This window comes from Phaethon aethereus (genome assembly GCF_964289735.1).
Source record: "Phaethon aethereus genome assembly, chromosome: Z".
Classification (NCBI taxonomy): Eukaryota; Metazoa; Chordata; class Aves; order Phaethontiformes; family Phaethontidae; genus Phaethon; species Phaethon aethereus.
The window spans coordinates 61323032-61467210 of NC_138577.1; the positions used below are offsets into that span (position 1 = coordinate 61323032).

The 144179-nt window shown below is 38.5% G+C and overlaps 1 protein-coding gene across 1 annotated transcript; it reads right to left on the reverse strand.

The window, feature by feature from the left end:
• Window positions 1-41017: 41017 nt before the first annotated feature.
• ST8SIA4 (ST8 alpha-N-acetyl-neuraminide alpha-2,8-sialyltransferase 4) lies at window positions 41018-104551 on the reverse strand (the record flags this gene model as incomplete). The annotated part of the gene is made up of 5 exons (XM_082013225.1): window positions 41018-41300; window positions 76274-76567; window positions 85330-85587; window positions 99737-99868; window positions 104439-104551. 5 exons carry the CDS (start codon window positions 104549-104551, stop codon window positions 41018-41020), a joined length of 1080 nt encoding a protein of 359 aa, XP_081869351.1.
• Window positions 104552-144179: the final 39628 nt, after the last annotated feature.

A 144179-nucleotide genomic window follows, 5' to 3' on the forward strand; every position in this document is an offset into this window, starting at 1 on the left:
AATGATAATAAAGATCCTTAATTATAGTAATATAGATAAGCTGTTACAGCTGGCTAGACTGAATAAAACTCTGATTTATAATTCAGATAAGAATTGCTATTCCTTGATTGCAGTGTGAAAATACAAAGGAAGCAGAATTCATAGAAATTGAGAGGAAACTTTGGGATTATAACACTGAGTGCCTGTTTTATCCTGCTAAACTTGAAATTGATGCAGGTGAAAGCAGACTGTTCTTTTATAGTACAGAAAGATCATCAGTCTTGATTTACACCAGAGCAGGATAAGCAAGATGACTACAAAACAGAAGGAGTGATATCCCGAATGTCCCAACATACCTGTTTAATAACCCTCACAAGAGCAAAGAGTCCACAAGGCCCATTCTCAGGATTACTTCTGGATTTTATCCAGACAGTTTAAGTGACAATTTAATAGATAATACCCATGCAGGACAGAACAATGTCTTGCATTCTCTCACCTTCTCTCGGGGTACATACCTGGCATACATTTCAGTAGGCTCCTGGACTCCTACAGAGTATGTGCATACACACATAGCTGCATACATATATGTCTACACATACACATGCCTACACATACACAATCACTACATGCACACACAGCACCCACACACAGAATCTCTTTCATGCACATTGTCTAGCATTATTTTTGGATGAAACTTGCAGTGAGGTGCTGTGGGATGAGACCATCACAAGCTCAGGCACTCACCATCCAGTATATTCATTGGAGAGCAGGAAATTAAACTACAAGACCACCATGTAAAAGGGGGGTTTTGTCCACAACCATTTGTTGTCTCATTTTTAAAAAGCAGATAATGACTCAGTTGCCCATGCCCACCTAACTGTGTGAAATGGACACCTATTTACTGGAAGGAGTTTTTCCCACTAAGCCTCAACCTTACAGAGGAACTTTCCTTAGAGCTCTTATTAGGCATCTAGGAGGAAAAGAGAATTTCAGCACATCCATCTCTTCAGCATTTCCTTTTAGGCATATTAAGGATTTTGGTGCTTAGTGTGTGTGCTGGTTTATATGAATGCATTTTTGAGTGTCTAAACCTGCTCAAATTACTGTGGGGAATTTAGTCACTTGAACTCAGCACTATGAATTTTACTTCTGAGAACAAAATCTGACTTGAAGACATGAAGGTAGAAAGCATCACAACATATAATCCCCTCTTCACATTTGATCCAAAGTTGTAGAGTAGGAATTATCAAGCCATCTTAAGAGTTTCTCAGCCCAGCCTCTTGTATGTTCACAAGCTGTCTATTATTCTTACTGGGTAGTATTACCTGTTTCAGATATAAATATTTCCATCTGCAATTGTATTTATATAAGATTTCTATCTAAGAATAATGCAAGTTGAATAAAATATTTTTGCCTTAAAAATATCTATGTAGTAAATATTTCATAAATATTCTGTATTGCTGCTTCTCCCGAGGAATCTCCTGGTAGAAGCTTAATGGAAAGAGTATTTTTCACTGTGATAACTGTGGCAGTTCCTGTGTGGATAAAACAGCTGGAAACACAGTTAGATTCTTCCAGGCTAGTTTTTGAGAGAGATGTCTCTAAGTAACTTATCATGAGCTCCGTCCTGGCATGGAATCAAATATTGCAACTACATTCCCATGCTTTATACCTTATCATACGTTAAGCCTCTCCAGGTGGCAGGTAATATAATAGTCATTAATAATCCCTCTTCTTTCTATGTTCACAATAAATCACTGAAAGTCTTCCTGATAACCTTAGAAAAATAGAAGAGATCAATTATATACAAAGTATTTTAAAATGAAAAGTCCATGTTGTCGTGGCAGAGGAATGGAATTGTTGCACCTCAAAAACTGGTGTAAAATTTGCAAGCACTATGACTAATTGCCCATGGGGATTTAAAAAAAATTTTTTAAAGAAGAATAAGAAAGCAAGTGAACAGTCAAGCAAGTGAAAGCAAGTGACATTGTCTGCCAATAACAATCTCCCTTGCATTCTTGTCACACCCTGCATTTTGCTAGAACCTCACCTCTCCAAACAGATAAGCAAATTGGAAGGATCAAAGAGCTGGACAGCTTTTGGAAGGGCTTGTAAGCAGCTTGTAGCCCCTGACTGACTATCCTGAAGAAAAAAGAATCACCTTATTTAAATAAAATTGCCACTTTCAGATGTACAAACCAAACTAAAATGGCTGTATAGACATGATAATTGCAGTAAGGATAGATATTATCTGAAAGACCAAAACAGCTGTGTTCTTCCATTGTGTGAAAAACAGCTCAAAAGCCTAAAGAAAACCTTGGAAGACATGCTTCTCCAGAATACATATTCCAGATTGGCGAGTGTAATCCACCCCAGATAGACTGCAAAATGCAGATCATATTAGCAAGCAGGCAGTCAGTTTTGAAAAAGAAAAAAAACAAGATGGTGGAGCCTTTATGTGACAGTACAGATCTAACTCCAAACATATTTTGAAATTTGTGAATCAGATTACCACACACACCCTGTGACAAATATCACGCTGTATTGTTTGTCCAAATCATGTGTATATTTGTAGGGTATAATTCCAATAATCTGAAGTCTATGAATTGTGTTTTCAGACAGATACATCAAAAGTTCTTGAGAAATTTTGGAGTTTAGCACCATACCAATAAGGGTATAAGGCTCAACATACCCTCAACCTTTGGTAGCACGCCATCATAAAAATCACAACATCTGGAAGCACAGATTGTGATAGGTGGCATTCACTAGGAAACACAAAAATTCTCACAGATCACTGAGTCATCTCTGCTTCTTCTATTAAGTATTTATTATGCTGATTGTAAAACATACATGATATGCTACAGAGACAATTTTTGTTCGTGTCAGTTCATGCTTTATGGATTGCCTTCTAATTACTCAGAACACTAAAGATGATGGCTCAGTCATTTTACATTCACACATTGAATTTTCAGTAGACAACACACTGCTGTTTTTATGCTCCAAGTACAGTTATCATATAAGGATATTAATAGACTATTGAGATAGCAGTTTTAGCAGTAGTAATTTCAATAAAATGGAAGAAAAAGTTAAACATACGTTATCATGATCTGGTCCAAGAAGACACTGAGGAAATGCATTAGACAGACATCAGCTATGTTAATTACAATTTTTAAAACTTCACTACTACTTTTACCCTTTATGCTTAATAAGCTTTTATAACACTTTTGTATTATCTCCAAATTAATTTTTTCTTCTCTATTGTTTTGTAGAAGCTATAAAAGTAACTCAAATATTTAATTTCTGATATATAACTATTTAAAAAAATAAATTCTTAGAGGGTCTCCTTACCATGATATTATTTGTCTGAAGAACTCATAAAAAATAAGAACCTTTTCCACAAGACCAGTATTTCTCACTTATTTGTCTTGAATACATATAAAAATGGGTTGATATTTTAAATTTTGGAGGAATTCAAAGGGCTTATGAGCTGATACTTTGAGAAGAGGTCCAGATCCTACAACGTTCAAATCCTCCTAATATCCATCTGACATGTCATGAATCCTTCTATGCTTGGTAAAATTCTTCACAGCTCTTGTATTTCCTGTGTTCTTTCCAATACCTGCTCAACAACAAAAGCAGAGACTTGCGGCAGAGATTTTCTCCCAGGTATGCTGCTTTTTAAATGGGAAGGCATGCTTCAGAGAATTTTAAAACATTAATATATTAGGCAAGAGTTCTAATGGAGAACATGTATTTTGAAGCAGACCTTTGTTTCAGGGTTAGATAATCAGAAATTTCTAGTTTCTGGTGATACTGCTGTTACATTGCATGAGCGGTCACAAGTAAATTTTTAAGCCCATAGCAACATCACTTCTTTCAAAGATGTTACTTGAGATTTATCCACTGTCACTGAGATCAACAGTAAGATTTTAGCACATTCCCAAATCGACTGCATGTGCTCCAAATGTCTTCAAGTAAAGCTCAGAAAAAATACTACCCATAATTAGTTTAGAGAGCAGTTTCACTGAGGTGTAAGGTCATGAGTATTCTGCCCAGCAAACCAAGGGAGAAGTACCTAGTAGAACACAAATATTACAGTCATGGAAGTAGAATTCAGTTTAACAGAGTAGGGTTTATTACGTTGTTTTTGTCTCATAATTGTTGGTCAAGCTTCATAAAAATACAGTCTCCCTTTCCAAAGTTGTTTTCTAATAATTTTCTTGATATTATTTTATATTTTTTTAAAACCATCTGACGAATTCTAAACCAATCCTACTTACTTCCATAAACTCAGCCACAATGCATACTATATATGGACCTAAAAGTAGAAGAGCATTAAAATAAAATAATATATATGTCTGCCAGGTTCTTAGACTTACAAGAAGGCATCCAAATGTCTTTACTGCTTACCGACTCATTCAGATTTTGATGCCAAAAGTGACTTAGATGTTGACAACTCCATTTTAAGCATTCCCAAAGATGGTAAGCATCTAAGACCTTTGTTCCCTCTAAAATTGTTTGAGCTTCACAGGCAATATGTTCTTCTCATTCTGCTATACAAAAAAGATTCCACTCTATTGGATGTACTATCTATTACTACTTAATTTGGTTTCACTACATAGCAAAGCAGCACATATCTGCCTATTAATGCAGAAGTAACACTTACCCAAGAAATAAGACACTTTAATAAATGACCTTATAGAAATCAGATTTCCCTATTTCCAATGATTGATGTGGAAGTTACAATCCAGAAATGACATTGGGAGCTGATTATAGACTATATTACAGGCCTATGAAAAAACTTACAACAGCAAATATTACTGTGAATCCTATGGTAAAGGCAACCAGGTAGCTCCTGTCCCTCCTTCTGTGGCGGACCAATATGCAGTTTCTGTCTTAAACATTTCATGGTTCCGAGGAACCCACAACTTTTTTTGGGGTTTTTTTGGTACAACAGCTTGAACGTGCCTCAATACGGAGTGGACGCCAGAAAAGACCGAGATGAGGTGCCGTTCCCTGATTGAATCAGGCTGCACAATGACCAGTTTCTGCAGAGCAGAGATACAGTGGGAGGAGACACCAAGGCCTGCAGATGTACTGTTGCTTGATTGAATCAGCCTGTACAATGACCGGGAGGAGACACCAAGGCCTGCAGAGGTGCCATTGCCTGATTGAATCAGCCTGTTGCATATGCATGCAGCCTGTTGTATATACATGCAGACAGAGATTGTGGGATTTGGACTGTATAAAAATGACACCATCAGAAGGAAAAAGGGAGACCTCCACCACCAAGGAGCATCAAGACGACCAACGAGACGCCGTTGAATCCACAGGTGGTGATATCTTCTTTGCTGTCTTTCTCTCTCTCTATCTCTTTCTCTCTCCTCTTTTTGTTGAAGTATAAAAGATGTGCTGTGGGGGACTTGTTTGTTTAGTTGAATTATTTAGTTAGAGTAGTTGCCATTGAGTCATTTATGTAACCTCATGTCTTGCATTTTGTATTATTAAATTGTTAAATTGGTTGGCTGGTGTCGTTTCACCTTAATTCAGTTCAGGGGGATCACGAACTTGGTCACTGGTCTCATGGGGAAAGAGGTCGTCCTGAATAACCCCTTTTGGGCTGCGACACCTTCCACAACTCTTTTGTTCTACATTAGGAAGTTTTTTGTATAAAAACCAGAAATAATCAGAACTAAAGCAGGAGTGAAAGCATACATTAGGCTTTTCTTAGGATAGCTTTACAACAGTAATAAAAGTGTCTGCTTCAATTTTCTTTGGCATTTTTTGCTTCCATCTTCATTCATCTCTTGCATGAAGTCTGTGAGCTCGACACAGAGGTTTCAGTAGCACCCACCCACATCATTACAATAAAGACTCATAGCCATAAACAATAAAGGCCATTTCATGCAATTTTAGTTCCCCAAACACTACACTTTATTCCTGTATAATCAGTAGCTTTATGGGTAACATTACAAACAATGCTGTCACCCTGAATAGCAAAAGACTCTGAGAACTTAGAGCAGAAGAGAGCAGTATCAGAGCTGGACTGATCAGGCTTTCCACAAAGTCCCATTACCTTCATTTTCCTCTTTTCTATTTTTACAATATGTGTGATTTTAATTTTTCTAATTCAAAGGATAGCTCAACAAAAACGCTATCCCTAGCTTTGATGTTCAGAACAATTTCATGGTCTGCCTCAACACCAAAATCATGTTCCAGAAATGTAAAGTACAACATTTAAAGAAATATACTGGAGTCTATGCCAAGATAGATTTTGTGTCCACAAATTATAGGTCTTTGGCTACTGTGGCAACAGTGAAAAACTGTCATGTTTAAGCAGTTATTTCTCCAACAACATGGTCAGAATAAAATATAGAACAATCCATCCAAGGAGTACTTCTGGTCTTTATTATGTTTTTTCCTAGAAGGAAATAGAATAAATGTGGCCTAAGACTGTTTTATTCTTCCTTGATTATCACTAGCTGGTATCACTGCAATCAGAATCACATAGCTTTAAAACCGTAAGCCAGAGGAGCAACAGCAAAGGGAGGTTTGTTTTAAAAGTCCCTTAAAAAAGAACTGTAATTATTTGGAGTTATTAAATCTTTTTTTACTATCTTTCTCTTAGATGAAAGCTTTTAAAACCCAGTTCTCTGGAAAATGAATATTCATATAATTGAAATAACAGCCAGAACTACTGGGAATGAATCCTCTATGTTATCTTTTTCTTTTTGATTTCTTAAATGCAAAATGTAACAGATTGTCAAAGTGAAGGAACATATGTGCTAACTTATTCATTTAATTGGATCTTTCTTGCGATGAATAGAGCTGCCTGCAAGGCCTTTTTTTTGTGCACTGAAAAATGCAAGCAGACAGCAAAAATAATGATGTTTTTTCAGAAAAACAAGAACTCAAATAACAAGATGAAGCATTTTGTTAATGCTGAAACTGCCATTGTTTCCAAAATGGTACTTTTTTTTCTGTTTTGAATCTTCTGCTCACTGTTACTTTGTTGATATTATCATATAAACAGTAATATATAGATTATAGTAATCAGAAAAAAACTATCAAACAATCATAACATGATCTGAAATTTCTTGTGAGAAATGTCTTTTCACTTATTCTAGAGTTTCACTGTGTAAAAAATATTTTCTATTTTGAAATCAGAAGTGATATCTATACTCTCAGACCTTCAGGATTCTTGTTTTTTCACTGAGCTGAAAAATTCGCTTCCCATATATACATATATAACAATAGATAGGTATAGATATATATCAATGTTTGGACTTCTCAACTTCTTCCTTTCCTGGTGTTTGAGATTCTGCCTGCTGCGTCATCTAACAGAGGAAGGAAGGAGGGAGCCAGGCTTAGTGACAAGTGCAGAGACTGCAGACTTTATGGAGAGCAATACAGCTTCCAGCAAAGTTCCTTTAAACCTGGTGTACTCTTACCCTTGACTGACATACAGTGCTATGAAATCTTCCCAAGTGGTCCTCTCTAGCTGCACCTTTAAATGTGGGAATGTTAGGTTATGTGATAAAAGTTCATTTGCACACCCACAGAGAAGCACAAACCAAAAGCAGCAGTTGCAGAAGCCCAAGAACACCCTGCTTTGCCTACACCAGGCCCATCACAGGACTCAACAGCCCATCAAATTCCCATCTTCACAAGTCCAGAAGAGACCAGAGGGACAAACACAAGTGGAAACCCAAAGTAAGGACTCAGAAAGGACACCCTGTTTTGGCCTCTCCCAGAGCTGTCCCAGGAGAGCCACAGCTGCAATGGCCCAGGCACGAAACCTGTCAAGTTGAGTCAACTCTAGAGCACCTTTCCGATGGAATGGTCACTGCGTAAGGGAAATGGGACACATTATGGCATGCAGAGGAAGAACATTTTGGGACAAGACTATTTATGGGATGTCTGGGGCAGGAACCACAGGCAGAGAAAGGGATAGACTTAAGCAATTTCGGAGGAACAAGAGTGGGAAAATAGAGGAATAATGTGACAAAAAGGGTCAATTCTGTGTAAATAGTTTGCTGGTCAGTACACTTGTCTAGCTGTGCCATGCACCTGAATAATGCAGTCAGTGCTATCTTCTCTGTGTCTATAATTATACCATGAAGCTGCAGCAACAACTCTGGGGCTGTCAGATCTGGGATGACAAAATTTCCTCCTAAGAGTACCAACTACAATGACATACATGAGATCAAAGGCATACATGTGAGGCTCACTTTCCTGGGGATGGAACAGAGTATGTTGTGGACAACTTACACAAGAGCTGGGATTTGGGACTGTGAGCACAGGAATTGTTTGTGTTTTCACCCATGTTGAGGAACAACAGGTTGCGTATCTTCTGACAAAAAAAGAACTGCACTAAGAAACCTACTCCATCACAAACATTCATATGCTGAAATGACAAAGGTTCAAATAAAGGTTCAAAACAAGATAAAAGAATTTTCAATATTTGACAAACCTAGGAGATTACAGAGGGTAACCTAAATGTATATTTTATTCTGAAGTGGGGGAGGGAGGACTGTACTGGTTTTGTGAATTGCTCTGTGTCTTAGCAAATGCTGTTTGTGTAATCCATCTCTTTCATACATCACCTCATGTAATCAGGTGTCTCTTCTTTGCAGAGTTAACCAAGATGGTTAACTGGTTGCCCCTCTCAGCTACATACCTTTTGGTAAATTGTACTTTATGTATTGAACTGCACATTTTGCAAAGAAAAAGCAAGACCAAATCAACAATTTCTAGTGCCTTCCCTAAACTCCCACTGTGTCTCCAGGAGAGACGGTTGTTCTTCCACAGTCTACTAGCAAGAGATCAGAACAGCTCACTTTCTGCAGCATAAAGAAACAAGGAATATATTCCAGAAGAATACATATAGCAAGAGGAAACTGCAGTACCTGAGCTCATCTAACAGATTGCTGCTGCTGGAAATGGTGTTAGATTAGTTTAATCCATGTAGCGTAATTTTATCCCTGATGGAATACATGTGCAGCAGCAATAAAGCCCATTAAATGTCCTCAATTAAATCTTTGTATCCAAATTTATAAAAGAAATGTGAGTCAGGGTGAATGGTGTTTCTTATAAACCATAGCTTGGATTTGTTTAACTTTATTCTAATACTTAAAAGAGACCATCTCTGACAGATTCATCAGAGTTTTCAGACACAGGAAAGACTCATATGTTAAGTTTTTATCCACTTTCTTTTCATGAGGAAAAATAGTTTACTGAGTAGATCTTAATCTTAATGCTGTACATTTATGGGTTGCAGACCAAGCTCTGAAGTATATTTCAGGAATTTTAATCATTTTGCTCATTTTGTTGGTTACTAAACACATAAGCATACATACAAAAGCAACAACAAAATGCTCAGAACACTTAGCATTACTGCTTACTATTATTTAATTTTATACAGCAAAAATCTCTTTGTACTAGGTATGCTTATTGTGAGTTTTGGAACCTCAGTAGAGTACAGTACTGTTTCAGAACTGAGATTTATGATAATATAAATGTTAACTAATAAGGTAATTGTTACATTCTTAGGGATATTCTACTTCTTGTTCTTCTTCTCTAGTTATCCTTATTTCATTGAGCTTAACATGATGACACAAAGACAGATTACTTTTGCACTTCCAAGGACACAACTGATAAACCTAAGTATATGCAGTTATTACATCATATTAATTTGATGATAACCACAAATATCAGTAATGTCACTTTGCAACCACTTTCCTCATCCCCTGTCCTCTTGTGATTCCTTACATTTATGACAAGAATTACTCAGATGCAGATGACAAAAATTCTCTGGTTTTAACATTTTATGTTGGTAGGAATCCCTGAAGGCCCCAGGTTGGGGGAAACACTAGGCTGAGGGATTTAGGGGTAATTTATGCTACATAAGTCTGAGACAAATTTATTTGACCTTGTGTTTGTTCTTATTTACATCTTTTGGTTGGCAATTTTGGGGACTTTAAGAGTTTGTTTCATATTGGATTTTTGATAATGTGTGTCCTTCTCTTCACCTTTTCCCTTTGCAAATCAATTACAGTGGCTGTCCAGTCTCGAGGGATATCTTTATACTTCTGCTATCAACCTGACATGCACTATGTGACAAGGTACTTCTCAGCGTCTTTGTCCCACCTTCCCAGTTCCTGCTGTAGATACTTTCTTCAAACAATGACAGTTTTCCTTGCCTGGAGACTTGCTCCACTTACATTACAGCAGAATACAGCAATCTATTTATGTACTACATCCTTTCAAAGCCAATGACCTGGTGTCTCATTTAAACATCATCTTAATCTTTGAGATCCTAAAGGTTTCAACTCAGAAACCTTCATTCAGATAATGGAGGCATTACAAATAAGCAACATATTTTTATTTATCTAAATTTATTATTCTGGATTTTACACTTGTTTTACTGACAACAGTAACACTAAAACCACATTTACTAGAAGTTTGTTTTTTTCATGAGATCCACTATGTTCATGCCTTTTAGAGGCTGTAAACCTCCATGTTTCTAACAACTACAAATTAGACTGTTTAAGCTAATAAAAAATAATTATTTAGTTTTGGAACCAAAGACTCCAAGCTTAATTCCACTGTTATATGAATTATCAATAGTACATATGGCATAGAATAGAAAACTTCCAAATGTTCATGTTACCAACCTTTTAGACGACAAGCAAATGAATCTGGAAATTAATTAAAACCTCAGATAAAAACATAAAGCACACTTTATAAATAACTTGTTCAGTCAAGGTGCAAAGCAGAGGAGAAAGGGACCTAAAAATATTAATGTGGTGAAAATAATAGCAAATTGAGAAAAACAACAATGTGAATTTGGAAGATCAAGTGTCTTACAAATGGAACAAATCACCTAATAGTTGTAAATCTTTGTTTTAGCCTGTAAATAAATATACTTATGTATTTTTTGTTTGTTCTACTGAAAATTAACTATATAATTCTGTCCATAGAGCTTGAAATCCTAGTGAATTAACTAATGTAGCTAAAATGGAACAACAGTCTCTTAATCTTGAAATCAAATCAACATATCATATGAATAACACCTGGAATGAATCAACTAATTGAATTCCTGGAAATCCAGAGGTATGACGTTATCTAGCTCAGTATGAGCCCTCTGAAACAGTATCCGCAGATATCAGAAGGGCAGGTCTTGACATCAACATAAGGCTGCAAATGCATAATTTTAGGGTACTTTTTTTCAAGCAACAGGTACAGCTAAATCTTAAATGTTCTTGTGGGATATGGACTATCCTGCAACTATCACTCTTACTTTTTATGATGAACTAGTTTTATGTATATGCTCAAAATTTATGATGAACAGTGACTAAGTTAGTAATTTCTAGAAATACATTGATGGACACACTAATATTTTAAGAGACTTTCAATCATACTATAAAATTACAGAGAGTAGTAAGAAGAAAACAAAAAGTTATAAAGAATAAAGAAAGAATCGTTTTTTAGTTTGCATGGTATCTTAACATGCATTTAAGAACAAGCATAGATTATTGATGCAGCACTTCGCCAGAGCTAGTATGACACTCAAATCAGAACAAAAATAGACCATGTTACTGAAAGAGTGTTCCTCAAAGCAACAAGGGATCAATATCCTGCAATGATCAGGGATCAAAAGCTGATATTTCAGATACCATATGGCATCACTTTTAGTTAGTATATCCAACCATGGTTTTCCTTTGGACCCTTGGCTCTGGGGTTGATTCAATAAGAAGATTCTCTCACTTTTTTCTCCATTTTAGACTGACAGGACAGCAAAGATTTCCATTATGATGTGGATGCTGAAGGAAGACATGTCTTTTTGGTATTTATGAATATCTAACTTCACAGCTGAGATGCCATTTTTTTTCCTCCTTAGGTACTTCTACAGAATTCTTCAAAACAAAATAAACGTTCAATCATTTTGCTCTGATAGCATGAATAGGGTAACAGTTTGACCTTAAATAATATAGGCATAGCCAAAAGATGGCTTTCCACTGTTTGTTCTGATTAGCTCTCATTTCTATCAGCAAAAACTGTGTTTCAAAGATGTTATAAACAGCATCTGGAAAGGAGATGTCCTCACAGGCACAGCATTAATGTCATCATCCCTTTCCTCTTCCTGATGCTTAACCTGCTTAATTTCATTTCTTGTTCTTTATATGTTCAGTGTCCAAATGACTAATATTTTCTTTCTCCCCCTGCCTTTAATATTTTCATATTTTCATTTACATTTCCATTACCCAGACAAACTTAAAAATAATCATAAAACCATAGAACAGCTCGGGTCGGAAGGGACATTTAAAGGTCACCTAGTCCAATCCCTCTTCAATGAGCAGGGACATCAACTAGATCATGACACTTCTTGATTCCTTTGAGGAAGCAGAAGTAATTTTATTTATTTAACCAGATAAAAGTAATTCTCGGCAACACATCTCTCATTCATTAATATGTATTTCTTGAGAAATATTTTTCATGGTTTAATTTTACATATAGAAAACGCTGCTCATGTAAGCCAGCATAGCTATAGTAACACATCTTGTAAAATAAGATCCAATGTAACTGCATTAGGTGAGGTATATTTGATTTTGCAACACTGAATATATGTGAAAATAATAGTTGAAGCTATTTTTAGGGGATTTTTCTTTAACTAGTTGTTATAGTGCTTCTATACCACTTTTTGTCCAAATAACAGTTTTATTTTGTAGTTTTAATCACTATTTCACAGTGTAGAACATGTGTATTCTACCTCTGCCAAGACTAGATTATAAACTCTAAGAATTTTTCTTCATTCTTATTCTTTAGTCAGCACAAAATATAAATTTTTGTTTCATGAGGAGAGACAGAGTTTTCTTTGCTGGACCTACAGCTACTGATATGATTAAGTTTTTATCCTGAAAGATATACTGTTTTAAAATAACATTTCATCTTCTTTTCAAAGTAAGACCACCAGTTCTTTATTTTTACCTTCTAAATTTAGAAAGGAACATCAAGCTCTATTGGAAAATAATCAAAAAACATGGAATTAAAAAAAAAATATGCTGAAGAATTCTCAATTAACCAAACTTCTAAAACCAATTTGACAGATAGACCTAAGATCACTCCTACTGAGAAGCCAAATTTACAGGACCTTTGGGCATCTTTACACATGCTGATATGAGCCCTACAGTTCTACTGCTCCCATAGCATGGCGTATTTCAAAAGTTTTCTCAATCCCCACAGACTTAAATAAGAACAATTTTTGTATGCTCAAGACAAAAAAACCCCAGTGATGTCACTCTAAGAGAAGGTGTGTTTTCAATCTTAGATGAAATTTCCAAATGCAAGCTCTTGCATCACATGAAACCACTCTTCACTCTAAGTGGTGTTTCCACATCATTCAGATAAGCACTGGTCCAGGAAGTGAAAGAAGGAGCGAGACTTTCATTTCTCCTATATATCAGGGTGGCAGATCTTTGGCAATCTGATCTGAAACTGTTGACTTCTCCCTTTCATTATTTCTTTTTCTTCTGTTGAAGGCGACTCAAAACAGAACAGAAACGAAATGAAGTGTGTCAGTGGGAGAGTATACATGGAAGTATTAACATAAGCTGGGGTAAATCATAATTTTTTTTCAGCAAAGCTCACAAAGCTCTGGGAACATAGCCAGGCTGAAGGACTGCTCTGTGTTGAGTAAAAATGCCAGAGAGAAGTAGCCACTTAACTAACAAGGGACATGCTCACTAAAATGAGAATAATTGCCCTAGTAATTATTAACAGTTCTTTAGACATTGCACAGCTAATGAAGGATCTGCTGGCTGACAACCAATATAAAGGCTTCCTTTTTCATTTCAGTCTACACATCAGGGGCTTCTACATCCTTGAGGAAGAAAGGAACATGAAACTTACAGGGAAAAAATGGGATTAATTAACTGAGAACACATAATACATAAAGTAAAGTAATAAATTGACAGTGCTTTGTAAGTAACTAAAAATCCTGTGTGAAGTATCATATGCAGTTCAGTTAGTTTACATATATATACATCTATATATCTATATCTATATCTATGTTTATCTAGTACATACAAATTTCGCTTCAAAAGTTTAGTGGTTTATGTATCTGTATCTATTATATCTGTGTATACATGTGTTCTAAACCTGTAAAACAAAATAGGTGCAAGTGCACATTCACAATTAGTAAAGCAAGAAACTGATTCCATTTCAGCTAGGAATTAGCAAAATGAAGAACTTCTGCGGTCAGAATAGGAAACAATTTCTATTGTGTTGTACAATACTGTGTTGTAGATAAGTTTATCTGAAACAGACTAATATCAGCAGGAAGACAAGTTTCCTAGTATGTCAGTTTCCTGAAGTTAAAGAACATTAAATATATTCTTAGTTAACCTGTATGTACTGTCAGGGAGTCCTCTGACTCCTTAACAGATGGGTAGGAGAAAATGCAGAAGAGCAGACCTCAGAAACACAGTCAAGGAGTGATGGATAAAAAAGAATGAAGAAACAGTAGACAAACTGTCTACTGTTTGTCAAAGGAGACAAAGTCCACTTGGTCCCATCATCACAGAGAAATAAAACTCTGCACTTACAGGAAATGGACATCTTCCACCTGCCCAGAACTTCCACTTTTTCTTTGGGATATCAATGCTTTAGAGGCCTGTCAAGTGAGGTTTTATCCTGTTCCAGCCTAAGTCTATTTTGGGAGGTATCTATAACTCCATATCCAAAGCTAAGCTCTGAGGCAAAAATGCCACGGGATTGTAGAATAACATGTTAGCTGTCTAGACAGCCATTTGTCCTTATCACATTCAATATTTAAAAGTATGTTATTTCTAGATTTTGAGGGTCTGTAAATTTGCAGAAATGGAAGAGCCTCACTTTGAAAGTTAATATCTTTGGTTACAAGTCCTTGTACAAGTCTCTGCTACAATACTAAATTCATGCATGTGCTAATGAACTAAAAGTTGAACTGACAAAGTGTAAGTAGGAAGTCTTGTCACCGATAACAGAATGTTCCTTGGAGTGAAAAGTAAATGTTACTGTTTTTAAGTTTTTGTTTGTACTATCTGCTTTTGAACATATTTGTTGTCCACCCATGTGTGAATAAAATGCAACTTGTGAACAAATAATCACAGAATCACAGAATCACTAGGTTGGAAAGGACCTTCAAGATCATCAAGTCCAACCATTAATCCAGCACCACCATGTTCCCTAAACCATGTCCTGAAGTGCCACATCCACACGTTTTTTGAACACTTCCAGAGATGGCGACTCCACCACTCCCTGGGCAGCCTGTTCCAATGCCTGACCACCCTCTCAGTGAAGAAATTTTTCCTAATATCCAATCTAAACCTCCCCTGGCGCAATTTGAGGCCATTTCCTCTTGTCCTATCACTAGTTACTTGGGAGAAGAGACCAACACCCTCGTCGCCACAACCCCCTTTCAGGTAGTTGTAGAGAGTAGATAAGGTCTCTCCTCAGCCTCCTCTTCTCCAGACTAAACAACCCCAGTTCCCTCAGTCGCTCCTCATAAGACTCATGCTCCAGCCCCCTCACCAGCTTCGTTGCCCTTCTCTGGACACGCTCCAGCACTTCAATGTCCTTCTTGTAGTGAGGGACCCAAAACTGAACACAGTATTCAAGCTGCGGCCTCACCAGTGCCGAGTACAGGGGCATGATCACTTCCCTACTCCTGCTGGCCACACTACTCCTGATACAGTCCAGGATGCTGTTGGCCTTCTTGGCCACCTGGGCACACTGCTGGCTCATGTTCAGCCAGCTGTCAATCAGCACCCCCAGGTTCCTTTCTGCCGGGCAGCGCTCCAGCCACTCCTTCCCAAGCCTGTAGCGTTGCATGGGGTTGTTGTGGCTGAAGTGCAGGACCCTGCACTTGGCCTTATTAAACCTCATACAATTGACCTCTGCCCATCGATCCAGCCTGTCCAGATCCCTCTGCAGAGCCCTCCTACCCTCCAGCAGATCAACACTCCCACCCAACTTGGTGTCATCTGCAAACTTACTGAGGGAGCACTCAATTCCCTCATCCAGATCATCTATAAAGATATTGAACAAGACTGGCCCCAGAACCGAGCCCTGGGGAACACCGCTTGTGACCGGCCGCCAGCCGGATTTAACGCCGTTCACCACAACTCTCTGGGCTCGACCATCCAGCCAGTTCCTCACCCAGCGAAGAGTAAACCTGTCTAAGCCATGAGCTGCCAGTTTCTCCAGGAGAATGCTGTGGGAGACGCTGTCAAAGGCTTTACTAAAGTCCAGGTAGACTACGTCCACAGCCTTTCCCTCATCCACTATGCGGGTCACCTGGTCATAGAAGGAGATCAGGTTGGTCAAGCAGGACCTGCCTTTCATGAACATGTGCTGGCTGGGCCTGATCCCTTGGTTGTCCTGCAGATGCCCTGTGAGCCCTCTCAAGACCAACCGCTCCATAATCTTCCCCGGTATAAGGATTATTCTGAAGCTTTGTTTCATTCTTTTTTGGTACAAGGTGAGCTCAAGGTGGTGATGATCTCTTTCCTTTTTAAGGCAAATGTGTTAAAAGGCTTTGGATACTTCAGAGAGTGTCTGCAGAAAGATTTTTAGCACTGTAAGGGTGAGAATATTTCCTTTCTCACGTATGCAGTTTGCAACACTGCCATTCATCTGAAGAAAGGTCTTGCCTTTCCCCTTACATCTGTTTCAGCTTATGCACACACAAAATTCACAGCAAGTCTGAAGGAAAGGGAAGAGTTTCACTTATGTACTGCTACTTCTTTATTCTGTTATGTGATATAGCCCTTGCTGTATTTTTTTACCTTCCCTTGGCCTCTTAGAAACTCCAGTTCTTCTGATATTATAATTAATCACGTTCAGTCTTAGTCAAGAAATACGTATTTCCCACAGGCAAAGATATGTAGAGCATCTAGAACTGCATATTACCAATCTCCAGACAAGCCATGGTATGAGCCTCTGATTAGACAGGGATCATTTAAAGTATTTTCTCAGGTATATGACAGCTGCTATGTTCCTAGTTACATATGTAACATGCCCAATAGCATCCCTGTTACACACTGTTCTAGATTATAGCAGTGCAATGTGGATCAATATACACTAGTTATTGAGGTGTCCAGTCTTGATGCACCTAGGCGTGCTTGCTACCTGCTTTATTATTTATAGTGGTGAGTGACTTGAATGACATAAATAATTTGTGCTGAAAGAAAAGTGTTTCTCAAGCCAATTCTTAAGGGCTTCTGATATCAGTGTCCTGATAGCCACTTGGCTAATGCTTTGACTGATGGTCATTTTCCCTTTGGACTGCCTAGTAGTGAGATGCAGGATCCCTCTTTTTCCCAAAGAGCTTATTCCCTTTATTCATACTTCAGCTTGTTCCTTAGATCACAATGTTCATTACAACTCCTCAACAGAAGTTAAATGATCCCAAGTCAAATCTGTGCAAACAAGCTGAAACCAGATCATCAATAGGAGCAAATATCAAGAGTATCTGATACTCCCACAGCGAAATCTCAGCTGAATACTCATCTGAAAAAGCAATATACTTGGCTGCAAAGCTAAACTAGTGATAAAAAAGTAAAGGAGAATAATGTTACCTTTACACTTCAGACACAGCTGGAGGTTTAATATATCATCATCTGCTAGAAATGACTGTCCATGACTTACATTTTATGTTACTCTTACTTCTCTACATTGTAGCTGGTGAGTAAAATTGGGCTGAAGAATTATTTATTCTTTTTTATATACTCTTTAGTAAAGAAAGAAAAAGCTGGAACCTGAAAACTTTCATTTTCTTCTCTAAAGAAGAAAAAAGAAGTTCATTTCCAGGAAGATTTTTTTTTTAAAAATCAAATATGTAAAAATTAAAGTAGGGTAACAAAGAAGGAAGGAAGGAAGGGAGGAAGGGAGGAAGGGAAAAAGGGAGGAAGGGAGGAAGGGAGGGCGGGAGGGAAGGAAAGGGAGGGGAGTGGTGGGAAGGCAGGGAGGGAGGGGAGGGAGAAGGGAAAGAAGGAAAAGGAGAGATTTGTAAGAGAAAGGAGCTGGACACCAGGTGCCACCAAGCCACTCTATCACTTTTCCCCCTCAGCAGGATGGGGAGGAGGAAATTAGGATGAATTAAAAAAAAATCAAACACGTGGGTCAAGGTAAAGGCAGTTTAATAAGCAGAAAGCAAAAACCACGTGTGGAAACAAAAGAAAACAAAAGATTTGCTCTCTCCTGCCCATCAGCAGGCAATGCTCAGCCACTTCCCAGGAAGCAGGGCTTCAGTATACGTAGCAGTTTCTTCAGAAAACAAACGTCGGAAAAGACAAATGCGCCCCACCTCCTCCTCCTTTCTCTTTATTGCTGAGCTGACATCATATGGTATAGAATATCCCTTTGGCCAGTTTGGTCAGCTGTCTGGTTATGTCTCCTCCCAAGATCTTGCCCACCCCCAGCCTACTGGTAGGGGGGAAATGTTGGAGAGACAGCCTTGGTGCTGTGCAAACACTGACCAGCAGTAGCCAAAGCACTTGCGTGTTATCAACACCGTTCTAATTACTAATACAAAGCACAGCACTATTTTCACTGTGAGGAAAATTAACTCCGTCTCAGCCAGATCCAGTAGAGAAGCACAAGATTTTAACATAAACAATTAGTAAATAAAAAATGAACACATAATCACAGACTGTCCTTGCATGACATCACCTACATGACTAACTAAACCTGAGTCAGTTATAACTTCTTTAAATAGGTCATCAGTTAAACAAAGAGCTTGTAGACAAGAAAATAGTATTCTATGTATAATGGTAGAATACAGTGTTTCAATTCTGGCATTCTCTGGATAACAATAATAGCAAGACAAAGAGCTGTCATTTTTAGAAGAATCTGGACTATTGCTTTGTTTCTTCGAGCTCGCATTATCATTTAAATACAGTCTTGTTTGCAATTATCCCACAGAAAGAGATTAGTTTGTTCTAACAAAGAGGCAGGCTAAGTCGAAACTGTTTACTTTGTAAATAGCATTTACCTTAAACTAAGGGTAAAAAAGCAGCTTTATTATGTGAATTTTCCATTTCATTACTTTTGCATGAGCTGTTTAAATTATCTTCCATTGACAAGGGGTTGATCTGAAGACACAGGAAATGCAAGTGTTATTTTTAAAATAAAAGACTTTTACAGGTATTGTAAATACTTGGATTTTGTTCTTAGATCTCACATATTTAAATACTTCATATCTAATAAGGTTTAATCAATGTCATGCGCTCAGGGGCACAGCAAGGAGATCCAAGTGAGGGTTTTCTACATTCTTAATTGACTAAACTTCAAGAAGCAGAAACCAAATCATCAGATGGCAAGGACTGAACATCCAAATTAGCTGTTGTTCATATAGCTCAGCCTCAGCTGAGACAGCTACAAAGCAGCATACTTGTCTGCAAATAGGAACTTGTTATAGGCAACTGAAAAAAATAAGTGGAGTAGAAAATCAGAGACCAGAGTGTCATACTTTTAAAAATTGCAATGCATTCCTTTTCAATATCTCAGGATTTTTGTTTTGCCTGTTTTAACTGTGGCTAAGTCTGTGTGTTTACTATGCTCATGGTTTCCCTAACAAAATCTGTATGTCAAGTTTTTGAGGGGCTGGGAGACAGGAAGGACTTTTAAAAAATAAGCTTTCTTATTGTAAGTTTGCAGGGTGGAGGAAAGGGAGAGATATTGGTCCTTATGATCAAGAGTTTGGAACTGGGGGGAGAAAAGCATCGAGAGAAAATCTATTTCCAAAGCAAGGGGGGAGAGACAGAAAGAAGTGGGGCTGGGGATAGAGGCAGAGCATGAGGAAGACAGGGTCAGAGACAGAGGTTGTGGGAATGAGAAAGGGAGTGAGAAACAGAGTGAGAGAGGCAGTGTGAAAGAGAGAAAGGGAGAAAGAAAGAAGGAGAGAGGGAGAGAGAAAAGGAAGAATGGGGTGGGTAGAGATAGAGTGTGTGTGAGGAAGAGAGAAGGACAAGAGACAACTAATTTTCTCTTGTATGACTGAAAATTATTTCTGATATCTAATCAAAAGTAAATATAACTTCTGAAGAAAAATGAACTTCATTTTCCTGCCATAACTTTTCCTATTTTGCAAAATTTGATTTCATCTTAATTTTTAAAAACTCTCAAAACCAAAACTTTTCCCCTTCTTGCCATCAGTACCAACAAGCTGCAATCAAAACCCTTATAACCACCTGCAAGGTCCTGTCAAGGGAACTGGTCTGCCCTGTCAGAGGCTAGTAGATTTGGATTAGAGTACTGCAAAGCTGAAATACCTGATTACTTCCAAAGATGCATTTCTACCGGTAAGTAGGTCTGTGAGTCCAAGTGTAACAGACGTGGAGCTTAATGTCTCTGCCACACCTTCTGCTGTGAATTGATGAGTGGCTATTTGTGTTCTGCTCCTTCAGGCAGTTTTTTTATAATTTGAACTGGAGTACAGAAGCAAGGAACAAGCAAGCAAGCAAAAAAAAAAAAATCCCCACAGACAAACTCCTAGCCCCCTCCCCCCATTTCTCATCTCCCAAATATTCAGTCTGCAAGAGGCAGTTCATTACATACACTGTGTGCACTAAATGAAATAATCTCTTCTAGCCACTCGTTAAAATGAAGACAGTGTTTTAATAGGGTGGCATCAGCTGCAGCACTTCAGCTGTGCTATGGCTGCTGTCTTTGCTCTGCTTGGTGTCTGTAGTTAGCATCCCAGAAAAATGGTTGTGATCAGCCAAATCAAAGTCTTTCAAATTTATTCCTGATCGTACCTTGCGGAACACAATGTGCAATAATATGAATGGAGGCCCAAAAAATGTGATCAACATGGAATTAAAAGCTTCTGCCAGAACAACTGGACAACCTGCAGGTGAGCAACAATGTGAAGGGTTATTGTGCATTTCCTGATGAGCTGTCACTAACTCTGAGCAGGTGACCCTAACTTAAATGCCCATTCAATAATTTTCATTATATGTGATTTGTATACTCTTTTCTAAAGGATTTCTCTGATCTTATCTTACAATATGTACTAGGCTGCAAGCGAAAAGACATGCAAGACACCCTGAAAATTATAAAGGAATCATATTCTGCTTTGATTCCATTCCCATAAGTGAACATAGTTAATAAAGAATTAAAATAGGACCATTTCTCTACCAATATTCAAGATCAACTTCCTTGATCTTTGTAAGCTGGTCCACAGGCTATTCTGGGAAGAAGTCTTCCCAAATACAACTGTGCTACTCCTTTCCATGTCGATCCAGCACGATAGACTCTGGCATGGCCTGGATGCAAGAGACACATGATGCTCAGGCAGTAAAACTCAGTTTGCTGGCTGTAGCTTATCAGCTCAGCATTGCTTTAGCTTCCTCTTCTTTATGTTACTGGCAGGGGAAAGGAAAAGGGTGTGGTGGTACAATAGGGGCTATGACAGCATCCTATCACTGAGATTGTACATCATGCTGACCAGAACAACTTAAAGCACAAAATAAATCCCACATGGGATTAACCTTCCATATTTTTTTCTATATATTATTTCAGCCAAATTTCCAGTCAAGAGGAATGTAAATTTTTGAAAAACATTGCTAAGAATTAAATATTTTCAGTCAAGCAATAAGAAGCATCAAGTCATGATACATTCCTGTGATTCTTACTAGAAAATATAGTTATTTTAAAAACTACATGAATGCCTGTGGTGTATAAACCTATTACACAACTCATCTGTCAAGCACCATGTTAATCTGAGGGTATTTAATGCCACCAATGTTTAGTCCTGAGTCCTCATCCAGGCACTTTTCAGAAAATATTAGCCCTCTCAGGTCATCAGTGCCAAGCCCTGTCCCTGTAAGTGTATCCAAGTCCAAAGTAATTCATACCATGCATAGACAGATCAAGGATTTTGCTAGGATTTGCCTAGGTCTCTGCATGCAGCTACCTCTACAAAAAGTTCAGTTATAGCTCTCTATTATGTTTGGCTGGTGTCAGAAAAAAAATTCAAGTTTGAGTTTTCCTAGGTGGTTTCCTGCAGACACAGTGCCACAGATCACAGGGTTTCTTTTCTTGTAAAAGTTCAGTGACTGACAGGTCTCTCAAGGCCACTTTAGTTCAGCTCAACTGAGCTCAAGGACTACTCTAATATTGCTAAGGGGTTGCTCCATGGGTCAGGGAATGCAGAGACGGACAAATGCAATTTTGCAGTTTGTCTCTTTTATCAAGCAAAGTAAAGATGCCAGAGCTGCAGCCATTCCATTAAATTATATATATTTGAAATTTATAGCCTCCTGAAAATGTACATAAATATTCCATGCATATTTTATACAAAAACTGACAAAATATATTTACAGAGAAGTGATATGAGATAGCTGAAGAGTTTGGGGAAAAAAAAGTATATGTAGGCCAATTATGACAACATTCACTTAGTGATATAAAATAATGAGTTAGAAAAATGACAGTATAAATACTATCTGCTTTTCAAAGACAAAGCTTGTGAAACTACAAACACAAAATATCATTTTAGATGAGAGACCCATTAGGTAGCTTTTTCTTTTTTTTTTAAGATCTTCGGAATAAAAGGAGAAGTTGCAATTTCCTCAGTGATAAATGTTAAAAATATATGTAACATATATGGACTATATTTTTGCCTTTTGTGTGTGGATTTGCATTGTTTCTTGAAAAACAATCAGACATGTACATCCTTCCCCCATCTTCCTTTACCTACTTATTCATAAAGTGAGGTTTTACAATCATATTTTCAATAAGACACAGAAACACACCCCAACCTCCCTCTTTTTGGTATTCAGTTAAGTACTGGTTTGACTCAGGCAAATGAGAAGCATGCCAGAGAAGATGACATTTTACAGTTCTTTAAAACCAAGCTTTATTTTAAGTAACACTTCAGTAAGGAGCTCCCTTTCCATAGGATTTGAAACATTTAAATATATTCAGTAAATGTTTTTTTACATAGCTTGTGCAAAAAGTCAGTTCTATCCTAAAATCTGAAAAAAAGCATATACATTAGAAAGTACATAAATTTTGCCTAGAATATGCATAAATGCCCAGAATGTATGTTTACAATCCTGAAGTAGGGTAGCTGTATTGCCCCAAGAATTAACTACTACAATGGAGGAAGTGTTACATTCCTACATTACCTGAAGATATTTTACTCTACATATTTCTATCAGTGATACCACTTCTCTATCGGCAAACTGATACATGTCTCTATTGACAAGGTCTCTGTTACATCCCTTCCAGAAGGTGGACAGGAATGCAGGACTTTAATTTAATTGTCTAAAGCTAAAAATCAAAACATTCTCTAGCCAAAAACCAACTAATTGCATCTTACCTTCCTACTGGATACAGATCCATACTGCTTAACAAACAGAATACATACTGCTTAGGCAGCTGTGGAGATGTTTTTTTCTGCAGCTGAGCACACAACTGGGAAAACATGTTAACAATAGCTTAAATAAATCTGCTTGGCCATTTTTGTCTGCAGGGAGTAGGACTTGAGTCAGAGAGCACTGGAAGAGAGGTAAAGGACCAGGGTAAATGAGGTCTTAAAGAGAGCCTCATTCAGTGTAGTAACTTGAGTTACGATAAGTTGCTTATTCAATTCCTACTTGAGTAACTAGGTGGCTTGCTCCTCAGATGCATCTTAGGCACTCTTGTTGACATGATACAGAGGTAGGCAGTTAATTTTCATGCTTTGGATCATGCTCTCAGGACAAAGCATGTCATTTTTAGGCAGTTCAGTACATAAATTGCAGAGTATGTAGGTGCTTAAGATTTGCCTATAATTGTGTCACATTCTTACTATAAAAGCTCTCCCTTCAGCTAAGTGGAGTTTGACTGCTGACAAACTAAAGGACTTGGTGCTGCATTCTGGGTCCTACACTGTGACAATATTCTTGTTTCTTTCCCCTATCATTGTTAAAAACAATGCCACCATCCCATGAGTACACGGTTTTCAAATATCAACAACCTTTTATATAGAAGTTTGTTTATTTTTTGCACAAAAGCAGTACAAGATACACTTGTTATGTCTCTACATATATCTCTGCCGTTTCAGAATGTAAAATAATTCCCTGTCAGTAATGGGATCCTACTCAGCAGATGTTAATTTCATCTGATTACCACCATAAATAGAAATAAATGATTATAGACTTTTCTGAGAGTGTTTTAGTCATCTGCAGTCCCTTTGAACTAAGACTTTCATTAGCTTTCTTCCATGAAACACCATCTGAGGACATGATCATATGAAAGATTGTTTTTCCCATATCTTGAGCTAAACAAGAGCCTGCAGAAAATCAAAATATGTTTAGGTCTGTTAGTATGCCTTGAAATGAAATTAATTAATTCTGCTATGAGGCAGAATCTATTATTGTAGCAATGGATTTAAGCTAATGCAGTAAATTAAGTTTAGGCTCAAAGCTGACACACATTCAGTGCACTAAGACAGTGGCAATCTCCAATGAAATAATTCCTCAATTCTCATTCATATTTGCTACCTGTGTATTACTGCAATTCACTCTCTTTGTGAAGATTTTACACCTTATAAATGCAATTCTTTTGGTGCTGAAAACTTTTACCCACTGTAGAAGATCTGGTAAGATGTCAGCGTTCAGCACATCACAGGAGCAAGACCACAACATGCCGTGTTTCTCACAGAGCTCTCAAGATGCAAGAATTCAGCAAAGCTATTTGGAAAAAAAATATTGTCATTATTCATTCTCATTTTCAAAAGTTTATAATGTAAAAACATTTTTGGATACTGGTGATGATTTCTCTAAACAACTAAACATTATGGTTGCCTCTATTCTAAGATGTTCAGCATGAGAGTTTTTGAAAATTCCATATTTTTCATCCAGAAATGCCTCACCTATAAAATTCTGAAAAACACAGTCTTTGAAACTATTTCATCTTGAATATTAAACTTCTGTAACTGGTCAGTTTGAGAACATTTTACTTCAAATATCTGGAATATACAAGTTCCACATGTCCGCTTGAATATCAAATGTTTTCTTAATATTAGTTTAGCAAAACTTTCACTTAATCCTATGTGAGTGAAATGAAATAGAATTTGCTAAGGCCTATGGGATTCTTCTAAACCTCATGGAATTCTTGCTATGATTGACATATTTTTCTGGGGAAAATAAATGTGACCATTCATGGTTCTAGGCAAGTATATCTGTGAAATGATAACATTTGAAAAAAGAAGTAAGAAAAGAAAACATAGAACCCTAGGGCTTAATGTAAAAGTGACTGCAACTTTACACCTGAAAGAAGATAAACAGGTTTTACATTATGGACATTTACCTCATTCTCAGAAAATGATGAACACCTTTGGTGTTCTTCTGTGCTGTTTAACTGGTAACTACATGAAAGAACTTGTTTTAAAAGCATAAGGTACACACAAAAAAGGACTGAAACATGCATTTGGAGAATGCCAAAAAGGTTACACTAATTCTTACTTCATACAGCTAAGAGAGAGAAGAAACTGACATCATTTCTTATTTCACATATATTTTCCACCTAAATGGATGGCTTAATATATTGCTCTTTCACTGAACAAATCTTTTGTGTACACTTACATTATTTTGAATATAAGGAGCCTAAAAATTGATAATTGTTGACCAGATAATCCATGTCTAATATCTGGGAAAGTCAAAAGGATTGATGAAGATTTTATTGACTTTTAAGCATAAAAATTTACCTTTGAAGAGATGTTCTGTCATTTCTCAGGCAACGTGATAAATAAATAGCAAGGTGGAGCTGAGGACCTGGACAGGTCACCTGGTGAGGATGGTATGATTGCCCTGTGACAAAAGATTGGCTGCAGGTAGGTGTTTTCCCAGTTTACAAGGTTTATGCTAATTTTCCTCTTAATGTTGGATATAGACCTTATATGTTCTGCAACATTTATCAAGGAAGCAAGGAAACAAGAACATTCCAAGGAGGAAAAGACCTTCATTAAAATAGTACAGTGTTTTCTTAGCAAAAAAACCCACACCACAATTAAGTCAGAGCTCCATCGTCAAAATTCTCATTATAAATTATAATTAGCTAGTATTGTTATAGCAGTTTAGATTCTCTGCTTAGTGATCAAGACCCCATTTAGATTTGTACTATATAAAACCAGAAGGATGTTTATCTTAACTCAGCTACTTCTGTCTTTCTGTTGACTTTCATTATGTCAGCAACTGAACTGAAACTGAAATTTAGCAACAACTTGCTGTGTACTAGCTAAAAAAAAGTCAAGCAATTGCTCAGAAAGATACTTTATACAAGCTATTGCTATGCCAATTAATTACAAACACATATTCTAGTGTTATGTGCTATTCAAATAAGCCCTCAAATAAACAGGATACAGAGATGAAAAAGCTTTCCTACTTTTAGAGAACTACTAGTTTTCAAACCACAAAGTTCCCTTTTTCTTATAACTGGTTTCAACAGCAAATTGGAGAAAATCCAAATAATTTTTTTTTTTTTTTAGCATAAGTGTTTGCCTGCAAGCCAGCTTCCAGATGTATCAGTATATTTAGCTCTAAAAATAAAGATCAAAACAAATCCATATGTTTTTAAAGTTTCTCTATTATTGACACCCTTTCCAAAATATTAAAGTAACCAATACATAAGTGTGTTTAAAATCACTTGCTGCATCATAGTCCCCTAAAGACCTGCTCAAGCCAGAAGCCATGTTAAGGCTATACCACTATAATCTGGGCTAATGAATCACAAGAATCTAGGAAGGAAATTCTCCTGAGCTGCATGGTAACTCTTCATATAGTTCTTGAAAAGCAGATGACTTCCCCCATCAGGAATTCCGTATCATCTTTCCACATTTTATCATATGCTCCAGATAAGAAGCTACTAAAAATGAAAGGGAGAGGATATGGACTGGATTTCTACTCACCTGACTTTGCGTCACAACTGACAGTGAGAGAGTTTCAAATACTAATAGTAGTAACAGAGACTAGGAACTAGGGTTTAGTTTTATTGAGAAGAAAAATACCTTAATTCTCTTGAGGTGTTTTTCAGTCCTATCTACAGTCACATAGCTCTGTCTTTACCTACATCTCACTTCAGCCTGGTGTACTAAGGTAGTAAGGCTTATATGACACTATTGCTTGTCTGTCAGCTCATCCTAATAACTTAGCCAATGTGTCCAGCACAGGCCTATGAAGAAGATTAAGGGACAAAAAGGTCTTTCATATGCGGAAAGTCTGAAAGACCTGGCACTGTTCAGCCTGGAGAAGGCTCATGGAGCTCTCATCAATATAAAGACCTGATGGCTGGGAATGAAGAAGAGGGAGCCAGACTGTTCTCAGGAGTGCACACTGACATGACAAGACACAACGAGCACAAATGAAAAACTGGAAATTCCATATGAACACAAGAAAATCTTTTTTTTTTTTTTACTGTGAGTGTGGTCAAATACAGGACCAGGTTGCCCAGAGAGGTTGTGGAGTCTTCATCATTGGAGACTTTCAAAACTAAGTATGGTCCTGTGAAAACTGCTCTAGTTGATCCAGCTTGAGCAGCAGGACTTTGGACAGAATGATCTCAAGAGGACACTTTTAAGCTAAGTGATTCTGTACTTAATCCTTTATTAAATTCAGTCACATTTGCTAGAAGAGTAGCTGTCTTAGACGTTTTAAATTCCTAAAACTTTTCTGAAATATGTAAGTTACAAGTAGAGGGAGAGTGACCACTTTTGCTGCTGCAGGAAAGACAAGTAGCACTCTGCCCTTCTTCAGCAGCAACTCACTCTCTAAATGGGTTTGTTAACAAAGACTAATCTTCTACAGCTGCAAACTGGCATCATAGGCAGCATTACTTGCCTTGTTTGTGAGCTTCTCCTGCCTTTGCAAAACAGGTCCTTCATCCCATGCTGCAATAGTGGATACTGGTGTGATGTGGGATTATTGGAAGAGGAAGCAGCTCAGTAAGAGGACTCGAAGACAGTGGAAGTGGAAAGGTGGAAGGTGGAAAAGCAGTGATGCAGCTGACATAGGAGGAGCTGAGGTTATTTCAAGGTATAACTTTGTGTAAAATCAGTATTTACATGTTATACTACTCATAGGATGACATGTCTGATGAACAGTTAGACCTATTATAGAGCTGAATGCTGTTTGTGTTTCACACAGCACTCTTCTATGTGCTGTAAAAACAGAGCAGAGAGCATTACCATGATGCACTGCTCAGGCTACTCCATCCTTCTTCTAAAAGAAGCAATTCATCCATGTGGAGTACCATACTTCAATAGCTATTCATCGTTCAGGCTGGTGTCTTGCTACATAACACTTCCTCAGGCTTCAGTCCCTCTTGACACACAGATTTAGGAGTCAGCTTGCACTTGCCTATGATTCAGCAGGTGTGATAACAGAGAACTTGGAGATCAAATTGACAATTCCAGAGAGGAATAGGTAAATGTAATGCAGTTGGGGGTTCAGGAGAGGAACATCTGAAAACACCTGCTCTTATTTTATTACTTTTTTTTTTCTTGTTATCTTCATACAATCACAGTGTCCTTAACCTTCACTTTGACTCTTGCTTTTCTACAGTCAGAGTATTCTATAGTACAATAGTACAACAATGTGGGAACTGACTGCTCAGACACTGTTCTTGAGCTTACTCACAATCTCTAGCCCTTATTCCCACGGGGAACTACAATTTACCGGACATCTGTTGGAAATACAACACAGCAGAGAGGAAACAGTCTAGGAAGTTCCTGGAATATGTGGAAGATAATTACCTGGCACAGCTGGTAAGTGAGCCTCCCAGGGGAGGTGCCTCTCTTGACCTGTTATTTATAAACCGAGAAGGACTGGTGGGAGATGTTGTGGTCAGAGGCCGTCTTGGGCTTAGCAACTATGAAATGATAGGATCCTCAATTCTTGGTGAAGTAAGGAGGGGGGTCAGCAAAACCACTACCATGGACTTCCGGAGGGCAGACTTCGGCCTGTTCAGGTCACTGGTTGAGATAGTCCCTTGGGAGACAGTCCCGAAGGGCAAAGGAGTCCAGGAAGGCTGGACATTCTTCAAGAAAGAAATCTTAAAGGCGCCAGGAGCAGGTGGTCCCCATGTGCCATAAGAAGAGCTGGCAGGGAAGGCGACCGACCTGGTTGAACAGGGAGATTTTGCTGGGACCCAGGAGAAAAAGGAGAGTTTATCACCTCTGGAAGAAAGGGAAGGCAACTCAGGAAGAGTACAAGGATCTTGTTAGGTCATATAAAGAAAAAATTAGAAAGGCAAAAGCCCAGCTAGAACTCAGTCTGGCCACACTTGTAAGAGATAACAAAAAATGTTTTTACAAATGTATTAACAACAAAAAGAGAGCCAAAGAGAATCTCCATCCTATTGAATGCAGGGGGGACATTGCCACCAAGGATGAGGAAAAGGCTGAGGTACTTAATGCCTTCTTTGCCTCAGTCTTTAACAACCAGACCAGGCATCCACAGGGTATTCAGCCCTCTGAGCTGGAAGAAAGGGATGAAGAGCACAATAAACTCCCCATAATCCAGGAGGAAGCAGTTAAGGACCTGTTATGCCACCTGGACACCCACAAGTCTATGGGGCCTGATGGGATCCACCCAAGAGTACTGAGAGAGCTGGCAGAGGAGCTTGCCAAGCCGCTCTCCATCATTTATCAGCAGTCCTGGTTAACAGGGAAGGTCCCAGATGACTGGAGGTTTGCCAATGTGACACCCATCTACAAGAAGGGCCGGAAGGAGGATCCTGGGAACTACAGGCCTGTCAGCCTGACCTCTGTACTGGGGAAGATTATGGAGAGGTTCATCTTGAGGGCGCTCACAAGGCGTGTGGAGGACAACCAAGGGATCAGGCCCAGCGAGCACAGGTTCATGAAAGGTAGGTCCTGCTTGACCAGCCTGGTCTTCTATGACCAGGTGACCCGCTTAATGGATGAAGTGGCTGTGGATGTTATCTACCTGGACTTTGGTAAAGCCTTTGACAGCATCTCCCACAGCATTCTCCTAGAGAAACTGGCGGCTCATGGCTTAGACAGGTGCGCTCTTTGCTGGGTACAAAACTGGTTGGACAGCGGAGCCCAGAGAGTTGTGGTGAACGGAGTTAAATCCAGTTGGTGGCTGCCACAAGCGATGTTCCCCAGGGCTCAGCTTTGGGGCTGGTCTTGTTCAATATCTTTATTGATGATCTGGATGAGGGGACTGAGTGCTCCCTCAGTACGTTTGCAGATGACACCAAGTAGGGCAGGAATGTTGATCTACTGGAGGGTAGGAAGGCTCTGCAGAGGGATCTGGACAGGCTGGATCGATGGGTAGAGGTCAATTGTATGAGGTTTAGTAAGGCCAAGCGCAGGGTCCTGCACTTCAGCCACAACAACCCCATGCAATGCTATAGGCTTGGGGAAGAGTGGCTGGAAAGATGCCTGGTGGAAAAGGACCTGGGGGTGCTGGTTAAGCCAGCAGTGTGCCCAGGTGGCCAAGAAGGCCAGCAGCATCCTGGCCTGTATCAGAAATAGTGTGGCCAGCAGGACTAGGGGAGTGATCGTGCCCTTGTACTTGGCACTGCTGAGGCCACACCTTGAATACTGTGTTTAGTTTTGGGCCCCTGCCTACAAGAGAGACACTGAGGTGCTTGAGCATGTCCAAAGAAGGGCAACAAAGCTCGTGAGGGGTCTGGAGCACAAGTCTTATGAGGAGCAGCTGAGGGAAGTGGCTTCGTTTGGTCTGGAGAAGAGGACGCTGAGGGGAGACCTTATCGCTCTTTACAACTACCTGAAAGGGGGTTGTGGTGAGGTGGGTGTTGGTCTCTTCTCTCAAGTAAGTAGGGACAGTGTTGAAGGTAAGCAAGGAATTAGGGCAGGGGTATTGTTTAGTCTCCGTGAGCAGTTAACAATGTGCCACCTTGAGGGAAAGAACAAGATAATCACAAAAGGAACATAACTATTGAACTTTGAGTGACCTATCCTCATTAACATATAATTACTGTATATTTGGCATAATAGAAACCTGCCCCTGGGTGGCGAAAGCCCCCTCCTCACAAAAGCCCCTTCCTCACTGAGCATCCATACTAAAAAAGAAGGATGCTGTGACTTTAAATGGAGATAAGGTTTGTGAGAACCAACGGGAACAAGGGTGACAGAGCCAACTTTTTAAAATACTGGTAACTGTTGCTCGAAGTGTAAATATTTTCCATGTACTGACCGAGGTGCACTAGCTTTGTGGACCTACTATGTAGCACCCACCTCTGGGCAGGTTTGCAATATAAGCAAATATCTCAGCTCTGTGTGTTTTTCGGCTCTCTGCACACCAGGTGGAAGAACTCATATTTGGGACAATAGGACAAGAGGAAATGGCCTCAAGTTGTGCCAGAGGAGGTTTAGACTGGGTATTAGGAAAAATTTCTTTACTGAAAGAATGGTCAAGCATTGGAACAGGCTGCCCAGGGAAGTGGGGGTGTCACCATCACTGCAGGTGTTCAAAAAACATGTAGAACATGGCACTTCGGGACATGGTTTAGTGGACTTAATGGTGTTGGATTGATGGTTGGACTTGATGATCTTATAGGTCTTTTCCAACCTTAATGATTCTATGATTCTGATTCTTACTAGTCCTGAAGCTTGTTTTTTGTTTAGTGCAACAAAGGAATGGATGGAGAGAAGGATTTGAATGCCTCAGAACAGCTGCTGAATCATGAAGCTGAGAAACCTAATAGCAAAACTTTTAAGTCTTAGAAACACTAGCTGGGCAGCACAGCTAGCTAATCAAGAATTTTTTTTGTTAAGGTACTATTTGAAAAAAGATGTGTACCAGTAAACACAGATCTTGCACCTGCCTGCCTGCTGCTATCCAGGGAAATAGCCTGCTACAGCTCTTCTGTATTAGCAAAACACTTTCTGAGTGTGATTTCCTTTTGTCAGGATTTCAGATATTGGCTGATTACTTAATAATGTCAGGAAGCAGACCAACTATGAAAAACATATCTCCTTAAAGTATTTGTAAGAGATATACATTAATATTAAGGATGATGAAGACTACTTTGAAGGATTCCTTCTATGTACAAGCATATCTTCAGGGCCTTGGCTGACTCTCCATGCCCATTCTGATGCTTTTCATTGGTCTGGGGCTTAACTCCTGGATAGTATCCCAGTGTGTTAACAGGCTTTCATTTGGCAGGGGGATTTCCAGGAATGCCTTTGTGTGTCCATTAGAAGGGTACTATGTTTAAAGGCAGGAGTTGAACTTTACTTGAGTAGACTCATAACTGTTCTCTGTATGTTATCCACACATTGACATAATAGTAACACTCAGAGCTCTTCAAGCACAGTAAACAGAAGAAAAATAGTCATTAGTAATAATGACCTACAAAATGGTCTAGTCCTGAGGCAAAATACAACAGTCTCATTTAAGCTATTCTGGGAGAACCAGAAGGATTGTTTCATGAAACATAAAAATATGTGTTCATCCACAGATACACAATCAAAAATGCTATCAAAAATTTTTTTGATATTTATTTTTTTCTGGAACAAGTAAAGAGCAGAGAGACTGAAAATTTTTTACATTGCATTTGGAAATGTCCATACATGTAGTTTTGGCATTTGGAGTTCTAGCACAGCAGTTTGCTATTCCTGACCAAAAATGTTTTCTTTTGTAATGTTTGCCTGAGCTTTATAGGAGTTGTATTTTGGGCAGGTGTCTGCATTTTCCACTCTGGGGTAGAAATTCAGCCTTCACACTGCCTATCAGAATGGAGAAGAGTCATGAGATGTGCCCTGGCTCTTCAACAAAGGTTGCTCCTTGGTGCACCACAAGAGATGCTAGTCCATACAGGAGAAACAGGACAAAATTTCCCATCTAAGTCTAGACAGTAGCTTTAATAGCAACAGAGTGAAGACTGTATTTCTTCTCTGAGTCTTTGATATACAGGTAATATCTGACATGTCCATAGACCTGTTTTTCCTCACTCTTTCAAAAGACTAAATAACAATTCATTTTAAACACACTCTGCACTAAATAGAATCAACTCCACAATTTCCACTCAAATTATGGCAATGTAAAATGAGTGGAAAAGGTGAGAATACCCAGAGTATGTACACAACAGTCTAGAGAACATGGAATGACTGTGAGGAGACTAAGATTATGACTTGTGCTCAACAGACATCTCTTAATGGGAGAAGTTTCCTCTTTGCTCTAAAACAATCAAAGAGCACTGAGACCCAAGCAATGGTATCTCCTTTAGAGTGAACCCTCCTCATTCCATCTTTGTAATTTTATGTTTCTTATTGCACTTCCCTTGGAATACATTTTAGTCTACAGGAAAGAAGTACTCCTTTTCTTTGAGACCACAGCCTCTCTACTGTGCTGACTAGCTACCTGTGCAGTTGGCTAGCTCTGTTATCACCCGAGTGCCATAAAGCAACAACTAAACTGGAAGTGGAAATTACACTTCCTTTGGCAATACTCCTTTGAGAAGCAGTCTTTCATATTGTTATTCAGGTTTCTGAAGACTTAGAAGCAGCACTTCAACCACATCAAATATCTTTAACTTTTGCAATAAGTAAATGGTGAAAATATCTCCTTGTTTTATGTACTTATGTTACATTAAGAACTTACATGTACTTCTTTTAGGACAGAAAAGACAGAAGATAAGAAGGCATAAATTGAATACAGAAAGATGGGACTCACAAGGCCACTTGTTAAAGGGTGCAGGAGAAAGCTCAGATTAATACTGCCAGTGTAAGCAGGTCTTCATTACAGTGCAAGAATTTTTCATGGACACAGTTACTGATTATCAATTATATGCATATATTTTTGCTGCAGTAAGTAATCAAAAGACAGCACTTTCCCAATAAAAATGGATAGTCATTTAACATAATCTAACGAATATTACAGCGCTACAAGCAGGATTCAGCAAAATATGGCCTCTTGCACTTGTGCCGTGAGAAAGAACACAGCTCAGCAAAATATTGACTGTCATAGCATTTTCAAATACACACAAGCTCCAACAGTGTGTGAAGGCTGAATCTGCAATTATAGAACAGACACATCAAATTCATTATGGAAAAGGTTGGGTTTTTTTCTAGTTTCTATAGTCAGGGTGGAGTTCTGTATTTGCTTTTGCAGCATGGCTAGTAAAGGTTTAGAAATCCATTATTGATCAAAACATGATACTGATTGATTTAATAGGCTTTAAATCATAGTGTAGGTTTTTTGCCAAATTGCATATGATTTCTACAAGCTATTTTTTTCTTTTAAATTCTGAAGTGTTTACAGAGTTTAATTCAGGCCTGCATGGGGTAAGTTTTGCTCTCATGTGAACGACTTCAAAGATTTTTATAATAGTTTGTATTAATGGGCCATTATGAGTGGCCACCTCCTTCAGCTGCTTTGGGCCAGGACCTCTCCTGCTTGGCTGGTGGAGCCCAGCCTGGTGCCCTGGCACCCCAGGTCTCTGCCCACACTAGATGTGGCTGCTGCTTTCCCATTTGGAGGCTCAACCAGAAGCGAGGCTGAGCACATGTCCCTGTGACTCACACAGACATATGGACACACACACACACAGAGGACACTGACGCAGCCAGTCACTCATGCTGCCACAGAAGAGGCGCTGCCTCCGGCAGCATCCCCATACAGGACTCACACAGACACAAGGGCAGACAGCCCAGCCCCTCCTCCTCCTGGGCTGGCAGAGACAGGTCACTGGTGCAGCACACTCAGGACACTACCCAGGTTCACAAGCACACGCACATTTGTGGATGCTCCTCGAGTACTGGCACAGCCCCTCTGCCCATCCACCATCCCTGTCAATTTGCCTGCCCCGTGGGTCCCTAAGTCACCCACTGGTCTAGCTCAGTGCTTGCTGCAAACACACAGCACTCACACACTTGCCCCACAGCACCCCACACTTGTGGGTCCCCCTGGGCACACCAGCATAGAATCTCTGCCCACTTGAGACCTCTGACCTGACCCAGGGTCTCCAACTGGCCAGCTGGTCCAGCTTGAAGTTTGCTGGTGATGGCACATACACATCCCACACTCACCCCCCAGCAGCTGGCACCAGGCACATGGACTGTGATTTGCAGTCCCGCTCCAGCCACTGGTGCTGAGCCCCTCATTTGCCTCACTCACACTGGTGCCCCTCCGCAGCTCATTTTGGGAACACACACCATTCCCACCCCCACAGCTGGAGGTTAAAGACTCTCACTTGCTCTAGCTGCTGACATTGTATGATAGAATCATAGAATCATTTAGGTTACGAAAGAACTTTAAGATCATGAAGTCCAACCGTAAACCTAACACTGCCAAGTCCACCACCAAACCACCTCCCTAAGTGCCACATCTACACAACTTTTAATTACCTCCAGGGATGGTGACTCAACCACTTCCCTGGGCAGCCTGTTCTAATGCTCGATAACCTTTCCTTTTGGTGAAGAACTTTTTCCTAATATACAATTTAAACCTGTCCTGGCTCAGCTGGAGGCTGTTTCCTCTCATCCTATCACTTGTTACATGGGGAAAAGAGACTGACACCTGCCTCACTACAACCTTCTTTCTGGTAGTTGTAGAGAGCAACTGAGACCCCCTGACTTACTCCACTAGCCCACACCCCTGGTCTGACTCCAGCAGCTGGCATCCACTCCTCTCACAGCAGTTCCCCAGCAGCTGACACTGAGTCCTTACAGCACTCACACACATGGGATAGAGAGTGAGATTACACAAAGCGGTTGTTAAGAAAAGATTTAATGGGAAGTTTGGACAAACTGCGGCCATCAGGAGCAAGGCTCATGCAGACAAGTGTACTGACTGGCCACAGTTTACACGCGACCAGACCCTTTTCTGTGCAGTCCTCTTTTCTTCCTCTCCTACACATTGCCTCCTCAGTTTGCACAGTGCCACCGACTCCCCTCCAACATCCTGGATCCTCAAGTCTGCATCCTTATCAGTTACAAAGTCCCGTTTGCCTGCAGCTTCTTGATAGCTGTTTAGTTAGTGTAACTGATGAGGTTGGCTTCTTATCTTTGTTTCCATTATAATTTTCCTGTCAGGTTTGTGTCTTCAGATACTTTATTGCTTCCCCCTTTTCTTTAGTATCCCATTTGACACAGTCCTCTATCAGATAATCTTACTGCAATAAACATTCCTACACTCCACATATCAGTTAGTGCAACTGATCAGTTTTGGTTCTCATCACTGATGCCCTTATCGTCAGTCAAGTTTGTGTCTCTCTGTGTTCTTGTTTATGGCTTCCTCCTTTTCTTAATATCCCCTTTTGTGTTGAGAAAGTCCTTGATCAGACACCTTAAAGGAGCACTCTCCTTCCACATATACTTACAATTAGCACATAATAGAAAAATATTACCACAACCATGTTACAAAGGAATATGGAACAGAATATAGCAGAAAAAATGAAAAAAAAACCCTTCTTTATTTTACAGTTATACAACCAAAAAACAATTCCCATATCTGTACTTGAAATATTAACAGCATCAAACACAACAATCCTGACAGAATACACACCAATACTTTAAACCACAGAAATTGTATTACACATGCTCAGTAGCAATAGTACTGTGCAGGAATGAAGCTTTCTGTAAACACTGTTCCTTTATTCTATCTACATTTAAAACAATTGTGCTTTTCCCTACACAGAGTAACAGTGCTCTTAAAAATAAATAATGTGCAGTTTCAGAGTTATATCCTGAAATATGCTAACCTAGATCCCCATCTAAATCCTGGATATGTGTCTCCCAGGAAAGCCACTGCAAAGAGTGCTCAGCACTTTGCTAGATCAAACACTAAAAAAGGTACAGAACCGACACCTGTTTTTCAACAAATTGCAGTCAGTTAGAGAAAAAGTGCTGATCTCAAGCACATGTTGGTTATATTGTTTAACAGAAGAATGGTAGAGTCTTTATTTGACATCAGATTGTATAAACCAGCCAACGTTAGAAAAGTTCAGTAGATCTTGTATATGGAGAGTGGCTGAGAACTGTGGGAGAGAGAACTGTCCCAAAGCTGAAAACTTAATAATCAAATATATTTATCTATTATTTTTATGAAATATGAAAGACTCTGCCACAGAAACATTAGCATGTTAATAAACAATTTACAATAAAATTGTCTGAATGAAATCAAGTTGTTCAATGTAAAGTTACCATAAGATTTGGAAAAATATATACTGTCTGCTGCCCTGATGTAGCTCCCAGCTCTTATTTTTAACATACATTTAGTAACCATAGCTGACAATTGATATGACTGATGTGAGGATAAATTTGAGGAACACTCAAATGATGAGCATTCCTCAGTTGTTCCTCACCAGGGCAGGTATCATTACAATATTAGGGATCCTTCTTTTTATCCTATCTATCTACTTTGTATTAGTTGTTGATAGTGCTGGATGATAAAAGTGGTAATTATAATAAAGCCTGTTTATCTGATCTGTGCTGTAGGCAGCACCAGAGGTGTGAATGTATACGCAACAGAAATTATCCAAGGCACCTATGGAGGCTTGAGCTGTTGACTACTGCCCAGTGAAGGACCACGAGGTGAAATTTATTCCATTACAAAGTCCCTATACAGCAGCTAAGCCTTTGGTACTATGCCCCAGGTTACCGTTAGGGAAAAAGAGTCACACGGTTTAAGTAATCTGTTTTTTTCATTCAAGACCTGGGGTGCCCTAATAGAAATGCACAAAGAGCCCCAGGGCAATACAGAGCCAGGAGGTATAAGGGAAAGGTAAGAAAGGCTGTGTGCAGTGACTCCACTGCTACAGCTTCCCAGCAGTCAGAAGGCTAACAACCAAGGACCCGTAACCTAACAGGAAAAGCTCTGGGCATGTCCCACCTCAAGTCATCCTAGAATAACCAGTAACTGGTGGTCACAAACCACATCAAAACAGACAATTTGCAGCACAACAAACCACATGCCAGGGAGCCCCAGACGCTTTGAGCTCCACATGGACACAGATCTTACACAAGAGCAATAGAATAAAATGACTCCTAGTGCTTGTGAAAACCTGAACATCAAAGACTACAACTGCTACTTGCCTCAGAGGATGGTTTGAAACCTACCATTCACATTACACTTCAGCTCAGGATAAAGCTGAGGCAGGTGAGACAGGAGATGGGTTAGTGAGGAGTCTTATGCTTTTGGTACGGACGACACCTGGGTGCCAATTTTAGGGCAGGATGCTATGAGAAGGGTGAGTGTGGATGGTAGCAGAGAGCCATGAGACCATGGCTCATGGTGACAGAATTGTGCAGTATTGAATGTGAAAAGCCTGCGGGAGATAAAGTTAAGGCCCAGTTTTAAGAAGGTATGGGGAACCTCTGTTGTCTTGTGCTACTCTCATGTCTTGTGCCAAACCAAGTCAGAGAAACCTTGCCCTGTAGCACACTGTTCTATCAGATTAGTAATAGGTTTGGGACTTTGGGACTCCATGGCTTTTGTACTTTAACTTCACTTACAGAGAATCAAATGTGAAGCTTGCAAAACAGGCTCAGGCCAACTTTTTCTTCACATCCTGACTTCTAAAGGCAAACTTTCTCATCCGTCTTCCTGTTTATGTCTCATTGTTTTCACCTATGCTGTTACACAAGTAATGTTTTTTTTTTTACTACCATAGGAATTAGAGTGTCTCTGTTTACTTCGCTCTCAGATAAATAATCAAATTGTGTATTAAAACCTTCCCTGAGGTGAGAAAAAAATCACCTGTCAGTTAATAGTCTACCTGAATTCCATTTTTGTTGATGGCCTGACACTAGAGAGAAGACATTCCCAGAAAAAAAGATAAAGCTAAACAGATGCTTCTCTGAGTTTCTGTGAGACTGGCACCTGTGAATTCTCTATCTCAATAGAAATTCTGTCAATTCAGCAAAACCATAACAGAAAGAACAGGAATATGCCCATCTTTCATCAAGACTTTGTTTCAAACTGCAAGTTTACACAGTGTACAAATAACACCCTCTCCCTTACCAGCAACAATTTAAACACATTTCAGTCTGTATTGCTGTTTAGTTTCTCATGATGCCTTTATTTCAGTGGTGATCCCACATGTTAGCATATAGCCAAAGTAAACTGTCCTAGGTAGGACAGATTGGTGAGTAAGGAAAGATACTACTGGGTGAATAAAGAAAGATGCTACTGTGTCTTAGATATGGCAGAATGACTTTCTATTTCCCATCAACTTTTGGCAAAACTGTCTGCAAGGCAGTGACTTAGCTACTAAATTTGCATTATCACAGACCTCTAGTCATGCATGATGAGATACATGTGAACTTAAGAGGAAAAATGGGTAATAAATTACGTTTTTAGCTAGTAAATATTTGTGAGTGTTGTGCTACATATGAGATTGCTCAAGCTATTTCAAAATTCAATAGATACACCAAATATCACATTTGGAGATAAGCACCTAATGTAGAGCTGAAAACATAACAAGAAAATACCCATACATTGCATCTGCCTGCCTCCTCCTTAACCTAGCCTGACATGAAAATGGTGGAACCCTGGTGTTCTTTATTTACCTGCTCCATTAGTGCTAAAACATATCATATGCAGACATGTTTTGTATATTAGTATACACTGCACTGACACTCCACCTTCGCCTGTAATTTATTGTTCTCTTTTTTGAAAGAAGACAGTGAAAAAATTCTTGGTTTCATGGATAAACAATAATAATGCTTAGAAAAATGACTGTGAGATAATATAGCTCTGTATTATTTCAGTCAATTACACATCAGAGCATCAAGCTGATACAAAAGAGACAGACCATCCAACAACATTAGAAATTTAAGTACTAAAAGAACTGTTTGGTCTACAGCTCTTTTATTTTCCATTTAATTGGCTAGGTATTTTTTTTTTTTAGGCATGTTCCAATGTCACCTGAGTTCCTTTAGACTTTGTGTTTTCCTTTCAATCAGAAATAAAATTGTGTATTCAGGTATTTGAATATACGAAATAATTTCTTTACTCCTCCAGATTTTTCTGAAGAATGAAATTCTATATGCAGAGTCAGTAAAGAGGTTTTGCTTTGAGAGGCTTAATTAAAAAATTTAAATAACATAAATAATATATTCCCTTCAGCAGCAAAGAAACACCATACTAAATCTACACCATTTCTTCAATGAAAGGAAAAAATGTGTATAAGAGCAATCTTTGGTACCAAAAATAAGGGCACCTTCTTGTATGTCTTCAAATCTGAACACAACAAAAATACTTCTCTTTAAAAATGGATCAAAATGATCTCTGAGTGGTTCCATGCAGTGGATATTGACAGTGGTAGCTAGAAAAACAATTGGGATGTTAGGGGTTGTGTGACAGCAGGATATAACACAATAACAGTTGATAAGATATTTGATGTTTCCCTCCACCCTCCCACCCTTATGAGTTTTTTTTCCTGAGACAATTCCATAAGATATTTATTTTTAATTACTCATAATATCATCAAAATCCTTTAAGGGCTCCAATACTTAAAAGCAACAAAACCTATTGAACAGCAATAAGAAAAACAGCAACAAAAGCTGAGGTTATAATACAAGATCAGAAACAGCTCTCTGACTAGAAGGCATTTACCGATTTGTTTGATCTTATGGACTTCACTTTCTCTACTCCATTCCATCATGATTTTTTTCTGCCAAAGCCTGGTTTATCTGTTCAAGAAAATATTACATCCACTAGGTATTTCTTCTGTGGGCTGTCTGACCACAGTGGCAAGTCAACAGTAAGCAGGCTGTATTTTTCTTCTTTAATTCATGATGAATGTGTCACTGGATCTTGTAAACACTACTGAGTATACATTCAAGTTTTGTTCTTAGTGAAAGTGGCACTTACTTGAACCCTTGCAGTCGAGATATCTTAGTTACATAGCACTTTACAGGTATAATAGCTGGTTATGTACTGCTGATAAAATTCCTTTTTCCGATGGCTTAGTAGATATTGAAACATATCCTCACTGGGATCCCATTGCCATTCCGCAACATCTTTATGATGAAGTGTGTGTTCTGTACTTCTTACTGTACTTTACATGTGCTTTATTGCTGTATGCATTTCCCTGTTGTTAATTTAAGTGCTCCTCTGTTATGTAACACATACAACGTTTTAAACTCTAATGGCATCCTATGAGGACTGGCATTAGAAAAGTACCGGTATTTCAGATCATCATAATAATGATACTTGACTGGTTTTCCATGTAAATCCTTTGGGAATGGCCAAAATCCATACAGGTGAATTTCATCACAAAATCTGGTAGCAAGCGTATACATGAGGAGACCAGTGCTGGGTCGTTTAATGTGGACCTTGTTTGTCAGCCAATAGCTGCAGAAAAAGAAAAAGTACATTAAGAAACTCTCATACAACTTCATGTGAATAAATACTGTAAACTTACTTTATCTATTATGCATTCATTTCACTAAAAAAGCAAAAATTTCCTCCTTCTCTCTAAACCAAGTTTGTAAATGATGACATTGTTCTGGCACACCTTTATTCCACCTAGAAGAGAAGTGAGATCTTATTTAACACAATGCTTATGAAAAGCTGGCCAATTAAGGTTCTTAGTTCAGGCTCTAACCCTAAAAAGAAGTCACGATGCCTGAAAGTGCTAGAAAACTGCAGTATCCTCTGCAACCAGATCAGGGAACAGCCTCTTGCTATAAACTTTGACTTTGTGCAGTACCCAATTCAGGTCACCAAGTCAGCCCTACACTGAGTATTTGATTGGCCTAGTGATTACTTCATAGGTTGCTTGTCTAAATAGAAAGTAAATGGAAATAATAAACATAACATGTTAAGAGTGTAACTTTCAGAAGTAAATAGAAGTAAGGCTTTAATTGTTTTGCTTGTGATTAGGTACATAAAGCTTCCTGGTTGCTAATGTCAGTCTCCAGAAAAGCAAAATCTTACACTAACAATTTTAAAAAGGTTTTGTTTTGTGCTCAACAGTTCACATATTCAACTGAAGCTATGGGACAGTTTTCCTGAGCCATGAGAAACATGTCTGGTTGCGGGTTTAGAAGCTGCAGAGAGTTTTCAAAGATGTACAAGGTGGTTGATACAGAAGCAACATGGGAACTGAACTGGATTACAGCATGTAGCTCACATTGGTACCTTCAAAATCTGCCACCAACATGGTTTTAGACCCCCAATCTTTAAAAATAAAACTTCATTAAAATAGTGCCACCCTATTACTGGTAAAACGCTTCTCCCAAGCCTGATTCAATGTAAAGTTTGTTGATACTTCATAGAAATTAAAAGGGCTATTTAGAAACTTAAACCTGGTCATACTGCTGGTTCAGATAAACAACAGCCATGCACACAGTTGTACTGGTCAAACTGTGGGAACAACAGTCTGCAAGTAAGGGACGTAAGAACGTCATTACATAGCCTTACCACACAAACCTGAATCTGTATCACTATATTCTTTGTTAGTTGTAGGCTGTGAATTGTTTCTACCATAGCCTAGACGGGGAGTCAAGGGAAATAAGCCTCATCAGACCAGTTAGCTTTGTGTTAAACAGGGTTACAATAAGGTTGGAACTCTTGAGTATTACAACCAGATTGCTTTAATGGTATTTAGTGGTGTAGCAGGAGGAACATCCCACCCACCACGATGAGACAGGATAGCAAAAATATGTCTTTGTTTAAAACTTAAAGTGTCTTAAAAGCATCACTGTGCAACATTAAAAACAACCATCCCATTGAAACTAGCCTTTTCAGTTTTACTCTTTGCCAAAACCATAGGGTCTAAAGGCTGATGTCTTTGAATCACAGATACATTTGTATATGAAAGATATTTTTTTTTGCGTTGTACTCAGTTTCTTTTTTGAAAGCGGAAGGACTTTGCAAGCAGAAGGCAGTTTTAGGCTGAGTGACTGCTTCTCCAAAGCCAACAGAAGGAATGACTCAGAATTTTGTTTGGCTGTAAAAAACAGCATGTTAAAAAGCATATTTAAGAAGCAAATGCAATGGGGAATGGTTGCATGTACAAATGAGAAATGTATTGGATATAAGTTTTCACTGTTTTCATAAACCTGAATTTTCAGACAGGTTTCTGAGAGAAAATGTTAAATAGTTTGCTTCCTACTCTGAGAAACTGCAACATTTTGAAACAAGACAAGCCAAAGTAGAGATTCCAGTTCTAGAAGATTTTTTTAAAATGTTTGCTTATAGAAAAGTTACCAAATAAACAAATCTGACCACTTTTGTCACTTCATATCAGAGATACAGTGAAACAGATTAAAAGTGAAAGTCAATTATTTAATTTTTGTAGAAACTGGTATTTGTCTCTTCAAAAGTCGGTACTCACTCTAATCACGTGCAGTCAGCCATCTACATGAGTGTCTCTAGCCAAACAGCAATTAAACCTGATGCATCTGGTACTACAGGGCACAACTGCTATCATCATGGCTGAACTTCACCTTTCCACGAATAGGATGATCATGGCAGAGAATGCAATTAATAGTAAACAGGTAGATCGAAATATTTGAAAAGGACACTACATCTTCCTACATAAGAGTCTCTGTACAGCAATAGGTATCTAATGAAAAAGAAGATGTAATAAAGAGTCTCTCACAATTTTAGAATATAAAAGCAAAACTTTTTTCTGCTTGTCATATTCAGATATCATACAAAAGGGAAGTTTAACTGTTTGGTTTCTCTTAAAAATGAAAAAGATATCCTAACTCTGTAATGAAAATATGGTACTTACTGCACTTACTATCAACATTGTGCAACTTGGGATCAATTCTACTTCAGATGAAAAAAAACACAAGTAATGCAATGAATGAAACAGAAGCATTCAGTACTCCAGGCTGAAGCTTCTTGCAGATCATTTGATCTCTGTAAATCTCTGGTTCCCAACCTCTGCTTGAATTGATAAAATTTGTTGTGCGGTGTAAGTAGTATATGTGATTTTGGTCCTAAAATATATGTGTCATCTTCTTAGTCACTCAAGTAGCTACTCTTATATTAAACTTAGCTAAGACTAAGGTTAATTATCTCTTAATTTTTAGAGACTGACTGATATTGTAAATGCTTTAACCAATGAGCATTTTTGCACCTGCTTTCAGTTTCTGGAGTTTTGTTATAACTTTAGTTTTGAACCTAAAGATGCCCTTCTTACCTATTTATATGGGATACACTCATTTTCTGTTTAACTAAGATTACAGTGTGAAGGAAGCAACTTACCACAGATTCAAAAAGGAATCTCCTGTTTCTCATAAATATCTCTAGACCTTCACCCATGACCGATTTCTGATTTTCAGGCTGGATAGAGAAGTAAGTTTAATTGACAAAGGACTAGGTGCCTCTTGCCATCTTAGAAAATGTCTGCTACTCAAACATCAGTATTAAGCCCGTAACTGGAAGAATGCAACCATACAGTGCACCACTACAGTACTCCGGTCACTTCTTCTCTTGATAGTTGTGCTAAAGCAACTCCTTTGTGGGGCCATGCTGTAAAGCAGATTACAGAATTTATCAAAAAGTGCCAATGTGTAAACACACTTAATTTCTATAACATTGATGACTTGAAGTTAAGTAGCTTGAATTCAGACTGAAGATGGCACTTCAAATTACTGTTAATTACATGCCTGATGGTAACTTATAAAGACACTGGCAATATACCATGACTTTCAGCTTAATACTCAGAAGTTAAAAATGAACGTCCAGTGGTAAGGGAAAAAATACAGCACCACTAAACACAGAAAAAACCCCATGCAAGAATAGAGAGTATATTGAACTATCTGAAATGAAAGGAAGGCCAGTTCAGTACTGAGTTAATTTAGACAGGTTCAAGTATTTGATTTTTAGAAAACTACACTTAAAAAATGTCAGGATTGCAACAGGTAACTGAAAATAGCACAACATAGCATAAGATTAAAGGAGACCCTGCTGATAGCAAGGGACTGTTACAACTCTCTCTTCCATGAACAGAAGGTATACTCAAGCATGCACTGGTTCTTCTAACTATGCCCTTCTGCTCCTACTCCTTTCTTCTGATATCATCCTATCTATATTCACCTCAGCTCCTCATCCCAAATCCAAGCATCTTTGCCTCCAAAACCTTTTTACCACCTGGCTGTCATGGCCACACACCTTAGACCTTCACTTTTATCCAGTCCAATATGGATCTCTTTTCTGTAGTCCTTTCTTTTTACTGGGCATGCACACTTCAGAGAAATTTCATGTGATTTTAAAATTTCAACAGTGACCTCCTGTGTGTTTTACTGTATATTACATATGGTGGAAATAATCAAACATATGTTTCAATATTTCTGTTAAGACTTGAGATAAGTATTGTCAATAATGGATTTGTGCCAGCATTATTTTAATATTTACTGATGCTTTAGGCATAAAGAAAATGTTTTTTCCTTGCTTTTTAATGCTATTACCTTACCAAAACCTAGTTCTTACATGTAATTCCACACCATGAATAAAAGACTTGCATGTTTTAATATCCTCTATGTAAAAATGTACTTTTTGGCAAAAGGTCTTTTTTATCTCTACTAAGATAGTAAAAAATACATAAACAAAGTATAGGATGTTTATAAATGCTCAGTTATTTTACCAGCTAAACGTAGTAGAAGTGTACAACTGTTTCTTCATGAAGCAAGTCCCTTTTAAAAACAGCTTATATTTGCCAGGTAAAATCATATTCTGTTATCATTCACACTGACAACAAACAATAAATTCCAATTGTTACTGTTAGAAATGAAAAGATTTTGACTTTTTCTTGTGGAACCTTATTTCTGTACTACTATAAGCAAGCTAAAAATCATGACTTTGTAGTAAAATATTACCATTTCCTACCATCTAGGAGAAAAACTGGTTTGAAAACTATTATCAGTAGCCAAGAGTAGTTCTCCATCAATAGAAAGTTTTACATACCATGGGTTGAAAGTAGAGGATAAGACTGAAAATACAAAATAAGCCTGACAGATTTGAGGAAAAAAAAGATTATACAATTTAACAAATAGGAAATGTAACTTACGCAGAGAATTGCTTGCAAAGGCTGGCAACAACTTCTAAGGTAGTACTTCTTCAGAAATGCATGTGGACGTTAGAACTGATCATAAACTGCATACGAGTCAGCCGGGAAAACTACAGATACTTTTATTGTAACATGCTTGTAATTAGAGATATTTGCATGCCAATTCTTGCCATCCCAGGAGCTGCAAGAAGGCTTTCCACTCCAAGTAAAGAAGCAGAAACCAGAAAACTGCTCTCTGTCAGGAACCTCCAGTCCCACACTTGCTCTACCTCCATCAGAATCAATGGGATTACATTGGAAAGTAAGAATTTAGGAATTTGTTTCTGTTGATATCAACAAACTCTCAGTCTCCTTGAGCTTTGGACTTCTAAATATATACTTGAGTATATTTCTATGTTTTTTAAAATTTTTTAACATTTACTGTGTCTTTCAGTCCTCACAAACTTTCATCTTTTCTTAACCTCAGTTCACCTCAAACTATTTAAATCAATCTTGCATGAAAGAAATTTGAAATAAAGTGAAACCAAACGAAAAACAGAGTGTGAGCAAAATATAATATAAAACATCCCTTCTTTGATCAGGAGTAACCTTCTGGCAAAATGATAGCCCCCAATCACTGGTACAACACTTCAATAGTTGTAACCAATTCCTCACCACTGTGCTCTGAAACAGTTACAACACAGTACAAGTTACAGATCAGGTGTTCTGTACATTGGTCTTAAGCCTCATGTCAGCAGTAAATTGATATGATTTGTAATGATCCGCAAAAATGAAACGAACGATGAAGGAAAAGAGTATAAGTGGAAAAACCCCTTCTACACATGAAAACTGTAACAAAAGCAATTAAAGATGTAAAAGTCTGCCCTGATGAATATTAGATACATTGATTTTCTACATCCATAATCACTGTTAAAAGATTACTTTGACACTTACATTTCTCTTCAATGTTTTGGCCTTTAAAGATACTGAAACTGTTTCTCCAAGATCAAAATATCACCTATGGTTTAACTTATAGTCAAACCCACCAGACTTTCACCTATATCTAGCAAAATGCTTTTACATTTGTAAAAATGGAATGTACTACTATCAGTATGATTGCAGAAGAAATGTTAATTGAATAGCATGTTGCTACCAGATGACTTCCTGCAGCTATTGACAAAAATTGAATTCAAATAAACACATAAAAACATGGACATCTGTTTTTAAAATAGTTACCATTTAAATGATCTTCTGACAAGACTTTTTTTACAATGACTAATATATGCAACAATTGATGTCGATCATCACTACATTAAATGGATACTGGGGAATTCATATAACAATTGTTTACTCTGCTACTGTGCAACAGATGACTTCTGACAAGATTAAAACATGAGATATGCTTTCCCAGAAGAATAAAGTAATTTCCGTATGAGGAGAGAGTAAACAGAGTAGCTTGAAAAAGAGACAACTAAGTGGGGATATGGCAGAAAGCTCCAAAATTACGTAGTGTGAAAAGAAGGCAAATTGGGATTTAATTACTACTTTAACACAAGCACTCTAACATAAAAACTATGGACCTGGTGGAGTTATTCAGTGGTAGGTCTAACAGATGAATGTACTTTTTTATACAACACGTGGTTGAACAGTGGAATTCATTGCAACAGAATGTTTTGGATGACAACGGCCCACTGATGAAAAAGATAGAAATTGTTAAAGTTCACAAACACAGTGGTGCAGAGGAAGTTCCTTCTCAAGGGTATGTTAAGCTGCTGGCCACGGGAGCACATATCACAAGGTAGATGCTTGACTTGTCCTCTGTTTCTAACTTTTCTTCTAAGCCTATGTGTTAGCACCTGGCACTGCTAAGACCACAGGCTAGAGAGGGATCTACTTAAACAGCCACTTTTATGTTCTTGGACCTAGCATCTGCTTTCTCCAGAAGGTGGTAGCTAAAATAACTTCCTCAACCTCAAAAAAGGATAAAGACTTTGCTTCTGCTTTCCTGTATTCAGTGGGATTAATGACATTGATGATATGAACAACCCTTCAATTGACCATCTAAATCTATGTGAATGTATTAATTTAAAATGTATTATTCGTCCTTTTCTTAATGAGATATGCCTTGGACAGGAGGCTGCACAAGAAATCTACAGTGTGAAAGAATGGAAGTGTGAACAATAACACTGAGTGTGACAGCTGGCATGGAAACACTGCTGAGGGTTTGTGTAAGACCTACTTTACAGTTTTCGATGTACAATATTTTGAAACAGCATACACAAAAAACATTTCAATAAAAGGAATAATGCACTTCATGAAGAGCTGAAAAACTCCCCAAAATTGTCATTTGTTTTTTAGCAAACTTAATTCACTACTTTAATGTTAAGAGTTGTTTTTTGTTTATAGTGTTTTTTTCCTTTACACCTTCATCTTATATTGTCAAGTAAATTTCAAGGACCTTTCAAGAGATTGGACTCTGCCTGGCTGTGGTGGGTTGTCCTTGGCTGCATGCCAGGTACCCACCAAAGCTGCTCTATCACTCCCCTCCTCAGCTGGACAGGGGAGAGAAAACATAATGAGAAGTTCATAGGTCAAGATAAGGACAGGGAGAGATCAGTCAGCAATTACTGTCATGGGCAAAACAGACTCAACTTGGGGAAATTATTTTAATTTATTGCCAATCTAAATCAGAGCAGCATAATGAGAAATAAAACCAAACCATAAAACACCTTCCTCCACCCCTCCTTTCCTCCTGGGCTTAATTGTGCTCCCGATTTATCTACCACCTCCTCCTCGCAAGGCACAGAGGGATGGGGAATGGGGGTTGTGGTCAGTTCATCACACGTCGTTTTCTGCCGCCCCTTCCTCCTTGAGGGGAGGACTCACATTCTTCCCCTGCTCCAGCGTGTGGTCCCTCTCACGGGACACAGTCCTCCATGAACTTCTCCAACATGAATCCTTCCCATAGGCTGCAGTTCTTCATGAACTGTCCAGCCTGGGTCCCTTCCACAGGGTGCAGTCCTTCAGGAACAGACTGCTCCAGCGTGGATCCCCCATGGGGTCACAGGTCCTGCCAGCAAACTTGCTCCAATGTGGGCTCCTCTCTCCATGGGTCCACAGGTCCTGCCAGGAACTTGCTCCAGCGTGGGCCTCCCACAGGGTCACAGCCTCCTTCAGGCATCCACCTGCTCTGGCATGGGGTCCTCCACGTGCTGCAGATGGATATCTGCTCCACCATGGACCTCCACAGGCTGCAGCGGGACAGCCTGCCTCACCATGGTCTTCACCATGGGCTGCAGGGAAATCTCCGGAACCTCTTCCCCCTCCTTCTTCACTGACTTTGGTGTCTGCAAAGTTGTTTTCACATATTCTCACTTCTCTCTCTGGCTGCAAATGTTCTGTGTCATTTTTTCCCCCCCTCCTTAACTATGTTATCACGAGGTGTTACCTCTGTGATCTGAATCTGTCACTGATTGGCTTGGCCTTGGCCAGCAGCAGGTCCGTCTTGGAGCCGGGTGGTACTGGCTCTATTGGACACAGTGGAAGCTTCTAGCAACTTCTCACAGAAGCCACTCCTGCAACTTCCACCGCTACCAAAACCTTGCTGCGCAAACCCAATACACTGGCAATCTTCCATAGAAAGAGAAAGAAAAGACCAGTGATATCAACAGTGAATGCAGTCATGTTACATACCTTGCATTGCCACAGCTAAATGAGAGTATGGCCATCAGGCTGCCATTCAGTGTCATTACCATTGCAGAGAATTTTAACCACTGTGAGCATAGTCTTCACTGGCTATGGCAAAATAATTAAGAATATATCGAAGCTCACTTATACCTGTCTTAAAATAAAATGGTTCAGCTTCTCTGGAGTAGGAAACTATTCTGCTTTGCACCATTGCTCTAGCATGTTCTGCTCCCAAAGCTGTTTTAATCAACTTTTGGAAAATTACCTTAATAGGAGAAGGATGTGCTAAGGATAAAGAAGTATCAAAACATAGCATAACATTGCCCTTCTGTTGCCAGTGAATTAATAAACTCTTGCTGAAGTTAAGACCAGTTAAGCCTGTGAACTCTTTTCTCATACATAAAATTATTTTGGTGTAACAGCTGGAATCCTCCACAGCCATAAGCCACATGCCCTATATAATATTTGGATGGATGGGGTGGTAAGGCCTATATATGAAGTAGGAAGCCTTCAGGACTAATGAACAAGGTACATTTAAGACTGTCTCATGAACATGTCTCAATTTCTGTCCCACCTCTGCAGTATTTCCAAGCTACCAGAATACTTATATTTGAATCCACACTAGCTCCTTTAGTGTTCATCTAAAAAAAATAAATTATTGATCTAGCTTTAGAAGGAAATCACAGGATGAATAAACTTTTTTAACCATTTGATAAAAGCATTCACCCAAAGGAAAAGACCCATGCTTCAATCATTGATTAACCAATGACAACAGCTTTTATGTTAAACCTTCATTAGTTTCAAAATATAAAACGCCCATTCTGCAGAGTCCTTGATTCTTCCTTCATAAGCAAGGACTTTCAAAATTTCCCACATATTTTTTGATTTTAAAGTAGAAGCATTCCAGCAGGACACACAAACGACATCCCTTTCCCCAGAAAAGCCCCCAACAAATACTAGGCAGAGCGTGACTGCAGAAAATGTGGGCCTCAATCTGGTGAGATGGGGGAGAAGGCAAACTTAAGCCTTTGCAGGTGCTGTGCACCCTGTGCTGCAGTCCAAAAGGAGAATGACAGCCATCATCTCCCATCTGCTTAACTAACTTCTGGTAGAAAACAGCAGTGCATCTGTGTGAAAACTAATTTTTAACAGGCATCGGGCTCCTCAGAGTACACCTACAAGACCAAGCTCTTCTTACATGGCTGTGAGAAAGTCACGCTGCCCACACCTCTGCAAAGCTTAGTAATGTGGCAGCTGGCACCCTGCTCACTGCTGTCACAACCAAGGCATTCCAGAACATGAAAAGAAGTTAAACTGTGTAACCAAAATTCTAAATTTTAGAAAAAGAATCTGAGCTGTTTCCCTAAACATTTATGCCTGTATGCAAAATTGCAGGTACATAATGTATTTCAGCTGAACCCAGATCATTGTCTTTACTCAGCCATGACACTGTGGTAGAAGGTCTTTTATTTTCACACAACTACGAGGTACACTGTACCTGTGAAATTGGTTAGTTAATGCCTATGTACCCAGATGGGTATAAACCCATTCAAAACCTACTAGAGTAAGTAGAGCAGTGACTCTTTGTCAAAAAGGAAAAACATTCTAAAAGATGCTCTAAAATTGAAAATTTAAAAGAAATTTTCAGAGAAACCCTCCTTATTTAAGAAATTGAGCCTTGCTTGGTTTGTTCCAGCAGTAGATAGTAAATGCACACAGAAGAGGCTTCAAGCAACAGGAGTTACAAACCTTACAGAATAAAAAATAAATTAAAATTAACCCAAATTTAAGTAATAAAAAATACACATTTATTGCTACTCAAGACAACACAGTCCAATTAATTCTGCAATTAACCCACAGAAACAGTTGGAATACTTATCTATGTATATTTTTAAAAGGCAACTGAAATCATCTTGAAAAAGGCTCTATGTGGGAAAGAAAACAATGATTTAACAGCTAGTTCACTTTACATTACACTGATGAGAATAGTTGCCATCAGTGTAAATAGTAACAGTGTACTAACCTTTTCAAGAAGGTCCATAAAGAACCAAACTGAAAAGTAATATCTTACATTGTTATAGGAGTCACTTCCTAGTTCAGACAGAATCCATTGTATAGCATTAGTAAGTTAGGCCACAAGCGGTGAACTTTCACCTAGATACGGATGAACTTATACTAAACGCTTACAAAGTTACATGAGGGGAGGCCCCAAAACTGGTGTAAATTAAAAAGATAGTCACATCCATCAGCAGAAGTTGCCTCCTCAAGAAAAAAAAAAAAAAACCAGCCCGCCTGAAGACAGTGAAAGAACCCAATGATGAACAAGGAGGCCCCAGACCCGACTACTCCAACTGGACAAAACTGTCTCACGAGGGGAGGGGAACTTAGACTGTAAAGGTACAATTGCTCAGAGATACTTTTGTTTGGGGTTCCTCTTGTGGAGGCACCCAGCTCAAGCTGTTTTTCACTACGGTACCACTTAATAATTCGTCTGGCATACATCATGTCAGACATTCTGCTTCAGGAAACCTAGGGTTGAGTCTGAAGGAAAAGGAAGCGCCCGAAAGTGAGAGTGTATGTGTGAGAGGGGTCGAAAGGGGCACCCGTCACTCTTTAGGCTAAGTGAAAGCAACAGGAGTGCAGAGATACTAGCCCAGGCCTGTATATCTTTTCTTTTGCAATAGTAAGTTACACATAGGACTGAGAAGAAATGTCTCCAAATGCTTCTGTGAAAAGAGAAATCATGCAGCTTCCAACACATTGAACATGTCAAAGCTAGAAAGTGATGTCTTTTGAAAAAAGACAGTTAAGGTGTGATTGAAAATTATTTGTTTTCATTCTATGAGCAATATACTATGATATATGATCAAACTAGTAGCGTAACTTACCTGGTGATTCACAGAGATACCACCACTATAATTATTTTGACAGTAAATGAGTACAGGTACTCTGAGAGCAAAAAATAAACTTGTTTACTGCATTTCTAAATCTATTTTGCACATACATCAATAGCCTTTTTAAAAATACATACTGATGTCTTTTAAGGGACAATATCAGTGAAGGTCCACCCCTGTAGCCCTTCATACAAGTAACTCTCAAGTGCATAAATTGACTCACACTGATACAACTTTGTTAAAAAAATAACTTGTTTAAAGATAAAGGACATGAGATTACCAAAGAGATTACACATCAGTAAACTGATTCACTTTGAGTGTTATTTACATGCTACTGGCCTGTCAAATGTTTTGAACTGACTTCAGTCTGAAAATGCTATGGCAATTAGCTTGCTGTAAGACATTTCTTGATAACACAGTTTAAACTCTCATGTGAGTATTCTTTACTATACAGAGAATGGCTAAGAGATGGATAAATACTTCAGTGTCAAACATTAAAAAAGCTAAGTGAGTTTAAACACTTGCAAGATTAAAATTATAGAATATTGTAATGTACCAAAAATCTTACTAGTGTCTTTTGGTCAACGCTTTCTGCCAAATCACATGGTCTCAGAATGCCTCATACCAGAATCCTTCCTTAAAATCAATCATAACCATGTAAACATAGAGCTAGATTTACTTCCTTTTTTTGGGGGTGGGGGAACTGTTCTGTCTTTACCATTTATTATGTTTACTTCTGCAACATAATCAATATTACACTGCAAGGTAGAAAATTGCTTTTTAGCATTATATCTGCCTTGCAGTGCTCCACAGTTGTACCACCACTCAAGAGCAGAGTGGGCTGGGCAAAAGAGTCCTTAAAATGTTCCCAAAGAAAGTTACCTGGATTTTTGCCTCCCCTGGAGTCAGTGACTAGGGCTACATTAGCAAGCACTGGGGATCACCAGCACTTGCTCTGTAGGGTAAGCCAGATGGTGCTGAGTACAGGATGTCCACACCATAACCATTACAGTTTTTTTCACCACAGACCGAGTTGGGGTACTTGGTGCACCGCAGGAATGCCCCAGTTTATTTTAATCTCAGAATTGTGTGCTTTAAGACCCCTCCAACACATAAAAAAGAAATGATCAGGACATTTACTTTAAAAATGCTTTCTGATGCAAACTAAAAACACTAATGCAGAGACAGCCAATGACACCTATTAACGTAAAAGGTAACAGATACAGTCTCCAAGATACTTCCTGAAGTCTACAATTAGCATGTTTGAGCAATTCTTTGAGGTATCTCACTAAAACTGGCCTATTGTATTTGATAAAGCAACAGCACTTTTTTTTTAATACTGAAAGTGATGCCCCTTGATTCTAATCAGAGACTACATATCTGTCAAGAATGGAGATAATAAGAAAAGGTGCCAGCTCTTGCCTGGTAGCATAGGCTGGGTTTAGCACTCATGAAGAGAGAATGACTGCAAATCTGATGTTGGCACAATAGCTAGACCTGACTTGACACTGTCATGCTTTGGTTGTCATTATGAAGAACAAAGTTAGTAAATAACAGAGAAAAAGACAAAAAAGGTGTAATAATGTGCATGTGTGTGCTTGTATCTGAGACAGTGAAATAGTAGTTTGGATGCAGAATATCCTCTAGGAAATAGCTACATATTTTTCAGGACAATAAAGACCAAAATCAAAGCAATGTAACACGGACATTTTAAATGTATTGTGATAAAAATTATCTTAACTGGAGAATCAGGTTGGAAACAAAGATGACTAGAGAAGCTTGCAGAATAAAACTGTTTATAGCACAATGCTATTATTAACAGACTGGGCTTGACCTACTCAAAACTAGTTACTGATAGGAGGATCATCATGTCCACATTTCCTCTATTCACTGCACAATAATCATCTTCTCATAGCCTTACTTGGTCGGCTGGGATCCCTGCACATCCTTTAATGCTGACATTATTTTTAAGACCTACATAACAAGTTCGTTCATGCATCTGAGACCCTGTATTAGGATTCCTCAGGTCCTAAGCTTTGGTCCATTCAACACTTCCGTAATAGTTTCCAGAAACCAATGTCACTTTTGTTATTTATTTTTGGTAGAAAGGCTTTTTTTCCTGCTTATCTTTGGTCTTCCACATCACTTATTCACTGTCATCTATGATTAGCCACACAATATTTTTTCTGCATTGAGGGAAGATGCATCTTCTCTTACTTTATTTTCATTCTTTACTCACAATGCAAGTCACATTCATGACAACTTTTAAAATAAATTTGCTAGGCAAATCTTTTGCTGGCATCTATCAGACACCTTAGTTTTCAGGCTGTGCTTAACTGCTCAGCATTCTCACAGAAAAACCTGCATAGGGCTTTTCACAGCTCCTTTTCACCTCCTCCTTTCTCAAAGTGTTCAAGCTTCTGAGAAGTCATTTCAATCACTTCTCTTTTCATTGTGACTTTTAAGCAAAAGAAAATGACTCACTGTCTGAGGCCACATCATCAGAGCTCAACCTGCACTTGTTACTTCTGTAAAGTGATGCTCTCTGTACCTGCCCATCACCAGTAAGTATTCCCTACTGCTCCAAGCATCCTGAGTTTTCCCAGACTGTTGTCTTCCTCAAACTCTCAAAACACCTTGGAAACACTGACCTGCTGCTTGGTTAGACATATTCTTTGTGATACATCACACTATAGGAGGGAAAGGGAAAGTAGAGTCTATTTACTTAGGTAGCTACTGAAAATCACAAAGAATATCCATAAATATATTTTAAAAAGTAATTTAAGCCCTTCAGAATCCATTTACAACAAAAATAGCGCTGCACCTTTGACAGTAAATGTGGTTAGTCTTCTGTTGCATAGCGACTTAAACACTTATCCTTGCTTCAGTCATAGAAGTCCTCAGCTGACAGTCATTCTAACACAGTACTTGCCTCAACTCATATACAGAACCATTTCTGAGAGTGAAACATCTTCCTTTTAAAATAAGTCAGTTATAAATAATTTATTTAGAGTTCACAGGTGCACTAGATGTGCACACAGGTACATAGTGAAAGTGCAATAATATAGACCTAGAGTACATTTTACAAACTAAAAAAGCTAATGGATGAACTTCTGGAGAAAAGGTTTTCCTTTCTGGCAAATGAGCTCCTTCCTGAGGTCTGGTGGAAAGAGGTATATCTCTCAGTGAGGTGTTCCATGTCTACCTTATTTCTCTGACAGACAATAGCATATTACCACAATACAGATAATGGGACAAAATACAAAATTCTATGAATTACAGAATCACGGAATTGTTTGAGTTGCAAGGGGCCTTTAAAGATCATCTACTCCAACTCCCCCTGCCATGGGCCGGACTTCTTTCACTAGATCAGGTTGCTAAAAAATCCATCCAACCTTGAACACTTCCAGGGATGCGGCATCCACAACTTTCTGGGCAATGTGTTCCAGTGTCTCAGCACCCTCATCACAAAACACTTCTTCCTTGTGTCTAATTTAAACCTACCTTCTTTTAGTTTAAAACCATTACACCTTGTCCAATCACAACAGGCCCTGTTAAAAAGTCTGTCTCCACCTTTCCTATAAGCCCTCTTTAGGTACTGGGAGGCTGCAATAAGGTCTCCCCGTGCCTCCTCTTCTCCAGGCTCAACAACCCCAACTATCTCAGCCTTTCTTCATAGGAGAGGTATGGTTCCATCCCTCAGATCATTTTTGTGGCCCAGCCCAACAGGTCCATGTCTGTCTTGTACTGGGGACTCCAGAGCTGGATGCAGTACTCCAGGTGGGGTCTCACAAAGAGTGGAGTAGAGGGGAACAATCACCTCCCTCCACCTGCAGGCCATGCTTCTTTTTATGCAGCCCAGAATACAACTGGCTTTCTGAGCTGCAAGCATATATTGCCAGATCATATACAAAGATATGAAGGCATGTTAAGGTTTCCTTCAAGTTAACAAATTCTGACCTGCTCAAAAAAACTACTTTTTGTTCAATTTGTGGCCATACTAGAACTCAACAGTGATAAACAACAAAATTGCAACAATTTATTTTTGTTTTACACCCCCCCCCATTATAAATCAATGAACTACTTTCACACTTACAAGAGAAAAGTCAAAGTGTTGGACTGTAAGTTCCAATCAATCTGTTTTTGATTAATATAGTCAGAACCTGCATCAAGTACATTATTTTTTATTATATATTGATTAAATCTGCAGGCATTAATGGGCTTTTTTTTTCCCCTAACACTTCCAGTATTTAAGAAGACTATTTTTTCATATATTTTATTCTTGCCCCATTGAACTGTTTAAATACATGGAAATATTAAGGGTTAAGATAAGACCTTAAAAAATTATGGAGAACACCTGAACAGAGTAATCCTAAGGTGTAAAAATGGTGATCCAAAAGCATGTATGTGAGTTTATGAGGATTTGAAATGAAAGATGGGAGATGTGTTTAGATGGCTCATTAACACTCAAATCTAAGCTGTTACAAAACAAATGTCTGTAGCAAAGTACAGTAGCAATGATAAGAAAACAGCACAAAATAAAAAGCATTCAATTAAACATTAATTATTCAATTATTTGATAGGAAAAAACACAGAACTGACAAGTTGAATACCAAACCCAAGCAACTATTTGCCATAATTTGATAGTTCTCCTTTTTCGTTTCATTTCTTCTACATGAACTCACAGAAGAGAAACTATTTTCCTATGTCTATAGCTACAAAGCACAGCTACAAACTGACCGATGGATGTTCGTATTCAAAATTTTTCCATGACTTTTCAATGTACTAATTTAACAAGTTTTTTCTTTCTTCTTCTCAACTTTATCCTTGCTCCAAAAGCTAACCCTATAAGGTTAGAGAAAAAGGTGCAATCTCAGTTATACAGAAGTTCATAGCTGTATTCTGATTTGTTTCAGTAGGACTTGACTTCCATCCACACAATCTATCAGAAAGCTTTCTTCATGACACCTTTTCATTAACACTATACACTCTGTTGCACAAATATCTCCCAATTTCCTACAACACAATTGTAAAAAAATACCTGGTTGGAACTTCATGAACAATTAGTTTGTGTGTGATCTAGAAGACAGCTCAGCTCAATCCTGTCTACTATCTGCAGGTTTGTGTAAAAGTCCAAGCTTTCACTACCTGTCTGTCTTTTATAGCCAAGGCAGAAGGCGGAAAGTACCCAGCAAAGCTCTTCCAAGTGAGACAGTCTGTTGACTGGAGAGATGCTTCTATGATACAGTCTTACAGACCAAGATAATAGCTAGTGGTAACAGCATCAATCCTCTGTCACTCATGACTGAAGATAGGAATACAATCAGAGAATTTCAGTCAATGCTAATGCTCATGACCAGTAAATATGCTAAGCATAATGGGAGACAGGTGCTGTGCTATTTTGCTTAGGCAGCTGATGCACTTCAATTAGAACATGTCTCTGCTATTCTAGATGAACATGCTGCCAAGCCACTCTCCATCATATCTCAAAAGTCATGGCAATCAGGTGAAGTCCCTGGAGACTGCAAAAAGAGAAACATTGCACTCGTTTTTAAAAGGGGTAGAAAGGACGACTCTGGGAACTACCGAACCTGTCAGCCTCACCTCTGTGCATGAGAAGATCATGGAACAGATCCTCCCAGAAGCCATGCTAAGGCACATGGAGGACAGGGAGGTGATTTGAGACAGACAGCATGGCTTCCCCAAGTACAAGTCCTGCCCAACCAACCTAGTGGCTGCCTTCTATGATTGAGTGACTGTATCAGTGGACAAGGGAAGAGCTAACAATGTCATCTATCTGGACTTCTGTAAGGCCTTTGACACAGTCTCCCACAACATCCTTCCTTCTAAATTGGAGAGATATGGATTTGATGGGTGGATTCCTGGGCGGATGAGGAACTGGTTGGATGGTTGCATCCAGACGGTAGTGGTCAATGGTTCCAATGTCCATATGGAGATGGGTGATGAGTGGCATCCCTCAGGGGCCCGTATTGGGACCAGTACTGTTTAATATCTTCATCAATGACATACACATCAGGATCAAGTGCACCCTCAGCAAGTTTGCAGACAACAGCAAGCTGAGCGGTGTGGTTGACACACCTGAGGGATGGGATGCCATCCAGAAGGACTTGGACAAGCTGGAGCATGGGCCTGTGTGAACCTCATGAGGTTCAACAAGGCCAAGTGCAAGGTCCTGCACCTAGGTTGGGGCAATGCCCAGTATCAATATTGGCTGGGGATGAAGAGATTGACGGCAGCCCTGCCAAGAAAGACTTGGGGGTACTGGTGGATGAAAAGCTGGACATGAAGGTCCCAACAACATCCTGGGCTACATCCAAAGAAGCAGGTCAAGGGAGGTGATTCTGCCCCTCTACTCTTCGTGAGACCCCACCTGGAGTACTACATCCAGCTCTGGAGCACTACATCCAGCTCTGGAGCCCTCAGCACATGGAGCAAAGACATGGACCTGTTGGAGAGGGTCCAGAGGAGGGCCACAAAAATGATCGGAGGGATGGAACACCTCTCCTGTGAGGATAGGCTGAGAGAGTTGGGGTTGTTCAGCCTGGAGAAGAGAAGGCTCTGGGGAGACCTTATTGCAGTCTTCCAGTACATAAAGGAGGCTTATAGGAAAGATGGGGGCAGACTTTTAAGCAGGGCCTGTTGAGATAGGACAAGGGCTAATGGTTTTAAAAGAGAGTAGATTTAGACTAGATGTAAGGAAGAAATTTTTCACAGTGAGGGTGGTGAAAGACTGGCACCGGTTGCCCAGAGAGGTGGTAGATATCCCATCCCTGGAAACACTCAAGGTCAGGCTGGCCTATTTGAAGATGTCCCTGCTCATTCCAAGGGAGGTGAACTAGATGACCTTTAAATGTACCTTCCAACACACACTATTCTATGATTCTGTGATTCTGTAATACTCTTTTTCAGACCAGTGACTTTAAGAAGTGCTGAGCTGTGCTGTTTTCCTTTCTGATTAAACATAGATTAGGGAATATGTAAACACCCCTAAACTGATTGTAACAGGTTAACCAAATTAGACTTGTATACTAATCTTTAGAGAGTAAATACTGGAGAATCACGATGTCTCTATTCCCCAATCAACAGTTCAACACAAGCAAATAATTCTTACAAAAGCTAAGCATACTGACAGTGCAAATGAAAAACCCTGGCAGGAAAAGTAAATGGGCCTAGAAATGTAGAGTATGTTTTAAAGGAAGTCAATAATTTTTTTTTTCTCTCATATATATTGTAAATACTACTTTCTTTCTTCGCTAAAAAGATTATTGGCATTAGTTTGGATTAAACAGAAGTGCTGAAGCAAAGGGACCAATGAGAGAAAGAGCAAAATCATAATTAGATTGGAGATGGCACAAGAATATTTTATTGGTTTTAGAGAAGGAAGTTCCTTTGCCTTCACAACTAATTTTCTATCCAGTAAAACAAGACTACCTACCAAACTTATACACACACAGAAACATATGCAGAAGTGGGAGAAAGAAGGCAAAACAGAGAGTGAAAATATGGAAAAGTGGCAGACAAAAGAAAATGTATGGTGTATAGAAAAAACAGCATTTCCTAACAGCAAAATGAAAAGGTAGTCATAGAAGACTGGTGTTTTACTTTACTGAGATTTTAAAGTTTTTAGGACACTTACAGCCTAAGTTTATATTTTGATTCATTTTATATTCTGCTTTTGAAGCAGAACTCCCTCCTCCACTAAAGGAAAAGCTCTGCCCTAAGCAGTAACCACTGCTGGAAAACCTTTCTTTCCTCCCCACTCATCTTCTGGGCCTCCCTTCCCCTTCAGGGGTGACACAAGAGACAGCACCGCTGCTCCCTGCTGTTGGCATATTTCATGGACCTAGGGCTTGATCCAGACCAACTGTGATGGCAGGCTAACTTCCTAGGCAGGAGTTTGGTCTGTGGCATCAGCAGAGCTGATCAGCCTCCAGCTGAAGGGTAGAGACCAGCTCACACTGAGACCTCTCCTATTGCTGTAGCTAAAACTGAAAAATCAGAACCCAAGAGTGTGTCTGATTTCACCTGGCCCACAGGGGCAATTTTAACAGGCAGAGATTGAACAGAGTGATAAATAAGCAGCCTGCTTTCTACCAGCCATACTCCCTTCCTGAAAGAGCCTTTATGTGTATGTCTCAGAGTAGCTATTCAAGCCTCAGAAAGGCTACTGAAGCAGTTCTGTGGTAGGAAACTTTGATAATGGCTTGGGTCAGCAAAGATACTGCAGCCAAGAAATGAATTTGACCTGTGTCCTGCACAGTAATGATGAATCCTCTAATAAATGAAAAATAATAATTTTCCTATTGTGTGACTATTAAATAACTATTACATGATGGCAATTACAAGGATTATATTTCAGCTATAAGAAAAGGTAAGTAATTTTTAGTTTCAATTTAAATAATCCATACCCATGTCATTGAAATAATATATAATACAACATAACCACATATTCATGTTAATCTTGAACTTACAGGCTTTGTCAAATTGTCCCCTAGGGTCCTGACTTTTTCTGGGGATTGGTGAGGGCATGACAAAATGTTCATTAAAAATTACCACAGGCAAAGCTATCTCCCACCTCAAACAGGGGCAAATGAAGTGGAAAAGGAATTTGGCTTGTAACAATACAAGAGTGGGACTGATTGGATAAGACTTTTCAACAATGTCAGTCAATACTCCTCTGGGAAAGCCATATCAAATTAAGAATAGGGAAAAATCTTTTGTTTGACCAGAGATAACAATTCAGGTAAAGGCTAGTAGGGGAAAAAGAACAATGTAGTCTTACTGGAAATTTATAATAATAGTAATGTGCAGCAGACTGACTGGTGGACATTGCTAAGTGCATTTGATGTTAGAAGGATAGAGTTAAAAAAAACAAAACCAAACTTACAGGTAAAAACTTTTAGGCTGAATAAGCATTTAATGAACTGGTCTGAAATCAGGATAACAAGAATGGAAGGCCCCAAAGATTAACAGACAGAATGACCGCAGAGGTTAAAATAACCTGAAACAAGACACGGTAATTAAGAGCAGCATCTAAAGACAGTAAAATTCTGTCAACTCTTATAGATAATGCCTTGTTATAGCTTCTTTACATGAACCAGAGATAGATTTGGACAAAGATCAAAAATACAAGGTGTCCACTACATAATCTATGGTGATTTTAATACTAAAAGCACACCTCTGGGAGGAGATTTTAAATGTAAATGTAGGACCACCTTAGTATAATGAATTAGTTAATAGTATAATGAATAAGGTAATAGATGGAGCATGCATAGAAAGATTTGTGTGATATAAAAATCATGTAACCAACCATGTATTGTTTCTTTGTTATTTGTACTGTACATAAACTGCTGCTGTTTGAACTAACAGGGTGCTGGATTTGCAATTTATCACCTAGCACCCCACTCTACAAACTGACAATAAAGACAAGTATCTCAACTTGGTGTGTTGATTGGCATTTTGCACACAAGGTGACAGAACCCTGATTTAGGGACAACTTTGAAACACACAGGTAATTTTGATTTAAATTTATAACATGCACATTTCAAAAACCTACGGAATTCTTCATATTTTCTGAAAGCATTTCTACAACTTACAATTGACTAGCATTTTTCCTATGAAAATTGCAACAAAGTGTTACTGGAGTGGTGTAATTAAACTTGGTAACTTGCATTGATTCTAGCTTTCCCCATTAGATCTAGTCTTTCCTACTGATGTGAATATCTGTTCTTATGCTAATGCCCAGTAAACATATTTCTGTAACAGAAAAAATGTTTACTAATTTTCTCTTTTTTCAAAACAATGCAAATACTGTCATGTTCAGAAAATAAAAAATATATAAGGAAAAAGAATAAAGTGCAGTCTGTCCACTAGGTATATTAAGGAATTAGGAAGACAATAAAGGAAGGACCTACTAGAATTGTTAAATTCTGTCTTTGTCACTTCAGAAAACCCTGGAATAATTTATTTGTTCCACAGAATATCCATTCCACAGGTCTGTACACTTAAGAGACCATTTTCTAACACCTTATATCAACTGTTAAATCTACCCTAAAAAAGACAAAAAGACACAGCTGTGGGACATTCTGCTCCCTGCTGTGGAATATTATATTCTGTGTCCCTCCAACAGGGGGGAAATTTATAAACACGAACCCAGGATGAGGACTATACTCTTACTCTGTACCATGGAGCATTTACTTAATGGCACTGATACTGAAACTGATGTTGAAAAATGCAGCCTGTGAATTTGAGAATGTGTTCAGGATGCTCTTTGCTCACTGGGAGTGATAAACAGGTTAAAACTACTATCAGCTTGTGCCCAACTGCCCCTGAAGGCTGAAGTCAATGAAGTCTAACATCATCTCCAGATAGATGCAGTAAAACAACATGTTCAATGCTCTGTTACTTGTTAGACTAACTTAAATTATACAGAAGAAAATCTCACCTCTTTCAATTTAATCAATACAATCTGAAGTCTCCATTTTAGAGATTATTATGTAAAATATCCATCACAGGCCTTTAAATTTGATCAATGCAATGAACCAGAGCACATTAATCAGATATATAAAGTATTGATTTTACCATAATAAATCCCACAGCTGTCAGTGAATTAACCAACCAGAAGAGCCAAAATTTACTTTACAAATAAAAGTAAACTACTTCAGTAAAATAAGGAGGCAGAAGTTACTCCTTAGGATCAAGATTACACAAAACCTTTAAACAGTTAAAAAGCCTTCACTGAAGTACATGGAAGCATGTGTTAAAGAACATGATTGAACAGAAACAATTTGTGCATCACAGCTTAATGCAGAGCTCAAAAGTGAGAGATTGCCTTACAAAGTCCGTTAAATATGAAAAGCACACTTAAACAATACACAGCAGTCGACACGCTGCCATGCCAATAGACCAGTGCCTTTAAAGAATTACTGTTGTTCACTTTTCACTTCCTATTAAGCTCTAGCTTCACTGCAAACAATGCCAACCAATATGCCAATTAGCAGCAATGTAACTGGAGTTCCGCCAAGCCCACCAACTGGTTTCACAAGGACATCCAATAGACCAAGAAAAAACTGATTTTGGTCCCTGCTACACTTGGTCAGAAACAAATATATGATACCTATGTGAAAGGCTGCAGATACCACTATCGATTTTACAAGCAGTGACTTCCCAACAGAATTTCCTGTGGTTTCCAAGTAAGAAGATTAATGGATGTTTTTTGTCCAGAATAATTTCCTGTCTTTAGCTTGCTTTCCTCCAAGATTTGCTGATATGACAGCCTTCTGCATAATTTTCTCTTTTCTATTACATATTTCAGAAAGGAGTATAGAGAAATAGGACAAAAGACTTTGTCCTGAATGGCTAATATTTGCCAAAAAAAAAAAATTTAGAGATGTGTCCTCTCCATGGTATGACTTGTTTTATTTTCTTTCTGTGGGTTTCATGCACTTTAAAATGTGTGAACAGAGGCATCCAGCAGGTAGGTGTCTACTATTATTACTGCTGTTATAAATCAAATAAAGAAAAAACTTATGACAATCCAAAATAAATCAACTAGACAGTTCACTAAACTGTAAGATTACAAGAAGAAGAAAGAAGAAAGAAAGAAGAAAGAAAGAAGAAAGAAGAAGAAAGAAAAAAGAAAAAGAAGGAAGAAGAAAAAAGAAAAAAGAAAAAAGAAAAAAGAAAAAAGAAAAAAGAAAAAAGAAAAAAGAAAAAAGAAAAAAGGCTGTGTAAATGTATTTTTTAAAAATTCTGTTAAAAGGAAAGGAAGTACTTGTCTTTTTCTTCATTAAAGCCTTTAATCAAAAACTGAACTGTGTTACTGTTATTTAATACTATGCTAAAAGTCATGGTATATTGCCAGTGACTTTACTAAGTTACCATCAGACATGTAATTAACAGTAATTTGAAGTGAGATCTTCAGTCTGAATTTAAGCTACTTAAATTCAAGTCATCAATGTTATAGAAATGAAGTGTGTTTACACATTGGCATGTTTCATGCCTGGAACTTGCTTTGCATATTACAAACAAGTTTATAGAAATTGAAAAGAAAAACAGAAAGACAGATTTCCTCTCCTCTTTCACCTCTGTTTCAGAGGAGGATCATCATACCAAAATAGCAACAATGGCTTAGTAATCTCATTAGTTAAAACTAGAAGGACTCAGGCAAATTGTGCACTGTACAACAGCCTTTCTGCATTACCCTGGTTGGTGAGAAGCCTACTGTTCTCTAAATGGATTCAACAGGAAAAGGACAGATGTTCATTAACAACATCAGAAAGCTGACATTTCCAAATGCATGAGCCAAACCTTCCTCTACCCACATACTCTGAAGTCCATCCTTCTTTCTCCCCACAATTCATTCAGTTCACCTTCTAATTGACTCCACAGCCAGCCAGCATCATCTCTATGGATCTGCTCCCACTGTGAAACATCCCTGGGGACTCAGAGAAACCCACAAACTGCAGTGAATCAATTCCTCTGTGAAAACCCATAAGAAACCCCTTGCAGGCAGCAGAAATGCCAGTTGCCATCAGTGGTCTACAGGTCAAGCACTGCGCGTTTTGTTTCCAGTGCCAGCATACACTAACCCCTACAGCCAGCCACACTGCATCATTTTGTTGGCATACAGTCTCCACAGTATGGCTCACAGCTATGCTTGTGAGGTTTCATGCAGCCATGCAGCTTCCCAGCTGATGCAGGTGTGTGTACTTCACTGTTTAGAGAGAGGAACACACTGCAGCACTGAGTGAGGGTTTCCCTCATTGATCTGGTCTTTATCAGGCCTCAGGGTTTTGCTTTAGTGATTTTAAAATGACTGCTAGTTCTGCATAGGAAGATAAAAATAAACACTGAGGTTATTTTCTGAAAGCTTCTTGTCATTGAAAGTCATGTTCTGTAGTTTAACTTCTCTTTGTTGCATCTTCTTCTATTCTTGGTCCCTTACAGACTAAAGGTGAGAAAGGCCTCATCTGGAAAGTTCATGCCAAACATGAATCTTTCAAACAGTTTGCAAAGCCCACAGATGGATTTTGGTAGGATGGTAGGAGCAGCCTGGAATAAACAGGAGGATACTGCCCTCTTTGCCCTTCTGTATGTTAGGTTTCATCTGAAGCTAAAGATTTTGATACAAGCATAAACTGGGCCATCTGTTGGTTTCAGTATGACTCTGGTACACCCACTATTTCCTCTCTGCCAGCACTTCTGGCGAGTGTGCCCACATTTATACAGAAATGGAAAAAACAAAAATTAATAACCCCTCATGAGCCTCCAAAATGTTCTGAAACCAGCAGTTGCACTTGTTCTCGGTAGAGTCTTATCTTCTTTTACAGGTCTTCTTTGCTTGCAAGTTGTAAGAGAAAATGATTACCCATTTCCATTGGAAATTCCCCTGTATCCCACTGCTAGCCAATAAAGTACAACTAATTTTAAAATGAAAAGTAAGTTCTAGCAGCAACTTTCTCTAAGTCAACTTTCTTTGACTACTTCACTAACTGTATGCTTCAAAAAATACAAATTATTACTCTTGTTCCCACTAAATACAGAATGAAAAATGTAAATAAACTGTCTCCACAGTGCTCATGAGGTATATCAATTATTATTTCAATATAGAAATATTGTTTTAAAAAGAAAGGTAGAAATAAAAGTAATGATTTTTTACATTTTAGAAGTAATGGTTATTTTCTTAATTTTTCCTTTGGCCCATTAATTGACTTGTTGAAGACTAAAGGACAAATCTCAAAAAAAGGACTTCAATACAGCAACCTTATCATATTAAACTCATAATGTTAATCCTCATACAACGTTAATCTCCCATACTTGTATAGACAAGTCCTTATGTCTACACATGAGGATAAGAACAGCAGGACATCTAAGAACAGGATTCACAGGAATAACCTCTGCTGAAAGAGATGCATATGACACAGAGGGGCAAAGACTTCAGTCTAGCCTGGGAAGGAAACGCGGACTGTTGAGAGATTTAAATCCCATTCCATCCAAAATGCAGGCACTTATCATCTAACTCAACTACGGTGCACCTTCTAATACCAAAGAAGCAGAATCCAGACCCATCACCTGATAAATCAGTCGTTTTCTTTCAAAACATGTTCTTGTGCTTAAAACATCCACAGGCATGACAGTGCTGACCTCACCACCTGGCCTCTTAATCTCCCAAGTGTCTGTAATAGAGCAATGCACCCTTTTGTTTTCACTTTCTAACTCAGTTTGTTAATTCTTTGATGAAAACTGGAACAGACTAGTAAGCTTCCCTTAGTCTCTGAAAAGCCTATACTTGGCTGATGTAGCAAACACACACATTCCTTGCCTCATTGGTGGGATGACCCTGGCCAGCAGCCAAACACCCACACAGCTGCTCTGACTCCCTGCTCCCTCCTCGGTGGGACAGGGCGGGGGAGAGAACAGGAAGAGCAAAAGCAAGAAAACTCATAGATCAAGATAAAGACAGCTTACTAGGTGAATGAAAAAGGGGGAAAAAAGGCAATTGCTCACCACCACCCAGAAGCAGACTGAGGACCACCTTGTCTCTCAGCAACAGCCACCTTGGGAGACAATGTCCCCCCTTCTGCTGCTGCCACAGTTTTATTGCTGGCTGAGCATGACTGCATAGATGCCAATGTTACAGCATTTCCCTTTGGTCAGTTCAGGTTAGCTGTCCTGGCTGTATTCCTTCCCAGCTTGTTGACACCTACCAGCCTACTGACTGGTGGGGGGGAGAGTGAGACATGGAGAAGAGTTTAAGGCTGTGCAAGCACTGTTCAGCAACAGGCAAAACACTGGCGTGCTACCAACACTGTTTTACCCACAAATCCAAAACACAGCACCTGTATTTTGGCACAGGGCTGCCAAGAAGAAAGTTAATTCCAACCCAGCCAGACCCAATACACCTCAGAAAGAAGAATGAACAGGAGCTTTTCTCCTACACAATGGAGAAGTACTCTAAACCCTGGACTCTTTGTGTAAAAGGAAGAGACGGACTGATTCCTCACAAGCTGTTGGAGTGGGTCCAGAGGAAGGCCACAAAAATGGCCTTTTAGGTCCCTTTCAACTCAAAAGATTGTATGATTCTATGAACTTCAGACATAAAATGCACAAATGCTACATGGTACTTCTGACTTGAAGCACTTAAGTCTTTCTCCATACATAAACAAAAACCCAGGGACTTCAAACAAATTAAAGCATTCTTGAAGAAACTCATGTACACTAAAAAGCAAGGCTACAGAAGATACTAAGCCAAACTGCTTCTTCCTATACTGACACCACTGTAAGGATTGTCCCAGTGCGTTATTTCACTGAAGGACTGGACTGTTGATTCTTTTTCACAAAAAAACCCACTTCATTTCTATAACATTGATGACTTGAATTGGAGTATAAGGTGACTGATAGCACCTGGTAGCATTACCTTTCATCTCTCATGGTCATCTGTGCAGAAAGAAATGCCATACTCTGTTCTTGATCTATCTCTGCTAATGCCAATGTGGCAGCTAGAAGTGTAACACAGTTGAATTACAAAAGGAACAATCACAAGCATGTGTATCCATTTCTGTCTTCTCTCTTTTCGTTTGGGCTTTTTGTTTTGTTCCTTCCCTCCCCCCAAAAAACATGTAACAAAGATCAAAAGAGAAAAAGAGTCTTTAAAATTTTCTAACTATTTTTATTATTTTTTCTCAGATTAAGAGATCAATTTGGAAAAAAAAGATTGATAAATAAATTTAGAACTAGTAGAATTTGTCATATAGTAACATGGTATCATAACAATTGTCCACTTCTACTGAAAAGTTCAGATGCAAAGACATTTTTAGCCATATGGTAGCGGGCAAAAAGCTGTGAAGGGACACAGCCTGGACAACTGAACTGACCAAAGGGAAATGTCATACCATACAGTGTAGAAAGCGATAGAATTGTTTGCTTATTTCCATGTTACCTCAGTAATTAACTAAGCATTTGAAGAAATCTCTTACTGGCTGTACGGTCAATAAAACTGCTTCTCATCACAGAAGTTCAATAAGATCAAAGCTAAATGCACACATCTTTGACAGCTCTTGGTAGGCATTACATTCAAAACAAAAACCAGCAGAATTGTTATTATTGTAAGTTTTACCTTAGAAACATCACTTTAAAAAAGGAAAGAAACCTGACAGAACTTCCTCATGCAGACATGTATCCTATAGCATCAAGGGATACCTCATCTCATGTGTCAAAAAAAGAGAGCAGCTACTTTCCATCTTAATAATACTAACTGCCCAACATGACTCTCTGTGGACTCCAGTCCCCTCTGTAGTTTGGTCCTCAAATACAGGCTACAAAAACTTTTTCTGATTTGTTTCTCAGCTTCCTAGCTACAGTTTTTGTTACAGGAGTACAATGTGGTCAAATGAGAGTTAATTAATTTTTCACATTTTTATGAAATGAAACACAGAAATTAACAGATTTTATGCAAGGGAAGGTGAAAACAAAACGAAACAAAACAAAAATTTAAAAAGAATAACACAGTAGCAAAACAGTTTTCAAAATAAATATAAATCTGCAAATACACGGTATGACTAAACTATGTGTTATTTATTCCCTGCTTAGCTGCTAGCAGCCATTAGCATTAAATACAGTGCTGTTGCTCATGGTAGGTAAACTAAGCAGCAAGACTTGAAAATGGGCAATTTCTCTACTGTTTTCCTTACGACCGATTCTTTGCTCTCCTCTGGTTGAAACCTGAAATTCAACCTTAGAAGAGTAAGTTGTATAAGTCTTAAGTACATATGTTGCTGATAATCAGGAACAAAGCAGTTGCCACAGCAAAAGGGAAAAAACCAACCAAACGAAAAAAACCTCACAGAATTTTATTATCAAAAGGTAAATAAAAATAAGAATAATGATTATCTCCCTACAATCGTGACCAGGCTTTTCATGATTTAGTTTGAGGAATGGACCAGGCAATGAAAAATATAAAAAGCAGATAAATTAGTGCACATCCCATTTCCCCCTTGTGTCCTCTTCTACTTCAGCTGTGTTTGCCCCCATTAAAAAAGCTCTCCTTTCCCTCAAAAAGTGACATACCTCTTGACAGACCTTGCAAACTCTTCCTGAAACACAATAAAATAGGAGATCTTGTGCAAAGGCAACAAAAGCTCATCTGGTGAAACTTTGAACCAGATGAGGAGGCACCCTCATGAGGTGCATGGGCCCTGCATCCCTGGTAATTAGCTGCTAGGCTGAAAGATCAACTGCTGAGTATCTCCACTTCAGGAACAGGAGCATCACCTCCTGTTCTCCTATTAGGACAGGATCCTGGGATCTGAAGAACAACTTCACACAATAGATTAAATTCTGAAAATACAAAATACTTGTCATCTCATTTGTTTATATAACTTATTAAACAAAGCCAGCTCTACTGATACGTTAAGTAAGGGCACAAGGGTACTGTAATATAAAACTCCTATTTTAATATCCACATATATGAAAAATGGGATTGTACTCCACTGAAAAGTAGGGAAATGTGTGAATCTTTTTCCTAGTATTTTGAATATTTGTAAGACAGGATGCAAAATACATGGTCATTTTATATTTAGTATTGTGTTTTTAGCTTAATGGCCATGTTTTAAATATTTTGTTTTCTGCAGTGATTATTTATTTATCCACGTACTCCAAAATGCCTTTCTTAAGAAATATATTTTATCAGTAAAGAAAAAAGCAAAGCCTGGTAGCAGAAAGAAAAGCAACAGAAGTGTTTACAATACAGATTGCTCCCAGCAATTGTTTCTTTATCAGCACAGAGTTGCTTGAGAACTCTATTTGATTTCTCCACATTTCAGTTTCTCAAAGTATTTTTTTCCGTAATTCCCACAGCAAAGGACTCTGGAGATGTGGTGAAGTTGTGTAAAAGGTCATCACATTCAAACAACAACTCTTTGCTTTCACAAATAAAGGAAAAAAGACTCTGCACTGAAAAGTGACCACAAATAGGCACAGCATACTTTTTACACAGGCAAAACCCAGAGATTGCAGTGGGAATTCTACCATGTTTAATGCAGGATCAACTCTAATACCACTCTTTTGCATGCAATATCAAGGCGGAAGTAAGCTGAGCACAGGCAAATCCCACAGGATGTCCACATGATTGTTCCATACCCAAAAAATGCTAAGGAATCTTATGTGAAACAATTTGCTCCTGAGTGACTAATAGTTCATGGGATAGCTCCAATAGGAAAAAAAGCCAAGAAAACATTCTTACACATGGAGATGAGTGTGAGAACTTTGTTTTGTGGAGTTGGGAGAGGAAACAAGAAAAAACTTCTCAGAAAACTACTGTATTGCAAAAGACTGTATTGCTTGGAGGGGTGGGAGGGTGGTGGTAACCTGCCTCTTTCAGCACATGTCTTCGGATATTCATCAGCACAAGCAGGAGAAGAAGAGCTGTGCAAGGCTCTAGGAGTTAACTTTGGCCTCCATCTAATGTACCAACAACAAGCTTAGTCTCAGGAACTCTATCTAATCCCTCCAGAGAACTGCAAGGCAGGATGTACAGCAGAAAGCATCTGCTGATTCTACTTTCAGGTTTGGTTGTCTGCCTCCACTGGAAGTAAACAAGATCTGGACTCTAATCCCAATAGGCTCAGTTCCTGTTTGCCTACTGTTTAATGCATATTCCATTAGAGCTCTGCTACCGAGACCAGACTGTATACAGACACTGTCCACACCTCAAAGAGTATCATCTCACTTGGAAAATATTATTAAAAGTAATCCCGATGAAAGAGTTCAGCATTAAAACTCAGGCATAGTAACAAATCAAAGTTTCTGAAATTTGTTGTTAAACTCAATTTAAAAAAAAAAAAGAGTTCTGTGGTTTGCTCTTTATAATTACTTTACAATTAATCTTCCTGGCAGGGGTATTAGAGAGCAAATAAATCCTTTTAATCAGTTAAGCTATTAATTTATAGATTTTAGTTCCATCTTGAACTCTTGTTACATACTGATTACCTCAATTACTTTGTCATTAGTATGTGCACAAATACGTTAAAAGTTATATAAAACAGCTTCTTGAAACACTGTGAAAAAATCATACAACTGCCCCCAAATCACTTTCCAAATCCAATGTCCTAACCTGAAATACAAACTTATTGATCAAGAAGTACAAAAGCAAAATAGATAAAATAAGTTATCACATGAAACCACTTGATCTAAATCTACTGTAGTAAAAAATCGGAATCCAGCAGCCATTTAAGATATGCTACTGATTTAAAAAGTAGTTATTGTGTTGGATTTACATAATCTGTTTTTAAAACTTTGAATCCCTCTGAGATTTTAGAGGAGTGGTCATCACTCACAGAAATTTAATAAGGCAAGAAATCGGAAAAAAAGTAATTTCTTTTTCCAACACCACATTACCTATTTATGACCCAAAAAGTGCACAAATGGACAGGAAAAAATGAAGTTTTTCAAAATTATCTCAGAATGCAGTCATTACTCTACTATCTGATCAAGACCAATTCCCAAATACTATGTGCTGCTCAGAAAGTCTGTTTCCTTAAAAGAGAAGGAAAAACAGGAGAGAGAATTTCAGTGCTCTATGTGACTGCAGCAAAACTGCCCTGTTGCTATGTAAAACAGCACATAGGAATACAGAATTTGGCCTCACTAGATGAGAACAGAAGTCTAAGAAGGTTAATGTTCTCTCTTTAGAAACTGCTTATGCCTTACACTTTAAAGACTGGTGAAGGAAAAACCTAATTTGTCTGAAGAATTTGTCAGTGTGATACACACAAAAAGGAACAGAGACAATATTTTCCAAACCTTGTGGCTGTCAGCCTGCACCTTTCAGCACTAAATGTCTCTATTAGTACTTTATATGTCAGGTTGGAATTATGAACTTTACTGATGATTAGTTACTAAATGACTTATCCCACAATACACTACACTCCCATATTTTAAAGAAAATTTTAGGTGCATTAAATCAAAATACTCTTGATATCAATTCAAATTTACACTGGGGATTTGTTTGCTTTTCCAAAAAAAGACGACTTTAAAATTTTAACCTTTTAGGATAGACATCTTCTCTTTTTAGGCAGTTTTCAGGCCTGTAGCACTGTGGTTTATATTTTTAGATTATGAATACATGTAGTTGCAATATAATATATTAAAGTTTCAAATAAAAGCCTCATTTCAACCAGCTGGATTATATGGTTATGGTATAGCCCTGTGGTATACCACATATACAGGTGTGTCTATGGTATAGGAAAAAGAGCATGGGTGCACATCTTCTCAAACAGCTTAGTGAAATCTTTTAGCTTATTAAACATAAAATTGCACCTTTTATTCATCTCCATAAGAATATGCTTTCAAGTTGATGACAGTTCTTCAGTAGACCCTCCTGGTATTGGTCTCCAGCATGGTCTAACAAAAATTTCACTGTATTTAAGTCGTTACAAATTTGGTAGGGTTTCAAGATATAAAAAGCAACTTAAGACTCACACTGACTTTCTTGACTGATTCTCTTATAATTAAAGTCTAATTTAAAATAGCTCTAACTACCTTCATATAAATTATTATTTAATGAAAAACATGCATACTTAAATAAAGAGTAAAGCCAGAATGCTTTGGAATTATCAAGGCAAGAAACTGGAAACAAGCAGTGAATACTTACTTGTATTCAATTTCGGGGATGTTACATATATAAATACAGGACAGTGATTGAAAATGCTACATTCCCATGTGTCTTGCTCTAAATTTTTGTAACCTTTAATGAAAATCATTGAGCTACATTTGAGCACAAAGATACAAATATCTGAGAATGCTCACAGCCTACAAAGCAGAAGTTGCAGATGTAAGTAGTTTCTGTGTGTAAAGTAGATAGTCTACAAAACCCCCTTCTTGCAGTTCAGCTTTCCTTATCATGCTTTCATCAATAAATCAAACTCCACCTCCCTTGTTAGGGCTTAAGAGGCTGAAAGATGTAGCATAAGCCTTGCAATTCTCACAGACTTGCACATATGCTTAGGCACCCTATGAAGGAGATTAGACTCCCTGCACTGGTCTTACTGTGTGTTTTAACATGCAGGTTTTGTGGGTAGATTTCCTGTTTTTGTTTCGCATTCAACTAACAGCTATCTTCACATTCTGTTTATTTTACCCTTTCTGTTTTGCAGCACCACAGGCCTCACCTAGGTCATCTCTGTTAACAGGATAATTAAGACTTAAACTTGCGAGCAGTGAGCTTGCAAAAGTATCAAATATACAAACAAATTTATCAAATATACAAAAACAACTACACAAAAATAGTTCAGATTCATAAAAAAGGAGTGTTTTATACGAGTTCCCTTTAGGTAGTGTCTCTTCAGAGGCTCATAAATCATCAGTTTACATTGAATTTGAAATAAGTATGAGCACAATAGATAGAATACAGTATTATGAAGGTTTTCCTTAAAACTAAGTATATAAGTTGCACACAGTGTTTTAAATGGCATCAGACTTAGCTGTCCGTTAGTCTCAAACAGAAGTCAGCAGTTGTAACTTGCTTAAACTTTCACAAGTCTTACTGCTCAAAATGGACTGGTTTGATAACCAGGTTATGCAGCTTTAAATTTTACTTTATATTTCAATTTACTTTACTTATTTGTAGAAAATATTAATTTTTAGCTCAGGCACATTTTAATTCAAGAACAGTTTTTGCTTATTAATTTCTCATACTACCATGGAATCCATGTGACATATAAACCTAACAGATCTTAGAGAGATGTAAATCAACCTGTAAAGAGAAAATATTCTTTCCGTAGATTTAACTTTGCTGTAATACAAGCCTCATTATTATGGGATAGTGTTTTACGACTGCTGTCTAATAAATCTAAAGAATATTTGTTCCAAATGTGTAATACATTTGGAACATTTGCTAACTGTATCACTTCCAAACTTGACTCACAAAGACATATTCACTTCATGCACCTCACTTTGTAAAATCAAGAGTTAGACCAAAGATAAGTTTGACTTCTTGTTTTGTTCTTACTCAAATTACAAAAAAGAACAGTAAAGAATACATGATGAAGTTTGGTTACTTCCCACAAGAACAAAAAAAGGAAAGTGAGGTGATTAAAGTGTTTGAAGTAGAGGACCTAAGATTTAGAACACAGATTGACCAACCTGACAAATTTGTGCAGTCATATCAGATGACACTGCTAGGTGCAACCCAAAATACAGTATAGTCTAAATTTTCAATATCAATTCTGATGGCAGAGCTTTTGTTGCCTTTCTTTCAGAGAGACAATGTAAGTGCTAATTCTTTTTTTAATACAAAGCCCCCTAAAGGACTTTCAAGTTGGCCAACTGAAAGACTGCACATTCTGAAATACTATTCACATTTGATAATTTTGTCCAGATTTAGCAGATGAAAGTGAGAACAGCTGTTTGTAAACTGGAAGTAATCTTATTTATTCATATTTATACACACACACAAAAAGCACTACACCTATCCATGTGTTATACACAATTTGAATACTTGAAAATTCAACACAACAAAGGCCCATTAAAAGCTCAATTGTAACTATAAAATGAAACTATCCAAATAACTATGAAAATTGAGCAATTTGGTAAAGAATTAAAGGGTTTCCAAGGGATTTGCAAATTCCAAAGGGATCAGATTATTTTTTTCCAGTGCCAGAAGTGTACTACATGAAGAATAGAGTAGTTAGTTAATCTATTTGAGACATGGCAGAAGGAGAAAAGCATATCTGAAAGTCCTAATATCCCGAAGAACAACATATTTCTAAGCTTTCTTCTCATATTCTCATACTAGATTGGGGTAACAGTTCAAACATCCCCTCTGATCTCTTCTCTGCTACTCTAACATTAACAACTTTTCAGGCAGATACATAATCAGTAACTGGTGTAAAAGCTAATACTTTAAGGCATTTCCCAAAATCCCGCAGACAGCATAGTTCTAGGAACTCAAGCTGAATATTATCATACTGTCATAATTCACTGCACAAACAGATATTGCACTGTCATCATCTTCTGAATGTTTTTCATGCATGGCCCTATATACTCTTACATGTAGTGACAAAGACATTGGAGCCTTCATCTGACAGTCTTGTTTAATTACGGGGTTAAAAAAAAGTCTCTGCACAAAGCATGGGCACATTTTCTTTTTAACAGCTGGTTACACTAATGTTTTCAGTGATTCTGATCAATGGTTTTGAATTGCCCAAGCATCTGGCCAAATTCAAAAGAAGATTGCTACAAAACCCTAGATGTTTTAGGAAGGAGATCCTTATTTTCAGATCGGCCAGACTTCATTATTGGCATGGTTGTTACCTTATCCGCTATGCTATTTAAATTATACTTTTTATATCTCCATAGTCTTGCCCAAAAGAAGACATGTAGCACTTTCATTGACTTCTGATTTGGTGACTCACAGATATCCTTTGAATTCAGACTATTTCTACATTAATTTATCAGTGTAATTATCATAAAAAAATTTTGTACTTGAAAGTGCAAAGTTATTGTGCTAATGCATTTAAGACGTTTGCAGTAGCGCAGGCTAAATGAGTGGACAACATTTATTACCAAAAAACCTTATTTTATCATAAATGTGACCCATTACAACAATAATGGAAATATCATACTCCTTTTAACATTTCACTTGAGCTTTTTTCTGCTTGCTAGGCATTCTAGTTATGAGCTCCATTGTGCCACGGACAGAGCAGTCTTTTCCAGACACTTACCCTCTGACAGCATGAATAAGTCTCAGTGATGGATAGGCGGTTCGCACTTTCAATTTATTCTTAAGGATTAATGCATTAACCCACTCCACATGCTTCTCTCCACCTTTGACCATGAAAGCAGGGATCCAAAGGACACTGTCATTCAGCATGGACAGTCTATGCACAAATTTTTCTCTGTCACTCTCATTCCGAAAGCCTCCAAATGCTCTTTGTACAACTGATGGGTTCATGGTAATAAAATCAGATTTAATTCCCACATCGGCAGCAAACTCCACCACAGGAGCTAGATTGCACCTGAAGAGGAAGAAATTAATGGAAAAATGAAAATAAATATGAAGCATTAACTCAGAAAAACGTGTATGAAGGAAAAGCTGAAAATGAACACGCAAGACCGTTTCAATTTAAAGTGAGAAAAAAATACCAGCGATAAGAGATGTCATAACACGTAGCATGTTACCCAGCTTGGACACTTATTAAACAATTTTTTAAAAAAACATTAAATGTACATAATGCTGCGAGAAAAAAAAAATTCTTTGTACATTTGAAAACCCTGGCATCATGCTTTAAAATGCATCAACAGCTAGAGTAGCACTTATGAATAAGAGTATGCTTTCTAACACCTATTACCTTTCATTAATGTTCATTAGTCATTTTATTACCAACAGCTCACACTCTTAAAGGAAGCCTTGCCAGCTAATTAAGGTATAATATATACAGGTTAGTCATTGGATTTTTTTTTAAATACAGTATTTATGAGCTACAGATGAACTTTAACCCATGTTAAATGAGTTTTGGTATTTTGGGTTTTGGTATTATCACTGCTGCTGATCAGATGTTTTGAAATTAGTATTTTCATTTCATTTAGAAATGAAATTATTAGAAAAAAGTTTTTTTTTCAAATTTTCAAATTTTTGAAATTTTTCTGGTTTTGTTTCATTTTCAAATCTTGTTTAATTTTGCAGTAGCTTTGTGCTTTTTTCTAGGCTTGGGAAAAAGGTCTCACCAGGACTTTGTTCAGCAGTTTTTTACCTCAGTTATATAAATATACATATCTGTAACGACACAGAGGCAGCATTCTATGTGGGCGGCACTGGATGCAGGTGACAAAATGCAATTCAGAAATTAATTGTGATTTCAGTGACCAGTATGATCCAACTGAAACAAATCACCTCCACAACATCCTCAGTGAATTAGCCAGTAGCTGGTATGCCCCAAATAAGTATCCTAACACAAAAATATTTTCACAATTTAACAAACAACTGCTCTTCTGAGGTGAAAGATGCTAAGAAGCAACATTAGAACTAGGTCCTTCAAAACATTTGCATGTTATTATATTCTTCATATAAATAGTGTTCTATTAGTCTACAATTCTTTTCCGATACAGTAAACTTTTTACTTAAGCTTATCTCCTAGCATCTTCTAATGGCCAGATTTCCAAATAACTGAAATCAGCAGGGCAATACTGATTACCATCAACTGATGACCTAGTTCTGACTAATACCAATTCCTCAGAACACAATCTTCATTCTCTAATTATCAACTAAAGAAGTGGTCCTATCTTCTTCTGAAAGAAATGTTCTGAAGACTATAAAGCCTATATATTCTTAGGAGATGATGTTACACAAGTTTCTGAGGATATATATGCAGATGTAACTTTCTTAGGAAACAGATTTACATTCTTCAGTATGTCAGTGCGTATATTCCAGAAACCATCTGCATGTATTGTAGGCTGCTAAGTAATATATTTTAGAAAATGGTAGTTAGGGCACAAGAAAAACTCACGTTGATTTCAATATTGGCTTTGAAAATTGTTTCTAAAAACTTTAATGCATGCACCTATAACCTGGAATTGTCAAAAGTTTGGTGTTACATAAAATCTAAAAAAAAAAAAATCAAACCAAGGACTTAAAATCAACCAATCAAATTCACTGAATTACTGCTGCTCTTGAAAATACCTCCTTTAAGGGCAGACTGCACAACATAATGAAGGATTCTTGCACAGCAGGGTTTTTTTCAGTAGTCACATATGTATGCATATGATGACATCATTACTTATAAACATTAAGACAGAGCTTGACATTTCAAATCCTGCTCTGTCTGTGTTCATCTTTGAGAATCACCTATGTACCAACAGTACCTTGTTTAAAAAGCTGTACACCATATGCAAAATGTGCACATATAACACAAGCCTTATAGTTCTAATATCATTCCATGTCTATTGACAGCTCCTTTCTGAGCTGCCAACAGCATCAGTACTCAAATCTTAAAAGTGTATGTAGCTTGAAAACAACTTGTAATATCCAATGTAATATCACCTAAAATACCACTAATATCCTAATATACCTAATATACCACTAAATATCACTAAAATACCAATGTAATATCACCTAAATCCTGAAAAAATCATCATAGGCATACCAAATACAAGGTCTACCTACCTTGCATGTGATTACTGCCTCATCAGTAGTATATACTTAATATCAAATACTGTATTTAAGAAAGGTATACAGTGTAAGCAGTAAAAATTATTAATATATTGCGTATTTGGATTTTTCAAGTATAACTTAAAAAAATAACGAGCAATCCAAATGCACTCAGTAATAATGGGGTTGTCTACGAACAGTTATTTACATTATTACTTATATTTTTCAAGCTTTAGTGTGTCAAACTAGACACCTGATTATAACATTAGAGGCAGGTAAGGCATTAAAGCATCTCTTAACCTTTGATCTTTTAAAATTCAGTTATATAAATATGACTTAGTAGCAGTGCTGAAGTTTTAAAGAATGTGACAAGCACATGGGCACTTTGAAAGGCTGTTTTCCAAGATGTAACTAGATGCTGTTGCAGTACACTTCTAAGATTGCTAATTTAGTAGAACATGAATGTAAGGCAAGCTTTACACAAATTTCTAGCTCTAAGGAAATAAACATTACTAAATTAGTTGTAGTTGAAGAAGTTAGAAAAAACATTACTGTCATTAAGCCACCTCTCGTTTTCTTAGAGGTTACTTCCTTCGAAGAATGATTCTAGTGCTCATTAAATTAGAAGTGTAAATACTGAATATTTACTCTACATTTATACACAAAGTTGGAAAATATAAAACACCTGCTAAAATCTATCACTTAAAACCAGTGCATTCTTCTGTAGGGAGTAAATGGAGCAGTGATGTCAGAAGTTTTTCCATATGAATTCAATAATTTATGTGCTAGTGATGAACTAAGACACCCCAAACTGCTAGTACCAAATAATTTATATATCCAGATAAGTTCAAGAAAATTTTCTAGAAAGGTATCACAGAATCATAGTATAGTTTGGGTTGGAAGGGACCTTTAAAGGTCATCTAGTCCAATGCCCCTGCAGTGAGCAGGGACATCTTCAACTGCATCAGGTTGCTCAGAGCGCCATCCAACCTGACCTTCAATGTTTGCAGGGATGGGGCTTCTAACACCTCTCTGGGAAACCCGTGTCAGTGTTTCACCACTCTCACTGTAAAAAAAACTTCCTCCTTCTATGTGTTCTAAATCTACCCTCTTTTAGTTTAAAACCATTACCCCTTGCCCTATCAATACAGGCCCTGCTAAACAGTTTGTCCCCATCTTTCTTGTACGTTTCAGGGGTAATAAAACTAGCTACTATATATTTGCATATAGACCTGAGTATATGTAAATAGCTTTTGTTACCTGTTTCAAAGCTTTTATCTTAATCTCTAATGCATCTTTATCGTATGCCACAGTTTCATATAGTTGTTGGATTTTTTAATTTTATCTCGTTAGCGGATGTCAATGATGTCCCATCAATTGTCAGGACTCTTCAAGAAAGCTTTGTATTCAGAGACGCACATAAACTAATACTTATTTTCTTTTAAGTAAAATTAAGAAGCCTATTAACTGAAAAACTTTGAAATAGGCAGCGCAATATCCTTCCCTTGTTATATTCTTTAATTCTAGCTCATTTGTCATAAGGCACAGAATACTGAATATATCCACAACAGCGATGAGGAGGTGAGGGGGACTCTGTACGACAAGCCTTACCATTATGTGCCTAGGAATTTGTACACAACAAATGAAACCTTGCTTTTTTTTTTTTTTTTAAAGCAATCATATAGTTGCAAGGTATCAATAATGTGGCATGTGAGAATGAGGAAACTGCATAAATTAGTCTTCTGTTTATTCTTCTTGCTGGATTTGGTATAGCAATGACAACTCTCCCATGTATCAGTTACAGTGGGATGTATTAAGAAAAAGTGTGGGGAAAAAACAATCACACTTACATTAAAGTAATCAACCCTGGGTTTGTTGCAACACCTTTATGTCTCAAAGACGTCCATAACATATTTAGTCTTTGAGAGAGCAGAGGTTAAGAAAGAAAACAGTAAAATCATATTCATAAAAATACGCTCAAATGAGAAGTCAGTTATTCCACAGAGACTCAGCTGAACTTGCTTAGTCACTAATAAACATGCAGCTCATGTGTAAGCACACAAACATCCAATACTTAATATTCATAGGCCATATATCAGTATTTTCAAGTTAATTCTAAATAAAAGCCATAAAAATTTGCTTGAGTAAAAGTGATTACTATTTCCATTTTATTTGACATCGAGAACTAAAAGAATATTCTTCATACAGTAATAATGTAAGAATTGGCCATGAATCTGTACCCTTGTTAGTCCTTTAACAATCTGTGTACTTGTGGTTTACAGGTTGAAATAAATATTTAGAAACCACTATAAACCCCAAGCTGCACAAAAGCACTGTAAAAACATGCTCTGTTTCATTAATATCTTCTTGTAGAGCAAAGCTGAAAATAACCATCCCACAATACTAACCACATACACTGAGAAGCCAAAAAATTAAAATTAGATTGTTGCTGGAAGACGTAATATTTAGCCTCCCTGAAACATAAGGCATTACCTAAACTAGTATCAATAACATACACTCTTTCCTGAATAGCCTGCAAGTTTTCATATTCAGGTTCATATCCAGACTCCTGTTAGAACGAAAATTGCAATGTGAATTCAAAGATTCTTGACATTTTAAGAAACACTTGGATATGAAAGTAAAACTCAAGGCTCAAGCACACAGGAAGGAAAAAAAAAGTTACATTCAAGGCAGCAGACAACCTCACAGCTGGAGTATTCTCTCTCCAGTCTCCTTGAAGGAAGCACATCACCCTAATACCTGTGTATATATAGCACATCATTTCAACCGATTCTTCAAATAAAGGCGTGCAGCAGCACTGTGATAACTTTCACATACACATATAACCAAAAAAGGGAGAGTTAAACAAAAAATAAATGCATGAGCCTCCTATCTCCCCCTGCCAGATCTAATGATTAGTAAAATGTATGGATTCTCGCATGTTCAGTATACTTGTTTGGCTCTTGACAAAACTAAAATTGCTTCAAATGAACTACAGGGATCTGGATTAGCAGGGAATCTCACGACATATCCCACTTCATCCCTATCCTTATCCTCTGCAGGGCACAACAGAGAACGTTTCATGATAGCTGCAAGCTGAGTAGAGGCTCAGGTACTGCATAATTACGGGTTCTGTTCACACACAGGAATCACAGCTGTCTTTTAAGATGTGCCATGTAAAATACACCATTATTGACCAGATATCCCCTTTATACCACAAGTCCACAAGAATCCTGAATTTATGACTTATTTCACTTTAGTTAGAAGATGCATTTTTGTAACATCACCTGCTAATAAAGCTTCATTTACTTCTTGTTGCCCAAACTAGAACCTATACTATATATATTAATAATCATTAAATTGTCACCTTCCTTAACAGCAGTGACTGAAATGCAAGTTCACAGAATCATTAAGGTTGGAAAAGACCTTTAAGATCATCAAGTCCAACTGTCAACACAACACCACCATGCCCACTAAACAGTGTCCCAAAGTGCCACATCTACACATTTTTTTAATACCTCCAGTGACTCCATCACTTCCCTTAACAAGGTATAAAAACATAAGAGGTAAAGAGGAAAGCAATATGGGAAACAGGAAGTAGTTTATAGTCAGCACAGGGTTTTTTTAATAGCAAAGAGTCTCTTTGCTTCCCATTTTAACTAGACGGGTCACATTTTCTACTGTCAAAATAGGCATGACTTCATTAAACTTGTGGAACTAATCCGTTTTATCCTAGCAGAAAATATGTCCTTAGAGTCTTGATTTCTGATGCTGTGAGAACAAAATAAGGACTTATGTGATCAAGTAGTTAAAACGAAGACACTTTAAAATGTCCAGTAAATCTACTTATGCTGAGAAGGTATTGCCTTGCTTGCAAAAATGACCCTTATTTACACACTTTCAGAGATGTCTTAAGAAGAAGAATTGTATTGTTTTACTTGTGAAATTTGCTGACAAAATCATATGCTGGCTTGCAGGCATGCTTATTATTTGACTCTAAGTGCCTACTTTTAAACATTTTTCATAATAGAAGTATTCTAATTACCCAGTGTCTCTGCTGGATCAATGTTCCTTGAGAGGCATTATTATATAGAAGGCACTGAATATGCTGGATGTCTCAAAGGAAGATGGACAGTTATTACCAACTTTGGATCACTTTTATAACATTGATAGATACTACCAAACTTAAATTAATTAAAGTGCTAGGTACTGACATTACTTTTTACCCTTAATAAAGTGTATATTCCATGTCTTTATCAGTTATTACTAACATCTTCATACCACCTTTACAGGAGCATTGAAATTCATTATATTGGCTTTATTGTACTGTAATGAAAATACTGCTGGATGTCTCTTGTGTCCTCTTCACTTTCACAGACCTTCACTATCAGCTTTAACATTAAATTAATGGTGTTGTTGAATCTAACATTAGAACTGCTGCTCTTAGAAACAACTCTCTCAAAAACATGCACTGTTGTTTCAGATCTCAAAAAGAACCTATAGTATTATCAAAATCAATTGGATAATATATTTAACCAAAATAGTATGACATACTTGTCACAGCACATAGGCATAATGCACTCAGCATCAGGAGATTCTACAAAAATGTTGTTCTTCAGCCTATACACCTAGCTGCATACAGTACATACAGTAACTGCTTTTCAGAACACCATCAGGTGGTGAGTAGAATGAGTTCATTTTACTTCAAGAGAAATCAGCTGAAAGCAAAGAGGATAACAGAGTGTCATGGTACATGGTACATTTTAATACCAGAATTCTAATAGCAATAAAGGTGAGTGGTTACCAAGTATGCCAGTACCATTAGGTCATGTGATTACACACCACGTTGCATACAACTTTTTTTACATGGAAGAAGAGGAATGTAGGAAACTATAACTCTGAAGAATGCTCTGACTTTTTCTTTAACTCAAAATACAAATTAATTCATTGCTATTTGCTTTAAACAGGTGTTATGTACCTGTGCACACATCCAGACATACATAATTAAATATCATATAGTTTAAGCTATGAGATAATCTGTGAACTTCTAAGAAGTTTTAACTTTGATTTGTAAATCAAAAACTTTTTCTGTATTAAAAATCTCTATAGGATGTAAGTATTCTATTCCAAGAATCCTATAAAGATTATTATGCACAATATAGTCAGACTAACTAATTGTTATACTGATCACTTCACTAGTCATATACCATATGACAGACATTCCTCCAGTCTAAATAACTGGCTAGCAACAGTAACTTCCTGATGTTTCTACTAAGCTTCACCATTCTTCTTTTACTCATACACACATCTTTAAGAATATTATCTTTACTCCACATGGCTTGAATTATTTAAAATCTTGTATCAGATATCATCACCTAGTTTCATGGCTAAACATGGGGAAGAGCACAGAAATGACTTCAAAGAAATTTAGCAGATAATAAGTAAAAGTATCTGCCTTGCCTTCTGAAAGAATATTTTCATCTAGAAAATTTAGTGTCTAACTTTTTCTGTAGTCCTGTTAAATGAATCACATTTAATCTCTGAGAGACTACAAAAGCATGCCATAGGCTAAATGTAGTTTAAAAATGTGGTACTTATTTTTTGATTCCTTCTGCAATAAGGATGCTAATTTGAAGGACGAGTGGAAGCAAAACAAATAAGGAAAATGAAAGAGTGGCGTGTTATTGTTTCAGTTGCCACTTGCTAGTACACCTTTCAAGTAATATACAACTTTCATGTGTATATTTTGTTTTGATACATGTATTGAAAAACTGTAATTTTTCTCTTCCATATCCTTTTGATTTTTTTTTGCTACCATCTTTCTTCAAGGTGAGAAAAGCAAAAGCAAATAACTCACACTGACACCTATTTCTATATTGCTTTCTGTTACTGCCCTTCTGTTTTCTGCCCTTTCACCTTTCTCAGACTAAACCAATTGAAACTTCTGCTTCAAAAGCTAAAGGACCGATCTCTTGCCCAACCTACTCTATATCCATATAATGCCAGGCTGTCAAACGAGGCCAGCTATTCCTCTTTATTTGCTATTGATATGTGAAGTCCAAAGGTATTCTATTGTGCATGTTTGAAGAATGAATAAAAAGTGAAGCATATCAACATTTTTTTCCCAAACTGCAGGGATACATTTTGAGAGAAATGTGAAGGGGTTTAGATGTGTGACTTCCAGTTACCTTAATGGCAGCCATCTGGTTAAACGTCAATACATCACACTGAAATTTTACTGAGCGCTGCACATAAGCAATGCCGTAATTTACAACAGGCCACCTTTATTGGCCAAGAACTAAGACAGAAAATTTTTGAAAGAGAAAACATTTTGCATTTATTCTACCAAGACCTCCGTAAGAGTATTTATTTTGTCTGGAATAATAACAACAAACAGCAAAAATAAGTAGCATAAACCTCTCTCCTCTGGCCTTTGTTTTATTTTCACTGTAATAGTCTTCTTGTCAACAGTATGGGCATGTATTTAAATTTGGGGAATCACACAGTGAAGGATACTATTTCGGATTAATTTCAGATAATGCCTGAAATCTCTGTCTCAGATTAAAACACTTCTCCTAGCTTTTCTCCAAGAAACATAGCAGGCTATATCTTCAACAGCAGATGAAAACCCACCTTATTATGAAGTCATGGCTATCAATCTCTTTCCCACATCCGCTGCCCAGAAGTATGCCAGAATTCCCAACAACTGCACAGGTTTTAAATCGGCGATTCTTCATTGGGGAAACTTCAGGGAGAAGGCTGTGCAAATCCTGAGAAATGTTTAGGGTGCGACGTCTGTCCAATACATAATGGATTACATCTCCTGGCTTGAAGCTGCTTTTGACCACTGAGACATCTCTTTCAGCATCCAAGAATCGAAGAATGTTCTTTCTGGGTTGACAGACAAATGCATGGGTAAAACCCAACACTCACTGCTTGCATGGAGTTTGTCTAATAGTAATACAGACTATACTGAGCATACAACATAAAGCAAAGGGTAGAGTGCCAGACAGACTGACGTCATTTCCCATGCTCTAGGATGGAGTTAGAGCAAAGCTGTTAGAACAGAGTTCGAATCTTGGTTACAACATAACACGTAAATACTGTTGTGAGAGAGCTTAATGACTTCCTACAGACAAAGGCACTAAGAGACCATGGGAAGATGACTTTGGACATTAGAAGGCATACTAATTTTTATTATTTTACAAAACTTTGTAATAAACACATATTTGAAAAAGGACGAGAGCAGTTTGTTTTCATAGAAACATAGTTAAATATATAAGGTATGTATGGTTCAGGTAATAAATGCTTCACTACAATCTCATCTCTTACAGATCAGCTTGGTTCAGGAATGGCCATGTTTTCTTACAGATTCTTATTTCACCATAAGACTAACATATTCAGTTTAGAATAAACTTGCTCCTAATCAACTGAAGTTCAGCCAAAGTTATCCTAATTAACCTGAAATAAGAACACCCACAGTCTTTTGTACCACTTTAAACAAAATCGGCTTAAAAACATACTGCAAATTAAACTACTGCAGCTCAGGGTCTAATCAAGCTGTTAGCTGAACTCATAGAACACTTAGGAACCTATCATCCATTTAAATCTGGTTAGTCCAATCGTTTATCTTGCTTCTCTGCAATTGTTTAAACTATTAGCCAGGTTCAGACACACATGACCAAGATATGTCAGTTTAACAAGCTACCACAGATCAGGTGAACTATGGTAATTACACAGTTGTATACTCCCAGTCCAGAGCAAGTAACAGGTGAAGAATGTCTGCTTAAATGTCAGCTGAAGAAATTGAGTCATGGTAATACATGCTTACAGGGTTGGGGACAGGAGTCTTTAAAACTTTCAATACGTTCAAAAAAGACACTTTTAATGACTGCAGTTATGTAATGACTGATAGCTGCACTGGCAGTGTCGAGCAGTTTTCAGTACACATTTACTCATGGTATAAAAAGCTGGAAAGGACTCCCGCTGCAGGAGCCCCTGGTAGCTCAGGACTGCAGATGAGCAAAGCCTTGCAAGCTTGTGTCCATCCCTGCTGTGCAGATCATGTACATTTGTAAAGAGGCACAAAGATCACGTTTGAACTTAAGCACATACTTAAGTATAATACACTTACAGAGCAGACAGGGAGTGCTGAGCTGGGACAGGGTGTTTATTACATGTTAATTTGAATAGAAACTTTTACCTCTGCAACTCTAACAAGACAAGAAGAAAAACAGTAACTTTGTATTTTCAGCTGCTGTCAGCAGGTAAGGTGGAATTTAAAACAGAATAGACATTTTGTTAAGTAAGAGAATGCTATTCTTACATAATAAGTTTTTAGAGCAGAGCTTCCTTAGAGCAGATCAAAACAAGATAACTAGAGATGCCACTCTAGCAGTTGCAACATGCACTGAGAATCGTAAAGGGGAAATAATCTCCCACAAGGTGAAAAGCGATGAACTATAGCAACACCACGCTCACCAGCCAGCTCTTGTGTCACTATCTCAAGAGAGGAGAATACAAACCTTGCAACCAGTGACACAGAATACTCACCCTGGAACTGACCTTAAAAGCCACAGGGGAAGTGAAACATGATAAAAATATTTTTTCAAGTGCTTCCTCTCATTTCTTAAACTAGGGGAAAAAAAAAAAGGAAAGATTGTCTTGGGCTGTCTATTTCAGCTCTCATGTATGAATGACGCAGCATCAGAGCAAAGACAACTTGTGCTGAGGCATATGAGGGATTCAGAATAACAGAGCAGAACAGACAATGTTAAAATCCTGAGTGTCTAAAGCTTTTGGTAAGGCCAGGCAAGGTACTTCTGTAAAGGGAAGATGAAATCTCCACTTTAGCCTGTAAGTTGAATGGACTTAAAATCTCCACAGCTTTGACAAGCTTCCATTTTGTGGGTATTTTGCAACAGATACATAAATTGCTACAAAACGAAAAAGAGCAAGAAAGAAGGAATTGCCCAGTCGAGCAGCATTAAAAACAACTAAAGTTCTTCATTACCTAAGAACAGAGGTACCACAGCTGTGGCTGTAAAGAACAAGATTAATTCATCAAATGTTATCAATAGCATCAGCCAAGCTATCCAGACACTCACTTCTCTCACGCTCTGATGAGAGAAATGGTGACTGCAAATGTGTCTCAAAAAGCAAAAGAAGTTACGTGAAATGTAGAGAAACCTAGGGCTCTCACTAAAAAAAGTCACGTGATCAACAGAAGATTCACTTTAGTAATTTAAAGCACCCATCCCTGATACCTAGAATGAATGGGCCTAATACCATTTTTGCTAGCAAACAAGTGGCAACATTTGTGCACGAATAGAGTATCTTGTGTATTGTTTTAAACCATAGGAGGAAGGCAGTGAAGTTATGCTAACAGTGCCAAAAAAATAAAAGCACCTTAGTTTCCATTATTAATTTGGTTACTTACAGTCAAAGCTTATTTACCTATCTATGTGCTTACATATGCTCACTGAAGTCCTCCAAAGGGTTTCAAGTGGACCTGAATTAGATTCAGATGATCAACCATTTATTTAACAGAGCTGAAATCTCCAAAATGACTAAGGAATTTATTTTTCGATAAAATTTTGAGATGGACAACAGTCACTCCATCTTAGTATCTTCTCGCATATTTAAAAATGTTTTCTTATCTGAAGTTGTCAGTAGCATATTCAATTAAGTGTATGCACAGGTATTACAGTACACATAAGAATCCTTGTAAAAGAGATGTATAGTAATGCTAACATTAAAATATTTTAATTGATTCATCTGACTGTATCTTTTAATACTGAAAGAAATAAGATTAAGAATGCAGAGTTCATGCTATTGTTTTAAGTTCCTCTGTGCTGCTGACTCATCTGCACCATGGGGATAGTAGTACTTCCCATTTTCACATAAAAGCTAAGAGAAAAAAAAAATTTACAAAAGGAATATGACAAAACCTGAAAGTACATACATGAGTGTCTCAGTCAGTCTTGATGCTGGTTAATAATAAGAATTTGTTTAAATCTCTTGTTCTTTTTGTCCCACAAAACACACTGAAAATAGCACAACAAGGTTATTCTGATTAAACTGACATGACAAATTAGTTTAAAAGAAGTGCTAATCCACATCCAGCTGCATATAAAATTCAAAAAGTAAGCTCAGTTAGAGGAAGGAAAAAACTAGCATGGTTTTAATAAATCGTGAAGCAAAGGTGTTCTGCAACCTTAAGCTAAAAAGTATAAAGAAACAGTTTTATTTTTGAGGTGGTCTTCAAGTTTTGTTTTGATGAGTAAAACTGTATCTGAGGTGTGGCCTGAGCCCTTTGTGGGCAGGTGAGGCAGATGTGGCTTGCTCTTGTCTGAAGCCAAGCAGCTGTTTGCAATATGTTTACATGACTCACAGAAACATGGTGTCACAATCTGTGGTTGACCTAGGGTTGTTCTTTGATAATCAGAAACAGATGTTCATAACATTTAAATACCAACTACAACGCCCAGTTATCTGATAAAGTACATGTAACAAATAGCATTGTCTCTGAACAGCTTTCCAAATGATACAAATATATATTGCTCTGGGGCAACATGGTGACACTTTTCTACGTGCATTTTTATGGTTTTATTTTGTACTGTAGTCTTTGTACTACACAACTATTATATAATGGCAAACTCTCCTTCATCTGCCTCAGAATTGTGTGGATTAAGGAAACAAAATAACTCACTTCAACATTTGACTTTTAAGATTACAAATAAATGTATATTTTTAGACATTGTCAAGGACACTGAAATATGACCTCCAACACTTTTCCTGGTAAAATCACTTCTTTCAAGTGAGGCAGTGCCAGAAAGCCTCACTGCTGGGGCATCTGGACTTCTCTGGATCCCAACTGTGAGGGGAAGCCCCTGAAGTGCATCCTCAGTACTCAGGAAGCTGAGCTAGCTCACCAGCAAGCATATTATGGAAACAAAGATGGACTAAGTGGAAGCCACTGAGGCGAAGGGCTACGGAGCAAAGGATCGTGCCGGGGGACCCTTCCCGAAGCGGCCAAACCGCGAAGGCGGCAGCACAGGGAGCGAAAGAGTGCCCCAGCTTCCCCACCCCACCCCCGGCCGGCGGAGCGCGCTCCTAACGAGCGAGCGGAAGCTCTGACTCAGCGTGGGCGGGGCCCAGGGCGGCGGCGGCCGAAACCCCTCGCCTACAAGAGCAGGCCCCGGGAGCGCGAGCGACCCGGAGCGCGGCGCGTCAGTTCGCGCGGGCAGGGCGTGCAGGGAAGGTGTGCGGGCGGGGTACAGTACAAGTGGCCATCGTCTTCCCAGAGGAGGCTCAGCCATGGTCACCACTCGGCTGAAAACCGGGGCCAGAAAGAATGTGGCAACACAGACGGAGCTCCTGCTCAGGCACGCGGCTGTCCAAGTATCCAGCTGTAAAGAGTGCCTGAGCCTGTCGGTTGTTCCAGAGACCGAGGGGGACACTACCTGCGTGCGGTGCGACCAGGTGAGCAACCTGCTCAGCCTGGTGGCAGAGCTGAAAGAGGAAGTGGAGAGGCTGAGGAGCATTAGGGAGTGTGCAAGAGAGAGAGGTAGGTGGAGCCGCACCTGGCCATCCCTGAAGCAGGGGCAGCTGGTGGAGGCTCCACAAGCAGCAGGGGATCCCCTGTCCTCTTGCTGCTGGGCAGAAGGAGAGGACCTAAGAGATGAAGGGAAATGGAAGCAGGTCTCTCCTCGGAGAGGTTGGCGAATTCCCTCTGGGCCTCCCTCACCGTCCCAGCTGCCCTTACACAACAGGTATGGGGCTCTGGAACGTGAGGGACAGGAACATGAGGACCCTGATGAAGGTCCGTCCAAGGGGGTGCCTAGGGTGAGTCAACCAGTCCCATGCATCAAGACGTCCTCTGTTAAGGAAAAAAGGAGGGTGATTGTTGTAGGCGACTCCCTTCTGAGGCTTACAGAGGGCCCAATATGTCGACCAGACCCAACTCACAGGGAAGTCTGCTGCCTCCCCGGGGCCTGGGTGAGAGACGTCACCAGGAGACTCCCTGGTCTGGTTCGGCCCACTGATTACTACCCACTGTTGGTCATGCAGGTTGGCAATGACGAGGTTGCACTAAGAAGCCCCAAGGCAGTCAAAAAGGACTTGAGAGCACTGGGGCGACTGGTCGATGGAGTGGGAGCACAGGTGGTGTTTTCGTCAATCCCTTCAGTGACAGGGAAGAACGCTGAAAGGAACAGGAAAGCACACCTGATCAACACGTGGCTTAGGGGCTGGTGCCGTTGTCAGAATTTTGGGTTTTTTGACTACGGGGCGGTTTACACGGCACCGGGCCTCCTCGCAGCTGATGGAGTGCAACTGACGCCGAGGGGCAAAAGAATTCTTGCTCATGAGCTCGCAGGCCTCATTGTGAGGGCTTTAAACTAGATTTGGAGGGAGGAGGGGATAAAACCGGGCTCACTAGAGTTGAACGTAGGGGTAGGTTCAACGTGCCAGAGTTGAAATTGATAGCCCAGCTCAGGTGCATCTACACCAATGCACACAGCATGGGCACCAAACAGGAAGAGCTGGAAGCCATTGTGCAGCGCGACAGCTATGACGTAGTTGCCATCACAGAAACATGGTGGGATGCTTCTCGTGACTGGAGTGCTGCAATGGATGGCTATAAGCTCTTCTGAAGGGATAGGCAGGGAAGGAGAGGCGGTGGGGTGGCTCTGTATGTTAGGGAGTGTTTTGATTGCATAGAAATCGAAGATTGTGAAGACCAAGTAGAGTGCTTGTGGGTAAGGATGAGGGGGAAGGCCAATGAGGCAGATATCCTGCTGGGAGTCTGTTACAGACCACCCAACCAGGATGAAGACACAGATGAGACATTCTATAAGCGACTGGCGGAGGTCTCGCATTCACTGGCCCTTGTTCTTGTGGGGGACTTCAACCTACCGGACATCTGCTGGAAGTACAACACGGCAGAGAGGAAACAGTCTAGGAGGTTCCTGGAGTGTGTAGAGGATAACTTCCTGATGCAGCTCGTGAGTGAGCCCACCAGGGGAGTTGCCTTACTGGACCTGCTGTTTACAAACAAAGAAGGACTGGTGAGAGATATGGTGGTTGGAGGCCATCTTGGGCTTAGCAACCACGACATGATAGAATTCTCAGTTGTGAGCAAAGGACAGGGGTCAGCAAAACTGCTATCATGGACTTCCGGAGGGCAGACTTTGGCCTGTTCAGGTCACTGGTTGAGAGAGTCCCTTGGGAGACAGTCCTGAAGGACAAAGGGGTCCAGGAAGGCTGGACAGCCTTCAAGAAGGAAATCTTAAAGGCGCAGGAGCAGGCGGTCCCCATGTGCCGTAAGAAGAGCTGGCGGGGAAGGCGACCGGTCTGGCTGAACAGGGAGATTTTGCTGGGACTCAGGGAAAAGAGGAGAGTTTATCATCTCTGGAAGAAGGGGCAAGCAACTCACGAAGAGTACAAGGATCTTGTTAGGTCAAGCAGGGACAAAATTAGAAAGGCAAAAGCCCAGCTAGAGCTCAGTCTGGCTACAGTCGTAAAGGATAATAAAAAATGTTTTTACAAATATATTAACAACAAAAAGAGAGGCAAGGAGAATCTCCATCCCCTACTGGATATGGCGGGGAACATTGTCTTCAAGGACGAGGACAAGGCTGAGGTACTTAATGCCTTCTTTGCCTCAGTCTTTAATAGCCAGTCCAGGTATCCACAGGGTATTCAGCCCCCTGAGCTGGAAGATGGGGATGGAGAGCACAATGTACTCCTCATAATCCAGGAGGAAGCAGTCAAGGGCAGACTAAACCACCTGGACACCCCCAAGTCTATGGGACCTGATGGGATCCACCCGAGAGTACTGAGAGAGCTGGCGGAGGAGCTTGCCAAGCCACTCTCCATCATTTATCAGCAGTCCTGGTTAACAGGGGAGGTCCCAGAAGACTGGAGGCTTGCCAATGTGACGCCCATCTAGAAGAAAGGCTGGAAGGAGGATCCTGGGAACTACAGGCCTGTCAGCCTGACCTCTGTACCGGGGAAGATTATGGAGCGGTTGGTCTTGAGAGTGCTCACAAGGCACCTGCAGGACAACCAAGGGATCAGGCCCAGCCAGCATGGGTTCATGAAAGGCAGGTCCTGCTTGACCAACCTGATCTCCTTCTATGACCAGGTGACCCGCCTAGTGGATGAGGGAAAGACTGTGGATGTTGTCTACCTGGACTTTTGTAAAGCCTTTGACAGCGTCTCCCACAGCATTCTCCTGGAGAAGCTGGCGGCTCGTGGCTTAGACAGGTTTACTCTTCGCTGGGTGAGGAACTGGCTGGATGGCCGAGCCCAGAGAGTTGTGGTGAACGGCGTAAATCCGGCTGGCGGCCAGTCACAAGTGGTGTTCCCCAGGGCTCGGTTCTGGGGCCGGTCTTGTTCAATATCTTTATTGATGATCTGGATGAGGGAATCAAGTGCTCCCTCAGTAAGTTTGCAGATGACACCAAGTTGAGTGGGAGTGTTGATCTGCTGGAGGGTAGGAGGGCTCTGCAGAGGGATCTGGACAGGCTGGATCTATGGGCAGAGGCCAACTGTATGAGGTTTAGTAAGGCCAAGTGCAGGGTCCTGCACTTGGCCACAACAACCCCATGCAATGCTACAGGCTTGGGGAAGAGTGGCTAGAGAGCAGCCCGGCGGAAAGGGACCTGGGGGTGCTGGTTGACAGCCGGCTGAACATGAGCCAGCAGTATGCCCAGGTGGCCAAGAAGGCCAACAGCGTGCTGGCCTGTATCAGGAGTAGTGTGGCCAGCAGGAGCAGGGAAGTGATTGTGCCCCTGTACTCGGCACTGGTGAGGCCACACCTTGAATACTGTGTTCAGTTTTGGGTCCCTCACTACAAGAAGGATGTTGAGGTGCTGGAGCGTGTCCAGAGAAGGGCAACGAAGCTGGTGAGGGGTCTGGAGCACAAGTCTTATGAGGAGCGGCTGAGGGAACTGGGGTTGTTTAGTCTGGAGAAGAGGAGACTGAGAGGAGACCTTATCGCTCTCTACAACTACCTGAAAGGGGGTTGTGGCGACGAGGGTGTTGGTCTCTTCTCCCAAGTAACTAGTGATAGGACAAGAGGAAATGGCCTCAAGTTGCGCCAGGGGAGGTTTAGATTGGATATTAGGAAAAATTTCTTCACTGAGAGGGTGGTCAGGCATTGGAACAGGCTGCCCAGGGAGGTGGTGGAGTCGCCATCTCTGGAAATGTTCAAAAAACCTGTGGATGTGGTGCTTCAGGACATGGTTTAGGGAACATGGTGGCGCTGGATTAATGGTTGGACTTGATGATCTTGAAGGTCCTTTCCAACCTAGTGATTCTGTGATTCTGTGTGATTCTGTAAGTGATTACCTAGTCCACACTCTGCCTCCAATGAAGATATGCCTTGACATCAACCCCAGCCAATGTTTATCTAATATATTCCTAACAACATCCTGTGGTGGGTACTCAGCAAACTCCCCACGTAGTCTACGTCAGTGCTTCCCTAGCCTTACCAGCAGCACAACACTCCTTGTGCGAGCTCAGATCCTTCCCACAGCAACTGAAGCCTGTTCTTTTTCCTTATACCTTGCCTGGGGAGGACAGACTATTCCCTACTCTTGGCAATAGCCTTCATTTACCTGAGGCTAAGTAGCCATGCAACTTTTTTTTAAGCTCTGGGTTTTTTAATTGGACAGGTCATGTGTTGTAGATCTCTGACCCCTCTTGTTGCTCTCCTGCAGACTTTCTCTGACTGATTCAGACAGATCCTTTAAAAAACTTAATTTTCTAACCCTAGCAAGTCCTGATGGTGCTTCACACTCCCCAGTTGGAAGGCAGAAGATGGCTCTCAGCCTTTTGAGATCAGCAACGACTGTGACCTAGGTAAAGTGTACTTTTTGCCAGCTAAGTTAGTTCAATCAAAAAACAAAAGAGAACAAAACAAGAATGAACTGTGAGGTAACACAAGGTCACAGTCTGCCCTAGAAGTTGGCTACAGCTACAGTTCCTGTTGGCCTCCTGAGGAGGCAGTGGGGACTGAAAGTGTTTGCACCTATGTTGGGTTTGACTTTAGTCTGACTGAAAGGGAGTTTTAAGAAAACCTCTTCAAGGAAAGCAGCATTTAGAATCATAGAATCATGGAATAGTTTGGGCTGGAAAGAGACTTTAAAGGTCATCTAATCCAACCCCCGATTTGGATTTGTTAAGAACACGCCCAACTGCAACTAACCATGGAAAGGTTCCTGCCATTCCCCAGCCCATGGAGGACCACACAAACAGAAATGTCATATTATGGCAAGTTGTTGTCTGGCTCTATCCCCATTCTAGCCCTCCTCATGTCCTTCAGGGCACCCATCTCCCTTGACCAGACAGTAGCTGAAGCATATACTAATTGGGCACAAATCTTCAGTGAGCATGCAAAAGGAAAAGAGGGCTTTTAAATAGAGCATGACCCAACTACTGCTTACCATATGAAGGCCAGCCATATGTCAGCTTTTTATGAAGTTAAGTAAGTTAGAGTCAAAAGATAGGACTTAATCACCCCAGCTGATAGTGAAGACTGACTTTTCAGTTGAGGTAAGGGTCAAAGGAGGCAAAAAACCCTTACAGCTTATTACGACTAAACCAGACTAGAGAACCTGAGTTTGCATGTTTTAAGACACAGAAGATCTGAAAGAAAGAGCGCAACTGGCCCCAAAATGTTGCTCCAAAAGCTTCAGAGCAATTGTAATGCTCCATTGCCAGCTCAGTATTTACTGCTTGCACTTCAGGGACCTATCATGATGTTTCATATTAACTTGAAAGATATAAAATGCTAATAATCGGAACCTTCCTAAGGAGGAAGTTGCACTTTTTTTTATGATGCTTGTTAACATCTTACAAGTTCTCACACTTTTCTGACAGGAAATTTCCACTCATCGAGCTCTCTGTTACATTGTAAAGAGATGAATACAACCTTGACACACTTTTTTTCATCTTGCCTTCCTGCAATTCAAAACCTTCATCTGCTCCTTCCAACATAAATGCCCACATTTAATAAAAAGTAAATGGAAGAAGAAAGTCACATGCTTAGACGTCAGACTGTAGTTCATTTCACACAGGCCACTTGATGTGCTGGCATCAGTCCCACGTGGAAGGCTTCCCCAGATAGGTTTGTACCAAGTCAACCACATCTCTCCTTTCTGGAAGTATGGCCTTCAATACAACTGAAATTTCCTAACTTCCGTAACTGGAAAACCTTCACATTGCTACACAGAGTTAGAAAGGACTTAATACAGAAAACCTTGCAGACAGTGGATTCTCTCTCTCTCTCTTCTTCATGACTGAAATCATTCAGACTGAAGGAGAGCCAAGCAAACAGTCTTTTTTCCTTTGGCACACAAATTACTAATTACTCTTCAAAGAAGTTGTCAGCAATCAGAAGGTAACATTAGTTGGAAAAAATCACTCTCCCACTAGACCAATCATGATTGGCAAGGCAGCAAATTTGCTACAGTCTCAAGTAATTAATAATAACCATCATTTACACCTCAATCACAGAAAGTCTAACTCTTTCTTTTAACGCCTGCTCAACATGCCCAAAGGGCTGCTGCCCTCTTGAAGGAGCTTCTACACTCCCTTAACTGCCTCTTCTGGCTCAAAAATCCCAGAGACCATCTTGTGACACCAGAATTCCATTGGAAGATTTTCATCCTCCCATGAGGTCCTGATAAAGGAGCTTTTTCACTCATTGACTCCTATCTGAGCCTGGCCTTGCCAAGAATTCATAGGACCCTTCAGGCTGATAGACTGGTCACTAACCTGAGCAAAAATAAGATGGCCAGGGATTACGCCCATGGTCAACAAAGCAAACAGCAAAGCATAATACTCCAGCTGTCAGCCAACTAGGTATAGACATACCATTGATCAACAGTCCTCGCACAAAGTAAAGCTTGCTATCAAATATTTTCTGCATTTAAAAATTGCCAGTGTCAACTGATATAAGACACAAAAGCAGCTGCCATGTATGGGTGATTGTAAGTTTTATGAAATATCTTTATGCTGTACAGTAATGCTTTCACAAATTAGTTCTCCACTGCTAAGAACTGATAATGTTTTAGACATTATTCAACAGGCACTAGCTTTTTTTTTGTGTCTTTCTTACCCTTTTTTACTATGGTCAACCTCACACCACAAGACCACCATGTTCACATTAACAGTTGCAATAATAGAGTATGAATCATCTTCACGATCTACATAGTACATGTAACATACTTTGGAGGGCTGAACAGTTAGTTTAACCATAAGAACACACTACGAGATTGCTAGACACATTTGAAGTTAGTCCTGATAGGTCCATAAGTGTAAAAATATTTATGGCTAAGATGCTTCTTACTGCTATAGCAGGGAAAAAAAGTGTAGAGCAAACCGCCTATAAAAGTGAAAGAAGAATGCACAATGTTTATTCAGTGTCAGGGTGGAACACACATCACTAGTGGCTGCATGTGGCTTCCTCAGGGAAAAGCATGCCAAACTTCCCTCTCTCACTGGTGAGTACCATAACTGAATGCACTATACACATTAGCAAGGAGGATTTCTGGAAAGAATACAACTGGCTGGTAGCACTGATTCCTTTTTTTTGTCAAATTTATGTCAAATTTCAGCCCTAAGTCACATTTAGCCTAAACTCTTTAACTGGTTCAGTGAAAACACCTGCTTTCTGCTCCAGTGTTCATGATGATAGCTATTTCATCTCAAAACATGACTAGCAATATAGACATCTAAATATCCTCAGCTTTATGCTCTCTACTGTACAGAAAATCTTTATGCTGATAAACTGAAACCTTTACTGCTTAAACCAGTGTACAAGATGCATGTTTTTCTTCACTGTACTATTGAGATTAAAAAAATCCTCCACTGTACAATTTTTTTAAAAAACACTACATAATCACATCGTAATGCTTCTTAAGAGCACATTAGTAATTTATAAAATGAGAGAAGTTTCCACATCCGGCCAACAGTAAGGAAAAAACTGATTTTGAAACTTGTGATTTTAGTAGATTGAGATGATACACATGTAGTAACAGGCTTAAAAATATCTAAAGCGTTCTCTACTGTTTTACCTCTTGCCTGAATGATGTATTTTGCTTTTGAAACAAGTGAAAAATGAGCATAACCCCAGCTTAATTTTCTCTCTTAATTTTAATCCAAAAGTTACTGTAATACTTTTACTTGTTTCTTGTTTGGCTTGAGCAGCAAGGTGTACTGGTTTTAAATGGTTCTGAAATATGACACTTACTTTTTCAACAAAATGACTGGAAAGAGTTATCTGTCTCTACTTATAGTCACTCGACGGCTTCCAAATCAGTTTACTTCACAAGTAAAACAGTGTGCCTTTTTCTCCTAATTGTTAAACATAACCTATGATTTGAAATTTCAACAGTATTATTCTGAAGTTATTCAATATTTCTCCAACTCAAACTGTCAATTATACACATATAAATTTTAAATACTGTTACTGACATAGAAAATCTGCTTATCTTTCCTAGATTATCTTGGAGGAGAACTTAGCCTTTACAGAACAACCACACACTGGACAAACAGGCTGCATCTGAACAGACAGTCCTGGAAGAAACTCCATTCCTAAGCTGTATCTCAGTTGCATTTTAGGGCAACACCAGGTCTTCACTAGTACGAAACCCAGGTGCCTGGGAAGCAGCTGAGTGCAGGAGGGTCCCTTAGTCTAGAAAGACAGGGAGTGGGGACTGCACAGAGCTCCAGAGAGCACTTGCCAGGCAGCTGAGACATAGCTACAGGCTCCCAGGTATTAATAATGCATACCCAAATCCTGCCACTCTTTCTATCCCTGAAGCTGTTCCTCAGCATTTGTAGCAGGGCTCCAGTATGTCCATCATGGCATAAGACTTCCAGAACATCAATCCTTTATTAAAGCTTCGTACATTTCTGAGCTATCCATATTTTCTGCATCTTTTATAATTAGGGACATAAAATAACTGTCATTAAAAAAACCCCTAAGTTCTTCATTCTGAGAAGCCATGCTTTCGTACATGGAAACATTGCCTATTTAAGTGTTTTGTAAGCTGTTCCTTTAGAAAGAAAAAGCTAGAAAGGGAAATCACATAGAAACCAGATTTTAATTAGATCAAATTCCTATTCAAAATCTCGATATTCAGAAAATCAAGTCTAGTCTGTTATGTGATTGCTGCTAAAAATTATTTTCTATCATTTTTCACAGAATGTGACACTCCTAGACTTCCACACTGCCAACCCATGCTCCATACAGTTCTCTCACTTAATCTTTTCCTGCTTAAGAAAAGGAAGATACAATGACAATACAACACACTAAGAGGCTTCTGCTTTCTCTTGTCTCGGGCCCCGAGGTGAGCAGGCCCACTGTAACTACTAAGACACATCAGAATTATCACTGACTTTAACTCTGCTACTCTGTTTCCCCCCTCAGCATGAGCATAAGGTTCTTTTTGGCCTCTCTGACTTCAGGAAAGAAAACTGCGTAAGATATGGGTATTGTCAAAACCTGATCTTGTTGACTCGAATGAACCACAGTCAGGGCTGGATTCGCAGCACCTAACGTCCTCACTCTTGACTCCCACATCTAAGTTGTCTGCCTAATCTCCCTTTGTAGTTAAGGAAGAAAAATTGTATGTTCAGGGTACTTCCATCTGTTCTATTTCAGACCTTTAGGATGAGACAAAATCATGTCTGAAAAGTACCAGCTTCTCACCACTGACTGTGAGAGTTCTAGACAACCAACTCAAATGTGAACATGCGTAATGTAGATACTGACTGCATGGATCTGACTGACGCAGATCAATGAAAACATTTTATTTATTCTTATGCTGGATGCCTTGACTTTGGAGTCTAATGTAATTTAGTTGCATTTAACACTAAACCCTAAATATGTACAGTTATAAAACATCCACCTGCAACCATAAATCAAATCACTATTTTCCAGACCAAAAGAATTATAGGCAATCTGAAAATAAAAGAATTACAGGTAGTATGAAAGGAACTGCTTTTTATTTAAGACACTCACCTTATTTCCAGTACCAAAGAAGAATTGATTTTCCAACCTTCTACAGGATGCTGGAAGATTGAGGAGCCACCCTTTCGAATTATCTTATCAGAGCTATTGATCATTGATCTACTCAAACTCAGTTCACCATCTCTGCAATGCAATATAGAAAAGACACAATTACATCAAGGCTAACTCTAGTTTTAAGTAGTTTACATCACAAGCACCAGTGATACTTTCTTTTATTCACACAAAAAGAAGCAAATAAACTGTACCTGTGAGAAAACTATGGGAGACCCATTATTTCATACTTGAATATGCAATTTACGATTTTAAATATGTTCATAATGAAATACATGTAACAAAAATTACAAATGAATTCCAAATTGTGAACCTGCACCAAACTTCAGTGTGTTTGTGAGGCAGTTTCTGCACTTCCAAATGTTCCAAATTTCCAGTACTAAAGTAAGAATTAAGTGTTAACTTTCAAGCCTTCACCCAGCAATTGGCATGTCCTACAATAATGGCCTAATAGACTCCCTTTGCCTCCTATTCATAGAATCATAGAATCTTTGGGTTGGAAGGGACCTTTAAAGGTCATCTAGTCCAACGCCCCCACAATGAGCAGGGACATCTTCAAGTAGATCAGGTTGCACAGGGCCCCATCCAACCTGACAGGGTTCAGGTATAATATAGTAAGCTGTGGGTGATGACCCCTGAACATCTAATGAGGTATCATAATGTTACCAGCTGCAATGTTATTAGCCAACAGGGTCACATAAATGTGACAGAGAAGCTAAAAAACTGCAAGCACAACTTCAGGTGTTAGGTCTAAAATCTGTTTTTATCTCCATACTGTTTGGAGATAAAGAACTCCAAGATGTTTCCACTATCTTCCATACTGTTTCCATTTAGGTGCCAGAGCAACATTCAGCTGAGTTTAAACATAGCTGTTAATCATAAACGTATCAAAGTTGCTGGATCTACCATGGAGAATGTCTTGTATCTCGGGAGTACATATAGCAGTAATATACAGAAATTTCTTTATCTGTTAAATAAGTGTGCTCTGAAATACTGCCAATAACAATAACTTCATTTAGCTTTCAAATAGAACTTTTGGCAACTGGCCATTCAGACAACAAAATGGAAAAAAGTGAAACTGTAAGCTTTCTAGGGGATCACTGACTCTTGTTTTCCTGTGGCTGTAAGTTCTTAAAACAGTGGGATCCTGGCCCTTAGTAAGAGCTACAGCAACATTACTGCTGTATGTATATATATAAAAAGCATTAATATTTGGTAAAGTACATAGCAGACTAAACTGAAACTAACCTGCAATGGGACATTAATTAAGCTAAATCAACAAAACTGGTAAAATATAGTCATTTGCAAAAAGTGCTATGATTGCAAAAGCCCCTGTAACTAGTAAATCTCTATTACACACTTCTTCAAAAACAACCCAGCATTACTAGCAACGCTTATCCCTCATTGTTCCCTCGATGCCAACATGCTGCAGCACTTGACATTGCACTGACTCATAGGTAAGACTGCCACCTATTGAAAAACCTACAACTTTAAGCAATCGTGTAGGTACAAGATCTATATGCAAATTATCCACATCATGCTAACTTGAGGGCATTGGAGAACGCTGCAAAAGTCCCTAAATTCAATAACCAGAATGTAATTAATTCTTTTTGCTATTTTAAAATGTTTTATTCCCTAAACATTTTCCATAATGTCTGTAAATATATTTATTACACATATTTTCCTGCATATATTTTCTAGATGCATAGAGTGTATGTGTCGAAAGGAAAGTTACCAAAATACACCCAGGTAAAGTACTCAGTCTAAAAGTACTTCAGAGATGTCTCCGGTTTATGCTGGGTTAAACATCATCCAGCAGACATTTTAACAGCGACACGTGACAAAACTTTGCAACAAAATATGTTGCCAACAGCTAAAGCACCATAGCATTTGAAATGTGGTAGTCTTCTGTATTCACAGTTTACATCTGCAGTGAGCTATACAGATTGTACAGTAAAACAATGTTAGATTTTGTTCTCATGAGCTAGAGGAAGGTCATAGGCACTTTCTGTTAAAGTTCTACTATGAACACAAAGATGTCCACTTACATGTTCCTCTCCCTTTTGTTGGTATTGTTTTATTTAATTTTCATTTAAAACAATATTAAATGGACACAATAAAAAGCTAAATTTACTCCAAAAAGTCTTCATTGTGTAAACAACTGTGAAATAAATTTGGGCTACTCTATATCGTCTAGAATCACTGCAAATCCTCTCTGATATAAATGAAACAGGTGCTGTAGTATGACAGCAATGTGTGGCTGTCAAATGAATTACCTTACCTTGGTGACCAATCAGACCAATATAATAAGACTCTTCTCCTGAAGACAGTTCATTAAATATAAATGTCTTCAACGATATTCCGTATCAGTAGAAAACAGTTTAAGAAACACTGCATTCCACATAATATGCTTGTCTCATTAGTTGCTTAACCTTTAAAGGAACATTACTGTGTAGATAGAGAAAGGCATGCTTTTGCAATTACTCTCCTAGAAAAGTTTCCTAGGAGAACACAGATGATTTAAGGTTTATGACATACTTTGGAATTGCATATAGCCCATATTGGAACATCTAGAATTTACCTGTAGTGTCACTAATAACCATAAAATAGGCCACCTTGTGCATTCACAGTTCTCCATTATTGGTACTTCTGGAAGTAAAATATCCCATGGAAAACTGACTTTGCTTGCCCATGTGGCCAGTCAAAAGTAAACGAAATGGTATGAGCCCTTCCTTCAGGAGCAAGGCAAGTGTAACATCAACAGTGGCAGCAGATACTAGTATTACATTTAGGGGTTTTCCTTCCTGCTTTATACAGTAATGAATGAGATGACAGGTTGGGAAAGAAACGATATTCCAATAACTTTAGCCAAAGTCAGTAGCACCATACTGCACAAGAAATGTCACTGACAGCAAAGAAGTAGAGATACCACTAAATGACCTTGCAGAAGTGCATTATATCTATATTTTAAAGTGTTGCTAAGGACATATATATTTATGACTAAATATATTTATTTTCTTTCGTTTAATATTAAATCATCAGTTCATTTTAGTACCTTTTAAACTGTGTCAAACAATGTATCATAAGCTGGAGGGGGATTTTTTTATTAAAACATATATGGATTCTACCTAGTGACTAATTTCTGAATAATTTTAGCAGCTACCTCTAGTCTGACTGGAAAGAGTACTTATTAAGAAACATGGGTATCTTTAATGCTGATTTCACCTCACACATTCGTTTTCACATGTATTTTTGCATACCTACAACCCCAAAATTTTAAACTTCTGTACATCTTGTAAGTATACAGATACCACAGCATAGTGACAGAAACTGGGCTTACTGAATAAGAGGGAAAGTTACTATCTAGTTGTGACAATCTTTTAATACCAAGGGATGCAAACATCACATCATTAACCATGCACGCACACAGGCGAGGCCATCCCCTGCTCCCGCGAGGTGCCGGGGCCCCTGCCGCCCAGCTGTGCCCAGTTGCATCCAGCTGCCAGCACCCCGCTCTCGCGCCGGTCTGCCTGTGCAAGGGCCGAGGAAGAGGGATGTAGTTTCTGCCTTTAACTCTGGGGATCACGGGGGCGAAGGGGGGACTAAGTAAATTGTAATTGCCCCAGCTTCCTCCATGCCCGTACGAGCACTTACAACGTCCTTATGCTTCCTCCTCAAATTAAGGTAAGGGCTTACATCAAATGACGAAAATCTGCTGTGAATGAGGCTCCCCCCAGTCGATTTGCACAAGCACACAGAAATTGTAAGCCCCTTGCCCGCCCTTGCTGATTTCACTAAGCCACCACAAAAAATTATACCCCTCCAAGGAGAAACAGGCTTGGCTGAAAACCCAACATCTTTGCAGGATGGCTGCAAGTTGGAAGAAAAATGAGGAATACAGGCATGCACGTACACAAACACAAAGAGAAAGCTGAGGTGCAAACAGAAAAATGGCAAGGGAGTTTTCGCCTTTTATTTTCAACCGAAGACAGGCAGAAGAGGGAAAATATCTAATAGAGGGTCTCAGCGAAGGACTAGAGCTCCCAGTGGAGGAGCCTCGGGAGCTAAGGTGGATGTCCCGCACACTCTCAGAGCAAGAATCCCCAAGGAGCATCGAAGGAGCACAGGTCCCAGGCAAACTTCAAGGACGGAGACAGCGGCGACCCAGAGCTGCCAGCGGCCGCGCACCCCGGCACGCTCACCTCGCAAGGGCTCCCAAAGCAGGAAACGAGGCACAACGCGCTCCGGCACCACCACCTCCAGCCACACTGGCCCTCGGGGAACAGCCGGGGCCACATGAACTTAACCCGGAGCGCCCTATTACTGGGGTTGGTGGGCTAGCAGCACCAGCCGCAACCCTGGCAGCGGGCAACTTCCTGACCCTTCCCCTCGTCCCCAGCCCGCAGCCGCTGAGCTCCGCTAGCCAAACCCGCTCGTAATCCGTCCGGCAGCGGTGCCCCCGCTCTTCCCTGCGCCGACCAGCGAGAGCGCCAAGTTGCGGCTGCACTACAAGGGAGCGGGTCATGGCCCGAGGGGCGTCGGGACCTGACGACGCGGCTGGGGCCGCGGAGAGGACCTCAGGCAGAGACATCGCCCCGCCGCCCCTTCAGGCAGCCCTCCCGGCGCGGTGCACTGCAGTTACCTGGCGAGCGGTGCCTCCTGGCGCTCCTCGGTCCGCGCTATTTCTTTCGTCTTATAAAAGATAAGAAGGAGACTTATCGTGCACACAGTCCACCTCTTCCTGACTGAACGCATGTCTTCTGCGAAACGCAGTCCCCCTCCCCCTTTTCCTTTGTTTGTCAGAGGTGTGCGGAAAACACTGCACACGCGGCACAAATTGCCAAAAACACGGTAGATTTTTTTCTTCGAAATAATTAAAGCAAAAAATAAAAATCAGGTGGATGCAGACGCTGGGGGTTGTTTGGCGTTTAGTTTGTTTTTCTTTCACCCTGTCCTCCCCTGCCCAGGAGCCGGGCTCGCAGGCGTCGGTTCGCTCTCCTCGGCCAGATGGACAAGTCCGTGTCGCCGCCGCTGCACGCCTGCCGTGCCGCGTCAAGCCGCGCTCCTCCGGCCACTGCTCCGCTCTAGCTACAGCTCCACTGCGGCCCCGTTCCGACCGCGGCGGCGACGGCCCAGGGACGACGCTGGCACCTCCCTCCGCGCGGCGGGGCGGTGGCGGGCGGAGCGTGGCCAATGAACGCCGTGCGGGGGCGGGAACCTGGCGCCGGCGGTGGGCCGCGGGCATCGGCAGCGAGCAGTGGGCGGGTCCGACGGTGGGGCTGTAAGGGTCCCGGTCGCGGTGAGTGCGCGCGCGGGGCGGGAGCCCACGAGCGGCACCAGCCGGGCCGAGACTACAGTCCTCCTCTTTGTAACCCCTCTGTGTTTGGTCAGGGACTGCATTTCTCACCTGCTCACTGCTCCCCCGTAGCCTGTTGGGTGTCAGAAAGTTTGAGTAAAGGACCGCGAGCGCAATGCCACTAGAAAGAAGCGACACGCTTCCTTTTCTGGGAAGGGTAAGGTTTTTGTTGATTTTTAATTTTTTTCCTCTCTGCGCCGATAGACGGAGTTTGAAAAGGGCATTGGAAGTTTTCCCAGCGTCGGAGGACCGCCTCGGCAGCTCCCACAGCCCTGACACCAGCGGGAGGATGCGGGGGAGGAGAGGGGCGGGAGGGAAACGGCAGGGCCACTGAACAGCCCCGCCGGAGGCTTGCCCCGGAGCCCGGCCAAATCCACCGCCCAACCTCCGCGTCCTGTTTCATCCACACGATCGCAACATGGCCGTTACTTTCTTGCTTCTGCTAGGACGATTTCTTGGAAAAGCACAAAAAAAACCCGAACCCCAAAACAAAGCAACAACAACAACAACAAAACCTTTAAAATGCATAAAGCAACATGAAGAAGAAATCGTGAGCTATATGCACTTTTCTCAGTATTTTTTTTCCCTCTTCGAAGGCTGTCCCGGACTATCCTTATTCCGTGTGACACGGATCTGCCCACAGCTCTCAAGTTTGCATTTATGGAGCAAGCTTCAACAGCAACACCACTCTTACTCCCACGGGGACACAGGAAGGCTTTGTCACAAATCTAGTGTGACTCCTCTCCTCTTGGGTTAAGAGCAAGAGCTCATGGGATGACAACCTTCCCGGGGTCTATTTGGTCTGATACACTGTCTCGAGAACTGTTTGTATCAGACATTACACAGAAAGTTGCAAGCAAATTTGGAGATAAGCATGGATTTTTCTTTCCTGAGAGAGTATTACCGCACAGGTGTTAAAAGTGAAGAAAAGTTACAGAAATCCTTGAGAATGTCAGGGCTGCTAATAGTTGTTATGCTCTAAAAGTAATATTTTTTTAAGTAAGAAATGTTTAATTCAGCCTCAGTGGAATGAAATGTAAACTTTGCAATTTCTTTCCACACAAGCCAGATCAATCTGTGTTTTCTGTGCTTTCTCTGCTGTGGCTCTGATAACCTAGTGTCAGAAAGTGACCTTTAAATAGCATCAGCGGCAAAAGGAGAAAAACCCATTCTATCTGTGAGCATGAACTTCACATTTCACTTGGTATCATTCATGTCAGACAGTCTCTTCTAGAAAAAAGTGGATTCGATGCAAAACCCTATTTAATACTGTTGTAAAAACTGCATTACTTGTTCAGATTAAAAGTTAGGATTTCATCAGTCTTGCCAGACCTGTTAAACATCTGCAATGCTCTTTTTCATACATTATATTATTTTTTGTATATTAGATTATTTTTATAGTTAGATGGGCTCATCAGCAACAGATATTGAATATGTATACAAAGGATCCCAAATTCACCCACCTTCAGTGGTGGTTTTACTTGGTTCCACCCACAACTGCCAAAGGCATCTTACAATATCAGTTAGCAACAGCAGCTCTTGGTTTTGTGCCAGGCCATGTGCACATTCAGAAAGTAGTGTGCTGTCTTCTTCCTCACCTTCTGCTGCATGTCCTTCCCCCTGATGCTTAAAACCAAGCTCCCTTGCTGCTTCATATGGACAATCCTCACCCCACACAAGGAATCCCTGCTTTCATCCAAGAGACTTAAGGACTGATGGTGATGGGTGTCATGAGGTGCCTTGCCCACCCAGTGCCTTTTAGCTCTGTGGTCGGTCTGCTTGCAACCAGTCTGACCAAAACTAACCTCCACCACCCAGAAAGGTCAAAAAAGTTGACTCCAAACTGACTCTATATACAGGTAGCCGCAGCAGCCTCAACCAGACAAGTAGGCACTTTCAGGTTTTTTTTGTGACTGTGTGGTTTCAAATACCATCAGCAATACCAACATGTGCTCTATGATGCTCTCAGCACCTTTGAGGAACTTATCTAATATTGTAATTATGAGCTCGGGGCCATCAAGACTCCAAAACTTTTGTTCAGTTCTTAAAATGTAAAACTGTCAGTTTATATTGTTTGCTTGAGTAAATGTTTACATTATAAACATTGTAAAAGTTTACTTGAGTTAAATATGGAGAAAAATGCTTCTCTGAAAGCACACATTAATAATCTATGGCCATTCTCCTAAAAATTCCAGCTGTTCCCATGACTGTCACTCTACTACCTCGAAAACACACTGCGGGGTCAGAAGAACGCTGTGGGATCCTGAGAGGTAACCCACTATATCCCCTGTCACAAGTCAGGGTTTGCGATACCAGTTGTGTACCTGACCCATATCATCTAACCTGTTCTTGAAGATTTCTGCTGTTGGCAACTCTACCACCTATCATCTCCATCGATGTGATCCTGCAGTGATTCACCATCTTCACCTGCACACGCTATTCTAAGCTCTGAGGTTATGTGTGTAGCAAGGTCCCAGAGTCAGAAGAGTTGATTAAAAATTGATCCAAGACAAGTTCCCAACTTGTTCAGTGCTCTCCCAAATCAGTCCTGATCTCTATTCCAGAGATAGCCTTCCAACTGTGACTACAGTGAGGAAGACCCCTCTCATAACTATTGTGACCAGGTTTACCTCCTAATATGCTCTTATTCTCTAGCTCTCTGATGTACTCAAGTAAGAGACAGGTACATATAATATATAGAATATATATAACATAATTATGCCAGATGGTACATTTAATTTGCCATGACAAAATTTATTATAACACCAAATCAGTTTACTTTATAGAGAATTTAAGCATACCTATCTAGTGAAGTAACAGCACTTCATAGTTCTAACAAGGTATCTAAATTATTCCTTGAAATTATTTCCTGTTTCTCATACCGTCCAATGATATTTAATATTAATAGTGTGGTTTATTTAATTTGAATTAAAGGAATAGTTTAGCTCTGTGAACCCAGAAACAGGTTCAGTAAATCCTATTTCATGGCACCTGGTGATGACAGTAAAATTTTTTTCATGAAGACTACTGGGGGGCAAAAATGTCAAAAATAAAAATAATCATACATTTAAGCATTTCAGATTTCAGAGTGGGTCATGGTTTAGCCCCAGCTAGCAACTAAGCACCACGCAGCTACTCACTCGCCGTGCCCTCCCCCCCCCCCCATCTCAAGGTGGGATCAGCGAGAGAATACGAAAAAACCCCAACTTGTGGGTTAAGATAAAAAGAGTTTAATAGGACAGCAGTGAAATAGGATAATGATAATAATAATAATAATACAGAAAAAAGAAATATACAAAAACAAATGACGCACAGTGCAACAATTGCTTGCCACCCAGTGATTGATAGCCCATCCCCAAGCAGTGACTCCCACTCCCCAGCCAACTCCAGTCTCATGAGCATGATGTTATATGGTAGGGAATACCCCTTTGGCCAGTCTGTGTCAGCTGTCTTGGCTATGCCCCCTCCCAGCTTCTTCTGCTGGCAGAGCATGGGAAGCTGAAAAGTCCTTGACTTAGCATAAGCAGTACAACTACTTAGCAACAACTGTAAACATCAGTGTGTTGCCAACATTATTCTCATACTAAATCCAAAACACAGCACTATATGAGCTATTAGGAAGAAAATTAACTCTATCCCAGCCGAAACCAGGACAGAGTGATAATTAGTTCCTATGGCACAGAGTTCTTGAAAGGCTGCATTTCATGCTGAAGAAAGTGGCCAGAAACTTGAAACATTTATATTTGTTAAAACATATTACCACATAAAGTCCTTTTTGCACTACGAGTATTTCATGTTGCATGTGGGTGCCCAGAAATGTCTTCTGACTTAATTCTGACCTTGTTATCACTGAGCATTGAGAAACACTAGAAGAGATTGCCTGTGAAAGCTGTAGCATTTCCACTGCTGGATGTCTTTAGGAGCAAGTTACACAAATCTCTGGGTTCTTAACTCAAGGTAGAAGGATGGATGAGGTATTTTTTTCAGGTCCCTTCTATTTTTTAAATATGTAATTTTAATGTAAATGTGCTCAATTTACAGCAAGTAGAGCTTTCTGATTTTATGTAATAACTCTTAACAGAGTACTCGATATTGTGGAAAGGTCATGTGTTTGTACATGCTTCTGTTTCAGGAATAGGCATGGCTGATTCTTCATTCTTGCATTTGCTTAACACTTTTACCTCTGATTTAATCCTATGCAATGTGTTTAATAATAGTAACTATTCAAATTTTGTTATAAAATAAAACATCAATTAAAATAATGAACTTTGAGAAATTTGTAAGTACTACTGACCCTTAGATCTGTTTTCATGCAGACATCAATATCCTTCAGTATTTTCATTGATGACACCAGACATGCCCATTGTTTGCTTAATGTTAATCTGCACAGAACACTAATACTTTGCAGAAGTTCTCTTACAGTCAAAATTTTAGTATCTTCTCTGGTTCTATTCATACTCAACCATACATACTTTCATTAAAATGTCTTCCTCTTTGAAATATCTACTTGCTATTGTAGTAGACATATAGACCTGTATTATATTTTTAGCATTACTGGCATTACAAATAGCAGCATTTTAAATACATCAGCTTTATAATGCAACAGCTTTTCTATAGGCAGCAGAATTAAAGATGATGCAGTGAGCTGCATTTTTATATACTCATTCCACTGTATAGGACTCAAGGTTTGGGTGGTGGGTCTTAAATTTCTCTTGATGTTCAGAGATGCAAAAAGCAGGTCAGAATCCACATTCAGATTCACCTCCCCTTTTGTTTTTGTGATTACTTAGTGTTTGCAATTGCCTTGGAGAGCAACCACAGGATCAATAATGTGGAGACGGTTGCAATAAGCTTACCTGAATCTCTCAGCAGTTTCTTTGTGTGTGGTAGGAAAACAAAATCTTTTTCTCTAGAAGAAACGCTACAGTAATTTTTAGAAAGCATTGGAACTAAACCCAAATGAAGCCATGTTCTGTTTTATATTCTTTTTTGAAGCAATGTATTTATCCAGTGCAGAGGTCCCCAGAAAAACTTGCAGTGTAACAGCAGGGAAGGATGTTTATTTTAGGGGAACACACTGTTGTGATTATTGCATTGTGGACTTCTCTGGTCCAGGCACAATTTTATATTGCAGTAAAATATGAACTATATTAACATTTCAAGGAGAGTGTTCATGCAGACAGAGGTGAACCTGAAAGAAGACATTGTCAGTTGTCATGATCTCCTTTTGTGACATGGGATATTGCAAATGTCCCATAGATGCTGGTTATAGATATGACAATTTTCTAATAATTTAAGCTAGTATGTCTTTCAGGAAGGCTAAAACCTCACTGCTTTAAATCAAAATGTCTGTCACATTCCTGGAGGATCTATGTGTGAAATTTGATAACGGTGGTCTGCACTACTTCCCGTATTTTTTCAGTGAGGTTCAAGACATTCTGCCCTTAGCGAAAGTAATCATCCTATATTTTTTATAATTGGGATGAACAGAAAAAATGACAAAACAGAAATAAAGAGTAAAAAACACTGGAAAACTAGCAGAAGAGAAAGAGAGAAGAGGAAGTAGATATAGAAGAATGATGGGGATGAAGGGACTAAGGGGTTGGGAACTGGCAGAGAGGGAAACAGCTGTATCTGGTCCAATAAAATGGGAGAAAAAGTTGAGAGTCCAGAGAAGGTATAAGAAACTATTTGAATGGGGGAGCATGACCAACTCAGGCATACTGAAGAAGCTAAGAAATGCATACAGTTGTGTCTGCCTTTTGTCTTGATTTGTTCTTCCTGTGAGAACAAAACTGTTGTCTCCCATGCTTAAATGTTCTTGAGCCTGTATTCAAGCCCTACGTTCACTTCACTGTTCAGATACATCTCTCTTTTGGAGTCTGAATGAAGATTTTACCTTTCTAGAACTACTGCTTTACAAGCATGATTCAGCCAGGAGACTGCTGTTTGCTTAAAAGTTTCTTTTCAGTCAAATGAAAGAGAGTCAAGAAAATTTGTGGTCCTATTTCCATCCTTGCAGTGTAATGATCTGTAAACTGCAAATACGGTTAAAACATAACTAGATTAATGATTACAACTCCAGAAAGCACTCCTCTTTCTGATTACACCAAACCTCCACCTCTTCTCTTCATAAGGGCAACAAGGCATCCTTTCATTCCAACTCTGAAGCTAGGCCTAATGGTTTACAGATTTCCAAGTAAGGCAGCTGGAAATTAAACAAGAAAACCTTCACTACTGCCCAGCTCTGCCAAGACTTGCCTTATGAGTTACAGAAAATTACTAAGAGTTTAAAAGGACTATGAACACCTTCTTATGGTGTTAATTGAGCTGTCCACATTGCAGAAGGGGAGGTGAAGAAAGATCATGGCTATATGCTAGCATTGGATTAGTCTTGATTTTTTGTGCTTGCAGTGAAACTTTGTTCCAAAGTGAATAGTCTTAGGGGTTAGGGTTGGGGTTAGGTTTGGGGTGAGAGGTTAGGGTTGGGATTAGGGTTTATGGTTAAAGTCATTAGGATTAGAGTTATGGTCATTAGAGTTTAGGGTTATGGGCAGGGTGTTAGGGGCTGTGGGTTACAGGTTAGTGTTATGGTTAACTTTAGGTTTAATTCAGCTGCATTAAGTCTTTTCTGTTTTTAGGTGGCCTCAGATCAATCATGCCAGTAGAGTCCCTTACTAAATCGGACATCAAGAAGACCCCAATCTGTCTACCCTATATTGGTCCTGTGGTGTTTCCAATAGGCCTCCCAAGTCAGGAAGGGAGATCAGACTTAGGCAGATCACCTCTCTTCTTGCATACTCATTCAACATAGCACAAAACAGTCCAGGTTGGTTTAGAACAAGCTCAACCTTTTGTTCATCTATACTTTTGACAAGCTTCTAGAGATGAAAGACCCAGAATCAGAGCAAAGCGAATTTAGGTTTCCACACAGTCGAGACCCATGCCAAAATATAGCACCAAGGTACTTATTCAGAAGCAATGATGATTGGGTCTGCCTGAAATTTTAAGTCCTGCTTTCTGCTAAGAGGCAATAGGCAAGACAGGGAACAGCATGATTAATTGTACTTAAAACCTGTTGGCAGCACACTTGCTACCAGACTACTCTTCAATTGTTGCTGCAGAAATGAAGCTTAAGGAAATATCTGAAAGACATAGTAATACTTGCTTTACATCCATTAATGTAGAGCTTGCATATTGACGTTTTTTTCCAAGTGAGTAATCACACTTATGAAAGGAAGGGAGAAACAACATTAAATGACCTTTTCCTTTATTTGCAAGACTATGCTTTTTTTTTCATTTTTTATAATACTTCATAACTCCTTACTGCACACAGAGTAATATATTTCCTAAAGACATTGTAGTGAAAATATAATATGAGACATTACTGCATAAATTTTCCATATCTGAGAACTGGAAAGAGATTTTCTGAGAAGCTATATGGTGGATTTATGAGGTTCTACTATATTTTAATATCTGTGAATGGCTTCCCAGTGAGAACCATCATTTTACTAATAGTTCCCAGCAGGACACCCATCTAGGCTATAGAGATTTGGAGGTGGGGGAAGAAACTTTTTGTCTGAATTCAAACCACAGCAGGAGCCATTCACTCTTTGGGAATTAATTCCCATTTTTATTACTGCTATTTTTAATTTTGCTTAATATATAGACAGATACTGCAAGATTTCCTGACTTTCATTGCTTTCTGTTAGATAAAGTCACACAAAAGATCTTCCCATATGCCTTCAGCTATATTTTCTTATCTCTTTGATAGTAATACTCTGAGGCATTTGCTCAAGACTGCAGCTAGTTGTGAAATTTCCTTTTCTTTTTATTTTCTTCTTGGAAAACTGTAATTCAACAACACTTCTATGGCATCTTTATAATTTTGAACAAAATGAAATGTTCTCCATGTCCAAAAGTGAATTTCTAGGCAGTGGGAGAGGTCAGACCTACCAGTAATTTAATCTGTTCGACACTCACCTGGTTTACAAGGGATTTGGACTCAAATCACTGTCAGAGAAGGTTTTTGTCTGTCTTCAGCAGCAGCTCAGACCTTGTATGGGCAGATGAACAAACAAGACCTTTTTGTTGACAGCTAAGCTACCTCAACATGACCTGGTATTTGCTGCAGACAAAAGCATGCATGCAAAATGTTACTGTACAGCAATCAGATGCTCTAAGTTCACAGTATACCCTGTGCTGTGGTAAGTTGTTTGTGAAGCTGTACTCAGCCTGAGTTACTATGATCAAGTACATTTTTAATTACAGCTTTCAATGAACAACTTTACAGTATGAGTGAGAGAAAGAGGCTGACACCATTTCCTGGTACTTAAGACAGTAAAAAACTCCTGTCTCTCCCATTCCAAGTAAGATCTTTAAGCAGTAGCCTCTTCAGGAGAAGACATTCTCTAAAATGCAACAATATCCTTTACACCCCCCCCCCCCGCCCCTCCTGTTTTATTTCTTTGCAAACTGGGATTTAGTATTCCAGTCAGAGATGATCAGGGTCCTACGTATTTAAATTCCCATGGAAAATTCCACCTCAGAAATTACAGTCAACACAGAAGACACTGACACCACCCAGCGTAAGAAAAATCCACAAGGAAATGGAATTTCCCATATGTCACCCAGATCAGTAGGCAGGCATGTGAAACAGATCTAAGGTTGAGTTTCTGAATCTGCTGAACTAGGTGCTAAAATTTTGATTGAAATCAGCAGGGTTAGGATATCACTTCAGCTCTTCTACTTTCCAGTCCTATACTTAAAATAGGAAGACACCACATGTAACAAGAACATATCATGAAACATAATCCCTAATTTTTCTTAGTATATTTCATTAAATATTATCTCTTAGGCTACCAAGTTAGAAAAAATTACAAGTACAAGTGTATCCCATAGAAATTGCATTAATAATCTAGTTCTATTACTTGCAGTGTGCTCAGAGACAGTATAGAGGGCAATAATTTTTTTCCATATTTTGATGATGCAGGAAAAGCATACAAACTCTTAACCAGTCACAATTATAGAAGTCCTTTAGAAGTTTTTCAATGTTAAGACTTTTTCATCTGAGGAAATATAAGTACTGCATCAACTTTTCTTTTGTCTTTTAAAAATACATCTTGTACTAAATAAAAGGCAGAGAAGTTTTTATTTTTGCTTAGAATACTTTATGCTTTATTGCTCTTTGAGGCAAATTACATGACAAAATCAAAATTATCTCTTTTTGATGGAAACAAATAGCACAATAACTATTTTCATAGTTCAGAGGAATTCTGTGAAAAGTAAATTTCATTTACCAAGCTTATCACAGACTGTGAACTTTAGCATTAAAGCAACAGGAATGTTTGGTTTTGAAATCACTGGTTCAGCCCTGACTGAAATAAAATAATTTGTGAAGGAAAGGAATATATATGTAGACACACACATGTAAAGTACTATAAGTCACAAGATGTAAATGTTCTCTAATTAGAGAGGAAAGGACAAATCTGAGTTTGCAGTTCTTGAACAGGAAATTACCACCTATCTGGGCAGAATTTTGAGAACTTATTTTCACATGTCTATTTTGGCTGACTGGGTAGTGGGAAAATCTGTCTTGGTCCTAAGCTAGGCAAAAGTGTATGATTAATATAGATTTGTGCCCAGAAACAGGTCATTTGAAATTATTTTTCTGAGCTGCTGCAAAGTGCTGTACTCTAGTTGTGTACTCTCAGTGGAAAACTTCCACAGTGCAAAGCACAGATGTGCCATGTCTAGGTCTCTGCTTCCTCTCCATGTCCTTGCCTCAAAATAAAAAAATGGAGACAGAACAGAGCTGTAGTGTGCTATGTCAATCCTCCCCTGGCAGTGACTAGCGATTGCTTCAGAGCCAGGTCCTACCAGCCAAATCTCTGGTATAGAGTGCAGAAATAGTCTGTGTTCTCAGGATGAGGAAGAGCTTCCTAAGCCATTTTGGCAATAACAATATAATATTATCATGAATTCCAGGTGACACTTGCTTCCCAAAAATCAATGGCATGCAGATATTACAGTATAATATGCGAGTATCTCTCAGTATGAGTGTACTGAGACTGAACTTTGATAAGCTGTGATGCATTAACCCATTTTGACCATATCATTGCAAATGGGCTTTAGCAGCACCTTTCTCAGAATCTTTGTCTGGTCAATTTAATGCTGGATGTATCTTACATCTAGGACTCCTCTTAGCATTTCTATCAGCATCTCAGATTATCAAGATTTGAACTCTACATCTTGCAACATAGCCGTCTTAGGACAAAGATTTTAGAACTCAGGCTGATGATTTTCAAGAAAAATGTGCTTATTTGCAGGGAACTTTGTACTTTTACAGTCTGGGGAAGCAAGCAAGTTGGTGATGAATGGGCCCAGGCTTGCTGCAAAAAATAATTTTTCTTTGCTAGGTTAACTTTTATCCCATCTGTGCTATTCTGTTGTATTGCCCTGTGAAATTCTTTCTATAGGGCAACCCAAAAAGCAATTTGAGGAAATGACTCTCCCCAGATGAAACATTGTTGTGTGTTCACAGACCTCTTTCTCCACTGAGAGATCTTATACCACAAAAACATTCCTTTTTTGTCCATAATAGATACATCTTTTCCAGCAGGCTACCAATTCTTTGGGTTTGTGTACAGAATATTTTTTTTCCTTTGTCCTGACTCCCCAGATCTAGTCAATTACCCACTGCATTGTTTATTTGTTTTGCTTTGTCTGCCCTACAGCATGGGAACCTTTGCTAATAAATTGAATTGTGTGTCATTTGCTCAGTTTCAGCTTTAGATTTTGTTTTACTGATGGCTTCCTAAATGCTAGGAAATGCCTTCAAACTCCTGCAAAATTAATTTGATCCTTTACCATTCAAGTGAAAGTAGCATTTTCATAAGGTGAAGCTTTTATACCCATGCTGAATAATACTGCTTAACAGAACAGTCCTGTATTTAAGCATAGCTTACTCTTATATTCCACCAGAGAGATGAAAGTAGAAATGAAAATACTATATTTCATCTTGCTCTGCAATAGTCCTTCTCCTTACCCACATTGTGCATGCTCTATAGGTGCTGACCAGCCCATACAAGCTCTGCTGCATTTCTTGCACTTTTTTTACCATGTGTCAGATAATGCCCTGGGTTTTGACTGTCACAGCCCTTCATCTCCTTGATTCTGATATTTACGTTTCCAGATCAGAATTTTATTGTTTAAGCAATTTGAACTTGCAAGCGTTGTATCAAGTCACCTTTTGTTATTATCTCCAAATTTCTGCTTGGTCCAGTAAGTTTTAGGAGGTTTCACCTGTCCATCTGTTTTCATGGGTTGCTCCATATTCCAACTACTATCATCTCTCTCAGAAAGGACTCATTTTAATCTATTAAGACTGCAAGACTTAGTCCTTTGTTGTTTCAGTAATTTTTTACTTTTCAGTTAAAAAACATTATTTTGGTAATAGTTTTCATTTTAAATAAAGCAGACCTTCGATTTCTGTCTCAACTCCCAAGTGAACATTAACTGATGCCACCACTTCAGTCAATCCCTTATAATTACCATGTTTTTAGCTCTGTTGGTTACCTGCCCTCTCCTTCCAGACACTGCATTTCTGTGTCCTGTGGGAATGCTCTTATGTGTCAGTCCAAGGCTGCTCTACCATTTCTCATGCAGTGAAAGCAATCTCTCAGTCTCTTCATAATTTGTTTTTTGTGTTTATGTTGTTCTTCCTTAGAGTTTCTGTATGAGAGAAGTGAAACAAATTAAAACCGGAGTTCCTGATTGAAGTTGTACCTGATTGAAGCTGTACCTACCCTTATGTGATTGGTCTTCTGACGTGTTTAAATGAGGTTGAAATGGGAGGGGAGGTCTCACAGCAACAGCCAAAGTGAATATCTGGGCTTTTTCTGCCTTCTTCTAAAAATAAATGGAAGGTGGAAAAGGAAATTCAGCTCCCTTGGTCTTTTAAACTTGCTTCAATTCCCAGTGATGTCCTTCAGTACCCAAACAAGACAACATTTTGGGTGCCTTTCTCACCAAGTTTCTGGACCATGTGATTAAGGAGATTGATGGAATAGAAGATTAATTCAATAGTTTTCAGTAACAGATGTAGCACCTTATGCTGTGAGGCATTTGACAAAGCCCAGCAAATTAGTTTTTCCTCTTGCCATCACTTGTGTATGCCACATTTTCATTGCATGGTTTGAGAAAGAAAACAAACACTTAGAAAAAGTGAAGTAAAGCCTCCACAATCCCTCCTACCTCTGTCGGTCTAAGCCTCTGTTTTGTTTTCTTCTTGAAGCAAATCACAGTGTAAAGAAATGGGAAATCTTACATATTTAAAGATTCAGGAACCTATTGATGTATTGCAACAGTAACAGGAAAAAATGCTAGATTGAGTTATTCAATATTTAAATAATCCTTTGATCCATGCTTAAAGGGTTGGTTTTGGGGGAAATTGCAAGATGCCCTGTGAAACTGCAGACCCATTTTTCTACAAGCCTGAAATATAGCTGTGTCATATGTATTTGAATATACCAGTCAGAAGCTAATCAGTGACCACATTCCACATGACAACAACAAAGGCAACATAAAAAGTTAATGTGAAGAAACATACTTGCTCTGCAAATCCCAACATATATCTCCAGGTCCAATGAAAAATATGCTTCACAAATGCCCTTGTTAACCAGCAGGGGAAGAAAGAAACTCCACCTAATTAAACATAGATATCACAGAAAAAAAGCATAGAAGGGTAAATCACTGACTGAAAAAAGCTGTCTGTGCAATAAATGGGACAGTTCTCAAAGCAAAATGCTGAGATGTGCAGGACAAGAGGCAATAGATCACACAATGTGAAACAATAACATTAACAACACGTACTATTTTAAAAACGATGAAAAAAGCAAAAATTCTGATGTTGGTAGTGATGCAGAATCAGTTGTTTGTCAGGACTTATTGTAGGTATACAAGGATACATCCTACAATTTTATTACAGGAGACTAAATAACAAAAGTAAGTTTCAAATAAAGACAATTTTGATAAACTATTTGAAGAAAGAGTATCCACCAGAGACCACCCAGTCAAAAGTAGAAAATGGAGATCTCAATTTTCAAAATATTAAGATAAAAATGTCCTATTCTCCTTAATTTAAAACATGTGTGTTCTCCTAAGACGGTACGATGCATGCAGATGAGCCCATTTTAAGAAGTTTTGGACTTGGTTGGGGTTCTCAGGGATTTACAGAGCCAAGACTTAATGTTCTCTTTTTACTGGATGCATTTTGCTTTTTGGTAGTAGGTTGAGCTATTTTATCACTCCGGACTTAAAAATGTTTTAACATTTTAAGCAAAATAATAGTTTGCTAGAAGAAATCCATGACAATAATTTTTACCCTTGGTAGACCTAAATCAATTTGTCACACAAAAGATTGAGGACAATGCACCATTTGAAAAGAGCTTCTGTTTTAGGAAATACCCTACACTAAATTATCCTTGATGTGCCTAAGTTACCTTCGGCCCATCTAAAAAATTAAATCCATTCACCTGCTAAGTAGGATTTTTGTATATACTAAAACACAGATTTACTTTTATTGTAACATTTTTATCTGAGCAGTAACTGAATCTCTGATTCATCTTAGTTGGAATATTACACTGGTCACCTCCATTTTCTCACCTCATGTTTTAGGATTCTGAGGGAAGCATCTCAAGGCTTTTCATCCTAGAGGCAATTAGAGTCATTTAAACAAAATAGTAAGGGAGAAAAAAAATATTCCACCACTCCCCTACCCACATACATGCAATGGCTGTTAAGGAGATTTTTTAGAAATCATTCCATGATGACTGGCTTTGATGATACACTTAGGTAGCTCTAGGCATTAGATTAACAGCATATTTATGGACTTGTAAACATTTATCAGACACTACAATTAGATTTTATATAATGACCAGTGCTTTCAAGCATGTTATACGGAGTGATTCATGTGGCAATATCAAGAATGTTCTTTACTGCTGTTTATAGTTGGCCTATGAACAGTAGAACAGCTGCTGTCTTCTTCTGCAACTCAAAGTGGTGCATGAGGTACTTCTTCAGAGAGGACATTACAACACTGTAGAGGCAGCAGAGAAAATCAGACATATTTCATTTTCAGTAAGGGTGTTCTCAGGACCTTTGAATATGCTTACAAAATAGCAAGCGCATAAAGGAAGACAGACCCAAGCATTGCACTGCAGTGTGTAGTATACTGCATTGCCGCCTGTATTACTTCAGAAATTACATTTGTAATAATTTCTTTATATTTTGGGTAAGGGTTTTTTTAATCACAAAAAGTTTGGAAGAATTTCAGACTGAAGTACCCTGTTTAAGATACTGTTTAGTTCTTACTGATATTATTTGCATGTTTCTATGCTTTCTTCAGATTCATTCTATTTTTTTAGTATATTTAAGAACAGATGGAGGTGTTTTAAAAATTGTATAGTTCTATTCACAATCTAAAATTACTAACAAGGTGCGTATCTAGTATAATATTTATAGAAATAAATACAGATTAAGGAGAAGTACCAAACGTGAGGTTTTTGAGTGTTAAAATCTGCAATCAAGTTCTGTGTTTGAAAAAAACCCCAAACATCTAATGCATACACTGGAATAAACAGGACATTACCGTCATCACTGCACTTTGGAAGGATTTGAAGGACAAATGCAGATAGATAAGTCATGGTGCAGATGATAAGTAAGCAACATTCTGTATTACTTACATGGAAAGTTTTAACAAGCTGTTGAATTAATCCATCAAGAAGTCAAAGCGCCAAAGCAGAGCAGCACACAGCCAACATTACAGAAGCTGGCCCAGTCTGCACCCACTCCTACCACATGATCTGCAAAGGGCAGAATCAACTCGTATCTCACTTGGATTTTATGTTAGTGCCATCATAAGCACATACTGATCAGACCTGATGAATTTGCTGTACCATACTCTGGACTTTGGGGCCTGAATTAAAGACTGAAGGGTGAATAATGCCCTAAAGCTATGTTGTTACATCTTAATTTTAGCAAAATTTCTGCTAATGAAGAAATGCAATCCAAATATTAAGTTTATGTTAATCCCATCTTCTAACTATAGATTCCAAATGCAAAAAATACAGAAGTTTGACTGGGTTGAGAGTACTGTAATAGGATGCTTTTCAAATGCAATACTACATTTCATCTGACCAATTTTCAAGAAATCATGCTCTGAGAATATCTGTTATGTCATACCCTAAAACTCAAGAGAAATAGCTCACCTTCTAGTATGTGAACGAACTACAACCCTGACCGTTAAATATACCAGAGTACTGAGTAATAACTCAGAAAACATACAACTGTGTGAATTTTAAAGTGTGCCTAGTAACGCCATATTGAGGTAGCATCTAAACATAATGTTTGAACATTTAAAAGTTTGAACATTTAAATGTTTGAACTCTTCTGCCAAAAATAACAACTAAGTCCTTTCATATATCTATCACACACACATTTTTTTCAGTCTATTTCTAAAGCGTTTCTCCTTCTTGTTAAATTGTATATTGTGCTTTATTTTTAATGTGTTAAAATTGATTACTTGCTCAATTTTTAGTATTTTTCCTATGTAGAACTAATTCAGAGAATCATTCACATCATAACAATTTTCTGAACACTAACGTTTTTTTTAGTCAAGACCTGAAAAACACCCAGAAAAAAAAGTACATATTGAACTACTGAATTCTTTAATACTATCCCTCCCTATTTTCAATATATCTTCTATACTTATATTATTAATTTTTAGATTGATAAGGAGGAATTGCCATGTCAATAAATTGCAACCTTATACACAAATTGATTAGGCATGTCTGTAGATGATGTTCTTACTCTTTGAATTAGTAAAACAGGCAAGGGAGAAAGGTCTCTCCACTTTTCACCTTCAGCTCTCAAATAACTGCAAAAAAGAAATTCCATTCTATTTTTCAGTCACAGACTCACTGGACTGATGAGACATCTGGTAGGTCAAATCATCCAGACAGTATTTAATCTTTGATGTTCAAATAGAAAACAGAGAAAAAGAAAAAGAAAAAGTGAAGTATATATCCCTGAGTTCACTAATAAACTTCAACTTATACGTAAATTCAAAATTATGTGCAATTTCTATTTTTTTAATAAAAGTTATCTCTAATGCCATATGGCCTGTAAGGGTCTCCTTCTTTTCTGTTATAAAAATGCTGTAAATCAGTTCTTGTCATGTAGATCTGGAAACATGTCAATGTGTACACACATTGAAAAAAGAAATGAAAGGGTTATTTTAAACCTTAGCTGAGAAACAAAAATGAAGTTCGCACTTCGCAAGGTCTATTTTTAATAAAAGAGGAAAGAAAGTAAGTTTCCTCTTGCAGTAAAGTTAAAATACTGTCACTTTATCTGGAATATGTGTAAAACAGGTCAATCCTTTTAGAATTTGTCAGGGCGTCAATTATTCCTAGCTTTTATGATAATAAACTCTCAAAGGACAGACTTGCTAAAGATTAAATAATATTGCTGGGACCTATTTTACCTTTCATTTATGTGAAAATACTTACAACTTTTTTGAATTTATTTCTAGAATTATGACATTATTGAAGTATTAGGGGAGCAATTCTAAACACAGTCTCGGGATGAAAAGGAAACATACAATGTAAATGGGACAAATTTACAGTTAGATTGATTCAGCTTGTGGAGCTTGTCTTTTCTAATAAATTACCATTTTTACCATCACAAACTTGCTCCAAATGGCCTACACTGAATATGAGATGGAGCAAGCTCTTTAAGCACCTAGGTCAGCCAATCTGAATACATCTAATTTATCCTAAATAATCTCCTGTATCTCCTTCTCCTATTCCAGGCAGGGATCTCACTCCTTTGCCTCCAGTTCTATTTGGCCTCTGCAGCGGCAAACAGCAAATGGAAATACATGGTTACCACACAAAAACCTCTAACAGTAGATTGTATAAAAAACAATTAAAAAGCAAAAAAAACCCCAATCCTTTGCTATTCTGCTGCATGTAGCTATCTCCCTTTGCAGTAAAGCAAAAACTTAGCATACTTTGGGTGTTTTTCCAACTACAGGGAGATCTAAGGTTGGGTGAGAGTGTTGCCACTAATGAACACTAGAAAAACAGATTCATCATTGTTACTTATCAAGCTAGCCATCTATAAAGTGATGTTTTAAACTTAACAATAATCCTTTTTATATATGTTATAAAATTCTCATTTTAAAAACTGCATTTACTTCCATGACAATGAAGTATAAAGAGATCAAGTGCAGTAAAACATCTGTTTGAGAGTTGCAACTTGAGAGGATGCAGTCATGACACAGTTTAATTGCTTTACTTTCATATAACAACATGTCATAAAGTTAATGTGTTCCAGTTAATGCTCTCTTTACACTTGAAAGTTACTACTATAGGAGCATGACACGCATATTGAACATTAATGATAATCTTGTCTGGAGCTCAGAGCCAGATAACTGATAACTGCTGGAGTTAATAAAAATATTTGGGGGGAAAGTTATATTCTATTCAATTTCCACAATTTTTTTTTCCTTCTGTAGAGAAAAACCAGAATTTTCAGTCAAATTTAGAAAATTTCAGTTTGGAAATGTTACTATAGTATCTGATGGGAATCTTTATTTGTCACTGGTCAGTGCATTATTGTCCCACACAGTCAAAATGTGCTGACTTGGACAATGCCTTCTACATAATGCCATACTTTACCTTCCTTAGTCAATGTGATACAGTCTGAAAGTCTTTTTTTGTTATTCCATGAAAGATGTAGGCCAGTTAAAAAAAAATACAAATACATATATATCTTTATAAAGATAATTCAAAGGTACTTTCAATGACAGAGAAATTTTCAAATGAAAATTTTTTCAGTATTAGGCCAAAAATGAGGATGCTAGTTTCTTTGCCAAAGAGCTAATATTTTTCCATTAACCAATAGCTTTCATAAGGGAATCCAAGTAGCTGAAAATCTTTCATAGAATCATAGAATCACAGAATCATAGAATCATAGAATCTTACAATCTTAGAATCATAGAATGGTTTGTGTTGGAATGGACCTTAAAGTTCATCTAGTTCCAGGCCCTCTGCCACGGGCAGGGACATCTTCTACCAGACCACGTTGCTCAAAGCCCCATCCAACCTGGCCTTGAACGCTTTCAGGGATGGGGCGTCCGCAACTTCTCTCTGGGCAACATTCCAGTGCCTCACCACCCTCATTGTGAAAACTTTCTTCCTTGTATCTGATCTAAATTTACCCTCTTTCAGCTTAAAGCCATTACCCCTTGTCCTACCACTACATGCCCTTGTAAAAAAACCTTCTCCAGCTTTCTTGTAGGCCCTCTTCAGGTACTAGAAGGCAAGCTGAACAACCCCAAGTCTCTTGGCCTGTCTTCACAGGAGAAGTGCTCCAGCCCTCTGATCATCTTCATGGCCCTACTCTGGACTCACTTGAACAGGTCCATGTCCTTCTTATGTTGGGGGCCCCAGGGCTGAACGCAGTAGTTCAGGTGGGGTCTCACCGAAGTGGAGTAGAGGGGGAGAATAAGCTCTTTTGACCTGCTGGTCACACTTCTATTGATGCAGCCCAGGTTATGGTTGGCTTTAGGTGCTTCCAGTGCACATTGCCACGTCATGTTGCACTTCTCATCAACCAACACCCCCAAGCCCTTCTCAGCAGGGCTGCTGTCAATCCATTCTCCGCCCAGCCTGTATTTGTGCTTGGGATTGCCATGACCCAAGTGCAGGACCCTGCACTTGGTCTTGTTGAACTTCATGAGGTTTGCTCAGGCCCACTTCTCAAATCTGTCCAGGTCCCTCTGGATGTCATCCCTTCCCTCCAGGATGCCAACTGCATCACATAGCTTGGTGTCATCAGCAAACTTGCTGAGGGTGCCCTCAATCCTACTCTCCATGTCACCCACAAAGATGTTAAATAGTGCCAGCTCCCAGTACAGACCCATGAGGGTCACTGTGACCCTCAAGTCAAGTGACCACTTGTCACTGGTCTCCACTTGGACATTGGAACCATTGACCACAACTCTTTGACTGTGACCATCCAACCAATTCCTTATCAACTGAGTGGTCCATCTGTCAAACCCATGACTTTCCAATTTAGAGATGACAATGTTGTGTGGGACAGTGTTGAATGCTTTGCACATGTCCAGGCAAATGTTGTCAACCACGCTTCCCTTATCCACTAATACTGTAACCCTGTTGTAGAAGGTCCTCAGATTTGTCAGGCACAATTTTCCCCTAGTGAAGCTATGTTGGCTGTCACCAATCACCTCTTTATTTTCTGTGTGCTTTAACATAGGTTCCAGGAGGATCTGCTCCATGATCTTGCCAGGCACAAAGGTAATTTTTTTTTCAATTTTTATTTAAAACATTCAATTGTGTCAAGCTAGAATTGTTATTATATAATTGTAGTCTGTTATTTAGAAAGAAAGGCTGTTTAGAAATTATACAAATGAAATTTCCAAAAAATTGAAATACAATATCAGAAAATAAGGGTAGGGAAATGCACACAAATGACAAGCTGGCGGGGGCAGGAGAGAGAAAAAGATATAATTTCACTGATTCCCCAGGTAGGAGAATGAATGAAAGGTCAAAAGCCTGTCTTAAGAAAAATTAAACTAGAGAAAAAAAAAAAAAAAAGATTGGTTTTGAATTTTCTGGCCTGATAAGACTTTGAGAGGCCTTTGAGAAATAATAATAGTAAAAGAAACAAACTCTGGAACACAGAATCAATTTCTGCAGAAACAGAAACCATACAGGCAGAGAGAAAACATGAAGGACTATAATGTCAAACTTTTAGTAGTAAGTGAATGTAGAGAAATAGGAAATGAAAAATTAAATTAAAAGAATAAAATCATTATGAAGTTATGTAGGTAAGTTGGTTTTCTCTCAAAGAAAACAACATTAATCATCATTTCCAAAACAGAAAAATTACTCATAGTCTGGGAGCTTAATGGTTTTAAGCTGTTTCTAAGCCATAAAATTGGTTATTATATGAACTGAACAGCTATAATTATGAGATCAATTATCAATTTAAAGAAGCCTTTCAAGCTCAAACCAACAATTTTATCTATAAAAATGTCAGTCATCTATGCCAGTGCTGGAGAGCACAACCATGGCACATACAATGGGAAAATGCAATGTAAATTTCCACAGCCAGGATGCCAGAGGTGTAACAGCAGTGCGCCTGATGTCAGGACTTGCCTCAGAAGAGCACTGTTAGACCATGCAGCCTGGAATATTCAAGAATACAAAGATGCCTGTCAGCACACTTTTGTAGGATGTAGCCCACCCTGGTTATGTTGTTGCCCAGTTCTTCTGTTCAGTGTAAAGCTGAAGGAACATGTCCTGCATTCCCGATTCCCACATTTTGTAGGCTTCAATTTTCCCTTACAGGAAGACTGTAAGGAAAGAAATATAGCCCTGCATTCTGTGGAAAACAGATAAAAATATCCTCATCCTTCTTCTTCCACAGAAGAACAATTAAATACTAGTTATATCTTAAGAGTCTTCAAAAGTTGATAAGTCTTCAAAAGCTGATAAGCACAGAGCTTAGTGGAGTCAACAAACAATACACTATAGCCACACAGATAACAGGCAAGGCTAAAAGAAAAAGTTCCTTCAGCCTGAGCTCAAGTTATCAACAGAGCTAGAGCACTGGAGTATACTTGTTATTGTAAAATGGACCTAAACTTGCTCCCTCATTTATCAAATCTGTCTGAATCAAGTCAGACAGGCCTAAGAAGAGCATTAAGGACCATTCCCAGAGGACTCTATATCTGTCAAAAAGGATTGGAACAGTCTCAAAGTCAGTCCAGACCTCTCTAAGCATACAGTCAGACAAAAGATAGACAGCTAAAACCAAGAAATGTAAATGGAAAGAGGGCAAGTAAAATAATCTGACATGAATAAACCTGCTCTAGAGTTTTATACTCAATTAACAGAGTAGCTTTATCAAATAATGTCAATACTAAATTGTCATTTACTACCTTCAGATCAGGATTCCTCTCTATGTGGTGACCGCCCAAATAAAGGACAGAGAACATCTGATCTTACTCTGCACAATATACATTTGTATATACTTTGTACAGGTCTTAGTATTCTCTTGTAGCAATAACCACTCTAACTTCATCATATTACCTGCCCAACAGTTTATGTGCAAGAGTTACATTAAAAATAAACAGATTATGCTAATGTAAAAATGCACTCCAGCTAGAATCAATAAAAAAATTTACCAATCCTCCTGTGGACACTGCACAGAACTATGACAATGGAAAATGTAAGAAGATAAGCAAGCCTATAATGTCAAATAAAGGATTATCCTTATCTGGGAGGAATTTGCTCTAGGGAAAAATATTTATAGTGTTAATGTTTAACATACTTATAAAGTAACATCATAAAGACCTTATTGCTCTCTACAACTACCTGAAAGGACGTTGTGGTGAGGTGGGTGTTGGTCTCTTCTCCTAAGTAACTAGTGATAGGATGAGAGGAAATGACCTCAAGTTGCACCAGGGGAAATTTAGAATGGATAGTAGGAAAAATTTCTTTATTGAAAAAGTGGTCAAACATTGGAACAGGCTGCCCAGGGAGGTGGTGGAGTCGCCATCACTGGAGGTGTTCAAAAAAATGTTTAGACATGGCACTGCGGGACATGGTTTAGTGGGCATGATGGTGTCGGGTTGATGTTTGTACTTGATATCTTAAAGGTCTTTTCCAACCTTAATGATTCTATGATTCTATGATCGTGTGTAATGCTAGTACTCCAAAACAAACTCCTTTAGACATAGCAAAATCTTTTGTCTCTGTTTAAGGTCATATCTGGTCTGGTTCTAAGTACCTATGCAAGATACTGGAGTGTCATTATTTTCCATGACCTTCCTGTTTTCTGCACTTTCAACTCAGTACCATGCAGGATTTGCTCCTATTTCCAGACCAACTCTGAAGCATGAAAGCTATATGGCCATGTATATATGTACATATATATATAAAAAAAATTGCATGCACACACATATGTATGCATATATAACTATATAGGGTGTCTTAATTTTTTTTGCACAAAAAGAAGTACTGGATCCAAAATGGAAAAAAATACCATGTGACTTCTTGTAGTTAGTTAAAAAGAGGAGAGTTACCTATTTTTGGTGGATTAGAAGACTTTCTGGAGTTTTTGACAAATGCTTCCTTCTTTCTGTTTGAGTTTAGGCATACAAAATGTAACGTATTAATGAGTAAAAAAAGGTGCTGTGTTCATTAAGAGCTTGGGTGATTATCTTAAACCCAGCTAGCTACAAGTTAACTCATATGAAAGAAACTCACTTTTGAAACTGTCACCAGGTTTACATTTTCCAAAACAAGGCAGGTGGGACCATCATTATTTGCAGATTTATGATGTATGGAGGAATTATTTAAATTCAGTAAAGTATCAGGAAACTACATTACCGTCAAGTGAAATATTGACACCATTCTTATGCCAATACCCATTTTTAGAATTTCACAAAAATTATTTTTTTGTAAAGCTGAATGCAATCTCAGCCTATGCTCAAACTTGATTCATTCCTATGCTAAAATGAGTACAACGTAACCATTTTCTATCTATTTATTATTTCTTTGCTTATTCTCACACCTTCACAAGTTAAAAATTAAACCAGTGATTTCAATGCTGATAGAATGCAAGGGGCTTGTAATGAAATTTCCTTTGAGGTAAAGACAACAAAGAAACAGATGTAACAACTATGAGAGTGATCCCCTGCAGTGATGAAGGGACGTATTTGAGGAGATATTAAAAAAAAAAAAATTAAAAGACTTTAAATTTATTTGCCATTCAGTCCAAATACTTCTGAACTTATTTCTTGGTAAAGAAATCAAAACCCACAATGTTCTGTTACAGGGCAGAGTTTTTTTAATAAGAGATTCTTCAAGAATTCATTTACTAGTCAGAAATCTGAAAGGAGCAATGATTTATGACATCTTATGACATTTAACATGACATTTTAAAAAAACTGAATATCATTCCCTGCACACTTCATTTTATGTGTATAAATCTAAGTTGCACGTCCCCAAAATAATGTAAAATGTCTACTGAATGTTTTTTTTCGTAGTTGCCTGGGGTGGGGTGGGTTTTTGTATTGTTTTCTCTTAGCAGCCTAGTAAAAGGTATACGGCAGGTTATCTTTTGTCTAAGTCTGTCAGAATATAGCTACATCCCTACCTCTGAAAGAAAATTAATTGAATGATGAAGCTACCAGAGCTTATGATAGTCTGAATTTGTCTTAACCAGCAGTTAGGTTAGGGCCCAAACACCAGACAGAGAAACAGCTTCCGCAGCTGTTTCGCTGTCTTTTTCTGCTCATGGTTGTCACAGAAAGCAATTTCCATCATCATAGCAAAAATATTGAAATAATGGTATCACTATTGAGATAATATTGTTTTTGCCAAAGTAAGCACTCCAGACCTTAGCAGTTTGTCTTAAATTAAAACAAATTTTTTAGGAAAAAAGTTAATTTCTTGCAAAGCAACAAGATTTAATGTAGAGGTAGAAACACTTTTAAGATTCCTTTCATAAAATAATTTCAAGGTAAAAAATAATAAATGCTCCCTTACTAAATCAGCCAATACCTTCAATAGCTGAAAGCCTAAGCAAGGCAAAAATGGAAAAAAAAACCCAGAAAAGGGCAAATCTGAAAAGGCAAAGGAGGCAAAAAAGGAAGAAAAAAGAAGAAAGAAAGGAAGAAAGAAAGGAAGAGAGAAAGAGAGAGAAAGAGAGAAAGAAGAAAGAAGAAAGAAGAAAGAAGAAAGAAGAAAGAAGAAAGAAGAAAGAAGAAAGAAAAAAAGAAGAAAGAAAAAAATAAAAAAGTTAAAGAAGTTAGAACTTCTTTAAGATTTTTCTCAATTAAGGAGACAAAAATATTGTTAAAAATTGAAGTTTTTCTTGATTACAAAGTCAATCCAAATTCAGAACTTCCACTTGGCCAGACCTGAGGTTTCAGTTTTTTCATTCCAGAACATATATGTGTTTAAGATTGTCTCCTGAAATTGAATTTCAAAAGCCAAAATGCTCACATTGTAATTTGTTTTATTTCAGAATATTTGCATGATTATGTTTTATGAGACCAGCATGTATGCAAAATTTAAAATTTTAATCAATAATTTTCAGCCATTGAATGATGACATGACACATGTAAATATATGCGCAATTATAATGACTATATGGTGTAATATATTAATTTAAATATTCTATTATGTCGATGTTAGTTTAAATGTGTGACCCACTGAAACAACTTTTTTTTCAGAACCATACCACCTATCTGTGAAATAATCAAACAATGCAGTGGTAATAGCAAAATCCCTTAATATAAATTAAAACCAAAACCACAAAAAATTCCAAAACATTCCAGTGTCAACTGTAAAGGTTACAATAAGAACTTTGAAATCTGTTCCCTTGGAAAGTTTTTTATTGAAATTGATACAATTTCACAAAATGATCATAGAACAGATTCTCTGAGGAAAACCAAATTGTTTTGGTTACAACTTTCTAGCTAGCTTTGAGAAACTTAACGTAAAACCTATGGCAGTAGTCTATTGAAGAGCATTTTTCATGCATAATTTGACATTTGAGAAATAGATTTAATTTTGACATTTCTTCTCTTCTAACTTGTTATTTTCTGAGATCTTTAAGCTTAGCAGGCAGAAACATTTTTCCTCTGTCTGTCCTTTTCTGGTGTAATCCTTCCTAAAGAGCATCTAAAGGAGCTGTAATTATAAGAAAAGTGTTTATGTAAACAACTGTCAAATATTGACGGTAGTGGGCTTGGTTTCTCAGTCACTCCTGTCCAGGCTTTGCCTCTTTTCGTGGAAGCTCTGATAGCCTCTATGCTGGGTGCTCTTCCTCCTCTCAACAACCTCTTCCTCCAACTCAACAAATGCTGAGTTTATTTATAGTAGACCAGTTTCGGCAAAAGACAATCAAGTAAGAGCCACGCCAGAAAGGCCACTAAGCTCTTAATTGAAACCTGTTTGTGATCCAGCCACTATGAATGTATATCCAGCTATTCTTTCAAAGAATAGAGGGAGAATCATAATTTTCTACAGTGCTGTTGTAATCTGCTTTTGGTAGTAAAGTACCCCCTCTAATACAACACTTCCTGTTTAAAGCTGTCACCCTTACAGTGAGATCTGGACTGAATTCTTTCCTCACCTTGAGGAATTCAAACAGGCACTCCTGGCTGTGACAATGCTCTGGCAGTATTACTTTGACTGACAAAATCTGTTGCTGAAGCTGTCATCACACAGAAATGATTATACCAGAGTCAGGGTAGGACATGCTCAAAATCACCATAGAAGATAATCAGTGTGTCCAAGACAATAATTTTATATTTTGACACCTTCACTCTGCCTCTAAATTCCACTTCAAGCAGCTTTTCTTGGATCTGACTCTAGCTTTGGTAACTTAGATTGAACATTTTATATAGCTGAGATGTAGCTTTCTTATATATGAAACACTCTGAGTACATTTTTAATCCCACTTCTGACCCCATAAGCTTTCTTTTCTACATTTATAAGAGCAGCAGTTTTATTCCACCAAAGTCTATGGAGTACACCAGACTCAAAAGCGATAAGTATTAGGGAGATTTCAGTGCTTGGTTGTAAATAAGATCATGAGTGTTGCTCAGTCTGGTCATAAAGACTACAGAAATTAATAACCTTTGGTTGTAGAAGGATATTTCCAAAGTTCTTCTGATGGAAAACTGTAATACATTTAAAATAACCAAATAAAACCAGAGTTCTGTAATAACTTCTGTTGTTATCAAGCTTGATAATACTAACGCAGTTCCGCAAAGCATATGATGTTCTTGGAATTGTTTTTGAAGGTCCAAAGTTAATAAAAACACAGGGAGACTACGTTAGTTTATATTGAAGGTTCACATTGTTTTCCACCTAGTTCATGCACCCTCCCCCGAATTAAAAATCTGTTATGAGTTAAACACACACTGAATTACAACAAAGGTAAGTATCACATTCCTTTATCAACATAATTAACATTTTTTTAGCTTTTTTTCCTTTTATAAATAGGTTCAATTCAAGTTCATATTTTCAGCCTGCTTTTAAAGCAATATCCAAAAATTTCTTCTTTGTTAAATTTCTTCCAGTATTATTTAAACAGAAGTAAGATAATTTGTATTCCTTGTTGAGCTACTCAGACATATTTAACTTATTTTGGCTCCAATATATCTTTTAATTTTTTTCAGCGAAAATAGGAAGTCGTAGTTTTCTTTTAACGATGTACATTTCCATTTGTTTGTTTTCCAGAAATTACTATTTGTATAGAAGCTGGCAGATAATGGTAGATTAAAAAAAGTTAATTCAGTGGTTCTCCAAGGTTTTAAATCTGGGGTTTTTTGTAGTAACTCTGTTACTCTATAGATGAAGAGGCAGAAATCTGTTATTTAAAGATTCTGTAGCACTGTCATGTGGCTATAAGGTTCCTTCCTTATCTGTCAGCCAAAGAGATGGTTACAAATTTTTCGTACAAATTTCCCTAGTCCACCAGAAAATACTAGCTTAGTGTATCTTGTAGTGAACATATTTAAGCCTTCTAATCAAAATCCTACTGATTAATGGAGAACTTGCCAAGCATGTGAAGAACAGGTCCCAGGATCAGAGCATTCCTTTTTTATGTCTTGTTTTAAAAATGAGATTTTAGCCTAAATCTTCATATTTTAGACTAGTAACTTAATAACCAAATTGCTGGTTGTATTACTTGAGAACAGTGGAACATGTCAATATTTTGTGTTTAAAACTCAGTTCATTCATGAATTATTATAGTTTTTTAAAATCTGATTAATACTTTGGAAGTGAAAAAGTTATTCTTACCTGTAGTTTTCCGAGCTAACATGCTCTTTCTAAATATTTATTATTTGCCATACTTTTCAATAACATTCGGATTATAGAAATTTCTTGCCAAATTGCAAAGCTAGAAAGGCATTTATTTGTTCAGAACAGAACACAAATTTCACTTGATGAGGTTTTAATTTTTTTTCATTCCATTTTTCATGACGATGATTAGAAGCAACTTTTCATTTCATGAGGACAGGATTTTCTGTATGCATTAAAAATATATGTGCAAAAATCTTTTTGAAGGACAGTGAGGTGTGTTTAGCCACTTTTTTCATTTAGCCAGTTTTTTTTCACTATTTTCTTCCAGTTTTAAACCCATTAATCAATTAACCAGTGTAAGTTAACTTGGTAAAACAATATTACTAACTAATACTTAATACTGTTTTCTAAGAGGCCACTTAGAAAACAGTTGAAGGCCAAGCTTAATTCTGAGTTTGTACTGAAATTAGAAGGATTTAAGCAGCGAAATGCACTGCTTATCCTGAAATTATATCACTGAAGACCCAAAATGTATATAAATATACATATCTTTCCTCCCATCACTAACTCTTCGTAAATACAAATACATTGTCTAATTATTTAGCACTGTTGGTTTAACCAGGCAGCATATACATTAGGGTCTTGGAGAGGCTCTTGGAATGCTCATTTCCTGGCTGTGTCACAGCCAGGTTCTCAAAACAAAAAGCTACAAGGAACTAACTGACTCTCCTGTAAGGAAAAGACAACAAACTTTTCTTATGGTAACTAACTCCTTTATAAATTATAATATTTGTAATTAAAAATAAATATTTATTCTATCTAAGCTCTACTTTCAACAACCTCTTTACTGGTCTGCCCTCAGCTGAAACAACATCCCTCAAACTGTCCATCTTTTTCTTACTAATGAATTAAGGTAATCTTTAACCAAATCTGGCTAGGCCCATTGCCTCATACCAAAGTGTTTAAATTCCCAGCACCTGCCAGTAGCAATCTCCTACTCTGTGACAGTTACAGTGAGATATTTCAGTTCTTCTTGTGCTGCCCCCATTGTCTCAGGACTTTCATTGTTGACCTCTTCTCTCTTAAAGGATTCAGGCATATCTGAAGTGTTGATGCACCCAAACCAAGACCCTCTTATTCTTTGCCCTGTCTACAGCCCTGCTTCCAGATCTACTAGGTAATCCCAATGTAGAAAGGTGAATCTAATTCAGCTTTGCATCCATCACACAATACCACCAATTTTCAAGAACTGAATGTTTAGTTCAATTCATTGGAACAAAGTGTAGTTTACTTCCTGTGGTCATAGGTGTTTCTGTAATTCCAGGGACAATTCTTCCCTAGGGAGAAACTTTTGCACCATTGTACTCTCTTGAGAAGGTATGACAAGTTGTAGTAAGGTTCCCATTTGTTGGCTGCTGCTAGATATTCAAGAATATGATGGAAACTCACTAGCTATATTAGTAAACTAACACAGGACCATGACCTAGCACTGAGGCCAACTAGCATGGGACAACCTGTGTCTCCACCATTAAACTATCTTTAAAAGATGTCACAGCTGCCTACAAGAAATGGCTTCCTACCCCACACTAACTTCTAATGCATACACAGAAAGACCAGGGAAAGCCATAGCTGACACAGGCCCTAAATAAATATATAAATAATGCCAGGGATTTTTTTAACAGTTTAGTAGTAGACAGGATCAAATTCTGTTGCCTGGAAGCTTTCCCTATCACTATTTAACATACAATAATAGATAGAGCTGTAATGTCTTGGATATATTCATCCCTGCTACATTTCCCAAAGCAGATCTCCCTGCTTTCAAGAGGATATAGTGACTAATTTTATGCTTCAAACATTGTAATGCATTACTATTTCTTCCTATCAGTCAGATCCTTAAATGCCCACCTGGCAGCATCTAAACTAGTTTTATTTTCTGAACAGAAGTAATGCCTTAAATTCCTTTATGATTTTTTTCAACATCTGAAAGATTGATTAATTTTTTTGTGCTTTGCAGAGGGAGAGGAGATTATAGATCCTCTAAGAAATCCTTTTGCAGCAATCTTCTAGGATAAAGAAGGGTAGCTGTCACTACTGTTTTTTGTCTCAGTAAGTAGTTCAAAATGTTTTTCTGAACAAACTATGAAATGGAGGTCCCTCCAGAATTTCTCTTCTCCGCAGATGGAACTTAAACAGAAGCAGCTGGAGCTATAGCACTACAGGAAGTGAAAACACTGCCAGTAACAGCATAAAGCCTGCTGGCACTCTAAAAGTTTTCTAGAAGTACCTGTCGAAAGAAAAGACTCCAGAGACTGCAAAGGAATGGTTAGAAGGGAAAGAGAAGAGAGTTCATTGCTGCTATCACTAGCCTTAGGAGTGAAAGCAGCACTTAAAAATAGGATATCTACATTTCATGTTGGCTGATTGGTACTCCTTAGGTACCAGAAACAATGTAACAGCTGGAGATAAGCAGAACAAAACAGCCAATACTGGGCAGCTGGAAGCCTGCTGGAAAATCTGTTTAAATCTACTTGGGGCATCTCTACACTAGACTGCAGCATAGACTTCAAGTCTGCACTGCATATATGCAGCATTCACATTCTCTGTCAATTAATTGCCTGCTCATAAGAAGACAGGCAGAGTCCTTAGTTATGACAACTGTTTTATAGCACGCAAAAGCCCTTCTCTCACTCTGGCACATCAGAGTGCTCTTGGTCCACCTGTAAGTTGAAAGGGAGTGCTGTAACTGGGTGCTTTCTCCTTGACGTGCATACCAGATGTGTTAACTCTTCTTGGGAATTTACAGTGAACAGCTTTAAGAAATATGTGAAATGATTGATTTTTGTGTTAGTGGCAAGTTGAAGTGAACATGTTGTACCTATAATAATCTTCTCTGTAGAACAGTTTCAAGTACAACCCATGTATCATGCAATAGCGGAAAAGGAGTTGGGGTGGAAGGTTAATGCTTTTTTTAACAACATTTTTGGGGATTATTTTTCAGTTTTGCATAAATTTGTTGTAAAATGGAGTGGATATTTTATATATTACACAAAAATATGTTAAAACTACTTTTAGCAGCTCTGTCCTATGAGAAAGATTAATTTGAATCCCAGAAGGGAAAAAACCTGAACTGTGGGAACAGACATAGTAATTCATGGGCTATGTCATGGTTCATGTCTCATAAAAACAATTGCCAACAAATGAAAAGATAAAGCCTATCTTAAAATACAAACATGTAATCCTAACTCCTATCTAATATGACTTTATTTGTAGCCAGAACACAAGATCTTCCAACAATCAGAAAAGAAGCTGAATAGTCCTAAACCTTGCTCATTGGTTTCCAGGCAGTTGTCACACAGTAATCTAAGAAAAACAGCAATAACCCCTGAATAACCAAGTCAATAAATACTAAACTAGAATGGCAAGAGTACACTTATTTTTACTTCACCATCTTTCATCTAAACTTCATTCAACAATATATCTGTAAACTCTAGCTTGAAAAAAAGTTCTTACAATCCTACTGAAGGAATTGAAATGGGCTACATTTTGTGTTGAACTCTTATTCAGAAGCCATAACCACCATCATTTTAGATGAGATATTAGGAAAATTTCTTCATCAAAATGATTGTCAAGCATGGGAACAGCCTGCCCAGGAAAGTGGTTGAGTCACCATCCCTAGAGTTATTTAAAAGACCTGTAGATGTGGTGCTTAGGGATAGGGTTTAGTAGTGGTCTTGGCAGTGTTAGGTTAATGGTTAGACTTGATGATTTTAAAGATCTTTTCCAAAGTAAATGATTCTATGAGTCTATGGTCTGTAACAAATGCAGTACTGAACCACCCCAAGATCACAAGAACTGATTTTCAATACCTAAGAAAAATGAAGAACAGAAAATTAATCACATCCTGCCACTGAATACAAAACAACCCATCCATGTTAAAGTCGAGATTTGAGGGGGATATAGAAAAGGTATTAACACAAGATGTGATTATTATAGCAGCCATAATAACATCAACTTAAACTGCGTATCACTTGACAAAGAAGAACCTTAAAATGCTAAACAAATCACATGGGAGAGAATGTTAAAAAATCTACAGTACACTATGGGATAAATTTACTTACATAACTTGTAGCTCTAAGGCTAAACAGAACATATGTTTGATACCTATGCATTCCTTTAATGTAAATAGCAAAATGAATCCTTTGTGCATTTTCTATATCTTTTAGAGCAAATACCATACTGTAACTCTTTTGTATCTAATAAAAACAGTCACTGGCTACACAGAACACATGATTGATTTTATGAGCTTTTGGTAACTTAAGGATGCAGGAAAATATTCGTAAATGCTTGTCTCTGTCAGAGAGTTCTTGACTTCAGAATAATCTTTCTTTTTTTTTTCTTTTGAAGATTTTCACTTTATCTTTGACATGCCTCAGTGACAAATCTTGGTCTTTTGTCATACCGGAATCAGGAATTTATGCACTGCAAGCTCAGTTTTAATTAGTTTTATTTTGGCTGTGGTTATACTGTGAACCAAGTTAAGCTCCTCTTCCTGGTTGCTAGTACCACTATACAGATAGCCAAATGCTGAATTCCACATGACCAAAGCCTGCTTAAGTTTAGTTGCATCACTGGTCCTCTACGTGGAAATTTTAGACCTTGTGACAATAGGGAAAACACAAAGTAAATGCCCAGGCCATCACAGCATTTCTCCACAGTTGCCCAGCATTTGAAACTTCAAGGAATCTGACTTAAAGTTTACATCTTAAAGTATATATAACAATGAAAGAAAACAGATAAAATCTTAGCAAAAAGGTTTCTAAATCAAGTATACTTTAGAAATAAAGCATAAAAGTTCTTTTGAGAACTCATATATTGATGTATTGATATACTTACAGCTCTGTCCTCTTCTGACGTGCTGTAGAGAAAGACTGCAGTATAGCTGTGCAGCTATAAAACGCACCTGCTTGCCAGCCTTCTGGGATTTATTCAGTAATTCTCATTTCAACCTGTTGCTTCAGCTTTCTGCAGGAGCTGTCCCATTTGAGCTGCCAAAATGGCCAACCAAAAAAGTGGAGCAGTTTTCAACTACCTCTAGCTGTGCAGTCCTCAATTTGGCAATTGAAGCTCTTGGTCCAGGTAGCCTTATTGGGTGGTAACATTCCTTGTAATAAACGATTTTTCTTGGATACACAGCTGTCTTTATTGGGGATGACTGTTTAATCAGCACAGTGCAGAAAAGCTCAGCAAAATCAAGGTATCAGATGGTGAAATTGATGCCAATTTGATTTAGATATTGTGATAGAAAATTTTCTGTAATAATATAAATCAATGACTAACAAGGTTTTTTTTTGCTGCATAGTAGTTGATTGACATACTCACTCCAAATTCTCTTTGACTTAAAGCATTAGGAAACATATTGCTTTTAGAAAGCTCATCTGTTTCTGAGACCAGGACACTCAATTTCCAGCTCTAAAATGTAGCATTTTAATCACTACAAATACATTGGGCAGTGATTTGATTTATGAATGCCAGACAATCTGAAAATAACTCAACCTTTTTAATTGCCTTTCCACTCTGTTTTAGAAAAAAAAAACTAAATACCTGGTGGCAAAGATGTCAGTCAGCCTCAGAGAAGTAAGTATGCTTTCTCACAGAGAATGGAAAATTGCAATACAGGGCTTCTACTAATAAACTGCATGTTCTCCACTGCCAATATTTACTGCTGTACCAAAAAGTGCTTCTACAACTGTGATACAATCTGGTCGATGGGCAGTGCAGGGGTTGTAGCAAACCTAATCACTTGAAAATTCTGCAGTTTCACTATGACAAGATGAATATGCTAACCAAGAAAACAAAACTCAAAGAGTCACAGAACATGTGAGATGAGTCCAGATATTCATTTGGATCAGCTTTTGACAGTAGCTAGCCTTGTAGAGCAAACTACAACATGCTTGTGGAGGAATATTTGAAATAATAATGCAAGCTATGTTTTTACGACAGTTGTCTCCAGCCACCTAATGGATTCTTTACCTTCTGTATCAAAAGATACAGATTTATTTTCCTACCTAACATAATTTGAGATGTTGTAATTACCTTATAAATATGTACTTTTTGTTTGACTCTATCTTCTGGCAAATTAATTGATGAAATGAAATAATTATGCATCAGGAAAAGAAGCATTTATTTGCATAATTCTTAAGCTTCCCCTGTTTCATTAAGTGTTCTTTGTACCTGCGTTTTACAGAAAGGAAAGTGGAAATTGCTGAATTAGTTACTCTATATTGCTTATTATTTCAGATGACTTTCACACATTTATGCATTCATATATATATATACACATTTATATGGCTGCCCACATGTATATATTTGTCCCATTGAAACTGATGATAAAGAAAGGAAAGAAAGGGAAAGGGGTACATCAGTTTATATTTACATGAGTGTAAGACTATGCAAATGGGCAACTGTGACTGAGAAAAGAAATCATAGGTTCATAATGTACCATCCTTTCCATTGTTTTTATTATGGCTCATCTCTAAAATACAACATTTTTAGTGCCATCATACTTAAGTAGTTCAATAACTATGTCTAAGTAAACTTCAAAAAATAAAAAACATGTAAAATCCCTTTTTAAAGGCCAAAACACTCTTGAAAATTGATCACTAAACTGGTTTTTAAAAGTCCATGAGATATTTGAACTTACTGTGTTTTTATTACAAAATCATTTGAAGCATGGTACAGCTTTACAGAGCCACTGCTTGTTCACAGTGACAGCAATGGGCGTGGTGGGCACTACGCTACCAGTAGTGAGCTAATTTCCATCTGCCACAATGCCAGCATTTATGCCTGGAGAACCTGCTATGCTCTAGACCCCATGCTGCTTGTATCACAGCAACCTAATCACATAGTCAGCTTATCAAGCATCTAAAGACTTTTGAAAACTTGTCCAGAAGAGGCTTTGAAGCCTCAATCCTATTTTCAAAATTGACATAGTTATTTGAAATCTAAGTTCCTTTGGCATGCAATGAGACAAGGCACAACGACTGACATCAAATACTGAGAGGAAAATAAGAACAAGTGTCTGGAAGTTTCTCATCTCATCTCATCTCATCTCATCTCATCTCATCTCATCTCATCTCATCTCATCTCATCTCATCTCATTGTATTTCATCATACTATTTTAAGAATAATCAGGCCACAAAAGAAGGATTTGGGAGTTTAGGGAGGGAATGGATCCTCAAAATCCATGATACCGTTTGTTTCTAGTAATGCTCATCTCCTGAGTTCCCTTCAAATATCTTATGGGTTTTTCTCTCCCAAATATGCAATGTATACATTGCCTGTATAATACAGGCAATATGCATGTATTACACCTTTTTTAAAACTACAATTAGATTCACCTCTGCTCCTCTCAGTTTGAAATGTTGATATATGTATTTGTCAGGTTTGGCATCTGTTCACCCTATTTGTTTTCATGCATACTGATTTGTGCACACACATACAAGACTGAAAAGATTAAAACTAGAATATGTCCACTTACAATCAGTACCCAACTGCACTTCTCTACATAGTGCCCTCTACTCTTCCCACTCACTATTGCAGAATGTGAGTAGATAGGAAGATGGTTCATGGTTCATGGAAGATGGTTCATGACAGCAGAAAATTATGATTACAGAAGAATTACTCTGAGTCAGACACTGGTGGAATAAACCATCCACGAGGAGCAACTAGTTCATGGCAAGTGATTATTAGTGTGCCAAGAAATAGTCATTCTCTCAGTTAACGTAGGAAGTCCAACACAATGCTGGCAGGTGCCATATAAAAGGAGAAAATTTCAATAGTTTTGTCTGCCTAATAAATACAAGATATTAGGTATGCATTTTTCAGCATATTTCTATGCCTAAGGAGATTTTGAAATTCACTGTAGGCATTTATCAACATATCTATTTTTCTCAGATTCGCTTACATTCAGAAGATGTTTGATTCCATCCTAAAATAAGAATCTATGATAAAGAGTAGAACTGCTTTTTGGAGGTACATGTCTTCTTTACAGAAGAAATCCAGGTAACAAGATCAAGCTAGGCACCTGACTTCTACTCAGTTGTTAAGTAGAATGATTATAGTTCTAAAGTATTTATATACTTTTTTCCTCCTTTTACACTTGTGAACTATCACAATCAGTACAAGACACTTAGGAAAAAGTGAGCTAAATTTTATTCATTTCTATGCAACAACAGGATTAATTGCACAACTGAAGTGTTAATCAGCGACATCTCTGCAGAATCACTGGGGTAATTTAATGTAATTGGCTTCTATTAGTGCAAGGGAAGGCATAACTCACAACCTTTTATTTTTGGTCATATTATCCAGAAAAAAGTAATAATGGAATTCTTTTCACAACCTAAGATGTGACTGCATAACATTAAACATTGAAATAATACTTTTGAAAAATGGGAATAATGCATTTCAGCTATATAAGTGGGATGGCTCATTTGAGCAGTTGTTTGCAGGTTAGTAACTGTGTTATAATTCTTACCAATTTCAATGCTATTCCATGCCTTAAATCTTGCCCAGACTGTCTAAATATATACACACACATAAATATTATGCAAAATGAAGTAGAAACCTGAATGTATAGTGGTTTGGACATAGTAATTTTAAAATCTGCAATTTTTCACTCCTCAGTTATTCTAATCATATTTCTTAGGCTGGAAAACTAAGAACTAGAAATAAACCGGGCCAAATTTGATGTTGCTCACTGTGGTGTATTCGCCTTGGTTGGCTGCCAGACTTTCACCCAGTTGCACTCTCATTCCCCTTCTCAACAATGGGGGGGGGGGGGGGAAGGGGCAGGAATGAGATGGGAAAAAGCTCATGGGTCAATATAAAGATAGGGAGACCACTTACCGATTACTGTCATGGACAAAACAGACTTGACTTAGGGAATATTGATTTAATTTATTGCCAATTAAAAAAATAGATTTGGGTGGTAAGAAACAAAGATAAAAAATAAAACACCTTCCCCTCTTCTCACACTTTTTCCCAAACTCAACTCCTCCATACTTGTCTCCCCTACTGAGCAGTACAGCAGGGTGGGGAATGGGGAATGTGGTCAGTCCATAACAGTTCTCTGCTGGTGCTCCTTCCTCCTCACACTTTTCTCCTGTTCCAGAGTGGGTCCTCTCCATGAATTTCAGCTTCTTTCAGGAAAAATCCATTTGCTTCTCCACTGTGGTCCTCCATGGGTTGCAGGTGGGGAACTGCTCCACCATGGACCTCCATGGGCTGCAGGGCAACAGCCTGCCTCACTACGGTATTCAACATGGGCTGCAGGGGAATTTCTGCTCCTGCACCTGGAGCACCTCCTCCCCCTCCTTCTTTACTGACTTTGGTGACTGCAGAGCTGTTTTTCATGTTGTTTTTCCTCACTTCTTTCTCTGCTGTGCAGTGCTTTGCCCTTTCTTCAATATGGTTTCCCAGAGGCATCACCATCCTGGCTGAGGGGCTCAGCTGTACCCTGTAGTGGGTCTGTTGTAGAAAACTGAAACCAGTTGTGTCTGGCTCTGGATAGCCCCAGTTTCTCCTCACAGAGGTGATCCCCGCAGTCTCCTGCTGCCACTACCTGGGCACCTGGAACAGGCTGCCCAGGGAAGTGGTGGAGTAACCATCACTGGAGGTGTTCAAAAAATGTGCAGATGTGGCACTTCAGGACATGGTTTAGTGGGCATGGTGGTGTCAGGTTGACGGTTGGACTTGATGGTCTTAGAGATCTTTTACAACCTTAATGATTCTATGACCTACACCCAATACCTGCATCTAATTCTACTAGGCAGTAGGAATGCAAAATGATGAAAAACTGTAGCAAGAGAGATAATATTGACGGTTCCTTTTGGTGTTGCTTCCAACAACTCATATGAGACAGACTAAATGCATAAACATTCTGCCTCTGTGAAAGATTTTATTTACAGTATCTCTTTTACTCTTTATGCCTAAGTCAAAAACGGTGACAACCACAGAAATGTGAAGAGCTACTGTTCCTCTCCTTTTGTGGGATCATACATAATCTATTTCACTAAATTCCTTAAAACGCTTTATAGTAATATATCAGTGGAAGTAATATAAGCATCAATCACTCCTCCTTTTGCCACATTGGATCTTCCCAAACTTCATGTGGCTTCCCAAGATTATTATTAGATGTGCCAGAAACAAATAGATCACGTATTTAAAGAAGTTCCCAGCTCAGCTTCCAAAAATTAAAGTATACTCCTAAACTGCCCCTGATGTCATGTTACACTGCTGAAGACCTGAGAGGTATTTCTTAAAAGTTCTTCTGCAGAAAGGAAGAAAAATGAAGTAAATAATGGGGGAAAATGGGATGTAAATAGCTTGCCCCTAGGATTCATAGCTGTATAGCATTCTGCATCTAACACACTTTAGTATCCTTGTCCCAAGGAAAGGGACCTTACTGATGAGATACAAATAAATGGTACTCAGCTATAATTTCCAAAGTATGAAGACTAATAAAAACATCTTGTACATTGTCAAAGTTCCTTCTTCCTGTAGCACTTCAGGATTTATTATTTGTAATATTACAATGTGAAGCAGGCCAAATTTCATTGAAAGGGAGGCTACAAAAAGTCTAGATATAATCAAATTAATTTCTATGCACAAATAAGTATCAGTATAAATGGTCCAGTAAAAAGAATATTTCTACGACTTATAAATGAGAAATAACTAATTTGTAGCCATTTGAATGATTATTATGATTTATTTTGAGGGTATGCCACCATCTCAAGGGTACCTTACCAACTGCTATCAATGTGTTTTGACCAGTTTGTGTGTCCAAAGTGCAGGTTTCTTTGATTTTAATTTTCATCTTAAAACAGTGTTGTAATTGTCTTTCACATTTCACTGAATTAAAGTGTTTAATCCATTAACAAAATATAACCCACTCTCGCTGCTGTTGTTACAAAGCAGACAAATTATTATACATCTTTTGTTTGACTTTGTCAAATAAAATATATTCATTAGAGTCACTTGTCACTGTAATGCATTGGAGGCTGAATGAGAGGAGGAAGAAAAACAAAAAGAAACAGAGATAATAGTAAAGCACTGACACAAACATGTTACAGCAGTCAAGAAAGGAAGACAACCGTGCCGTAAAGAATGTGGCAACACTACAGTGACTTGTCCAAATCTACCTTTCTCTTTTGAGCATATGAAAAGTTTCAGTATCAGTCATCTTGCAAACTTCAGTTGTAATAGTCCACAACTTTTACTACTGCAAGACAGAAACCTATGCATGGAAAAGAAAAGCTGGATAAGGAAAAAAAAAACCAGTGCAGACTACAGAATTCATTTGGCATCTTACTGTAATGTAGCATCATAAAGAAGCTCCCTTTGGATTATATCTGATCAACTTCTAATTGCTGAGAATGCTGAAAATTATGATTTATTCTGACAAGGAAAAATTACTTTATATCTTCAGGTAGTAAGATCACTCTGTTATCAATATCTACAACCACGTAAAGCACCCGGAATAATCTGAATGCTAACTTGCTAGTAATCAGTTCAAATAACTGAGCTGTCTTAAAGAGTTTTGTCCAAATCCTTGGCTTTCTTTCCAGCAAGGCTTGGGATGCTTATTCAGGTATTAATTTGGTTTAAACAGAAAGATACATTTAAGTGACAAAATATGTATTCAGCTGACCAGTTAATAATTCATGTTGTGCAAAAGAAACAAAGAAATGCAAGTAAATATTAAAACAGAGTATTAGTTCAATGTATCTCCCTATAATGATAACACTCAAGGCTCAGATTGTATCTGTCATTACTGAATAATAGAGGCAAGAAAACATTTGAGATAAGGGATATTTCCAGAAATCAGGTTTCTTATTCACACAGCATAAGATCATTGCATATTTGGCACTGATTACATACTTAGGGTCAGTACCTGGCGTTGGTGAGAGTACCCCATTAGGCCATTAGCAGGTCTTTTCTTTGTTTGAAGTGAGGTACCCAATGTCTCAGTATCTTTGTATCTGCATGGCAACATCCACTGAGAAAAGCCAGGGAATCAATGGCAGCTCTTGAAAGCCACTGAGCTGTA